Source organism: Zootoca vivipara, chromosome 12 (assembly GCF_963506605.1).
Source record: "Zootoca vivipara chromosome 12, rZooViv1.1, whole genome shotgun sequence".
NCBI classification, from domain to species: Eukaryota; Metazoa; Chordata; class Lepidosauria; order Squamata; family Lacertidae; genus Zootoca; species Zootoca vivipara.
The window spans coordinates 43710281-43854459 of record NC_083287.1 but is presented as its reverse complement, the minus strand read 5'-3'; positions in this window follow the sequence as shown (position 1 = coordinate 43854459).

Here is a 144179-nt window from a genome sequence, read left to right as displayed (position 1 = left end):
CAGCCATAAAGCCTTTAAATGCAGAGCTACTCTCTTTTGCTGGCACCTAATGCTTATTGGATGGACTACATGCGATGGTGTTCTGGCTCCAGCTGAGTTGCTCATTCAGCCCCATCGTGCTTCAGATGGATGCTGAAGGGACAGTGGCAGAAAAACCGAAATGGTGCAATGTTAATACACTTTAGCTGTTTGATTATTGTGTTTTTAATAGACCCCGCAAGCAGACATAATGGAAGGCTTTTATTCATCATAAGCACTTTTTTTTGCACTGTAATGGAGTGAAACAGTGATTTTTGGCCGATTCTAATTCATAAAAGCATGGCAGGAAATGGCTTCAATGTCAGCTGAAGTGCCATATGCCTTATATGATTGCATGAGCTTGAGTGCTTGTGGTCGGCACTGTAGCAGAGTCATTATGCTCGCCATTGATTTGTGTGTGTTTCCTCTTGCAAAAAGAAAAAAGGGGGGGGAGGCACTGTTTTCCCCCAGGTGATGATCTCTCACTCTTTGCTTTTTCGGAAGAACCTCTGTAAAACAGCTGCGGTAAAGCAGAATTAAAAATATATTCCTGTGCCAAACTGTTACATTGCCCAATGGCCAGCTTTTATAAAGTGAATGTGGGGCATAGCTGCCAAGTCTCCCGCTGAAAAATACGGGACCAGCAGCGGCGCGGCACCGGAAGTCGCTTCTACGCATGTATGGACATGCGTAGAAGCAACTTCCGGTGCCGCGCTACCCATGTATGGGCACCAAAAATCGGGCAGCGCCAGGACCCAAAATGGAGCCTCCCTGGCAGGTAGGAAATCCGGGGGATTTATGGGTTTTTTCCCAATCCGGGCTGCCAGTGGGAAACAGTTTAAAATACGGGGTTTCCCGCGAAAAACGGGAGACTTGGCAGCTATGATGTGAGGAGAACTGAATGGGAGCCATTCTAGGCTCAGTCGTAGAGGTATTGCTGGTTTCACAATGAGATTTGGGGTTGAGATGGATGACCCCAAGTTCTCTTTCACCCTTATGATTCTAGCTGTTAGATTGGGGGTTTGAGTTGGCTTTATTAGAACAAGAAGACCGGCACATATGTCTGCCACTACACTAACCTCTCTTTTTTTAAAAGAAATTTATTTATTTGGTTTTTCAAATTAAAATTTTATGATTTACACATAAATCATAAAAACAAGATTCCAAGGAATCTCCTGGACTTCCATCCTCCCCTTTGTGGGTCCTATTATTAATCCTTTCCTCCCACATATTTTATGATTTACCTCTTCCATTATATCCAGAATTCAACCTTAAATGACAAGTGGTATTCCAGTCCTACTAACGATTTTAACTGTTTACAATGGTCTTTAAGGTAAGTTATAAATTTTCCCCATTCCTTGTTAAAATTTTGGTCTTCCTGGTTTCTGACTCTTTCAGCCATTTTAGCCATTTCAGCATAGTCCATTAACTTCACCTGCCATTCTTCTCTGGTAGGAACTTTATCTTCTTTCCATCTCTGGTCCAGTAACATCTGTGCAGCCATGGTCGCATACATAGTCTTTTCCTCTCCAGACAGTCCTGTCTTCCAGATGCCCTTGGGACACAACTCACACTCCGCTCGAGCCACACAGGGCTCTCCTGATCCCTGTAGGGCCTCTCTTGCTTTGCCCCTGGGTGCTGGTCCTTCACAATCCATGTGTGTCAGGCCGTTTGAAGTCTGCCCGTCCCTGTCAATGGTCCAGAAACTATGCATGCCACTAAGTAAAAAGGCAATTGTCACCCCTCTTCCAACATTGCATTGGGGTCTGGAGAAGAGGACTCCTAGTGAAGAAAGAGTCTAATCAATTTCATTTGTTGAATCAACAGTCTTGCCTGTGTCTGTTAAGTACAGTAGCCCCTTTGTTATGTAAGTTAGTAGGTGATGTGTTGCCACAGAAACGAAATACCCTGAGATGCAGTATAGTGGTACCTTGGTTCTCAAACTTAATCCATTCCGGAAGTCTGTTCCAAAACCAGTGTTCCAAAACCAAGGCATGCTTTCCCACAGAAAGTAATGCAAAATGGATTAATCCATTCCAGACTTTTAAAAACAACCCCTAAAACAACAATTTAACATGAATTTTACTATCTAACAAGACCATTGAGCCAAAAAATGAAAGCAATAATCAATGTACTGTACTATAAAATAAATAAAACAGTATTGTAGATGATAAAAAATTTAAAATCCCCCCCTTACCTGCACTGATGATAGTCATTGTTTGGATGGGGGGCTTTTATTCATTTCCACAGTCACACAATCAATCAATCAGTAGCTGAACTGGGATCCACACAGTCACAAAAACAAATTAACTGAAAAAGCCTCAAAAAAAAGCAAAATAAATAGCAAAAACAAAAGCACCAAATATAAGCTCCAAATATCACCTCAGAACACTGCTATCGGAAATGGAAGGCTTGAATTACAATGGGGGGGGGACACAAATTAGCAGCGCAACAGGAAACACAGGTGGACTCAAAACGGAGCACGTTCGGCTTCTGAAAAAAAGTTCAAAAACCGGAACAGCCACTTCAGGTTTTGCAGCGTTCAGGTTCTGTTATGTACTGAGCTGAATCCTAGAACAATAGGATTCAGAATCAGCGGGAGCTACCCAATCCAACTCCAGGTGGAAGTGAATCCGCAACCTGATTGGCCTGCTGGAGCAGCCAATCAGGCGGCTGGCAGAAGCGAATCTGCTACCTGATTGGCCTGTAGGAGCAGCCAATCAGGCTGCAGGCAGAAGTCAATCCACAATATAATTGGCCCACAGGTGTAGCCCTGAAGTAGCCAATCACGCAAGGCCCATTGTGTAAATAATGTATATAAGCAGATGGTTTTGGGAAAAGAGCCATTCTTCTTCTCCTCTTCTCCTTGATGACTATGAGCTGAATAAAGAGCATGAAATTCACTCTCGACTCCGAGTACATTTCACTGGCGACGAAGGTGGGATCCTGCTGAGCTGACCGCCACCACGCACTGCACCGCAGCACCGCCACCTGCTGCACCGCTGCATCGCACTGTGCATCCAGGCTTCAGCTCCAGGACCCAAGGAACCCAGAATGGCAACCGACAGCAGCTTCTCGCCATTCAAACCAGCATCAGGAGACTGGGAAGGGTACGCCGCCCGTTTCAACTTCCTCCTGCAAGCGAAAGAAGTCACCAACGATGCCATGAAGAGGGCGACATTCTTCAGCATCTGTGGAGAGGAGACGTTTGAAATCGCCCGGGCTCTCCTTGCACCTAGAGATGTCGCTACCGTCTCTTACAAAACAATAATGGAACGGCTGAAGGAGCACTTCTCACCACAGCCCTCGGTGGTAGCTTGCCGAAATGCCTTCTACGCAAAGCGGCAAGCCCCGGGGGAAACCATAACTGGGTTTGTGACCTCCCTCCGCCAAGCCGCCCGGCTATGCAACTTCTCAGAGTTGGAGAACATGCTTCGTGACCGCCTCGTCGGTGGCCTGAGGGACGAGATGTTGCAACGACGCCTCTACGCCAAAAAAGACCTCACGTTCCAGATTGCTCTGGAGGAAGCCCTGGCAACCGAAGCCGCCGAGAGGTCAACGCAAGAGGCACGACCGGCCCCGCCATCCCAACCGAGGGTCTACCACGAAGACCTCACCGACGAATCCGAATCTGACAGGGAGGAAGTACACCGAGTACAGCGGCGCACTCAAGCAGCACACACACCACAGCAGCCTCGACGAGAAGGAGGGAACTGTGCAAGCTGCGGGGAGAACCACGAGAGGAGGACCTGTCATTTCCGCAACGCAGAGTGCAGGCAGTGCAGAAAATTGGGACACATCGCCCGGGTGTGTCGGGCTCGACTCACCCGTCGACAAGCATCAGATGACCGACCCAGGAGCCCCAGGTCACACGGCACCATGCACCAAGGCAACTCGACGGAGATCACAGACTACCAGGTATTCCAGTTGCCCCATCCCAGCACAGAGAAAATTTATATAGAGGTACAGATAGAGGGAGCCCCATGCCGCATGGAGCTGGACACGGGTTCAACTCTATCCATAATCTCGGCCCGAACATTAAGGGAACTGTGCCCTAATGGGGGTCCCAAACTAAGGCCGGCCCCATTCACCCTCCGGGACTTCCAGAAACGTAAGGTCCCTACAATGGGGGTGGGGACCTTCAGGGTGCAATATCGAGGGCGAAAGCAACAATTGGACTTGCTGGTAGTTAAGGGCCCCTACGTTAGCTTACTGGGACTGGCATGGTTTGGACCTCTGGGGCTAGCCGTTACCGGGGTGAACCGCACTAGCTTACAAGTGGACGTGGACGCCATATGCAAAGAGTTTCCAGGGGTTTTCGATGGGGCATTGGGACGATATACAGGACCCCCCATTGCCCTACAGCTAGACCCCGCTGTACGACCCATCAGGCACAAGGCCCGCCGGGTCCCGTTCGCCCTGAAACCCCGCATAGACGAGGAATTGGACCGGCTCGTGGAGCAAGGAGTGCTGGAGCCGGTGCCCAACGCCCCCTGGGAAACTCCAATTGTCACACCCGTCAAGCCTAACGGTTCGGTCCGCATCTGTGCAGACTACAAATGCACCATAAACAAGGCTCTCACGGCCCATGCATACCCAGTGCCAGTGGTCAGCCATGTCCTCGCCACCCTGGCTGGGTCAAAAATCTTTGGCAAACTGGACTTGGCCCAAGCGTATCAACAGTTGCCTGTGGACGAAGCCACAGCAGAGGCTCAGACGATTGTGACGCACAGAGGGGCATTCAGAGTAAAGCGGCTGCAATTTGGCGTTAGCGTGGCACCAGGCATATTCCAGAATTTAATGGACTCTCTCCTTAAAGGGATTCCTGGCGTCACCCCTTTCTTCGATGATGTACTGATCGCCGGGCCCACACCAGAGGAATTTGAGGACCGCCTCCGCTCCGTCCTGCACCGTTTCCAGACGGCGGGCCTCAAGGTGAAGCGGGAAAAGTGTTTACTGGGAGTGCCGCAGGTGGACTTTCTGGGATTTAAGGTGGACGCAGAAGGGGTCCATCCAACCGGTGACAAGGTACGGGCCATTTGTGAGGCCCCAGCGCCCAAGAGCAAGCCCGAACTTCAGTCATTCTTGGGACTATTGAACTTTTACCATGCCTTCCTTCCCCATAAGGCAGCGGTAGCGGAGCCCCTACACAGACTCCTAGATAAAAGGGCCCCTTGGGTGTGGGGCCAGCGACAAAGGGCCGCATTCCAGGCAGTCAAGGACTTGCTCATCTCGAACTCGGTCTTGGCACACTTCGACGAGAGGCTGCCAGTGGTGCTGGCATGCGACGCCTCTCCCTATGGCATCGGCGCTGTCCTGGGACACCAACTCCCGGATGGAAGAGAGGTGCCGGTGGCATACTTCTCCCAGACGCTTGCTGCAGCCGAACGAAACTACTCACAGATTGACAAGGAGGGTCTGGCAATCGTGAAGGGCGTAAAAAAATTCCATGATTTCTTGTACGGGCGGCCCTTTACCATAGTGACTGACCACAAGCCGTGCTTGGCCTGTTTGCCCCCGAGAAGCAGACCCCCCAAGTGTTGTCTCCACGTGTCCTCAGGTGGTCAATTTTCCTTGCCGGCTACCAGTATGCACTAATCCACCGCCCTGGGAAGGCGATGGGCCACGCAGACGCCCTCAGCAGGCTACCACTACCAGAAACAGGCCCCGACCCAGCGCCTGCGCAAGAGGTTATGACCCTGGAGCTGCTTCCCGACCGACCCATTCAGGCACAAGAAGTTGCGCACCATTCCACAAATGATAGGGTCATCTCCCGGGTCCTGGACTGGGTGTGGCGAGGATGGCCCAGCAGCAGCCCCGGGCCAGAATTCGCCGGCTACACAAACCGCAAACATGAACTGTCGGCCCACAAGGGGTGCCTGTTATGGGGAAGCAGGGTTGTTGTTCCCCAGCCCCTCCGCAAAAGGGTCCTTACAGCCCTACACGAGACACACCCAGGGGTAGTGAGGATGAAGGCCCTTGCCAGGAGTTATGTGTGGTGGCCGGGGATTGACAGAGAGATAGAGGCCTGGGTCCAACACTGCCAGACCTGCCAAGAATCCCGCCCGGATCCCCCAAGGGCCCCAGTCCAGCCCTGGGAGTCCGCCCGACATCCATGGTCACGCTTGCACGTGGACTTCGCTGGCCCCTTCCAGGGAAAAACATTCTTCATAGTGGTGGATTCCTACACCAAATGGCTGGAGGTCGCACTGGTACCGTCCACTTCTACGGCGGCAGCCATCCGGGTACTACGTAAGCTTTTTGCAACCCACGGGCTCCCTGACACCCTCGTCTCGGACAATGGAACCGCATTCACGTCAGAGGAGTTCCAGACCTTCACAGCGCAGAACGCCATCCGCCACATCCGCTCAGCACCATTCCACCCTGCCACCAATGGCCAAGCGGAGCGCATGGTGCGGACCACCAAGGACAGCCTCCGCCGCATGACACAAGGGGACTGGGAATACCGCCTTGCCGCATTTCTTCTAGCACAGCACAGCACCCCAAGCACAACGACGGGCCGGAGCCCAGCTGAACTACTAATGGGCCGGCGCCTTGCAACTAGACTGGACCGACTTCACCCCGACAGAGCTCAGGATGAGGTAGTGGTGGGGAAAGGCAGGAACCCCCGGACATTTGTGGCCCAGGACGCAGTGTACGCAAAGAATTTTGGGGCAGGCCCAGCATGGGTACCCGCCACAGTCACCAAGGTGACCGGTCCCGTGTCGTTCGAGGTACTAACGGAAGGGGGGCAATGTTGGCGCCGCCACTGCGACCAGCTACGGCGACGATTCCCAGGAGGAACCCGGGAGGAGAGCGGGACAGAGGGGTCCCAAGGGGACAGCAGGGCAGTGAGGCCTGTAGAGCGAGAGGGGTGGGCAGGGGAAGCAGAAGCAGTAGGCACAGAGGGGCGCCCCGAGGCTGGAAGGACACCGGAACCAGAGCCACAACCTAGTGGTTCAGTGGCGCCAGACCAGACAGCCCCGGCACAGCCAGCAGCCTCGGAACACGAGCCAGAACCAGAACCCCTGACCAAGGAACACCCCAGGCCACAACGCACACGGAGGCGGCCAGCAGACCTTGGGGACTACGAATGCAACTTCCCGGGCAGGACTGGAACTTAGAGGGGAGGGGTGTTATGTACTGAGCTGAATCCTAGAACAATAGGATTCAGAATCAGCGGGAGCTACCCAATCCAACTCCAGGTGGAAGTGAATCCGCAACCTGATTGGCCTGCTGGAGCAGCCAATCAGGCGGCTGGCAGAAGCGAATCTGCTACCTGATTGGCCTGTAGGAGCAGCCAATCAGGCTGCAGGCAGAAGTCAATCCACAATATAATTGGCCCACAGGTGTAGCCCTGAAGTAGCCAATCACGCAAGGCCCATTGTGTAAATAATGTATATAAGCAGATGGTTTTGGGAAAAGAGCCATTCTTCTTCTCCTCTTCTCCTTGATGACTATGAGCTGAATAAAGAGCATGAAATTCACTCTCGACTCCGAGTACATTTCAGGTTCCAAGTTGTTCGTGAACTAAGCTGTTCGAAAACCGAGGTACCACTGTATGGCAAAGAGGGCACATCATTCTCCCCCCTTGCTAAAGGTAATATCCAGAAGTCTCTCTGCATTAAAGAGAACAACAGACTGGCAGGTTTGGGATTGGTCTGAGGAAGAGATCAGAGCTGTCAGATTTCTGGAGAACTCCAAAGGTGTTGAGTGCCCCCCCCCCAAACCCCAACATACAACATACACAAAACATTTCAGTCAGTCTCCATGAATCTCATCTAAAAGACACTAAGCTCTAGGTAAATGCTTGCACTACTGATCTTCTTGCCGCTTGGAGAAGTGGGATAAGAGTATCTGATAGCATATAGGTGAAACAATAGTTAAAAAGGTACCTAAAGATGCCTTGGAGTCAGCCAAACACCTCCTCTCTATATTATCCACACAACTGCCCTGTGAGGTGGGTCGCAGGGTCACCCAGTGAGCTTCATGACAGAGTGGAAATTTGAACCCTGGTCTCCCAGGTCCTGGTCCAGCATTCTAACCACTATGCCACACTGGCTGAGCATATGTTCTTATTGGTTTTCTGGGTGGTTATTTGACAACGAGCATCCTTGCTGATTGGCTTTGTTCACCCCACACTTTTTAGAGCATCTCCCCGTCACTTTCCTAATCACACCTCTCCCCCCTCCTTTTAATGGTACCTCAGTTTATGAACTTAATCCGTTCCGGAGGTCCGTTCTTACACCAAAACGTTCTTAAACCGAGGCACACACTTTCCCTAATGAGGCCTCCTGCAGCTGGTGTTCGGCTTCCGTTCTGCTTCCGGGACAAGGTTCGCTAACCGGAACACCTACTTCCGGTTTTGCGGAGTTCGTTGTCCAAACCATTCATTAATAGGACTGTTCACAGACCAAGGTACCTCTGTATTTAAGTAGATTTGTTGCAAACTTACATTTCCAGGGTGCGTTTGAAGCCCTCCAATGAAACAGCAATGGTCTGGAGAGGCACTCAGGGTGAGGATGATCCATGCAGGTGGATGTTGCATGGTGAAGAATTTATTCCAGGTGTTGGGTGCAAAGAACAAAGATACCCACAACCTCACATAACTTCTTTTCTTTCCCACAAGGCTCCCCCACCATTGGCTATACAGTAATACCTTGGACAAGACCCGAAAAGTTTGTAACCCGAACGCAACCCGAACCGCCATTTTGCGCATGCGCGAAGCACTATTTTTGCTATTTTCGCGCTTTGCGCATGCGCAAAGTGTGTGCGCCGCTTCTGTGCATGCGCGGGACGTGCGAGCAGTAAAAAATACTTCTGGGTTTACGGAGTTCATAACCCGAATTGTTCGCAACCCGAGGTGGTCGTAACCCGAGGTACGGTTGTACAGAAATGCCATTTTGTTTCTTAAAAACAAAACAAATTAAGTAATTTGTTTGAAAAGAGGAGGGGGAAGCACCAACATTTAACAGAGTAGCTTTTTGAAAGCCTAATGTTTGATATTATGCTGAACATATGGTTGTGGGTCTGAAGCGCGCTACAGCAATGCAAAATGTATGAGTAAATAGCATCCTCCATTCTCTTGGCTAAGATACACAGTGAAAGCTCAAAGACATGTAACTCGCCTGCCTTAATCTCCTGACTGGGCTGCGATTGCGTTCTGTAAGGCTTGATAAATCTTCACATTTCGCCCTGCACCAAAAGAGTATTACAGCTCCTAATGGTCTTATGCTAGTAGCCTGCAACAAGACTCACTCGGCTGTATCCAAAACATCTAGCAAATGAAATCTTTTTAATAATCTGCCATATTTCCCACCTTCCATCCCACAATTTCATTTTCACAGGTTTCCTCTGCAAGGCATACTAAGAGCTTTTGGTTTTGTTTAATCGTGGGCGGATCTTTTCTTTTTTAAAAATGCAATGCTGTATAACCAATAAATACAAAGGAGGGACAAGTGCTCTTAGCAAGTAGATGCAGCTGGTGAGAAAAGCCCGGCAGATGAAATGTGGGTGAGGTTAATGGTCTCTACGCCAATTGGCAAATTTGTCCATTTCAGTTTCCCATGATTCCACTCTTAAACTTTAATTCTCTACATTTCCACCGATGTGAATTTCTCCTTCCGTGCACAGTTTTGCACGCCGTTTTGTCTGCCACGCGTGATTTTGCAAAGCATTCCCCCTAAATCAATGCACTTTCGTATGTGATTTTCACTAATATGTGCTTTCATATGCGTTTGCAATGTGCATTTTTTGTATACATTGCTTTGCTGGAGAGCTTCACTGCAAAATTCAGAGAAGGGCAAATTGAAAAATATGTCTGTGTTTCAGTTTGCGTATTGTTTTGGAAAGTGCAAATTAAATGCAAATGGAATCAACCCCCCGCCCCATCCCTAAACTGCGGTATCCCAGGCCGAATGGAAGCTAAGTAGCCACTCTCCTCAATAATACAGGGGATTTATACAGTGTGTTATGAATGTTTAAAGATAAAATATTATCTCGATGAGCCTTATGAAAGCTTTCAAAGATAAGTCAGCACTGACCAATTAGAGTTGAGGATGACCAAATAAATGCCTCCTTGTCCTTTAAGCATAGCTGCCAAGTTTTCCCTTTTCTCGCGAGGAAGCCTATTCAGCATAAGGGAATTTCCCTTAAAAAAAGGGAGAACTTGGCAGCTATGCCTTTAAGACTTCCTCTTAAGGATCTTCTCTGGGTATTTCTGCTAAGTGAGATGGGACAGGAGGCTCCGTGGAAAAGGGTCTTTCCAGTGTTGGCCCCTCTGTTCTGGAACAACCTCCCCAGTAAGATCATTGACATAATGCCCCTTCTCCACAAGAATATGTTTCTTGCAAAAGAGGCACTTTCACTGGTGAGCTTTAGCCAGCTTCAAACTATACAGTCCTATGATTCTATGATTTTCTTATTCTTCAAATGATTTTCTTATTCTTCCAAATGCTTTGGAAGCTCAGCCTCCAATGATTACTTTCACTGTACCGTATTATTTATGTCATTAATTATACTTTTGAATAATGATAATAAAAATAAAGGCTCTTATTTAAAATTAACAAAAGGATTTCTTTAAGCAATGTCGTTCATAATGTTTAATATTTAACAATAGGAGATAGTATATATAGCTATTATTGGGTGTTATTTTTGAACTTTCTATATTTGTCTGTCAGCAAGTGGTATGTTACAGCATTATTGCTTTGTATTCCAAGAATGAAAATACATGTTGTAGTGTTTTGTTTGTTTGTTTTTTAAAAAACAACTATACCCAAGCAGATGTAAATGAGTAAAAATTGCTGGATTCCTCATCCCCCACAAATTAGCTCCATCCCTGCAACTAATTACTGGATTTCTTTCCGTTCCTCTCCCAATGGCCCATTGATTTTTTATAGGGTGCTTGATTCAGACAATGCAAAAGAGCCAAACAAATTTAGGAACCATTTTTTGTTATGAGCTTTTCAATATTTGTTATCCACACTGGAAATTATGTAATGATTGTAAACATCTGCACACCTGTTCCCAATTCCACAAGCGCTGGGAAACACATGTGTTGTCTCACATAAACCCTGCAAATGCTCCAATTTGTTGTCCATCAGGGAAGGCCACATTTCCTCCTGATCTGGTGCCTCTTTTTGCCAAGGTAGCTTTTTGAGACCGCGTGTGATTTACACGGCACTTATCATTAGCCTACGGATCTATTAAAATATAATAATCCTGGATTGCGTCCACACACTGAGGCCATGCTTATCTGCCTCGGATGTACACAACATACATTGTTAATGTAGTTCATTTAAAGAAGTCATTTCCTAGAAGCTGCGAACAGCAGATAGGCTCCCTCTTTATTTGATTTAAACCGTACCACGTAGAAATTTCATTTAAGGTGATGTGGAAGCAGTGGCCATGGGGTTTTGTTCTTTTCCGTTCCAGTTGGTGGGATCAAGCTGTTATCTTTGCTTCCCTCTCCAGGTACAGGTTAAGCTTTCAATTTGTGCATCAACACAGATCGGTCCGAGATTCAGGATTGGACCAAGGCCCATCTAGCCTAGCATCCTGTTCTTACAGCGACCAACTAGACGCCAATTTGGAAACCGCAAGCAGGAAATCAGTGCAACTGCGTTTTCCTCACCAAAGGAATCCCAGCAACTGGTTCTCAGAGGCTTACTGTCTCTGATCCTAGAGGTAATATCGCCACCATCATTTGTAGCCACTGATGGCTTCCATTAAGGTTGATCCAGAAGCTGCAGCTTGTGTGGGATGTTGCAGCAAGGCTGTTGAAGACGATGCCCTATTGACAGAGCATAACAAGCATGCTGAGAAAGTTGTACTGGCCGGCAGGCGAAATTAATGGACTACGCAGAATTGGATAAGATGACAGGGAGAATTCGAAACTGACGGGACCAGAAGTTCTTGAAAGATTGGACTAAATTTGAAAAATATCTGAAAGACAATTGTAAACAACGAATCACGCTAGTAGGCTTGCAGGAAGTTTTGCAAGGGGAATTATATGAAATATTACAGAGAAAAATTAGGAGATTAAAATTGGTTATGTTTACTAAAGGTGATAGTGAATTAAGGAATACGAGAAGAAATTATGAAGACTGAAAATCCTTAGACGTGGCTGATGGAAGTCAAAAATATTGTATAAGATATGAATGTAAAATGATGTGTTAAAAATATGCAAAAACCCAATAATTTTTTTTATTTTTTTATTTTAAAAGAGAAAGCTGTACTGGCTGCTCATGCGCTACGGGGCCACGTTTCAGGTCTTGCTGCTGGTGTATAAAGTCTTGAACAATTTGGGACCAGATTATCTTGGGAAACACCTCACTTTGTAGACCACAGTGCAGTCCTCAGGAAAGATACTTTCAGTAATGCCATATGGTCCTGCGGTTCATCTTGCATCGATTAAGGCCTGGGCTTTTAGTGTGACAGCAACTGCCCTTTGGAATGCGCTGCCTATGGACACCAGGCAGGTACCTGTCCTGTTAACATTTAGAAGTCTGTTTAAACCTCTTCTGTTCACCCAGACTTTCTGTGGGGTGTTGATCCATCTGTATCAATGTACTAAGCTGATTGGTGAATAATAATAATAATAATAATAATAATAATAATAATAATAATAATGATAATAATTTATTTATACCCTGCCCATGTGGCTGGGTTCCCCCAGCCACTCTGGGCGGCTTCCAACAAAATATTAAAATACAGAAATCCATCAAACATTAAAAGCTTCCCTAAACAGGGCTGCCTTGAGATGCCTTCTAAAGGTCTGGTAATTGTTGTTCTCTTTGACCTCTGGTGGGAGGTCAAATATGTATATACATATGTGATGTATCACATATAAATATGTGATGTATATACTATTTGTTACTGTCATTTTATTGTTCTGCTAAAAATATGAACAATTCTCACATGGTTATATGCGTATAATACTATATACCTAACATATGCATGCACACTCCAGATTTTCTAAAGAAGCAAGCACATAAATGAATGTGTAATACGATGCATCTGTAACTGTCTAAAAATACCCATGTATTAATACTTATAAGTTTATGCTTCAACCATGCAGCATGGCATGGGTCTTGACTCTTTGAGACACGATATACATACAATATTTTGGGGCAGGGTGCATAATTCTGCTCATGATTTGTTGGGATTTTTTAAAAAACAACATCTGAGCATGAGCCGCTCGGATGTAAGTGAGTGCTTTGTGCCAGAGGTCGTCCACCGCAGGCCAAGCTCAGGCAGGTCAGAATTGCCAAGTTTCCTGCATAAATCCACTTGAAACAGATTTCCCCTCCATGGCTATCTCTCCGAGCTCTGTTTGATTACCACCGAGGACGCTGGGAGAACTTTGCACACTGGGCTATGTCATTCCCACCTCACAGACCAGGAAAGCAGATTAACGACTCAATTTGTATAAACGAAGGCCAAGGCAAAAAACAAAACCAGAACGGCTTATGTAACTGTTAAGCATTAATATTATCAAGCCTTGTGTGTGTTAAACCTCACAGCTGTTTCTTGTGGGGTCTATTCTTTTCTCTTTTTTTGCAGCGATTGCATTATGACTTCATTTATGTGGGAGGAGAATGAAAGCCTTGGATTGTGTCAAGGCCTTAGCTGTCGGTGTTTGCTAATTGCAACAAGCGGGAAGGTACAGCCATCTCCTGCTTATAGAAAGATAACCGTAATTAGCGAGCTATCGGGTGCTGTTTATAACAAGCGCCTGCCTTTAGCTCATGTCAGAAATGCGAAGGGTGCGTCTCCTAATATGGAGAGAGCCAAAAGCACAGCAGAGTGTCACAGAACAAAGGAAGGCTTATATGTGCCACTGGGTCGGATAAACTTTATCTGCTCCTGCGTTGTAGCTTAATCAATGCTTCTCTCCCCCCCCCTCCCACATTTTAGGCTCCAACCTTGTTTTCCAAAAGAGAAATTGTGTGATTATGTGAGTGAATGATTTGAAAGAGCCATCCAACAAACGGGCTACGAAGCTCAGCTTTGCATGCAAGAGTGTCTGGATTCCACCTCCAGGCATCGCCAGGCAGTTCTGGGATGGTGGGTGGTAGAGAAATTAAGCGTGGCTTGTATTTCTTTTTCTTCTTCTTCTTTTTTTAAAATAAACTTTATTGTCTAAAAAGAAATTTATACAGATATGTCTTCGATATACAGAATGGTTTCCAATTCAACAAATCCATAGCAGAAACAAAAATTACAAAAAAGAATTATGTAAATAATATATAATCAAACACAATTTTTTTTCCGCAACGTGGACGGCTTATGACTGATATATCTCTTCCTGTTGTATCTTAACTACTTCCAGACCTCCTAATTATACAATATCAAATTATTTCAATGCCACGAGTTGATGCTTCTTTCTATTTTTCAAACGTTACTCTATTTCTGCTAGTAAAGAATTGTTTGGATAGTACATTTTTAAGTACTTTTTATAGGCACTCCATTCTTTTGATATTTTTTGTGATGGCACTTCTCTTATTGAGTTGGATAATTTTGCCAGCTGTAAATATTCAAGCATGGCTTGTATTTCAATGCGAACCTATCTAAACTCTCACTTCCTGAAACGGTATATGTAAAATGGAACGCAGCTACCCTACGGAATGGGTCTTCTTCTGAATGTTGTAGCAACTCGCCCCAAATATGTACAAAATAAGTAGGTTAGGGAATAGTGTGCACAAAATCCACATATTAGCAGAGATAACATACAAAAGTGCAGGGGAAATGGCTTTCAATAATGTACACATGCAACCCCCCATTTATGCGGTGTTTGTGTTCTGAGACAGCATGAGTGTTAGTGAAATCACGTATATCTGAAACTCCTTGTTCTGCCCCGTTCCGCCTCACCCCCCGCTTCTCGTTGTGTGACGTTTTTGTGACATTTTAGGGTCACTTCCTGGTTCGGCGCGATGCACATATACATGGTCGAGCACATATTGAATGCCTGTGCCTGTAAATTAGACAACATTGTGCTCTGAACACAAATTTTCATGATTTTCTTTTGTTTAAAAAATGCTGACTGATGCAGAAATGAACTTAAGAGGGAAGGGGAGAGACAGAAAAGGAGACAGGCAGAAATGGACAGTTTTGCACATCCTTATCTGAGAGAGACGTCTTCCTAAAACCTTGGAGAGTCACTGCTAGTCAGTGTTGATCAAAACTGGACAAGATGGACCAGCAGTATGATGTTGTTTTAGGCAGCATCCTGTGATCCTTATTTTGTGGCAGAAAGTGAAACAGACAAAACAAGCTAGTTGGGTAAAAATGCCTGGCATCACTCCTGCTGGAAATCCATGTTCTTCTGCTTTGAGATTAGGGATGCAAACACGACAGTAAGCGAGGTCACCATTGGCATCGTCTCCTGTTTATTTGTATGCTGCTGTTCCCCAGTAAACGGTGCCCAAAGCTGCTCACATCGGAATGAGATCATAATGATAGCAAGATTAAGAAAAACACAACATCAGCTTCTCAAAACAGTTCATTAGCCATGCCATTTCAAAAACACACTGAAGTTTGCATAAACATGGAAGCAACGTCAATAGGTCAATCCAAAAAACGCTGCATGCAGTATTGTTCTAAAACCGAATAGTCCATAAACAGAGCAATCTCCCACTTCCTAAGACCATCTAGACAGATGCTGTTCATGGTGGAAGGGGCAGTGTGTGGCTCCACTTTAGTAAGGAATCCATCTTTTGGTGTGCAACATGCGCACTTTGAAACTCCCTGCTTATTGACACCAGTCAGGAGCCTCAATTGAACTCTTTTTGGTGCCTGCTAAAAACATGCTTGTTTAGGCAACACGATCAAATATGTAGAATGCTGGCATGCGTTTTCATCTGTTTTCTAGCTCATTGCCGATTTTAACTATTTTTTTTGAAGGTTTCGAATATTCATCTGTAACTTTTTTTATATATTGATAATTCCATTGTTTTAATCTTACTGTAAACAGCTTTTAGGGTTTTGGTTTGTTTTAGCAACCAAGCAGTACATGTATTTTATGAAACAAATCAACAAATAACACTGAGATAAATTTACACTAAAATGCTGATGAATTTCATGGCTTTTTTAAAAAAAACACCAACCAACAAAAGCCTTCTCAGTCTGATGTGAAAATGTGGAGAACGGGACTTTGGAAAAATGAGAAATGGAGAGAAACTGAAATCACAAGATTCTCCCATCCCTACTTTGTGAATCCGGCTGCCAAAAGGGCACAAGTTGTGAAGTCAGGTATGGGTGAAGTGAGATCTCAGCCCCATGCCTTTGTGGTGCTTGATCAATATGAAGTCATCCTGCTATTGTAAGGACAATGGCGGCCCCTGTGTGCAGCGATTAACATTCTGGATTGCATAAGCTTTGTTCAGGTAAAGGAAATGGAGAGTCAGGGCTCGCTCTCACACAGTGGTGTGTGCAGAACAGCACACCAACCTTCCCTGCCCCCCACGGCTGTCTCATATCTGAATCTTGAGCAGGAACCGCTGTAGCAATTATTCCTCTAAACATCTGTCACAGCAACCTTTCCTGCATGCTGTGGGGAGCTGGTACAGAGGAGCTGGAATTCTAGGTGAATCGCCAAGAGACTTTTTCTTGCAGAAGGTAGTCTAAATTCGTAGCATTCAGGAAACAAAGAGAGAGGGAGAGAAAGAGAATTTTTTTAAAAAAACAACACAATGCTTTCACACACTTCTTAGTATCGACTATCTCTGTATGTGTAGGAGAGAGGTGGAGAAGACTGTGTTTAAATTGGGGGGGGGGTATTGAGCAAGTTAATGAGGTTTCTGGCATTTTAAGACAATATTGGCCTGTTTAAGCTACTGCTTATATACCTGCCAGCATTCTTACTTCTAGACCCAGGATATCATGTCGGGGACAGAAGTGATGGGGAGTAGTAGTAGTGGTGGGAGCGCCACGCCTCTCCTCCACTGAGGAGAGGATGAGAGAGGCGAGAACAGCCCCTGTGAGGAGATCATCCCCACAGTACCGGCAATGCCAGTGGCTCCTGCTGCAGGCGGGCCAGAGCTGCAGCTTCCAGTGCATCACTCGGGGCTGAGGTTCAGCGGCTGCAGCCTGTCCTCTTCCGCCCACACTCCAGCAGCCACTGCTGTTGTTGTTGAGTCGTTTAGTCGTGTCCGACTCTTCGTGACCCCATGGACCGTAGCACGCCAGGCACTCCTGTCTTCCACTGCCACCCGCAGTTTGGTCAAACTCATGTTGGTAGCTTCAAGAACACTGCCCAACCATCTCGTCCTCTGTCGTTCCCTTCTCCTTGTGCCCTCCATCTTTCCCAACATCAGGATCTTTTCCAGGGCGTCTTCTCTTCTCAACTTGGAGCCTCAGCTTCACGATCTGTCCTTCCAGTGAGCACTCAGGGCTGATTTCCTTAAGAATGGATAGGTTTGATCTTCTTGCAGTCCATGGGACTCTCAAGAGTCTCCTCCAACACCATAATTCAAAAGCATCAATTCTTCAGCGATCAGCCTTCTTTATGGTCCAGCTCTCAATTCCATACATACTGGGAAAACCATAGCTTTAACTTTACGGACCTTTGTCGGCAAGGTGATGTCTCTGCTTTTTAAGCAGTCACTATGAGATGCCAAACGGAGGAGACTGGCAGCGGTAGCCATGGAGAGGCTCGGCTGGCTCATCCACCTCCCCAAGCTCGGTGGTGGTGGTGGTCCTGGAGTGGGAAAGTGGGACTTTCCCACATCCAAACAGAAGCTGGGAATGCTTTTGTGAATCTGGGATATCCCACTAAATATGGGGCGGTTGAAGGGTATAATGATATAGCTGCCAGTCTGTGCACACCAGCTGTTCCCACTGTCTAGCTTGCCAATCGGAAAATTCGGCAGTGAGCTCCCATTGCTTTGTCCGAGCTCCTGCCAATCTAGCAGTTCGAAAGCGCACCAGTGCAAGTAGATAAATAGGTACCGCTGCGGCAGGAAGGTAAATGGCATTTCTGTGTGCTCTGGTTTCCATCATGGTGTTGCGCCAGAAGCAGTTTAGTCATGCTGGCCACCTGACTGGAAACGCTGTCTGCAGACAAACGCCGGCTCCCTCAGCTTGAAAGCAGAGATGAGCACCATACCCCATAGTTGAATTCGACTGAGCTTAACCATCCAGTGGTCCTTTACCTTTACCTTTACTGTCCAACTGTGCTTCAACCCATGGTTGCATTGGGATCAGCTGGCACAGTCGACACCTGAACCAGAAGCACTCTATGGTACATAGCTGCCAAGTTATCCCTTATTTTAAGGGATTTTCCCTTATGCTGAATAGGCTTCCTCGCGAGAAAAGGGAAAACTTGGCAGCTATGCTATGGTATGGCATGAGGGTATGAGGCTCAGTTGCAGCATCTGTTCCAGCAAGTGTGATCAACAAGACTGTGGCTGTAGCGGTGGGACTACCACTCCATTAAATTCCATCCCTTCTCATCTAGGGTTTGTGTGTCAGTCTAAGTGTGTTGAGATTTAGTCTCTTCCAACTGTATGTATGAACATCACAGCTACCTTGTGAGATAGGTAACTATTAAGCCTGATTTAAAGCTGGGATTTTTTAATTTTTTTGAAATGGAACAATTGTGATTGCTTCAAAACAATCCATTTTTTAAAAATTGATTTGAATGCACAACACCGGCGCCCCACCAATTGGCCTATTAAAGTGCCTCCCCCAAGTCCAGCTATTAGTCAATTGCTGCCACAATAAAGTTCTTTCAACGTTAGTATTTTTTCAAAATAATAACCGAGATGAACACCTTGGGTTCTCGATGCATCTGCTTAATTGCATTTATTTAGCACTTTCACCAGGGAGAGAGCGAGATGGAGAGAGAGAGAGAAGAAAGAACGTTGCCTTGGCTGGCAGAACTCTCTACCTTTTCCCTGTTGAAGAACAGTATCAACACACTATCTAAGAGCTAAAGTACATGTTTATTTTTAGCTCTCTCCCACAGAGAATAACACTGACAATGTAGGGCATTAGAAAAATATAACACATCAATGGTCTCAAGCTGAAGTGATTTAATGGCCTCGGGAACAATGCCGCCTGAGACACGAACTGTATTTTTGAGCCTGGTGGGGAGAGGTTAAAGAAAACACCACAAAAATCTTCACAGACTTTTGCATTGCAGGGCGAAGGCAGTAGCGCAGATCCAGGCTGAAAGATGGGCTTCCTCTCGGGAAGCAAGAGGTGCCACGTCAGCCATTTTGTCAAAGCAGTGAACGGTGAAGAATGATATCACTGTGGGGAGGGTAGAAGTGGGGAAAGAGAAAAGGCCTCTGATCTGCTTTTTCTTTTCCCACCAAGTCTCAGGGGCCCCTAATCCCTATTATGTGCAAATGTGCACAATGGAAACGAGGGATGTAAGAAGACACCAGGGTGGTATTCCCTGCCTCACTGTTTATTGGTTGCATGCAACTCTGTTTCTGTTCTGCCGCAGTTCATCTTCCACCAAAAGCTACGTTATTCAACTCGCTGTGGTGAATCCATGCAACTTGCACAAATCCCATAATTAATCCCGTAAATTGTGTAAATACTGTTGTCATTATGTTATTCCACCCAATAATTTCAGTGCAAAGGAAACACAATGCAAATTAGGTGGGTGTGTTATAAACAATTATGTAGATCATTTGTAGACTGAAAGCAAAAACAATGGTGAACACCAATTTCATTTGCTGGATTGATTTCCATTCCAAGCTTGGGATGAATAAGCAAACGCTGGATATTTGCACTCCTGTTTCTGTTTTCATCTGAATTCTGTGACACCCCCAACAGAAACATTTTATCAATGTGACAATGTACTTTTTAATAAAGAAGCCCCTATTATTACTATTATATTACAACAATATGTAGCCAGAACCATTGCACATCAAACATCCTTGCTTCTTTTAGAAAAAGATCTATCAATGAACAACATTTCACCAAACAAATCAGTGACATGCCAAAGTGGACTAGAGGGAATCTTTTGTGTTTGTGTTTTTGTGTGTGTTTGGGTGGGTGGGTGTGGTTTCCTTTTGCACACACTCAACGTTTTGAAGTCCCACAGCTGGAGTTGCTTTCTGCATTTTCAATTAAACGAGTAGACAAAAGCAGTTGTTTCATTTTAACTTGCAAAATTTTGCGGAGAAGGAGCTGAGAAAGGTTTCGGAGTGGGGTTTTCAGATCTAGCCCCATCGCAATCAAAACATACCTACCCAGGTTTGTCTCTCTTGTGCACACAGCCGAGCAATTTGATGGTGTATCTGGGTAGAAATCATAACTGTGCCTTCAGGCTTTACAGTAGAGGCTTTTTATGGACGCATTTAATTAATCAGCAAGTGGGGAAAATGAATAAGATGCCAAGCAAGGTGAAGGTTAGAGTCAAATCTGGATTCATTTATGATTAAACTTCATCCCGCTGTGATTGGTTGGTAATGCTGTCAAAGTTGTTGAATGGCATCCATGGTGTTTTAGCATTTGGTACCTCGGTGGTAGAACATCTGCTTTGCATGCAGGAAGTCCCAAACTCCATCCTCTGCATCTCCAGGTAGGACAGGGAGAAAGCCCTGCCTCGTACCAAGGAGAGCCACTACTAATCAGGACCAACAAGCAAGAGGAGGAGGAGGAGAAGTGCCGTCGCCTCCACCATGGCCGCCCCAGACTCCCCTCCCCGGGCACCACTAGGGAGAATGACGGAGCTCCAGTCTGCGCTGCTACTGCAGAGACAGCTGGCATGTCAGTTTGTCTGTCAGTCGGTTGGGGCAACACAAAATGTTTAGGGGATAGTCATACCCCTGCATCCCCTCAGAAAAAAAGCACTGGGCACTCCTATGCCTCTTTCCCCCAGCTCGGGCTGGCAGCGGCTTCGGCTGTCCTCTTTTTTGCTCTTCAAGATATGGCAACCCCAGGGCCGGTGCTAGGGCTTTTTGCGCCCTAGGCAAAATCACCTTCTGGCGCCCCCCCCCCCGCGGACGCATGCATCATGACACACGCACAACACCGCTGACGCCCCTGCATCCCCTCCATAGGTGGGAGGAGTGCAAGCCAAAAGGGGAGCTCAGTGCCCTCCCGCCTATGGAGGGGACACTTTGAGCTCCTCAGCGGCTGCAGCGAGCGAGCGGCGGAGGCAGCAGCAGCGCCCATATCTGAAGGCTTCAGCTACGGGCGCTGCCGCAGTGCGCTTGCTGCAGCTGCTGAGGAGCTCACAGCGTCCCCTCCATAGGCGGGAGGAGCGCGAGCATGCGCCGTGGGAGGGCGGCGGTGGCGCGGGGATTTTGCGGGGCAGGCTGGCCAGCGCCCCCTCCATTTTCACGCCCTAGGCAACTGCCTAGTCTGCCTAAATGGACGCACCGGCCCTGGGCCACCCTATATTGCTCAAGTCTTTCTGAGCCAGACTTAGGGTCCATTTGTTTCAGAATCTTGTTTCCCACAGTGACCAGAGATATGCTTCCCAGAAGCTGGCAAGCAAGACCCCGGTCCCACCCCGGTCCCACCCCTCCACCTGGTGTTCCCAGAACATGCAGGTTGCACTTACACTAGGCTCCATGGCTGATTGCTCTTGGCAGACCTGTGTTCTGTCTGTTTGCCAAATTCTTTTTTTTTCAAAGAACCCCTAGACTTGTGGATACCAGCTCATCATATGTCAGGGAAGCCTCTGAGTGCCAGTTGATGTGAATCACGAGTTGGGGAAGGAGTACAGTGCTCATGTCCGAATTGGGCATCTACTTGACCACTGCGATGACGGGCTGCTGGGCTAGATGGGCCATTCTTGTGCTCTTCTCTGTTTTCCCTACTTGGCGTCACGACATTAAGAGTACCAGAGCTTGCTGCACACGTCTTTATTTTTACATTCATGTTACCATAGTATGCAAATGAAAGTTAAGGAATCCATAAATTATCCAGGTTTAGATATATTCCTTAAGTGGCGCAGCCTTTAATGGAAATGAGGCGGCTGCTGCAAATCAAATTTATTCCTCTATCATTAATGTTGGTTTATTTTTAGCAACCAGTGCATCTTTCTGGGCTATATGCAACAATTTGTAGTGGGGCAGGGTGGGGGTGGGGAATCACTGTACATTAGAAACGTGTGTCTTGTTTGGATAATTTCTCCCTTGGAATAATTGCTTTCCAACCTTAGATATATTATGCAGTCTGTTAGCGATGTTCATTACGAAATTCTGTAACATCCAGATGGAGTACAAGATATATCTTAATAAACCAGGGGGCACAGGCAGAAGCTGTGCAGAAAGAAGCCGCCCATGTATCACTCATTTAAAGGGAGCCATGATCACATAATAAGAGCTTTGCTGGATCTGGCCAATGGCCCATTTAGTTCAGTGTCCTGTTCCCACAATGGCCAGCCGGATGCCCGTGGGAAACCAGCAAGCAGGAACAGAGCACAAGATCACTCTCCCCTCCTGTGGTTTCCAGCAAGTGGTTTTAAGAAGCGTGACTGCCTCTGACCTTGGAAGCAGAGCACAACCATCATGTTTTAACACAGGGATGGGGAACCTCAGTCCAGGGGTTCAAAAGTGGTCTCCAAGTGTCTCTGTCAGGCCCTTCAGGTGGTACCCAGAGCACCCATGAGGTTCCCTGCCCCTGTAGTTATTGGGTTTTTAAAAAATAAAATTGGTTGGTTTATCTATCTATCTATCATCTATCGAGGGACCCAGGTGGCGCTGTGGGTTAAACCACAGAGTCTAGGTCTTGCTGATCAGAAGGTTGGCGGTTTGAATCCCTGCAACGGGGTGAGCTCCCGTTGCTCGGTCTCAGCTCCTGCCCACCTAGCAGTTCGAAAGCACATCAAAGTGCAAGTAAATAAATAGGGACCGCTCCGGCAGGAAGGTAAACGGCGTTTCCGTGTGCTGCTCTGGTTCGCCAGAAGCGGCTTTGTCATGCTGGCCACATGACCTGGAAGCTATATGCCGGCTACCGAGATGAGCGCCGCAACCGGTCATGACTGGACCTGGTCAGGGGTCCCTTTACCTATCCTCAGTTCAAGCCAAGCCAACTGTTGGTGCAACTATGCTCTCTCATATTTGCTCTAATCATGTGACTTTCTGCCTAGAGATTAGCTCTAAAGGGCTCCCATGCTCAGCATTGGATACTCTGCATAATGCCCAATGTTATTCCCTTGTCTGGCCATGTCTGCTGCGTACCAGCTCACTCCGATAGCTCCTCCTGTGCAATTTGCAAGCTCAAATGACTATGTCTGAGGCAGTTCCCCACACTCTAGATGTACCCTGCAACCAGCCAAAGGTATTTCCAAACACCCTTGCAAAAGGCTGGCATGTGTGCCCTTGCGCTACCTGTTTGCCATCAGCAGGAAGCTTTCAATGCCACCTCCTTTACTTTTTCAGAGGACTCCTTCTGCCTTTCAGCTGCATGGATGGCTGAACTCCAGTGTTAGAAGAGGAGGAGTAGGAGTTTGGATTTGATATCTCGCTTTATCACTACCCTAAGGAATCTCTAACAGCTAACAATCTCCTTTTCCCTTCTTCCCCACAACAAACACTCTGTGAGGTAAGTGAGGCCGAGAGACTTAAGAGAAGTGTGACTAGCCCAAGGTCACCCAGTAGCTGCATGTGGAGGAGTGGAGCGGAGACGCGAACCCGGTTCGCCAGATTACGAGTCCACGGCTCTTAACCACTACACCACGCTGGCTCAGCCACGATCAGATGTGCTGCAGGAAAACACCTGAGACCTGAAATGAGTACTGTCAAATCTGCCATTCCCATCTCTCACTTTAAGTGGGCACAATTCGTTTTATGGTGACTTTTGCAAATTGTTCCTTTTATTTAGGGGCATTGAATTCACCACTGGCTGTGGCGAAACTAAACTTGGGAAATTTGAGCTGAAGGCAGAAGATACTGTTTCTTTCCTCCAGAGAGCTGAAAGTGAAATGAAAAATATATAAAAATATTGGTGGTGTGCTTCTCTCTCTCTCTCTCTCTCTCTCTCTCTCTCTCTCTCTCTCTCTCTCTCTCTCTCTCTCTCTCTCTCTCTCTCTCTCTCGTGTGTGTGTGTGTGTGAGAGAGAGAGGGGGGGTGGAGGAGTGCATGCTATTTACTTCTGACTTGGTGTCAAGAGTGGTCTAGCAGATTGTTCAAAAGCCTCAAAAACCTGTTTGGCTTGTGATGAGAGAGGTGGGGAAAAAAGACTTGAGCATGTGGTACATAACGGGTTATGATGGCTCTATCCTTCCACCTTCATCACTCTTCAAAGTATTGCCTGTCTCTGTCTCCAGACAAAGTTTCAGAAGGTCAATGCACTGTTGTTTACGGCACGTCCACAACAGTGTGTAGATCAATTTTATGATCAGAAAAAGTCAGAGGACGAATAAAGGCAGGAATCAGTCAATTGTAAAAATATATATATAGTAATTCTCTCTCTCTTGTACACCCCCCGAAACACACACTATTTAAGTTTGCCGGATGCATTAGCCGAATCCTTTAATTATTGTGCATGGGGAATAAATTGTCTCTGATTCCTTTAACATCCATTCATTCCTGTGTTCAGCTGAGAATTATAATTGTTTGGCACTCATTCAGACAGTTGTTTTAGAATCTTTCCTCCACGTCCCTCCACATTTCCTTTCCTTGAGGAAATCCATTTACCGGAGTTGCCCTTTTCACTATTTCCTGTTTTTCAACATTTACTATGAAATCATTTTTCTGTACATAGGTGCCCCCCCCCCCGGTTTGTTTTTTGCTTTATGACCTGCAGATGCTGGGTTAAGGATGGGAGACGATAACTTACGCTTATGTTCCATCATGAGTAACTTGTTGGCATCAGTAAAATTGTTGCAGAGATATGTGAATGATGTCAGACTCGGAGGGAGCCCCTAGTCTTTAGTGTTGCCCTTGCAGAGGAAGAAGAGAAAGGGGACAAAACTAGAAGTTCTCTGCCTGTGATTGGTTCTGGCTCCACCTACTTTTGGTCTCCCTTCCTTCTGCCCTATGAGTTCCAATGAGCACCAACACAGTTGGCTCACGAGCATCAGTAGAGACAGGGGGTCACGGTGGTGGAGTCATGCTGCCTAGTGAGGTCTGCCTCACCAAAACCCCTTTGGAATTTATTTCAGATATTTCTTGAAGTGGAATTTTTCTCTGTTATTTTAATAAAGTCAGAGCTGCTGTTTTATTATGCTGGCTGGTTTTTCCTTCTTCTTGTTGTTTTGCTATGCTTTTATTTCATGGCTCTGAGCACTTAAAAAATAAAAAAGCTGACTAGTAATGCAATCCTATGTGCCCTTTGGCTGCAATCCTATACTCACTTGCCTGGGAGAAAGTTCCACAAAGCTTACCTCTGAGTACATCGTTGCACTGGTATTAGGGATGACACATTTGTCAATTCTGATTTCTCATTTTCCCAATCTTCCATTCATTTCTCCACATTTCTGCATGAACTTGAGAACCTTAAGAAATAATAATGATCAATAACATTCATCAGCGTTTTGCCTAATACACTGCTTTTTGTATGGAATTTTACCTGATCCACAAATTTTTGCAAGCAATTTCCCCTAGTGCAGGCACCCCCAAACTGCGGCCCTCCAGATGTTTTGGCCTACAACTCCCATGATCCCTAGCTAATAGGACCAGTGGTCAGGGAAGATGGGAATTGTAATCCAAAACATCTGGAGGGCCGAAGTTTGGGGATGCCTGCCCTAGTGCAATGCGTATTTTAAGTTCCTACCACCAATGCATGCATTTTTAAGTACACTCACCCCTAAGATACATTATTTGTATGCATTAGTTCAGTGTTTCCCAACCTTGTGCCTCCAGATGTTTTGGGACTACAACTCCCATCATCCCTAGCTAGCAAGACCAGTGGTCAGGAATGATGGGAATTGTAGCCCGAAAACAGCTGGAGGCACAAGGTTGGGAAACACTGCATTGGTTTGACAGAGAGCTGCATCACTACCTTTGGAGAAGCACAACTTTCAAAGGACAGCTGTGTTTCCCTTGACATGTTGTCTTGTGCAGATTAGGCAGGCTTGCATTAAAATAAGAATTCAGTCGTGTCCCCCCCTCCACCTTCCCAGCTCTTACTTGGGAGTAAGCCCTTTTGAAGTCCGTGGGACTCCCGAGTAAACAAAGGAGTTGGGCTGCGAGAAATGTTATGAATCAATGAAGGACAGAATGAGAACAACGGCAAGAAATCAATAAACCGAAAAGTCAACTTGTGCTGGGAATTGTGGTGGTGATGAAAATCCTCCCCCTTATGCCCTCTTTTCCTGAATCAGGTAGAAGAATGCAAGAGGAACCCTCCTGGATCAGGCGAAGAGGGCACCTGAGCTACTGATCCACTGCCAGCATGGTCCAGCCAGAAGAGAGAGACCACAAGCTGGACTCAAAGGAGAGCACTCTCCCCCTCCCATTCATTGCCCCTGGCAGCTGGGATTGAAAGACGCATGCCCTAAGGAATCTGGATGTTCCCTTTAGCTGCTGTGACTGCCTGGCTGGCAGGCAGACTAATGAGGCGCTCAGCAAATGGTATGGTTCTAAAATAACACCAGGCACCAAGTCCGGTCTCTTCCCCCCCTCCACCTCCTAGAGGTTACTAAAAGCAATATTTTGTGCAAATACCTTTGAAGCCTCAGTATACTTCTGTTTTTTTGTATAGGCATTGCAAACCTTTGAGAGAGAAAAAAAAAATCACAGAAAACCCGATGGCCTAGAATATATTAAGTAAAAAAGAAAAAAAGGAAGGAAGAATAAAGAGTATTATTCTTAGAAGCCACCATACATGGATTGCCCTTTGATTTCTATTGTGTGCCTTTGTTGCTGGCCCAATTTTGCGCTTGTTTGTCTTGTACATCACAGCTGCATATTGGAGAATGAATGCTTTGGGATTTGCCTATTCTCTTCAACAATGCCTACAGCTCCTTCCTGGTCAATACATGGCCCCACCTGGACCATCTACTGCAGCAAGAGTGAGGCTAATGTGTACAGCAGATATTTCCTGTTCCCAACGTTTCTCCATTGTTCTTCATCTATCTGGCTTGAACGGTGCTTTCTGTCATCATGGATGCTAAATGCATCTTTGCTGAAATATCTTGTGTGTGTGTTTCATTTTCAAAGGCACCTTGATGCTCAAAAAGATGTTACATTTGAGCTGGAATATAACTTTTTAAAAAATGCATTTAAATGGAGTGTTGAAAAACCCTTTTGTGGTAGCACTGGAATTTGGTTACAAAAGAATTAATTGGGATAATCACACAAACACAGCCCTCTCAGGCTATGCTTTATGATCCGTTCTACGCTGATGGTAGAATTATGGAATTAAACATTTCAGAAGGCAGGCGCCCAGGCATGTTTTTGAGGGCTCCAAAGAATTCAGGATGTTTCTCCACACCCCATTTCCCCCCTCCCTTCTTCCTGTGAGGTTGACTTGAGCTAGTGACAGACCAAGATCACACACTGATCTTCATGGTTGGGTGGGAATTTGAACGCAGATCTCCCTGGTCCTAGTCTGACGCTCTAAATCACTGCAACATGCTGGTTTGGAAACGTCAGCAGGTCCAAAATGAGCATCCAGAATATTGGCTTGGTATCCATGGTGAATTCACATAACCCTCTGTTTAAAACAGCTGTCCTGGTTGCCAGTTTGTTTTCAGGCCTAATATAAGGAGCTCACAGTAGTGTTTAAAGCCCCAAGTATCTGAAAGCCACCTCCATCTCTACTGGCTCAGTTCATAGCTGCCAAGTTCTCCCTTTTTTAAAGGGAAATTCCCTTATGCTGAATAGGCTTCCTCGCGAGAAAAGGGAAAACTTGGCAGCTATGGCTCAGTTGGGTATTAAGATTGGTAGATGTAGCCTTCTTGGTAGTTCTACTACCCTCAGAAGTGTATGTGTGTGAGGCATTCTTCATGGCAGCCCCTAAAACATGAGTTTCCTTCTTCATCTTAACTATGTCATTTCTGTTAAGTGCCAAAGACACACCATTTTACCCTGATGTTTGACACCTGAGAGAGAGAAAATTTTAAGCCCTACCCTGTTCTCTTGCCTATAATTTGTTCCAGCTGATTTCAATATTGTATTTTTAAATTTTAAATGGTTGTAATCCACCCTGGGCAAAGGGAAAATAAGAAATCAAACAAATACTATTTCCACCACCACCAAAAGATTAGCATATGGGTGTGTGTGTGTCTCTTAAGTGAGCTGATTTAGAAGAAACTGATATCCAGCTCTTCAGACAGATATTTGTGAAGATGTGGGATTCCTTCATGCCTTGACTTCATTTCTTTGAGGAGTTGGGAGCATGTTTCAACACATGCATTATTCATTTGTTTTACTTAAACAGTTTACATCCTGATTAGCTTCAATCATCTTAAAGGGTTTACAAGGATGTCATGAACAAGACCGAGATAGTATCTCCAGTCCAGGTTGACATAAAAGAAAGAAATCAGGTTCAGAAATCTCTTAAGAAAACATGAATGCACTCTGGCCAATTGTGGAATGGCTTTGTAACCTTAAAAGCTCCAGTAGTGCAGAACCATTGACTAGCCCATAAATAAATGTGTTCCTTGAAACAGAACTTGCTACCTTCTGACATTTTAGTTGGCCCAACTCCTAATCAAGACATTACACCACCCTATGGTTAATTTGGATTTTCCTCTTCCCCTGTCATGGACCATCACAACTACTTGCCATTTCTATAAGTTCAGCATCTCTTTAAAAGTCTGCCTGATAGCAACAGCAACCTGAGTAAATACTAGTAGGGAACACCATTACTCCCTTCCACGACATCTTTGACCTAATAGCTAAACGTGTTACCACTGAAACCTGAGGGACATATAACTCTATCCTGCCTATGTCTACGCAAGCCATTGAGTTCAACAAGATGCTGCCCAGGAAGTGTATGTCAGGAGATTGCCTACTCACAAGTAGAACCTTGGCAGAGGCACATACCCGACTGGCACGTTCCCTCCCTCCTGGGCGATCGTTTGGGAGCTTCTTAAGCATTCCTCAGCCCAAACACCACAGCGACTGGTGCCAGAAGACGCCAGCACATTTTAGGGATCCCTTGTAGCTAATAGTGTGCATATATGGGGCCTTCCAGATGTTTTGACCTGCAACTCCCTTCATCCTCAGACCACATGGTCAATGGTCTCAGGAATGATGGGAGTTGTAGTGCAACAAGATGTAGAAGGCACCATTTTGGCTACCACTGAAGGCAATCTCTTTGCCAATTCCAAGGTGAAGGGAAGAAGTTGGCAGTTGACTGCTCCTGCTCCATCTCTCTTTTATTCATGGGGGCAGGGAAGCAGCTGCCCATTATTTAGAAGCTGAAGATATTATCAAGATCAGGTCAACGGAAACAAAAAGCGCAGTGGCTGCTGGCAACCTTATAAGAATTTATTATCCACTCATTTGTTCCGCTTTATAGCTGGTCTATCCCAAAGGCTCAAGCTGGATAACAGCAATTTTATTGAAAAACAAAAGAGAAAGATTCCTGTCCCTTTAGGCTCATAATCTAACAATTTAGTAACTGGAACGTGTTTTTAATTAGCTGATTATCCATCAGGCACAAGGCATTTATGTTTAGAAATCTTTAAAACAGCCGCGTTACATTAGGAGCTTTATGTCTACAGCTCGGCCCTGTGACTTGCCATTTCGGTTAACATTTACAAATGGACCCTACTTCATCTGAAGAGTTTCTCCACCATGTCTAACTTGGTAAACAGGAGACGATGTGGCCTGAAGCTGGCTGTGATTCATTTAGAACAGCAGGATGCGAAAAATGTTACAGGGTTTGTGTGTGTGTGTGTGGAGCTAAGAATCCCTTCTGGGCGGAGAAGGGTCAATCTATCCCTCTCTGCAGGAGATGTCTGCAGCCTGCCATACTTACCAGTCAGCCAGTGCCATCTTCTGGAGAATGAAGGCCAGCTGGGACCAATGAGGGCTAGATACCATGTCCCAGCATAGCTGCCAAGTTATCCCTTTTTTTAAGGGATTTTCTTTTATGCTGAATAGGCTTCCTCGCAAGAAAAGGGAAAACTTGGCAGCTATGTGTCCCAGAGGAAAGGGTTGCAGGGGCAGGGAAGTGGCTGAGAACCAATCCTACAGTCAGAACTTTATTAGCAGGCACCAACTTTAAAAGAGGTTTAGACAAATTCCTGGATGGCAAGGCTATCGACAACTACAAGCCATGATGGCTATGTTCTGCCTCCACTGCCAGAGCTAGAAGGGCCTCTGGTCTGACTCAGTACAGTCATACCTCGGTTTAAGTGCGCCTTGGTTTGAGTATTTTCAGTTTAAGTACTCCGTGGACCTGTCTGGAACGGATTAATCCACTTTCCATTACTTTCAATGGGAAAGTTCGCTTCAGGTTAAGTACGCTTCAGGTTAAGTACGGACTTCCAGAACCAATTACAGTCATACCTCGGGTTAAGTACGCTTCAGGTTGAGTACTCCACGGACCGTCTGGAACGGATTAATCCGCTTTCCATTACTTTCAATGGGAAAGTTCGCTTCAGGTTAAGTACGCTTCAGGTTAAGTACAGACCTCCAGAACCAATTGTGTCTGTAAACCAAGGTACCACTGTATAAGGAAGCGTCCTATGCTTTCATATCTACCATGTTCCCCGGAAAAAACCGGGACATCCAATTTTTTTGAGCAAGATCACGGGGGCCATTTTGGGAGCTGCAATCTTGTGCACTCTCATGCCTCGTTCTGTCAGGGGCTGGACTGAGGAGGAATGGTGGGAGCTGCCCTCCCCTTCTCCTGAACCTTCCCAAGGGCAGGAGGACAGTATTGATTTAGAACAGTGGTTTGCAGAAGGGCATAGTCCAGAGGGCAAAAGCTGGGAAATACTGAGTGAGGAACAGCTAGAAGAGGAAACACCAGGTGAGGGACCACTGGCAGATTCAGTGTCCTTGGACAGCATTCCTGACCCCCCCCCCAACAAGCTCAGGTTACCCGATGTAGGAGTGACCTAGATTAATGAGGACGAAGTTAGGAGTGACCTAGATTAATGAGGACGAAGAGGGTGAGCCTTTACTGGAAGCAATGCCATTTCTAGAGAGATATGCATTTCTTTGTCTCTCACTGTGATTATTAAAGAAAATAACTGGTAAGAACGCTCCTTTTGTTCTTACCAGATTCCCCGAAGCCTGACAAATTCTCATTCTGAAAAAGCACTTTTTTGGGTGGGCACAATCTTGCATGGCACCCAAAACACACGTGAGACCAAGGCATGGGTCACAAGATTCACCTGGGAGCGTGACCTGGAAGAAGCATGTCCTGGTAGGGGGTCTGAAAAAGTTGGTTGGTATGTGTTCCTGATATGGCTCCCCTTCTTTTCCATACCGTTGCAAGAGACACTGATGAGACCCCGACACTCAGTGCTACCACTAGCTAAATCCCCACCTGCTTTGTTTTAGCTTCTAGCCTGATAAAGACGAGGGAAGGTTCTGTGGCTTAGTGGAAGAGCATCAACCTTGCGTGTAGAAGACACCTGGTTCAAACCTATGTGTCTCAAGGTAGGTCTGGGAAAGACTGCTCCCTGAGAGAACCACTACAAGCCAGTTTAGATAGTTCTGAGTTAAATGGATCAATGGCCCAAATCAGTACAGTCGTACTTTGGAAGTCGAATGCCTTGCAAGTCGTACATTTTTGCTCCTGAACGCCGCAAACCCGGAAGTGAGTGTTTCGGTTTGCGAACATTCTTTGGAACCCAAATGCCCAATGTGGGTTCCGCAGCTTCTGATTGGCTGCAGGAGCTTCGTGCAGTCACTCAGAAGTCGTGCCTTGGTTTCCGAATGTTTTGGAAGTCGAACAGACTTCCGGAACGGATTCCGATCGACTTCCAATGTACGACTGTATAAGGCAGCTTTCCTATTGTCCTAGGTTAAGAGATCTGGAGAACTTGCAAGCTCTTGCTCTTTTGGGAAAGTTTTGGCTGTCTTAATAAAGATATTGCTCCAATATTTGGTGGTTGTTTTTGGGTTTTTTTTGCATTTTTCTTATAGGACAAAACAGCTATATTTCCTTCATTTCCCCTCTCTCTCTTTTGGTTTTCAGTAGAGGTATTAGACTTCAATATCCTATCAGTTTGACTGGAAGCTTAGATATTTACAATAAAAATAGTAATATTCCACCCCTAACCCCCGCCCCCAAATTTCCCCTTTAATGGTTCTTTTTTCATTATCTGGACAAATGGTTTCAATGAATATGATGGCTTTGAAATACAATCTGCTCCACTTATACTGCCCGGGCTTAATTTAGCCAGCTGTTGGGGCCATCCAAAAGCTAGAATTTATTCCTGCTTTCATTAGGTCCCATGAAAAATAAAAAGAGTATCCAGGTAAAAGCAATCTAAACACAGGGTATTAATAATGCCCAATAAAAAGGTGTTTTCATAAACAACCCATCACATAATTTAAAACTGGCTATGGCAAAGGCGTGATCTATGATAGAAACTTGCTTATTGTGACATGTCGTACATATATCCAATTTAAAACCCATCGTTTACAAGCATTAATATTAGCAGTAAAAACACAACCTGGAAAATCTCATCGCTGTACTTGGAGAGTTTGCTTCTGCTGTAAGCCATGGCTCTGAATGGAGAGTTAATTGAACAATTCTTGGAAATGCACCACAAGATGAAATTTTTCATTTTCCTAGTAGCTGGACCAGATTTATCAAATTTCAGTGAGGGCGGGAATGCCACCATCACTCATTGTTTCCCACCAGCTTTTTAAAAACACATTTAGATGAGGGACAAATTTCTGTCTTCACTTTCCTTCTTCCCCAAGATCAAAGGAAGTTAAAAGAAGTGCTGGTAACTTTATATGTACAGATGTTCAGTCTTGGGTACTATTTTTTTTTTTATTGTAGACTTCTGGAATGTCTTCTGTGGAACCATTCATCTATGTATTTCCATTCCTCTTTATTGAACTATAAAAGCAGCTAATCAAGAAATGCAACACCTATTATCTAAACTCGTTTTTATAGGTATGTTTGGCTTGAATGAACATCATAATTTAATTCCCATATCCTTCCCAATTGGTGCTGGATCTCATCAATGAAATGGCATCTGGCCTACGTAAGGAGTTTCATGGGAAGCTTCCCAAGGAAAGCAAACGCCAAAGAATGCAACTTCATAGATGAGATTCTTACAGAACAAAACAGCCTGAAAGAGTCCCATGGCAATCACTAACACTAACTAGCAGCATGTAGAATTAAGATTTTGGTATAAAGAGCATAAGAAGAGCCTTCTGAATCAGAGACCCATGTAGTTCACCATCCAGATTCATAATGGCCAACCAGATGCCCAAAGGGGGTAAAAACAGAGTGCAACAGACTTCTCCCCACCTGTGATTCCCTGCAACTGGTTCTGCAAGAATCTTGTAGACCACAGAGCCCTCTAGGTCTTCTCAGGTCTGCTTCATGGAAGGGTTTTGGTTTTTGGTCACAGTGTTGCTTCCTGGTGCAAGATTCTTCCAGCAGCTAGGATGTTAGCCAGCTCCATTCAAACAAACAAACAAACAAACAAACAAACACTCTATCATCTTCATCCACTTCCAGTTGTTTTCAAGTCCCCATTCAAAGTGTCGGTGGCATAGCATGGACCAATCCCAACTTTTCTTGAAACTTACTTCAGAAATCCAAATTGGAATGGGGGGTTGTAGAAGAATATTTTTTTAAAAATGGTATAAAAACAGAGTTGATGATCTGTTTAAATTAGATAGTCATGAGGAAAATAAAAATTGGGGGAAAAAAAGATAAATTAAAAATATATATAATAAATGAAAGCAACGCAAATTTAAAATGTATTTACAAGGTAAGCGATGTGAAATGACTTGGAAGGTAACCTTCTTTTCTTTTCTTATTGGAAACAAGCATAGATTGTATAATAAGATCTATACAAGCATTGTGATTTCATGGTTTTATACTGTCATATTTTACGAAATTTAAATAAAGGTGATTTTAAAAAAATTTTTAAAAAAGAAACTTACTTCAGCATTGGCAATGGAACAGAGTCCTTCACCACACCCTGTGGAAGCTTAAGGGCTGCAGGGCAGGCTACACAACACACCTTTCTAGCCCTCAGAATTTGCCGCCCGAGGCAGCTGCCTCACTCTGCCTCATGGAAGGGCTGGCCCTGACTTGGAATTATGTTTGATGACTGGCAACATCAATTGGTGGTTGGATGCAGCCAACAATGAACAGAATCTGCAATCAGAATGTCCATATGAAAACACCACACTGTTCAGTGATGGCAGCCCAGACATTCACTTGTGGCTTTCACTTACTTCAGACAATTCCTAGGCCAGCAGGAATCTTTGCATGGTGGAGAAATCAATGGCTCTTACCCAATTTGTTCAATTCTGCTCCCTCAAAAAAAAGGGGGAGGCAAAATGATGTCTCCTGTCTTTTGGGGAGATGTTATCATGTGGAGATACCCCGCTGCAAGAAGAATCAAGTCGTGCCTCTCTCCTCTCTCCTGAGGTCTTGCAAACCATGTCCATTCCTATGGAGAGCTTTATCACATCATGTGATGCTTTCTGCCTTATGGTGAAGCAGAGATGTGCCCATTCCACCGTCATCTGAAGCATCCACATGGAGACTCTCAGAAACCTTATAAATGTCTGGACTGGGCCATCGAGACAAATGCACAACTGCGTGAATCTCTCCTGTGTGTCAAAAGGCATATGAGGTTGCCACCTTGCTGAAGGCTAAGTGGGTCGGGGTGTGGGAAACACATCTACGCTGCCTTGGTTTCCATGATTGGAGGGGAAATGGGTGTGATATAAATGTAAGAAAAGAAAACAAGGAAACCTGCACATGCTCTGCCTGGAAGAGCAGGAGTTACCTGGGTCACACAGAGATTACATTAAAAAAAAAAGCTACATGAAGAATACAGAAGGCTGAGACCCCAAACTTCGCTGTTTCTTTGGATTCAACTTACTCGCTATTTGTTATGCTCATTAAAGTCTTCCCGCAAAAGCTCCTGCAGGCACAGTAAATGAAAGATCATAAATAACAGAACTGCGGCGGTTATATTTCTTAAGACAAAGATGGCTGTAGTAGGCTGGATGGAAGCCAGTCCATCACCCTCCTTCCCGCTCTTCCCCAATTTGGATGGTTAATGCCAGGGCCAGCGGTATCCCTGCGTGAAGCCTCCTTTGTTCACAGAGAATCAACGCTCTCCTTTTCATTACCTAATAGTTATTCATAAAGCATATTAACCCATTATTATTTAAATAAGAGCCCTTGGAGGCTTCTCTTGGCTGATTTGGATCTACAGATGCAGCTTTGCTTTAGGAATATAGATACATCTCTCTCTCTCATATTCTCTCTCCATAAACTGGAGATGTCAGCGCAACATATGTGTAATGCTCTTGCAAATACCATAATTACAACCCATTTGTCAACAGATGACAACTTTAATAACTGCCGTACACCCATCGTTTGAAGTGTCTACATATTTCTTAAATAAATGTTGATTGAAAAATTTACTGTTGCGGCAATATGGCTTAGAATGGCTTGGGATTTCTCTCTCTCCCTTCCCTCTTCCCTCCTCCTTCACCATTACCTCCTTCTTTTGGCTCATTATAGGCCGTAAGCTTGCCTATAAAATGAAAACATATGGGCACAACAGAAAAGAGTCCAGGCCGGCGTTTCATGCGGTCCAAGTCTGGCAGAGTAAATGGCTGACTTAGGTCTGCTTCAGCTGGGTCAAATGAAGTTCACGGACGTGGGGCAATTACCTCATACCTGACACTACAAACCTCCTTTGGATTTCCCATTGGCACGTGAGAAAGGGCAGGCAGGGACAGGCTGCCTGCCTCAGTTCAGCAGGAGACACCACTCAGAATATGGCTCATACGGAGGAATAGAAATAACATTACCCTTGCCTCTCACGACCAGATTGAATACACCTGTTTTAAATACCAGAGTCTAATAATAATAATAATAATAATAATAATAATAATAATAATAATAATAATAATATATTATTTATACCCCGCCCATCTGGCTGGGTTTCCCCAGCCACTCTGGGCGGCTTCCAAATGAATATTACAGCATCAAACATTAAAATAGTATAGCATCAAACATCAAATAGTACAGCATCAAACATTAAAAACTTCCCTAAACAGGGCCGCCTTCAGTTGTCTTCTGAAAGTAAAATAGTTGCTTATTGCCTTGACATCTGCTGGGAGGGCGTTCCACAGGGCGGGTGCCACTACTGATAAGGCCCTGTCAGAAGTGAGTAAGCTCACTTCTCGCAATGAGGGAACCGCCAGAAGGCCCTCGGTGCTGGATCTCAGTGTCCGGGCTGAATGATGGGGGTGGAGACGCTCCTTCAGGTATACTTCCTTCCTTCCTCTACCAAGGGGGTCCTCCCCCTGCCTTGCTTCATGCAGGGCTTCCATCTCCTTCCTGTATGGCACTCAGTGGTGTTTGGTGCCCATTGGGACTGGAGTGGCAGAAGGCAGGGAGGCCAACATTCTGGAGGTGGAGCCACAGCCAACGGCAAGTAGAGTCCACTAATTCTAGTTCTGTCCCCATCCTCCTTCTACAAAGGCAAGTCTGAGACCAAGGAGGAAGAAGCTGGCACCCAGTGCCACCCCCTAGACTGGTTGTAAGAAAGAAAGCAGGTGGGGGCTGGCTGAGGGAATCATGAGGCAGTGTTCCATGTGACCTAATGCACCAGTTTCTACTGCTTGCATGACTTGCCTTCCAACCCCCTAACCGTCCTGGTCATTCTCCTGTAAACACACTTCCATTTGTCAATGTTACCGTAAAATTAGGCACCTCAAACCGGAGTTTTCCAGATTGAATATTCTAGATACAGTCGTACCTTGGTTCTCAAACACCTTGCGACTTGAACGTTTTGGTTCCCGAACACTGCAAACCTGGAAATGAGTGTTCTGGTTTGTGAACGTTTTTTTGGAAGCCAAACGTCTGACACAGCTTCCGTGAATTCTGATTGAGTGCAGGAAGCTCCTACAGCCAATAGGAAGCTGCGCCTGGTTTTCGAAGGTTTTCGGAAGTCGAACAGACTTCCAGAATGGATTCCGTTCAAGAACCAAGGTACGACTGTATTGAATGATAATAATTTATACCATTTTCCAACAGATAATTGAACACCCTGTTATTCCAACTGAGGCTAATGAAACCTAGAAATGTTAGTGTTTTGTATTATTTTGGAAAGCGATTTACTTATTTAGCTGGGGAAAGTGACTTACAAATGCACGAAATGAAACAAAATATGGAAAGCGTGTCACCGACATATTTGTAGTGAATATTGTTAGCTGAACTCCTTTCAGTTTTCTCCTACATGCCTGGTAACCAACAGAAGTGCAGACATTTATCAGACTTTATTCTCCATTCATGTATCCAAACGTTAAGGTGATTATAGACAAATTGATCTACAAGTCTGACTTATGAATGGTTCAATACACATCTAGACAGACCAATCAGTCACCACAACCTCCTTCAGCTCGCTTGTTAATTCTTTCTTTTACCAGGGCATTGCAGACAGCAATCATGACACCAGATTTGCTTTCCATGAGCAAATTTAATCAGGGCTAAGTTCAAGCAGGCATGGGGAACATGAGGGCCTCTGGGTGTCCTTGCATCATAACTCCCACTAACCCCAGCCAGCAGGTCAGTCAGGAGGAGGTGGAGTCTACCAGTGTGTAGAGCAGGCACCCCCAAACTTTGGCCCTCCAGATGTTTTGGGCTACAATTCCCATCATCCCTGACCACTGGTCCTGTTACCTAAGGATCATGGGAGTTGTAGGCCAAAACATCTGGAGGGCCGCAGTTTGGGGATGCCTGGTCTAGAGAGTCACAACTTCTCCAGCCCTTCCTTAGAAGCAGGTGGGAGCACCCCCCATCCTGGGATTCTTGGAAAATCTTTGTGTGAAACAATACGTCATCAGAAACCAGTTATTAGTTTTGGAGAAGAAGAAGAAGAAGAAGAAGAAGAAGAAGAAGAAGAAGAAGAAGAAGAAGAAGAAGAAGAAGAAGAAGAAGAAGAGTTTGGATTTGATATCCCGCTTTATCACTACCTGAAGGAGTCTCAAAGCGGTTAACGTTCTCCTTTCCCTTCCTCCCCCACAACAAACACTCTGTGAGGTGAGTGGGGCTGAGAGACTTCAGAGAAGTGTGACTAGCCCAAGGTCACCCAGCAGCTGCATGTGGAGGAGCGGGGAAGCGAACCCAGTTCACCAGATTACGAGTCTACTGCTCTTAACCACTGCACCATAATGGCTGGTTGCCTGAATTCTGCTTTACTCTCCTTCCCGCAGCCCAAAGTAGAACTCGCATTTCCTGTTATTATTGAGTCAGATGAGAATTAACATTGTTCCCCTGGAAATTGGTGGGCAAATTGAGCTTTGATTTCAGCAGGGAGATTGCAGAGTATGCTCCTAATTTGTGAGAAAACATAGGTTTTCCAGCAGTTCCCAGGTGTAGCCCTGCGAATGCCAAGTAACAAAGTTGATAAATGCACATGAAGGAAACCTGTTATGCTCAGCAGAGAATCTTTTATTATATCGCTATGAGGTTTTTGGGGGGGTGGGGAGGAAGTAGGCTGTATGAAAGACCCTCCTAACCCCTGGATCGAACAAGTGTTAAAATATAAGCCAGGCTAGCTTGCTGTGTTGAGGTGATAGTCTGGGTGATGGGCCTTTAAGGGAATAAAGGAAGTGCCTCTGTGCCAGAAGATAAATTGGTGGGCCTCCCTCCCACAACTGTTTGTTAGTTAGAAAGACAAAAGACCAGAGTGGAGAGCTGAGTGATATGGGTTAGAAGCTCGGTGCAAAAGTGGCAGGCTGGAGGGGGGGGGGAGAGAGAGAGTGAGTGAAAGAGAGGCCCAATTTCTACTGGAATCCAAGGCTGTGGCTTTGAGAGAAGCAGGGCATTTACGGGGTGAGCCCCTCATAGGCTCAGGTTGTATATATGTGTAAATAAACTATATATCGAAAAAACACCACTCTCTCTGCTATGCTTTGTTCCAAAGGAAACATGAACCCTCAGTTAGCTCCAGGAAACCCTTAAATCTCAAACCTCTCAGAGATTGGGGTGGCACACGCAACAATATTGTGCGGGCAATGTATGCTTAAATAAGGATGTGCAGAGCACATGCAGCAACATCCATTCTTAGTAACAAAGGCGTTTTAACCAAGGACGAAGAACAAAGCGGGAGCAATTGCGGAATGAGCTATTGGAGGAATCATTAAATGCTTAGCCTTGGAAACAGGTTTTTTAAAGGAAAAAAAAAACCAAGAGGAGAGCCTATTGTGTCATTGTATATAGCATTTTCATTATTCCTGGGCAGAGCCAATATTTCCAGCACTTTAGAGGAGCTAATGGATCATGCCCAGCTGTGCACATTCAAGGAGTGCATTGGGGGAGGGGGAGATTGTGAGGTGTTGGGAGTTCCATTGTTTGTGCTACAATCTGCTCTTTTTTTAGAAACAGAGGAGGGGGCGATTGAGTCCTTTAATTGGCAAAGGGATCCTAGTAATAGGTTGCTATTGAACGAAAGTGTAGCAGTCAAGTGTTCTGAAGGCCCCGTAGTAGATTTCGTTCCATTTTTAACTTCAGCTTCCCAACGTTTACATATCTGCGGGCAAATTCTTCTTTGGAATGTTCTAATGAAAACCCACCAGCCTTTTAGTGTGAATTTCTCTTGTCATCCACGTTTCGATGCGTTTCCCCCTAACGGATTGGAAAAAACGAGACATGGCATGAGCACATGTCTATCCATAACTGGGGGCAAAGCTTTTTTCCCCACTGTCCCTACCGGTAAGCTGCCCCCTTGATTTCCCCTCTTGCATCCCAACACCCTCTCTATCCCCTTTGCTGCCAAGAAAGGGTATCCCCTAAAGATGGAATGACTGCTCTGCTTGTGCAAAGATGAATAAAAGGAATGGCAGGTGCAGCTTGAGACCAGAACAGAGTATTCACTCTAGGAGACACAGGGCCGTCTTAAGCATCCCTGGCGCCGTGGTGCAGTGGATCCCTCCGGCGCCCCCCCCCCGTTTCCCAGCGCGGCTGCTGGGCCACTGCTGTGCGGTGGACGGCCGGGCTCAGCGCGCAGCGTGGCTGCCGGGCGCTGCTGCGTGGTGGGCAGGCGAGCGGGTGCAGCACGCAGCATGGCTGCAGGGCGCTGCTGCGTGGCACCCAGCCTGGCCATAGGGTGGCCCTGAGGAGACACAAGATGAACCTGCAACAAAAATGCTGCAGTGTGGAGTGCTCATCGTTCAGGATTCTAATGAATCCATTTCTTTCTCACTACTACTCACCACAGTTTTCAACCCCCCCCCCCAACAGTCAGCCAGCCCTCCACATCGAACATGCCCAATCGTAATGGGGCATTATTATAAGGGGGGGGGGGAGTGTTGGTGGGTTTTTTTGGTACCTATGCAAACCTAAGGATTTCCCCAAGCCTGTGATTTCCACCCCTTCCTGTGCATGGATACCAGTGCTGGATTTATGTACAGTCATACCTCGCTTTAAGTACGCTTTGGTTTGAGTACTTTCAGTTTAAGTACTCCGCGGACCCGTCTGGAATGGATTAATCTCCTTTCCATTACTTTCAATGGAAAAGTTTGCTTCAGGTTAAATACGCTTCAGGTTAAGTACAGACTTCCGGAACCAATTGTGTACTTAAACCGAGGTACCACTGTATAAGCTAAGCAAGCTATAGCTTAGGGCCCCACTCTCTTGGGGGCCCCAAAAATTTTTTAAAGAAAAAAAACCCTGGATAAAAGATAAAAAACAAATAAAATAAAACCTACATACAGCAACAGTGGCAAATGGCTTTAGATAACTATTAGGTCCATAAATTACCATATAGCATATATTCAATACAAAAAACAGCAACAATTTGTTGTTGCCAAAGGACAGCTGGACATATAAAGGGCCCCATTACCTTCAGTAGTTTAGGGCCTCACCAAACCTAAATCTGGCCCTGATGGATACTGCTAGCCTAGAAACAACATTCACAGCCCGAACACCAGATAACAGAGCAGAGCTGGGGGACCTTGGGCCTAAGCACCAAATTTGGTCCTCTAGACCTCTCTACCTGGCCCTCACAACTTGTTCACAACTCTTCTCCTTAGACCACACCTCTTGTTAGGTGTTCTTGCTGGTCTGAAATTCCCCTTGCTTGCTTGGATGCAGGATAGAGAAGGGGTTGGATTATGTGCCAAACCAGCCCACAGCACCAAGGCAACATTTGCCTTTGTTGCCCCTCCCACTTTTGCTTTTGGCCCCGCCCACCACTGGTATGTGGCTCCCAGAAGGTTGCCCAGCAGGGAATGTAGCCTTCAGTTTGAAAACGCTTTCCTACCTATGGTATAGAGGGAATGTTTTCCAGGACTCACCCAGGCACTCCTTTCCCATTCAGCTTCTGTCCATGAGAATTGCTATGATTGCCTTCCCTACCTGAGCAAGTTGAATGGAGGTGACGTCACCGTTGTTTCACAGAGACAACAGCTTCCCCCCCCCCTTTCATTTTTTTGTACTGGGCAGATGGCGAAGCATGCATGTAAACAAGTTAGATCACCAAATATTGATTTTTCATGCCCTGTATTATATTTTGCATCTTTCAGCAAGAGTTTACTTTGCAACCAAGCCAAAATTTGCTAACAAGCACATGATGCGATGTGGCCAAGTGGGCAGGGAAGAGAAGACAATTGCTTGATTCACTCGTGATAAATACCTTCTGAGGTACCTATTGTTTAGGCCTCCTGGATCCATTGAAGAGACAGCTGAAATGCCAATAAATGACATCACCCTCTGTGACTCCAAACAACACACGGGACAAGGTAAAATATCCGTTTACCCCAGGATCATACTAAACCTCTGCAAACAGACCACATATTATAAAGCAATTGCAAAGAGAAGTTCATATTAAACACACACAGAGAGATCCAGTTACTAGTCATGCCAACAGCAGCTTTGCCTGTTTAATTTCTGCATTTTACTTATTTATTTATAGTTTATTTATTTCATAAAATTTATGCACCACTTGATTGTCACAAAGCCTCAAAGTGGTTTATGAAAAAGATAAAACAATAAAATGATCACCAAGAAAAAAGATCAACGGCGATAACATGAGAAAAGTTAAAATAACAACGAGCTAGAAACAGATTAAGACTCGCACCAGCTTTCTAAATATCTGCGTAGGCTTACCTAAACAAATGCGCTTAGTAGGTGCGAAAAAGAGTACAGTGAAAGTGCCTGATATCAATAAGCAGGGAATTCAAAAATGGTGTGTTGCGTGTGCAGATCCTCTATCCCAGGCCTAGAAATAAATTCAGACATGACTCATATTTTTGGTTTGGTTTTTGGCAGAATTTAGGCCACAACTTTATTGATTACAAATCAAATGAGCGGTTGCATAGGCTCTGGTTCGACTAGCTATCTAGGGTAGCACTGACTCAGGGCACACCTTGAGTCAGCAGCCAGGTACACACCTGGGATGGCGTTACCCGACTGGCTCGCGCCAGCCGGGCCCTGATTCCTCCACATGTGCCCAGAACATTGGATTAGGGAAACCCCGCTTGGGGGAATACCAACCATCGGTCCATGGATTCCCTTAAGAGGAATACCCAAATATATAAATATTGGGTGGTAAGGGATCATATCCCCTATCAGCATGAACCAGAGCTTACAAGTTGTGACGATTTGCTACGCGGCAGGCCAAGTGGGGAAAATTCCTGCTGTGCCCCTGCAACAACGGCAGATGACACACGACGGCATGGCAAGGTCAAGCGAAAGCCCTAAAATTAGGGAGTGGTGGGCGGGTGTTCCGATGAAGCTCAACCGGAGAAGGAGGGTCTCTACGGTGAGCTTAGCGTTTAAATACTGGTCCATGTGACTCTTTGATTGGCAAGCCCTCAGCCCAATTGCACCCTGTCAGATGGACCACCAATAGGGTGTTGTGGCTGCTCCAATTGTCCCGCCCCAACACCTAGACCTGGTCTGCTGGGAGCCACCGCAACACGTGCCCTCGCTTTCAGGGAGGACCTGATTTGCCACACTAAAAGATCAAGTTCTTACAAATGAATGATCTCAAGTGCAGTTCTGCTTTTGTCATATTTGTTAGGATTGTTTGCGCACCCCCCCACACACACCCCCACACCCCCCCACACACACCAGGCCCGAGGCTTGATTTGGCAATTCACATCAGCCCTGACTGAGACAATCTGGACTTGGCCAAACCAAAACAGTTACATTCCATTCTTAAAGCTCTTTGTGTGCTCTCTCTCGCCTTTTTAAAGATGAGAGGTATATTAAAAAGAAAAAGAAAATCATTACTAGCCGCTATTACTTTTGAAACTTCAGAGACATAAGAAAGCACTCGTAAAGATTCTTTTGAGGTGGGAACTGCTTCCTTACACACAACTGATGAAAAATAGATTAAAAATTAAACATTTATGACCCGAGAGGAACTGTTCAGAAGACTTTGCTCTGAAGAACATGTGTAACAATAAAAGCCAGGCTCTCAGAATGGAAGTTTTGCCTGTTGTACTTTCTTAATTACCGTGCATGTGAGCTTTTTAAGCCTCTGATAGGGTAATAGCACAGTTGTCAAATGTATTATTCCCTCGGGGCATTTTCTGTACAAATTCTACCGGGGATGTTCCCATCCTGACGGGCTCAAATGTGGTTTGCATTACCAGTAATGGGAGTTCTGTGCTTCATCCAAAAGGCGAGTACACCCTGGTAATTATAACTAATAATCAACAGGAAAAACCACCTACGCCGCCATAATGATAGTATCGCGGAGACTGGTAATCCGAGAGAAGTGTTTGCTCCATTTCTATTGAGGCAGAATTCAGGTGCGATAGCGGAATTCCTGGATCAAAGCACTGTCACCGCTCAAGCATATATTTTAAATGCAAAGAACCAGAGAATACCTGGGAGAACAAGTAAACAATGAGGTCAAGGGCTCAGCTCCTGAGAAACTGAAGCCCCCCCCATTCCCAGCATCCATTGCAGCAGCCTGCTGATGGAAGAGCCACGTTCTCCTGTTGCCATGGTGATGACAGGTGAGGTCAGTGAAGGCAATGGAAGAGAACAACGGCAGGCTCACCATGTTGATAGGGATGTATCTCCCAGCTTTGCCCCAATTGGAAAACACAAGGGAAGTCGGAAGAGGCAAATGTTGCCTGATTGTAATTAAAGGCGGGCAAGTGAAGGCTTGCAGGTGGCTTCCCAGGGGCTCCTGGAGCTGGTTGTGGAAAGATCTGCCAGTTCGGTTCTCCTTCTGCACACACACCATCCATTCAAAGCTTCCTCCAAATTTATTCATTTATTTAATCAATTTATAAAAAGGTAAAAAAAAAAAAGGTAAAGGACCCCTGGACGGTCAAAGGCGTTGCAGCGCTCATCTCGCTTTCAGGCCGAGGGAGCCGGTGTTTGTCCACAGACAGCTTTCCGGGTCATGTGGCCAGCTCATGAATAAACCGCTTCTGGCGCAACAGAACGCTGTGACAAGTGCCAGAGCGCACGGAAACGCTGTTTACCTTCCTGCCACAGCGGTACCTATTTATCTGCTTGCACTGGTGTGCTTTCGAACTGCTAGGTTGGCAAGAGCTGGGACAGAGCAATGGGAGCTCACCCCGTCATGGGGATTCGAACCGGCAACCTTCTGATCGGCAAGCCGAAGTGGCTCTGTGGTTTAGACCACAGTGCCACCCGCGTCCCTACTATTGAATTTATATACCTCCCTATGTCCACAGGTCTCAGGGCAGTTCACAGGATAAAATCAGAATATAAAACCACAAAGTAGAGTATCAAAATAAAAGCAACAACAGTCCAATAACACCTCCCCTCCCCTGGAGGGTAATCCTGGGAACTGTATGCTGGAAATTATAGCTCCATGAGAACTATGATTCTCAGGATTCGTTGGAGTAAGGCATGTTCTTTAAATGTATGGTGTGAAGGCAGCCTATTGCTCTGCTTCAGTTCAGATAAATACAAAACTGAACCATCAGAATAAGCACAAGATTGCTACCCATGTAGCTACAGACATTTTTAGATATCTCTTTTTACATTGACTGCTATTGTAAACCCACACTTGGTTGCGTTTCTGTTTGGTCTGGTTTCCCCATCCTCAGAAAAGAACACCATGCGATTTACTTCTGAGTAAACATGCACAAGGCTGTGTGGTGTGTTTAATGCATGAAATTGGCTACCTCTCAACGAGCATTGCCCCATTCTTAGTACAAAGTGACAAAGCTAACAGTCCCTTTGTTATTTATATGGATTTCCTAATTACAAAGCACCTTATGATTTATTGCGAAGGTCGATATTGGAAGAGGCCGAGCCAATCAATATCTCATTATCGGGCCTGCTGTTGCATCCTGCTCCCCCATCATGCCACCCAATTTCAAAAAAGCGATTTGAAAGGATGAGCCCAACTGAAACGTAGCCTCGTCATGAATAGTGAGGTGGCCTCACTTTCTATTAAGGAAAAGGCCTAATTCTCATTTAGGTGGCCAAGCTGACCTTGAGCCCCACCACTTCACCCTCCACACTCCTCCGTACAATACCCCCCCCCAAATAAAAATAGCTCCTCCACATAGAAAACGAGTCAGCAGGGGAGAAGGGCCCCAAAACACCCCCAGAATCTCTTCTCTTGGTGTTTCCACTCATTGGGAGGTTGCACCCCAGCTCTGGAATGCCCTCCCCAGAGAGGCCTGCCTGGCATCCACTCCATACCTGTCAGCATTCCTCAGATCATAATAGGGACAGTTATCACTCCCCCCAATTGACCCTCCTCAACCTCCATCCATCCTCTAGCATTTCCTATCAGAAGAGGGGCAATTGCCATCACTACTACACCAACAGATGGGACGCAGGTGGCGCTGTGGGTTAAACCACAGAGCCTAGGGCTTGCTGATCAAAAGGTCGGCGGTTCGAATCCCCACGACGGGGTGAGCTCCCGTTGCTCGGTCCCAGTTCCTGCCAACCTAGCAGTTCGAAAGCACACGAAAGTGCAAGTAGATAAATAGGTACCACTCCAAGCGGGAAGGTAAACGGCATTTCCGTGTGCTGCTCTGGTTCACCAGAAGTGGCTTTGTCATGCTGGCCACATGACCTGGAAGCTGTACGCCGTCTCCCTCGGCCAATAATGCGAGATGAGTGCGCAACCCCAGAGTCGGTCACGACTGGACCTAATGGTCAGGGGTCCCTTTACCTTTACTACACCAACAAGACAAAACACACACACTCTCCACCATCCTGAGAAAATCCCTTAATCCCAATTTTAATTTTAATCTTTGGTAGGTTTACAAAAAGAAAAACACACACCAATAAATAAACATAGGCATAAAAAGCATTTTTTAAAAAATAAGAAAATCAAATCAAGACTCCTTGCCCTCTGCTCCCCTTTCCTTCCTGCCCAGGTGTCAGGGACTGGGCAGATGAGAAGTAGTGGTGGAGAGCACCTCCCCACACTGACCCTTCCAGGGAGGAGGAAGAGGAAGACATAGATTTACAACAGGGGTTTGAGCGAGGTCACAGCTCAGAGGCAGATGAGGGGGAAAGTGTGGAAATCATAGGAGAGCCAGAGCAGCAGCTGGCTGACACATTGTCATTAGAAAGCATTCCAGATCCACCATCTCCCAGAACCTGGTGAGCCTTAAAAGTAGGAGAGCAAAGAGCTCAGAGGGCACTTAGCAGCACCCGTAGAGTAAGTGATGATGACGAATGAGTAAGTGGGAGAGAAGTGGGGTGGAGATTCACTCAGGACAACACCACTGTCCAAGAGGCTGGGCTCTATAGCCTCTCTCTGTAAAGTTTGAAATAAATAAGGACTGTAAGAAACTTTTCCTTGTCTTTATACTTTCCAGGCCAACGAGTCGGGAGCCGTTGGCAGCATCCTGACACTAGGGAGGTCCTGCCCTCTGCCCCCCCCTCAGAGCTGGCATGTCACTCAGCGGTGGCAATCTCTCCTCCTCCTCCTCCTCCTCCTCCTCCTCCTCCTCCTCCTGCTTTGCAGCAGCCACTGTGTGCTGCCCAATCTCTCCTCAATACTTTCTGCTGTCCCAAGATACATTGGAAGTCAGCTTGGGTAGAAACACCCCCCCCCCCAAAAAAAAACCCTGTCTATGTCCATTTTTCAGTTTTCCTGGATGAAGGTTAATTGAAAACCAGCTAAGACAGCTATCTCTTTACATCTTAACCCTTATTTCTGAGCATGTAATTGCATTTCAATGAAATATTAGCCACTGCTATGTTAACAGTGGATGATATTTCATATTAATTAGTATTGTAGTTTTCACGGTTTTCCTCCCCATTTCCCCCCCCCCCAATAAGTCATTAAGTGACTGAATAGCTCTCAGTCAACTAATCAATACAACCACAATTATTAGCATGATGCATTTTAATAGTGACAATTCAGCAAAGCTAATTTGGAACTTTGAACAGCCATGTGTAACCCTGTGTACTCTGAAGCCTGCAAGGGACCAAGGCAGGTTTCTGTCCTGTTTGATTCTCTCAGTTTCTCATCCCTGCCCCCCCCCCCCAGGTTAAATTCAGTCAGTTCTCCACATTTCTGGAGCAATGTGTGAATGTTAGTTAAAAATCATGAAAATTTATTAGCATTCTATTGCAAATTTATCCTAATCAGCACACTTCTATATGAGGCTTTGATCAATATACAGTGGTACCTCGGTTTACAAACACAATTGGTTCCAGAAGTCTGTACTTAACCTGAAGGCGTACTTAACCTGAAGTGAACTTTCCCATTGAAAGTAATGGAAAGTGGATTAATCCATTCCAGACGGGTCCGTGGAGTACTTAAACTGAAAATACTCAAACCGAGGCATACTTAAACCGAGGTATGGCTGTACTCATTTTTGCAAGCAATCCTCCCCCCCCCCCCCGAAAAAAGCATGTATTTTTTTGTATGCTATTGTGGACACTTTATGCTAATCTGTGCATATTTAAACAGATTCCTTTCCTGGCAAACGGCACTGCAAAATTCAGAGGAGTGAGAATTTTGAACGATGCCTCTCTTTCAGTTTGCACCTTATTTCAGAAAGTGTGAATTAGGCAAGTTCACCTTTAAATGCAAACTGAATAAAATTTCTTCCCCATCCCTAGCTACAATTGTCTTTTTAAGAAATAGTGAACTGTTTAGCTGTCAAAATCCTGAGGGACAGGTCCTCTGTTGTAGCCCTATGGCTGTGGAACTTCCTCCTACTAGACCCAGAGGCATACTTAGGGTCCTTCACACCTTTTGCAAGGAGCTATATCAGTGCCCCCCCCAAAAAACACGTTTGATTCTGCCACAACAGTGGCAAGATGTTGCTACAAACATATATGTATCTGGGGTTGTCATACATCCATATATTTAAGGGTAAGAGTGATATTCGGAATACGCCACTGCCTATATTGTTATAAGAACATCGGAAGAATCATAGAGTTGGAAGAGACCACAAGGGCCATCCAGTCCAACCCCCTGCCAAGCAGGAAACACCATCAAAGCATTCCTGACAGATGGCTGTCAAGCCTCCGCTTAAAGACCTCCAAAGAAGGAGACTCCACCACACTCCTTGGCAGCAAATTCCACTGTCGAAGAGCTCTTACTGTCAGGAAGTTCTTCCTAATGTTTAGGTAGCTTTCTTGTAGCTTGTAGCTTTCTTGTAGCTTGACTCCATTGCTCCATGTCCGCTTCTCTGGAGCAGCAGAAAACAACCTTTCACCCTCTTCTATATGACATCCTTTTATATATTTGAACATGGCTATCATATCACCCCTTAAACTTCTCTTCTCCAGGCTAAACATATCCAGCTCCCTAAGCTGTTCCTCATAAGGCATTGTTTCCAGGCCTTTGACCATTTTGGTTCCCCTCTTCTGGACACGTTCCAGCTTGTCAGTATCCTTCTTGAACTGTGGTGCCCAGAACTGGACACAGTATTCCAGGTGAGGTCTGACCAGAGCGAAATACAGTGGTACTATTACTTCCCTTGATCTAGATGCTATACTCCTATTGATGCAGCCCAGAATTGCATTGGCTTTTTTAGCTGCTGCATCACACTGTTGACTCATGTCAAGTCTGTGGTCTACCAAGACTCCTAGATCCTTTTCACATGTACAGCTCTCAAGCCAGGTGTCACCCATCCTGTATTTGTGCCTTTCAATTTTTTTCGCCCAAGTGTAGTACTTTACATTTCTCCCTGTTGAGCTCCCATTTGAGCCCTGCTGAATCAGACAGGTGCACATCTGGTGCAGTATCCTGTTCTTGCAGTGACCAAAAAAATACCTGTGGGAAGCCTGTGAGCAGGACCAGATCACAAGAGCAGTCTCCCCTCCTGCAGTCCGCAGCAACTAGTAAATTTCAGAAGCCTTAAGGCCTCTGACTAGAGGTAGAATGTAGCCACTGAATGTAGCCTTATCTGTTGCCTAATCCTGCCTTGCATGCCTGAAATCCCAAGTTCATTACCTGACTGCTCCTTGAAACCCCGAGAACCACTGTTAACCAGTGTGTATAATACTGAGCTAGATGGGAAGCTCCCTATGTTCTTGTTCTTCTATACCTGCAGATATCATTTCTGAACTTGCATGCACATCCATATGGTAGTTCAGGCAACTTGCAGCATCAGTGTGGGGTGCGTTAGACCCAGTTCCTGTTGGATTTAGAGTTGGAGCACGCTGGAATGAAAGAGGGATGAAGGCAAGTGTGGTCCCTAGCCACAAAAAAGCATCAAAACAAAGCCTCCTAGTGGTAGCACTGCGTACTGCACCCGTCTCGTTGCCCTGTCCCCAACAAAAACAGGAAGCTCACATGTTTTAAAGAGGGTGACCTTTTCTCTCTCCCTCCTGCATCTCAGCTCAGCGGACTGGCTGAGCTCACCGAAGCACCACCCTTTTATGCTCGAGTGTGGCCTCCCTTTGGTCCCAGGAGGGACGAAAACCTGTCAAAATCAGAAAGCGAGCCAGCTAGCTATGAATTTTCCGTTTTAGCACCGGCTGATTTGAGCTGTTCCAGCGGGAGATCACTCCAAGCTATTTATCATGGCCTCCCAATCATGGGTTGTGTTGCTAATGCTGGAAAATTAACACTGCGCCTGGCTGTTATTTATTCAGGGTATACAGTAATACATCTGCTTATCATCTGTGAAATCCTAAACTGTATTTTATTCCTTTCTCTTTTTTTCTCTGGGTGGGGTGATGTTGCCAGAGAAGTTTAAATTTCCCGACTGGCTCACGGTCCCACACATGTTCTGCTGTGCAGGCCTTAGCAGAGGCTGCTGGAAAGCATGGAGAAGCAGAGAGGCAAGCAGTGTAGGCCTGACTCTGACCTATTGCCTGGTCCTTGGCCCTGCCCAGAAGTGCCAGAAAGCCACACTGATCATGTCATTGTGAGGGGCATGGTGTAGTGGTTAGGGTGCTGGACTGGGACCTGGGTTCGAATCCCCACTCAGCCATGAAACTCACTAGGTGACCCGGGGCCAGTCTTCATCTCCCAGTCTAACCTGCATCACTGGGTTGTTGTGAGGATAATATGGAAGAAAGGTAGGATGTAATAGCAATAATAATAATAATAATAATAATAATAATAATAATAATAATAATAATAATGTAGTTGTAGTTCAGCAACATCTGGAGGGCGCAAGGTTCCCAGTGCTTTAGTTAGACAGACCAGAAGTGGGCAGAACCTTGATCTCTGGTTGACCGGCTTGCAGTAGATTAGTAAGAATTTTGCCACCCAGTTGTATAAAAATAGCAATTGCCAAAAAAAAAACCCTTTCTCCTCCTAAATTAGGCCGCCGGAATAGAATACATCATGGAGTGAACTTGCTTGTGACAGGACTGTGACAATTGCCAGCTTATTTCCTTTGGATTCCATTCGTCAGACACATGAGAGACACAGCAGCTTGAAGAGTGCCTTCAAAATATCCCTTTCTGCTTTTCATTTATCTATTTCGTTAAATTTATACGCCGCTTGATTGTTTTTTAAAAAAACCCCTCAAAGCGGTTTACAAAGAGAAAGAAGAACAGAAGATGAGCCTGCTGGATCAGGCCAATGGCCCATCTAGTCCCACATCCCGTTCTCCCCATGGCCTGTCAGATGCCTGTAGGAAACCAGTAAGCAGGATTCAAGCACAGGAGCACTCTGTGCATGGCCAATGGAGTGAGTAGCCATTGCTACTCCACGAATTTGTCTAACCCTCTTTTAAAGCCATTCAAGCTGGTGGCCATCACTGCCTCCTGGAGGAGCAAGCTCCATCCTTCAGGAAGCTGAGGAAAAATTCCAAGTTGAGGAAAGCTGTCCTGCTGTCACTTTGTATGTATAAGGCAGCTTCTATCCTCTGTGTAAGGGACGTGGGTGACACTGTGGTTAAACCACAGAGCCTATAGGGCTTGCCAATCAAAGGGTCGGCGATTCGAATCCCCGCAATGGGACGAGCTCCCGTTGCTCTGTCCCAGATCCTGCCAACCTAGCAGTTCGAAAGCACGTCAAAGTGCAAGTAAATAAATAGGTATCACTACAGCGGGAAGGTAAACGGCGTTTCCGTGTGCTGCTCTGGTTCGCCAGAAGCGGCTTTGTCATGCTGGCCACATGACCTGGAAGCCGTATGCTGGCTCCCTCGGCACGAGATGAGCTCTGCAACCCCAGAGTCGGTCACGACTGGACCTAACGGTCAGGGGTCCCTTTACCTTTATCCTCTGTGTAAACAGAGTCTCCCGTTCATTTGCTTAAAGGCACACACATTTGAGGGGGGGGAACCGTTCTGAGCAGTGGGTGAACTCGGAAGGGGTTAATGAAGCCTGTGTTGTGACACTGTACTGAGATGAATGGAAGGGAATCGCATGACATCAGCCGAGAAGCATTTTCTGCCCAGCGAGCAAAGCAGCGGGTCCATGAAGCTATTCTGTTTTCCGAAACAAAGCTATTTCCTGTGGACCGCCATTCACAACTGTCTGTGGGGGGAATCACGTGACGATGCCAGACACTTGGTACCTTGTTGTTCTGCGTAAGGCGACAGGCCCCTGCTCTGTTCTTCTTCTGTTCGCTTGTTTGCTATGCTGGAAATAGAAAGAAGGGAAGAATGATAGAAAGGAAAGATGAAATAAATGCGGGGAAAGGAAGGGTGAAAGTAAGAACGAATACCCACAGGCCTGTAACAGACACTGAACATTTGTGCCTCTGGTAGCTCAAAATTCCATTTGGTCTGCAAATATTGACTCAGCATCAGCTCCCGTGCCTGTTTCCACTGCTGCACAATAGCACCAGAGATTATTAGGCTTAGCAAGAAGTTCTCTCGCCTGTAGTAGGGATCGATGATTGCTGATAACACTTTTGCAGCGTCATGTTTTCTCAGTTCTGAGTCCTGCACTCTCCTGGTTTCTCACAAAGGGTGAGCTGCCTTCCTTCTACCTTCTAGGGACGGCGGCAGAATTCGATTCTGTTTGCACTGAAAAGCAAGTGCGCCTACTTTGCACTGTCGGAAACGGTATGTGGACCGAAACGCAGCTGTCCTTTGAAATTTGCGTTCCTCCGAATTTTGCAATGCATTTCTCCAGCCGAGTTACTTTGTACAAAAATGCATATGCTAGTTTGAAATGTGCATATAAGTGTACACATTCATGAAAATAACATACAAAAGCACATATTAGGGAAGTAGCTTTGCAAAAACGATGACATTTGATTTTTGGAGCTGGGCTCAGAAAAAGAGCGAGCGAGCGTGCTATTTTGCTAGGTTTTGAAAGATAAGCTTATTTTGCCAAGCCCACTTCCAGATAGCCAAGAGGATCTCACCTGCCACTATAGGGTGTGGCAAGAAATACATGAATTACAAAATTAAAGACTCCCCTGAGCTTCATTGCTCCCCACTCCTCCTCTAAAACGGAATCATTTTTGGCCCGAAGACTGATGTGCACCTTTAATTCAGGAAAAAAAGGGAGAGTATCCTTATGAGATATTTGGGAAAGGCTGCTCTAAAACCACAATTTCATAGTCTTGCTTTGTACAGAAAACCTCATTCTGGCACTTTACCCAACACACGCCTCTCAAGGCATGTTTTGGAGGAAGTGTGTGTTGGGGGTGATGAGAATTGATTCCAGAGGTGCCTTTAAAACTGAGGTGGGAAAACTTTGTTGGTGGACTATAAACTCCCCATTGGCCATGCTGGCTGGTGCTGATGGAAGTTGGAATCCAACAACACCCAGAGGGAGAAGGTTTCATTTCACTTCATGTCACTTTCAATTTGCATACTTTCTATACATTCCTTCTATATTGCTACACTCAGGGCATTTTGTTGTTGTTGTTTAGTCGTTTAGTCATGTCCGACTCTTTTTGACCCCATGGGCCAGAGCACGCCAGGCTCTCCTGTCTTCCACTGCCTCCCGCAGTCATAGAAAGAACAAAGCATACAACAGAGATCACCCTTGGTTTCTGCCTCTTCTTTCGAAGCTGTGCCCCCTCCCCACCATATCTCCTGTCCTAGGTACAAATGAACCCTCAAAGTGAATCTCTGGATTTACCAAACATAGGCTGCATGCATTTTATCCTAGACTCAATGGAGACGAGTATTATCTTTTCACATGCTGCCTAGATTTAATGCACATTTTTTGCCCTTGAAATGCACTGCTTGAGAAAATGATTGATTCTGTATATCCCAAGAAATTGTCACTTCCTTCTCCACTCACATGGAGCACATTTTGTGCAACAAAAATGGGTTAGTGTGTATGCAGCCACAATGTAAGCCTAGCAGACTGAGTTGTAGTACATCTACAGATAATTGGCCGGCCTCCCATTTCTCTTCATCTGTTGCCCAGAAGGTTTGCCTTACATTTCTAGCAATTTCTCTTGAGGGGATCGGCTGTCATTTCAGCTCCACATGCCTCAACAAATTGTAGAAAACTGTTGATGTAAATCCCCCAAAGGACAGCAATGCATCTTCATTATGCTCATTAGATGTTTTATGGTTCTTCCCCTACTCCTAACCCCCATCCACTTCACATAAAACAGTTTAGTTGGGCTTTAATTGAAGTTCTAAGGGGGAACAAACCGCTTATGGCGAATATCTTGGGGAATTCACTTGATTAAAAGAAGGATTTCGTATGGAGCGTGTTCATACTGGATCAGGGCACCTGAACATGATTACAAGAGCTTGTAGCCGGGATGTTGTCTGATGCGATCTCTCACCTAATCTTATGAAGCAGCTTCCGTAAGCAGAATCCAGAGCTTTGACTCCCTGGCTCTGTGCAGTTTGCAGAAGAGATTCCTTGCAGATAAGGAGACAAGCCAAGAAAGATAGAGGCAGGCAGCCTGATGGGCTTGATTAATGGGGCTGCAAGCTTTAATCGGTTTAATTGGTATGGCTACTGGCTAATTGGTGAGGATAAGACAATATGCAGATTCATTTAATGCACTCTATGAATCAGCCAATTAATCAATGGGAAGCAGAGGTTTATTCAACTACAAAGATCTTTAAATAGTTGACATCCTTGCTAATTAATTTTCATGCTGGATTTCATAGAGATTCTGTAACTTTACCTTCACAGACAGAGAGAGTCTCAAGCACAAGGGTGGGAAATTAGATCAGGCCATGATTGACAGCTGGAGAGGGACACTCAGCTGTCAATCACTTGATGTCCCAATGTCATCAGCTGACCTGCTTTTGCCCACGCAGGCGATCAGCTGATTGTCAGGGTTTGGAAGAAGAAGAAGAAGAAGAGTTTGGATTTGATATCCCGCTTTATCACTACCTGAAGGAGTCTCAAAGCAGCTAACATTCTCCTTTCCCTTCCTCCCCCCACAACAAACACTCTGTGAGGTGAGTGTTGCTGAGAGACTTCAGAGAAGTGTGACTAGCCCAAGGTCACCCAGCAGCTGCATGTGGAGAAGCAAAGACGTGAACCCGGTTCCCCAGAGTACGAGTCTACTGCTCTTAACCACTACACCACACTGGCTCTTGTAAAATGCCACAGGTGGAGATATGCAAGCCCTAGCAATCGGCTGTTTGTTTGGGCTTGCATGGGTCTTGGCACCCTGACAATTAGGTGATCATCAGGGCTCACAAAACCGGGCTTTGCAAGAGTTGCTGAAAATCCCCCTTTCCTGTGCTTTTACTTGTGTTCATTCAGAGGCAGAACAGGTGGGTGTGGTTTAGCCCTGATGGCGTTGCAGACTGAAGAATCCTGACAGGCCAAATAGGCCCATGGGCAACAGGTGCTCTGACACATACCTCTCATTGCAATGACACCATTGTGCAACGGGTCTCACAAATCCTGGATGGCCATAGGGAACCAAGTCCTATGAGAAACAGTTGGAGGAGGTAGGAATGGTTACCCGCGAGAAGAGAAAATGAATGAGAGACATAAGAGCAGTCCAAAAAATTATCCAGCCATGCAGAAGTTGGAACAGTTGTTCTCTGCTGATCCAAATGGAAGGACTGAAACCAATAGGCGGAAACTGCAGGGAAGCAGATTTCCACTAAGCATGCAAAGATACTGCTCAATATTAAGGGCTATTTGGCAGTCAAACAGGCTGCTTTTGGAGGCAGTGGGCTCTCTTTTGCTGGAGGTATTTAAGCAGAGTTTGGCAGGCATCTGTCGGGGTGCTATACTTGCAAGATTCCAGCACAGAACAGTGTGGTGGCGTATAGGACTGCTAAGGCTGCATGGTGGTTTGTTCCATTTCCCCAACGTCCCCCTAATTGTTAATTCCATATTGTATTTTAGCTTTCCCACGATGTAAAAGCCACTTCTGGATAGCTCATGGAATATAGCGGAAGCTGAGTGAGCATTTTGATGTTGTTTGATTCCATCAAAAATCAATTTGCAGCCCCCTGAACCTGGAAAATCACTGGAGTAGAGTGATAAAATTTGGGGCAGTATACAGTTATTTCCGGCTGTTTTCATGGGGAAATAATGGGTGAGCAGAAGCATATATGTGTGGAAAGGGTGGGAGAGTATCAACATCGCCCAAAGGCATTCATCGTTGTGTCACACCACACACACTGGGGTGGATGGAATTTATACATGCTAGCATATCCCTCCAAAAGCCACATTTCTATTTCCACACGGGTACTGCAGTGTGAAAGTAGCAGTGGCGGAGCGTGGCGGGGCCCCACAAGGGTGGTTGCCCTGGGTGCAAATTTGTTAGGGGCACAAAATTTCAACACCTGGTGCAGCCTCAATACAGTTGAAATATACTCGGAGTTGAGAGTGTATTTCATGCTCTTTATTCGGCTTGCAGTAGCAAGAGAAGAAGAAGAGAAGAATGGGCCTTGTATGATTGGTTACTTCAGAGCTGCACCTGTAGGCCAATCAGGTTGCGGATTCACTTCCACCTGGAGCTGGATTGGGTGGCTCCTGCAGACCAATCAGACTGCTGCATTCTGGATCCTGTTGTTCTAGGATTCAGCTCAGTACATAACAACAGCTGTGCCTTTCCATCGCTGGGCTCTGTTGAAAACAGCTTCTCCATGCGAACCAGGAAATGACATCTCCATACAATGGAACAGCTCTTCTTTTCTCATCTCTGTGGATGTGATCTCCTGGGTGACATGGAAACTCTTAGGCAGTTGAATGTGCATGCATACTCTGCCCATTTCCCTCCCCATGTGGCCCCGTGTGTTGGCAACCAACGCTACGCCACTAGAAAGGAGCATTAGAAAATGAGACAGAAGCATTAGTATCGTAATCAGGAAACTAATGCAATAGTCCCCGTGTCTGAATGCACCCTAAGGTCCCTTGGTGTTGTCAGTCCCTCAGGATTTGTACTCTTCATCAGTCCTGACCCTCTCTTGGGGGGCATGTCCCCCCTCCCCCACCTCACTGTTGCCTCCTTGCTTGGAAACTGAATTGGAGTAGTATATTGATGCCACATCATTCTTTCATTTCACTTCCCTGCGCTGGGGAATCTGGGGCCCTCCAGATGTTGTTGGACCCAACTCCCATCATACCCAGCCAGCATGGCCAATGGCCAGGGATGATGAGACCCTTAGCAACATTTAGAGAACTACAAGTTTCCCATCCATGCCACGTAAGAAGAGAAGATGAAATACAAGGGTGCAGAATTTGGGTGGTAGGTTGCACACATCAATCTAGCTCTGTGCCGAATCTGTATTCGTCTATACAGTCTCCTCTTGTCTCCTTTGACTGGCAGCAGTATCCCAAGGAGGTCTTTCCCCAGCTCTCCTACCTGAAATCCTTTTTAATAGGAAACGACAGGAGGATTGAACAATGAACTGTTTGTATTCAAGCCGCACACTCTACAGTTGAGCTAAGGGTGAGCTCTGGTTGAATTGCAGAATGACATGTGAAATCAATATAGTATGAACGGGGGGGGGGGGGCAAAGCCTGGCAACGGCTAGCTTGATTTTGATCCCAAATTCTCTTTGAGAAGACGGTGACAGAGTAAAATACTGAGTATTAAATTACTTTGAAACGATGGCCTTGGCAGTTGGCCTCTTGCTAGTTCCTTCTTAGTAAATAGTTAACATCGCCTCCCCAATCTGCCTGTTGTTTCTCTGGGATTTCAGTACAAATCAGTGTGTTTGATCAGCAGGCTTGATCAACATAAAGATAGAAGGATTCCCTCTACTGTTTCAAAGGCAATGGGGAGGAGGTTGCCATGGACCCAGCTGATATATTCAATGCCGAACAATCTGATTCTGAAATCTCAGCTGGTTATCTGCCCTCGCTGTTCAGGATGTGCTGGATCCATCCCTCTCTCTTGATTTATTATGAAAGTATGAGGTTATAAAAACATAAGATGAGCCTGATGGATCAGGCCAGTGGTCCAGCAGCCTGTTCTCACAGCGACCAAACAGATGCCTGCAGAAAACCCACAAGCAAGATTCAAGTACAAGAGCAGAATCTTTCCTGTGGTTTCCAGCAACCATGTTCAGAATCAGTGCCTCCTCTGACCATGGAGACAGAGCCTGACTGTCGTGACTAGTCACCATGCTGTTGAGGCCATTGGGGTTTAAATCTGGGACCTTCCACATGCAACACCTCAGCAAGACTGGAGTAGGGGAAGATGGTAGACAGAGCTGGCTCTGCCATTGGGCGAACTGAGTCAACCAGAGCACACCCTTTCCCTTTGAGCAAGAACAACCTTTCTGTACAGTAACATCACATAATCTCAATGAGTAAGGCTGCCTTGCAAAATTGGTTCAGGATCTGTCTAATCTCTTTCCACACTGATTCTGTTGTTGTTTTAAAAATCATGTTCTTTGACAGACCAGTTGGTGGGAAATGATCTCCAAGGCATGTTCTACTGTGTCTACTTCCTCCCTGATTATGTTGCTTAAATGGAAGATCTGTTTCTATTGAATATGATTTTAATTTGCCATTAAGTGCCTTTGTTTTTCTTACTGACAGAATTAATCCAGCCAGTAAACCTTAACGAGGAGTCCAGCCAGCTAGAAGGGACTCTAGGTAGCGACGTGCCAATCTTTGCCTGTATTTGTAAAGTGGTATAGAAGTAAACATGCAGAGCCATGTTATAGCAGGACTGGGGCAGGAAGAGCCATTGGCCCGTCATCCCCATCTAGCATGGCCAATGGTTGGGGATGATGGGAGTTGTAGTTCAACAACGTCTGCTGTAGTTTGACAATTCATCAGTATTGATGCAGGCCAACAGTGATTCAAAAAAGCGAAACAAAACAAAAATAGTCTCCATCTCATCCCCTTTGCATCTCTAATATTGTGCCGTTTTGGTTTTGGTTTTTAAAAATGTGCCACAGTACATTAACCTTCATTCAAAAACCAAGTGCTTGGGAGAAAAATTCAGATTTCCCTTTCCATTCTTGCCTTTAATTTGTCAGCTGTTCAGTGCCACTCATCACAGTCATCTTCCTCACCTGAGTTGCCGTAAATGATTTTGGATGAAGTAAGAAGATAAGAGGAAGTAAGATGTAGGAGGGAGAATCGAGAGCAGTTTAAGGCTCTTTACAGCAGAAGTCTTGTTTACAGTGACTGCTGCTGCTGATTCTATGGAGCAGATTCTGGATCACCGTCACTTTCCTGCACACATTTCACTCTCAGTCATTATTTATTTAAAGAATTGATTCATACAGACCATCTAAGCAGCTCACAAGAGGATACAAATACGCAAGTTAAACTCTATCATAAAATAACGTCACAATCCGTGCGGTGCTGTGCGATCAGTTTCAGTTTGTGCAACTGAACAATTTGAACAAGGCGCTTGTGGCTGTAACTACCCGCCAGTCACAAATTCCCCCTTTTCCTAGGGAAGGTCACAGTGGGATAGCTGCCGGCATCCTTAGATGATACAGATTATGTAGATACAGTTCAAGCCTGGACATGGGACTGAGTTGCCCTGGGTCACCTGTACTGAGAGCGGGACAAGGGGATTGTGATCTTGCTCCTGCTTCTCAGTTCTTACTTGCCTGGCTGGAGGTTCGAGAGGGATGGTTGGGTGTAGAAAATAGGCTATCTTGTGAAAGTAACACTTACAGCTGTTGCTGCACCCACTTTTGACCCTGGCACTGCCTGCGGCTGGCATGTGGGCCCCAGAAGATAACCCAGAAGAGAAGGTGGACCTTGAGCTAAAAATGATATCCTCTAAACCAGTGTTTCCCAACCTTGTGCCTCCAGCTGTTTTTGGACTACAATTCCCATCATTCCTGACCACTGGTCTTGCTAGCTAGGGATGATGGGAGTTGTAGTCCCAAAACATCTGGAGGCACAAGGTTGGGAAACACTGCTCTAAACCATTAGATATGCTCTAAACCATCTTGGCTATTCCAGTTTTCTTCCTTTCCCCACAGATGCACTGAGATTTTGGATCGCTGGATTTCCTTTTGTTCTTTTTAAAGCACTTTCCTAATTAACCATTTGATTATTTGGCAATTCATTGCGAGAACCAAGTCGATGCTTTAGGAGCATTTCACAGGGCAATTAAAAGCTACACCTTAACAAGTGTTTAGAAGGGAATGCCAAGAAGCAGCTTTGAAAATAGAAAAAAAAAATCAGGTAAGTTGTCTAAAGGCAGCAGGTGCAGAAAGCACATTCAATGTGACTCTCCCTCTGCTGCACTTCTGTATCTAGACAGAGAGCTATTCAAATAGTGAATCATCAAACGAGACACAAATAGGGATGGACATATCTGCCAGTTTTCTCATTTTAAATTCATTTTTCTACTTTGCCACAGCAATCTTCATTTTAAAAAATTGTCATGAAAATTCATTATCATTTTCATGTACATTTCTCCCGATAGGACTAATGTACACATTTTTACAAACAGTATCCCTGAATACAGAGCATTTTTGTATATTATTTTCATAAGTGGATGCATTTACAGGCATTGTTTATCCTAGTAAATGCATGTTTTTATACATGTTACCTGGCTGGAGAACTGGGTTAAAAAAATTGGAGAAGTGTAACTATCAATATGTGTTGACGTTAATGTTTCAAAAAGTGCAAATTCAGTAAGTCCACCTTAAAATGTCAAGTGACTCAAATTTCTTTCCCACCCCTAGTTCCAATAACAGTTTTTGGACTACCTTTAGACCAGGGGTAGGGAACCTTCAGCCTATGGGCCAAAGCTGGCCAAGCAGGACTATTTATTTGGCTTATCAGGTTATTTTGGAGAAGATATGCTTATCCACCCTACACCTGACATCAGCTTCAAGGGAACTTCGAAGGAACAAACAGGAGCTTAAAGCAAGCTCCCAATTGCTTCTTTGCTGGAAAAATGGGTGCTCAAGGAAGGGGAAGAAGTTTCCACAAAATGGAAACCATTTCTGCCTCTTACTGCTGCTCTTTGAAGCCACCCTAAGGCCTTTTTTAAAAAACCAAAGGCTTCATTCTCAGTGACAGAGGGTGCTTGGGAACCCCACAAAGAATTTGGGGAGGTGGGCAAGAAAATATGCCAGTCAATCATTGTCCCGGCACTGTCAGACACAGAATATCCACAGTGAGGAATTAACTCTTCATTGTCAAAAGCACACTTTTGACAATGGTCGGCAAAGGCATGTCCACCAGTCCTACCTCTCTCAGCTGATCCTAGGTGTGCATCCGATGAGGCCCCATCCCTGACCTCAGCTTATGTATCTCCCACATCTGAGCCTTCTGCTCCTCCCTCTTCAATCCTCTTCTGGTCCTGGGAGACTATGGGGCAGGAGAGATAGGAGGAGGAGGAGGAGGAGGAGGAGGAGGAGGAGGAGGAGGAGGAGGAGGAGGAGGTGGAGGTGTGGAAGCCCTCATCTCTACACCAGCCTGGCCTGTCTCTCCCTCCTCCTGCACCTGGTCTTCTTCTGCCTCTGCCTCTTCTCTCCAGACTGCTACAGGTTCCCCCAGCTCATCACCAATCCCATCTTCCTCAGCGTCCAGCCAGTCCCTGACATCTATGTGCTGTCATAATGACATCATGTGACTGACATGTGGGTGGCTCTAGCCACCTGCCAAATTTGGCCTGTCAGGCTGATCCTGATAAGGATCTGGTCCACGACACCGAAAAAAATGTCTCCAGCCCTCCTTTAAGTGATCACTATGGACCCTCACTTTAGGTAAAACTCAGGGAGAAAGGTCATGAGGTAATTCCTCCCATGGGATTCTTTCAGGTCCAGAAGCCTGGGCAACCAACTCTTTACATGGGAGAACCACACACACACACACACACACAAACACACACACACACACACACACACACACACACACGGCTGCCACACAACCACCAGGCTCAAAATTCTACCCCCACCAAAATTCTGAAGAAATTCTGGAGAAATTCTGAAGTGTCCTGAGAATGAAGCAGAAATATAGAAGGGAATGACATCCTTTGTGAAACCGGAGGAGACGTTTTGGCACTGCACTAATTTCAACCCCTGAAGAGCACAGCAAATTGGAACTCTATTAAAAGGAAAAAATTATACACATAGGCTTAATTCTGCACTGCGTTGTAGCAACAGCTCCTCGCAGATTATTGCATTAGCTGCCATTAATGTGCTCTAATGCACCTGTATAAATGCCGCACACTTACCACATTAAAGCAACATCTGTAAACCATTCGAAATTATGGAACTGTTAACGCAAGGCTGGAAGAGAACTGGGCTGTGCAGCAATATATTACAGCTGTTCTTGCAGAGGGCATTTGAGTGCTCCCATTTACTAGGTAGCCCTGTTTTGAACTCTCTGGATAGGCCATTTATGGTCACTTCAGCTCATTAAAAGGCAATCCAAATACAATGAAGCAACTCTATAATTTCGCCACAGTTACCACATATATATATGCTTTGAGGTCCTGGTATTATTACTATGTTTTTGTAAGGATTGCTGCTGGCTAACTCTATTAGTATCACAGCTTGGTACTTCACAAAGAGGGGGGGAAATACAGGTCACAGTCCATTAGGAAGGAGGGGAATATGCCTGCCTATGTGTCACACCACCAGCTCACAGGCTCCCACATTATGAGGAACAATAAAATGTGTGGAAATGTAAGGTGTTTTTTATTTCAAAAAAAGGTCTCTAAGAAGCTCATGGCCAATTCTAAATTAAGTTGGGGAGAGTTAATACATAAGGCTAAACTGTAGTTTGTTACACTGTTATTGTTGTCGTTTAGTCGTTTAGTCGTTTAGTCGTGTCCGACTCTTCGTGACCCCATGGACCAGAGCACACCAGGCAGTCCTGTCTTCCACTGCCTCCCGTAGTTTGGTCAGACTCATTTTCGTAGCTTCGAGAACACTGTCCAACCATCTCGTCCTCTGTCGTCCCCTTCTCTTTGTGCCCTCCATCTTCCCCAACATCTCTGCTTTTTAAGATGCTGTCTAGGTTTGCCATTGCTTTTCTCCCAAGAAGCAGGCGTCTTTTAATTTTGTGACTGCTGTCTCCATCTGCAGTGATCATGGAACCCAAGAAAGTAAAATCTCTCACTGCCTCCATTTCTTCCCCTTCTGTTTGACAGCAGGTGATGGGACCAGTGGCCATGATCTTGGTTTTTTTGATGTTGAGCTTCAGACCATATTTTGCGCTCTCTTCTTTCACCCTCATTAAAAGGTTCTTTAATTTGTTACACTATTGCTTGTTAAACCATGGTTTAGCTTTGTGTGTGAAACTTGGCCATCCCACTCCAGATACTTACCAAGCTAAAAAGGCACATGCAGCTGGGGGAAAACCCCACATGTTGGAGAAATAAGTCACTGTTTGTCTGACCATCTGTGGGACAACTTGTGCCTAACTCATGGTTTGTTAAACAATAAATGGCTTGAACTAACCATGGCATTAGCATTGCATGTGAACCATGTCCAGAGTAGAAAGAGATAGGTGTGTGGGGCAGAGCTGGACACAGTGACCATTCAAACACAACTCTTATTCTCAAAGAGTTTGATGCTCTCTGTGGTAAGTGGCTGTTTTCAGGTTAAGCCAGGAAACAGAATACATAAGAGTTGCCCAAGAGCAAAGGCAGCTACCCTTCAACCATGGTCTTCAGTTTTGCTTAATACAAATATACAGTCATACCTCGGTTTAAGTACGCTTTGATTTGATTACTTTCACTTTAAGTACTCTGCGGACCCGTCTGGAACGGATTAATCCACTTTCCATTACTTTCAATGGGAAAGTTCGCTTCAGATTAAGTACGCTTCAGGTTAAGTACTCCATGGACCATCTGGAATGGATTAATCCACTTTCCATTACTTTCAATGGAAAAGTTCGCTTCAGGTTAAGTACGCTTCAGGTTAAGTACAGACTTCCGGAACCAATTGTGTACTTAAACCAAGGTACCACTGTAATACTTAACCCTGGCTACTCCTGTTATACAGTGAACTCAGTTTGGCATACCAAACTAAGCTCTGCCCCTACACAGCGCTGCCTTCATTGTGTGCTTGTAGGACGACACCATTGAAACCTGTTTGCCACCTCTCAAACAGATGTGCTGGAGAAGCAGGGAAGCTGCCTTAACTGTGGTTTTATTTGGTGAAAATGTAGCACCATGGTTAATGCAAACCATTGCTTGCAAACCAAGTTTCACATCCAGGCTTGTGGCCAATTCTCAGCCGTGCTTGGGTGTTCAGATGTAATGCTTAACAGCAGTTAATGAAAATAAATCAAAGTTTAATGACTTTTCTGCATAGGGCCTGCGTTTCGACATTCGAGCTCTAAGGCTCCAACGCAGAAATCCAAAGTATTCATTATCTCTGCACAGGTCACCATCACCAGCCAGTTGTAGTCAGTGCAATCTTCACTGCAAAATATCCATCCATTTCAGTCCTAGTCAATGTTAATTTTCTTAAAATATATAATAATTCACTGTCAGAAGTATACCTCACAGTCTTTATTTTTCATCTAGGAATCAAGAGAGTCTAAATTATGCTGTCAAATGCACGGGAAAAATGCAGTATTATCTTGACATAAGTGACTTAATTAATCTAGTTCATTTCACAACTGCATTAATCATCCTTTTAAGCACTTTATTAGAAAAAGAGAGAGAGAAAGGAAATGCTTCTTTGGGGGAAGATCTATACTGATGCAAATGATAACAATTGTGGGCGGGTGCTTTTTCTTGAATTGTGACATTCATTACCTTGCTGAAGTTGATGCTGTGTCGTTAAGGACACACTGAGCATTTAGGTTGAAATGTGAAACTAGCATGGTCCTAAAGCAGGCATCCCCAAACTTCGGCCCTCCAGATGTTTTGGACTACAATTCCCATCTTCCCTGACCACTGGTCCTGTTAGCTAGGGATCATGGGAGTTGTAGGCCAAAACATCTGGAGGGCCGCAGTTTGGGGATGCCTGTCCTAAAGCCTTTAGAGAAACCTGAAGGTTGGACAGGAGAAGTCATGCAACCAGAGACTTAACAGCCATCATCTTACACTGTCAAACTGAGCAGGACTGAACACTGGATCCTGAAGCAAAGCACAGGGGCTTCACACAACCCTACCATGTATCCTTACTCAAAAGGAAGTCCTGCATAGTTCAGTGGCATTTAGGGAACAATCCAATGCCCTTGGGAAGGACAGTGGTGGAGCTGTTCCACTGCCAGCACCCCTGTATCCAGCAATAACTTACCAGACTTCTTGGGCCTATAGGTCCAGAGCCTATGAGGATAGGCACCTTCCCCTGAAGAACCAGATGGCTCCCATTGCACATCACCAGTCCAGCAGCATTGAGAACATATCAGGATAAAGGCTATGGGAAGATGTGGGAGTGCCTGTCTTCAGGCCAGGGGGCTGGTCCTTTAAGGACCTGAAGTTCTCTCAAGGGGTTGGAGCTCAGAGGAGGTAGTATGGAGACAAAGGCATGAAGGGCCTCAGTTGGCTTCCAACCTTAGCAGGAGCAGGGTGCTTACTTGGAGCTGTCCATGGTCCAGCAACCTTTGCTAGCTCTGTGGGTTCCAGCATCAGACTGAAACATGACAGAGATGCTGTAGTCGTTCCTCTCCACTGGTGGACAGTGAAATTAGCTGCTGGAGGCCTCCTTACTGCAGCTGCTACCACCAGATGTGCAACTAAGTAATTTTTGATCCTCAACTCAATAATCTTATGCATTCCTTTACTAGTCACACACACACACACACACACACACACACACACACACACACACACACTCTTAACATTTCTCTGCTCCCTGTTCCCCCTCCATGCTTTGCAACTGCTTCTACATTCCAGATATATTACAGCAGTAAAAAAAGGGGGGGCGGGGAAGGTTTCCAACCCTGATAACAACACAAAATATTCTGAGCATATGCAGCTTTGTGTTTTAAGTCATAGCACCATCCTGACTGCAACCAGAACATGGGCTTTGCATCTGTTGCCCTCACATTGACTTGAGAATAAGCATAATTCTGCTGTAGAAAATATATATGATAATAATAAAATGAGGGTTAAGGAAGCATAGGAACAATGGAGACTGGTTCACTGGGCAAATGGGGCACTGCCCTGCTAACCACAGCCTGTTCCCAGGCAGTCTCCGCTTGCCTGCCTTCTTCCTTACAACCAGTTCAGGTGGTGATCCTGGCTGTCAGCTTCCTCCTTCTCGATCTCCTTGTAGAATTTAGTAGGGAGGAGAATGGGGGCAAAACTGGAATGAGTTAGCTCTGCCTATTATTGGCTCTGGCTCCACCTAGCCTTGGGCTTGCTGCTTTTTACCACACCTGTTCCAATAGGCGCCAGCCACCATTGGAGAGTAAGAACATAGGAAGCTTCCTTGTACTAAATCAGATCATTGGTGCATTGGTTCATCTCTACTGTCTCTACTCTTGGCACTGAGTGGTGGCAATATTTTCATGCAGGTGTATTTTCCAGTCTTACAAGGAGAGGCCAAGAAGTGGACCTTTTGCTGGCAAAGGATATGCTCTAGCATTGAGCTACAGGGCGTTCCATCTGTAACTTCCAGGAAAGCATGCATAGGATTTGCAAGTCTGACAGACCAAGCCTCTGCATGTTTATTCAGAAGTAAGCTTTGGTTGATGGGAATCATCCCAGGTAAATACATACAAGGTGGCTGCCTTAATCTATTTGCAAGTGGCACTGTAAGCCAGTGTTTCCCAACCTTGTGCCTCCAGCTGTTTTCGGACTACAATTCCCATCATTCCTGACCACTGGTCTTGCTAGCTAGGCATGATGGGAGTTGTAGTCCCAAAACATCTGGAGGCACAAGGTTGGGAAACACTGCTGTAAGCATATTATTTTGCAAAGAATATACATATGTATGATAACAAATTGCCAATTTTGTAAAAGCATGGAAATAAAGGGTCAGATGTACATCCTGTTTAATTAGACACACACAGCCCTTGCTATTAATAGACAATTTCCTTTCTTTGAAATAAAGCAGTGTTTTCTTCAAGATTGCCTGTTCATTCACATCCTGATATTGATTCTGAAATTGTTGTTCCTAACCGTTTTGTGGCCTGCTGAGATCCCCCCCCTTTAAACCATAACACTTCACTAATAATAAACTGGACTTAAAAGACCAATTATATCTGAAGGTTGTATTAAAGAGAGGGCAAGATAGAGATGGAAGACTTGAGTGAGTTAGATGGCCCGCCCACCTCCCACTTGTAGAAATATGCTAAGAGGCAATAAAGAGGATTTGCCATAATAATAAAACTGGAAACTGTGAAAGATCGAAGATGATTCATTCACATGCCATAAAATGTACAAGCCAATAAAAAGCAGACATTTCCCAGGAACTTGACAACGGAGGCAATAGAAAAATAAATAGAGGAGAGGGAAAAAATCCAAATAAGCTTTAATCAAAGCTACTCCATGGGGGAAACGTCTTCTGGTTCATTTCAAACAAGTAGGAATTGCCTAACTTTGTGTGGTGTTAGTGGTGTTACAGTTGTGATACTGCCATTAACTTGGTCTTAGTTCAGGCTGGCCATTGACTGGGAAAAGGACAGCAAGTGACCTACCAAAATATTATAATTATAATTATGATAATGATCACCACCATCAGCAAGAATGTAAATATATACACAAAACACGCAAACATCATCATCATTCCTTTATCAGTCACTATATACAAAAGAAAAAAATCTCAAAGTGACTTGACAAGATAAAGTACAACAAATTAAAGTAATTTAAGAACTAGGGGAAAAATCAAAATAAGAATGTCGAATTCAGATTCATCAAAGATCGGGAACAATCTTATCGCTTGAAGATAACTGATCTCATTTAGGTATTAGTTTTTGTTTTAAACAGGATTGCATCCCACATGATTGCAAGGGAGAAAAGGGAAAAGTCTGGACAATTTGTATCCGTATTTACCATAGCTGCCAAGTTTTCCCTTTTCTCGCGAGGAAGCCTATTCAGCATAAGGGAAAATCCCTTTAAAAAAGGGATAACTTGGCAGCTATGGTATTTACCACATACTAATTTTGATTGTGACTCTTGGAAGAGCACTTACAGTGAAAAATATCTCGTTTAACTGTACAGGTTATAAAGACATAAACCAGAGTGGTGTTTTCAAATGTTCCTTTTCTTTATACAGTACAGAAAATAAGACAACATTACAGCAACATCGGCCTAACAATGATTACCCAGTGCCAAAGGACTCATCCCAAATATGCCCATAGTGTGTTATTTTCAGACTATACTATGCAGTCATACTATATTCATTTTCTTATTCTGTCTTTCATTGTAGTGATTTTACCATAGGGACTGAATGCACCTGTATCAGCCTACCTGCGACCACTGGGCATGCACCTGGGGGCGGGGCGTCGCCCCATGCAGTGTGCAACGCATGCGTCGTACACGCACAATGTATGCGAAGGAAGCGCGCAACGCATGCACTGCACATACACCTTGTGTAGTGGAACCGCCGGCAGGCCTTGGCGCCATGCAGGGATGCTGCCGCCCCTGCAGCGGCTGCGCCCCCGTGCTGGGGATGTTTGCTGGCAGCTCCGCTGCATAGCGGGGCCTCTCTGCGATGGCGGTTGCGCCGCGGAAGCGGCAGCCATCGTCAGTGGAAGTGGGGAGGGGGCGCTGCCCCCCTGAGTGGAGCCCAGGGCGCCCCGCCCCTATCGCTCCTCCCTTGCTATGCCCCTGCCTGTGACGTAACATCTATTTCAGAGGCCCTACTGAGATGCCCACCTGTAAAATCTACTAGGCTGGCAGGGCCTTTTCTGGGGTGGGTCCAGTGAAATGTGATCCTAAGGGAAGTTAGGCAGGTGTCTGATTTGATCTCCTTTAGACAAGGTCTAGAATGGCCTTTGGATTGGGATACTGGATAAGAGGAGGCTATTTAACTGGCCAACATTTGGTCAACTTTATTGTTTAAATTTAATAGGTTCCATTGCTGTATTAACTGTTTTGATTTTTTTTTTACAGGCTGTACATCACCTCTGCCCGGCAATTGTTCTAAAAATGGATACAGAAGTCTTTTAAAAATGAATAAAACAAAAAAGTAAGTATAAGGCCTTAATCTTCCTTACAGTGTAATCACAGAATCAGAGAATCAGAAGGGACCGTGGGGGTCATCTAGTACAACTCCCTGCAATGCAGAGATCTTTTGCCCAACTTGGGGCTTGAACCCAGGACCCTGAGATTGAGAATCTCATGATCTACCAACTGAGCTATCTTCCTGATCAGACTTCATTCAGACTTGAGGGAGACATCCTTCCAGGTAAGTGTGGACAGGACTGCAGCTTTAGCCAGTCAAATCCTGTCTGTTTTCTACAGACTGCTGTCTGGGGCTCATCACTTAGTAACTGTGGATGTTCCTGTCTTAGGCACACTTTACAATGATAAATATTTCTGGGTCTCCACCCCCCCCTTTAAACTGATGTAATTTATGAGTGCAAACACAACTTATGTATGAAGATATCACAGGCACCTTATTACACAAGGGAACCAGGCAAAGGTGCAAAAAAATGATAAATCAAAGCAGAGTAATTTGGCTTCAATTCACATTTCTGACATGTGCTCCCAGGTTTCTGAGTCGGCGAAATTGCATAAATCTGAGTTTTCCTGCAACTCCATTTGGCCTTAGGTTAACTGGTTGCTAAGTAGTTTTGCCCTTTGTCATGGCTAGCCTGGGTTATTACTCAAATGTTTGCTGCAGGCTGATCCCCAGGATAAATCGTAAAATGTTTTGTATCCCGGCTCAAATATTTGAGGAGCGTCTGAGTTATTTAGCAGTCAATTAAGCGGAGGTAAAAAGTCTAGTGAAGACATACCCTAAGGACATTTACATGATGGATGAAACTCGAGAAACTGTGCGGGGTGTCAATCACGCCCGGAGTTGCTTTTGATTGTTGTCGCTCTGTGTGCAAAATCGTTATTGGATACAAATGCCTTTGTAGTGACTAAGGTTACAGGGATTCCCCACTCTCTTACGTCCAGACCACTGCATTCACTGGAGCCAGGACTTGCAGGGCCCTGGCAGGACTGACCACTGATGGTCTCCTTTGAAAATAATTGCCCAGGGCTGGGAGACATCATGTTAATTTCCCACAATGCCCTGGAATGAGGCAATGTTGCAGAGGGAGGGGGCTGTGGGAAATAAAGAGGGTGGCTTCTGGACCGAGCTGTCTGCTGCTGCTGCTGCTGCTGCTGCTACCAGGTAGGCTAGAGGAGGGCCCCCCTATGCAGGAGGGCTTGCTGGAAGACACTCAGCCAAGAGTCCCCTCAAATTTGGAGCCAGTCCTGGAAGCTGGTCACATCGTGCCAACTTGAATGAAATACTGTGGGGGCCCAGTTAAGCCCCGCCCTGCATAATCGATCACATGACACGGTGCATGCACAACATTTGAGTGACAATGCCCATCAAATTTGTGAGAGTCTGGCTCCCTCAAATATTTAATTGTGGAGGCCGAGGCCCCAACAGCCCCTAGGAGTTGGCTCTTATGCATTCTAGGCAGCAGGCTAGAAGGGCAAAAATAGATATTGGGAGAGGAGATACTTTTCTCATCGAGCCTAGTCACTCCATGAAGGAAGGGATCCTGCTCTTCTACCTCAGGAAGTGGAGATGGGCAACTTTAAGGCTCCTGGGAAGAGGAAGCCAATATGGTACCCTCCATGTGCCTATTGGGAGCAATGAACATGATTATGAATTCTTGTCCTGATGACTTAACACACACACACAAACACACATACTGATGTGGAAATGTGGGGAATTGTATTTAAGACTGGGGAAATGGGAAACAGAAATTGAAAGGGGCAGGTCCACCTACCCCTAATCTCAGCAGGGATTCTTGTAATTAGTGACTCACGCTACCCTTCAATGAGCTAGCTCAAGAGAATCTTTCAAAATAAGTAATCAGATGAAAATCTGCTTGTTGCCTTAGGCCAGAACCCTTTCCCCCCTACTGCTCTCCCCAGACAATGGTCCTGAAGATTTTGTTAGATTCCTTTCAAAAATAACACAGAAACATCTATGCAAGTGTCGCAGTCTCTGATCGGAGACAGTACAAGGAGAAAGTGCATGCAGAGTCCTTTGAAAAAAGATGGAATCACAACTATCAATGGTTTGGCTGGGAAGTTCAGCTGGAGGGGGAGGGGGCTGAGTTTATCTGTTCTGCCTCTGAAACAGTTGATCAATGGGATACTTGTTTTGGGGGGCACAGGGCTTGGCATGTGCGGTTCTGGCAGCCAGATCAGAGAGGGGAACCATAAGCATAGCACATGTTTATTAGCACATATGGTTCTGAATTCAGGGCAGCTGTGTCCAGGGCAGCTGTCTACCAGCTCCATCTGGTACGCTGGTTGAGACCCTACCTGCCAGCACACTTTCTTGCCAGAGTGGTGCATGCTCTGGTTATCTCCCACTTTGAGAGCTGTCCATGAGCTGTCCATGGAGGCGCAGGTCAATTCTGTGTCCAGGGCAGCTGTCTATCAGCTCCATCTGGTACGCAAGCTGAGACCCTACCTGCCCACGGACTGTCTCACCAGAGTGGTGCATGTTCAGGTTATCTCCTGCTTGGACTACTGCAATGCGCTCTATGTGGGGCTACCTTTAAAGGTGACCCGGAAACTACAACTAATCCAGAATGCGGCAGCTAGACTGGTGACTGGGAGCCACTGCCGGGACCACATAACACCAGTCCTGAAAGACTCCCAGTACGTTTCCGAGCACAATTCAAAGTGTTGGTGCTGACCTTAAAAGCCCTAAATGACCTTGGCCCTGTATACCTGAAGGAGCATCTCCACCCCCATCGTTCAGCCCAGACACTGAGGTCCAGCGCGGAGGGCCTTCTGGCGGTTCCCTCACTGCGAGAAGTGAAGTTAGCAGGAACCAGGCAGAGGGCCTTCTTGGCAGTGGCACCCTCCTTGTGAAACGCCCTCCCATCAGATGTCAAGGAGATAAAGAACTACAAAACTTTTAGAAGACATCTGAAGGCAGCCCTGTTTAGGGAAGTTTTTAATGTTTGATGTTTTACTATGTTTTTATATGTGCTGTAAGCAACCCAGAGTGGCTGGGGCAACTCAGCCAGATGGTCGGGATAATAAAACTAATAATAGGCACCCACATGCACATGCATTAGGGCAGGCATAGGTAGCCTAGGCTCTCCAGATGTTTTGGAACTACAACTCCCATGATCCCTAGCTAACAGGGCCAGTGGTCAGGGATCATGGGAGTTGTAGTTCCAAAACACCTGGAGAGCCATGGTTGCCTATTCCTGCATTAGGGCAAATGTAGCTCTAAGTACATTTCAAGGGATAAATAGTTAACCACTTTCAGCACCTCATGACTAAGGGGGCAGTGAGTAGGTGGCTGGGGAAAATCTAAAGGGCATCAAAGCACCCACTGCAATGTTGGTGACACCTGTTGATCACCCTGGTGATCAGTTAGTTTAATAGATTTCCTTGTTTGTTTGGTAAAGGGTGCACAATATGAGAGGATTCTGTATACAAAGTATTTACATTTTCTGCACCCAAAGAACTTCATAAAGCCAGTTCCACCACATTTTCATTTAATTCTCATCCTGGGTATCACATTTAATGGTGGGTCCTCTTTGGTAACATTTGGTAACCAAAGTCAGGGGAATTAACATGTTCTGCTTTATTTGATGTGGCTGACAATTTCCTGCAAATAAAAATGTTAGAAGTGTCAAATCAAAATATGTACTTCAAAAACAAAATGACAAAAATTGCATTGCTCTCTTTTTTTAATCAACTTCAAAAATATCTCTGGGTGTTAATGATAATTCTCACATTTTCTTAACTTGGTTTTGTTGCGGAAAGAACGGCTGAGTTTTTATAGGCAAGGCTTACTCATATCAAGGCATCTCTATACAAGCGATATAGCTGCCTTATGTAAATTGTCCTATGTGCATGCAAACAGCTTCTGTGCGTGTGTCATTTTCCGGATCGAGAAGTTGAGCAAACATCACATCTATATTCAAATAGACAATAAATGTGTACCCACCCACATACGAACACAGTCTGTCTGCACCGCATTGCTAGGAATAGGATGCCTGCTCTGATGTGTATTCAAATGTATGTGCCAGTCCACATTCTCGTATAACTTGGTTGACATCTGTTTGTCTCAAAAGACAATGGAGTGGGCTTCCAGGGGTGAAGTCAAACTGCTGTGTTAACAGCACCAAAGTGACCTCCCTGGGGAAAGAAGCCTGGGCAGTGTGTATGGAGGTCCTGGGTTGCCCAGATGACAAGACCCCCTCACTGATTTCTGTGGAATGGTCAGATAATGAGAAGGGTTTGTCTACCCTAGGGGTAAGGAACCTATTTGGCTTCACAGGTCAGATCCTTATCAGTGTAGCAAGCACGGGCCATATTTTTTTTGGGGGGGGGGATGGCATTACAGAAGCATCCAGGAAGTAAGTGTTCTGGTTTGCGAACATTTTTCGGAAGCCGAACGTGCTCCGTTTTGAGTGTTACGCTTCCAATTTGAGTGCCACACTTGCGTTTTGAGGGTTACGCTGAGGTGTGCTATTTATTTTGTGTTTTTGTTTTTGCAGCTCTTTTTTGTGACTGTGTGGAACTCAGTTCAGCTATTGATTGATTTATTGATTGATTGTGTGACTGCAGTACAGTGGTACCTCGACTTATGAAGATGATCCGTTCCGTGGCGCTCTTCGTATGTCAAAGTCTTTGGTTGTCGAAGCGCCCGTTTTGCGCATGCGTGAAGCGCGATTTTGCACTTCTGTGCATGCGCGGACTGAAAACACTTCCGGGGTTGTCAACTTCGTAAATCGAAACCTTCGGAAGTCAAGGCGTTCGGATGTCGAGGTACCACTGTACATTGTTTATTGCTTTCATTTATTGGATCAATGTTCTCGTTAGATAGTAAAATTCGTGTCAAGTTGCTGTTTTAGGGGTTGTTTTTAAAAGTCTGGAATGGATTAATCTATTTTGCATTACTTTTTATGGGAAAGCGCACCTTGGTTTTGGAACGCTTTGGTTTTGGAACAGACTTCCAGAACGGATTAAGTTTGAGAACCAAGGTACCACTGTATAGGCCTGTTCCCTCATGGGAACAGGCACGCTCAGTCAAAACATGATTTAATCCCAACCTTCCACAAGTTGACATCATGAGTGACATCAGATTGTGGGCAGGTGGGCATGGTTTGGGGGAAATGGACCACCTGTTCAGCTAAGATTGCCCCACAGACCAGTGGCTCCACATCCCTTGCTCTATCCTTTCGATCTCTCTCTTTCTCTTTCTCCTTCCTTCCCCTGCCATTCTCCTCCATTCCAGTCTCAGCTCCTTTTTTTCTGTTCTTCAGTCTACTCAGTTCTCATTGGGGTGGGTTTTTTTGGGGAGGGGTGGTGGTTCCAAGTGGTGAAAAGGCAGGTTAAAATTATTATTGTTACTAGCTGGCCCTGCCACATGTTGCTGTGGCTAATCCCTGTGACTGCCCCCACCCTGTGCCGATCCATGACGTATCACGCCCCCTCTCCCCCCCACCCCCGGCTTATCCCTGTAACTGGTCCCACCGTGTCCTGACCTATCCCGTCCCTCCTCCCCCCAACCCCCACCCAGGTGAGTCAGTACCTCCATTCGGCCTAGTCTGTAAAGGCTTCGACCTAGTATGTAAACGGGAGCCGAGGTGCTGTTGAGAGGCAATGTTTTATAGGTGCAGTACCAGTGTAGCCGCCGCTAGAGGGCACTGGTTTGCAACCTGGTTCTTTTCCCAGCATGCATTTTCATCTGAGTTGTGTGTTTTGAAACACGGGGTTTTGGGGGTTTTACCTGGTGGAGGTGTGACATCTGTCTTAGCAAACTTTCCTATAGCCTTTGGACATTCGCATGTGATGCTGTGCCAAAATTTCACCTCAATCGGTCAAGCGGTTTTGGTGAAAAGTGGAAACACACCCACATGCCCAGTTTACATTTATATATATATAGATTATTAGAAATAAATAACTCTTGGGGTGGAGGCAGAAACAGAAAGCAATTTTTCTCTACTGCCATTACAGAAATCCATTGCATATCCATTTCTTCCTGCTGTGGACTCTTATTGCTTCTGTAGTCTTAAGCAGTTCAGATAGATGATGTTCAGGGTAATTAAGCTACTGATCACTCTATCCATTTCCCAGTAAAGCATTGGCTTTGGTTAGGCTGCTACTTCTTTGAAGCAATCCAATATTCTTGGAAGTCATGTTTTTATCCCAACTGCTAATAAGGGGCACCCGTTCCTCCCCCTGCAATCCTCCCCCCACTGCCTCGCCACGTACTAAGGTTATTAACATGCTACCATAACTCTTCCTTTATTAGCGACGGAACATAACAACCAGGAACAAGAAGAGTTTATTGGGAGTGCATCAATTACATTTGTGGGAGAGAGAGAGAGAGAATTCCCTCCCCCTTTTCATCTGATTTCAGTAGTTAAATGCATAAGTGAACAATGGAGCAGAAATTAATGCAGCTGAAAATTGTTTCGCTTCAGCCAGGCAGGCTCCTGTGTTACTGCAAATATTTATCTACCAAGGCATATATATATATTGCCATACACAGCTAAATAAAATGAGGAGTTGCTATCATTTTATAGTTGCGAAAAATATCATTTAACTCAAGTCACTGTTTTCTCAAGTCCAACACCCACTGTTCAGGTTTTGCTTTGTTTTGAGAACTCAGGTTTTGTTGCTTTTGCGCGGATATATTCAATACTTTCAGTCAAGTACTTTCAGGGGGTGGAGAGACTTTGAAAGGTAAATTTAGCCATTTCTTGCTAACAAAAACAAACAAACATTGAATTGTGTTTATGGAATAGTTCAGATTTTTTTCTGCTGATGTTTGGAGCTGGTTCATGTGCTTGCGGTTTCTGATGGATCATGGAAGTTGGAGGGAGGGAGACTTGTGAACTACCAACACACATTCTCACCCAACTGAGAATGTGTCTTTTCAGTATTTAATCTTCCAAGATGATTGAATGGATATGGAGGCACTTTTTCTCAGCAAGGTGGCCAGAGGTATGGTGGACACTGCCACCATCTTGAAATGTCCTCTCTTAAGCACTGTCATGGTCCGGTCGGCGGGCGGTTGAAGCCCTGACTGAGGACGTCAGGACCAGAGGCAAGATGGTGATGTAGAAGCAGGAACAGGTGCAGGGCTGAGGGTCCAGCAGCAGGCAGTCGCAGGGTCAAGGAGCAAGGCAGAGACGAAGGTCTGGGAGTCAAAGAGCAAGGCGTCGGCAAGGCAAAGGTCCAAGGGTCGAGGATCAAGGTGTCGGCAAGGCAAGGGTCCAAGGGTCGAGGATCAAGGCGTCGGCAAGGCAAGGGTCCAAGGAGCGAGAGGCCAGAGGCAACCAGGCAGGGATAGCGTTGCTGTGGCAAAGAGCTGAAGGGAAATGCTGAGCTTTTATCCCTCCCAGCTCCTGCCACCAAGTGCAGTGAGGTATCAAGTGGCCTCACCTGAGTGACCACTCCTTGCCTCTCCAGCACAAGCTGAGGTCTTCACCTGAGTGGCCACTCCTTGCTTCTCCAGCACAAGCTGAGGCAGGCCCCAGTCCTGCAGAGCACTACAGGCCCCAGAACCTGACTCCTGCCCATACTCCTGACAAGCACATGGTCCAAGGACAGTAAAATGCCTGATAAGGAATAGGAGAAGGAGAAGGTTTTTTTTTTTTAAAGAACATCAGTATGGTGGCTGGCTTCCATAAGGTCCAAGAACAAGCTGCCTCGTTCAGTGCTAAGCAAGTCACCTCACTTTTACAATCATCCCACAGTCACTGAGAGCCAATTCAAATGAGCACAAATGGAATGCAATGCTGACATTCCTAGACTGTTACACCTCAGGCTGTAGATAGGGAAATGAATGTATTGAATGTCCTTCTATATTAAAAAGAAAACAAAACCCAACTGTATGTGGTAGACTAGCATGTCAGCAAAAAACACAAGTAGTTCTTTTTCTAAAGCTACTAAATTTGGATTGAATTTTTTTATTATTATTACTAAGAAGTATTTGAATAGCCATCTTTGTACCTCATGATGTGTGGACAGTTTAATCCTAAAGTATCTCCTACTATGTTTCATTAACGGTGCTGTGTTCTGATCTGTGTATACGATGCACTTTTTAATGCCAATAAAGGAGATTGATTGATTGATTGATTGAAGTATTTGAACAGGAAATTCTCCACCTGATATTTGAGGTGTAGCAGTATTTGAAGAGTATTCTTGTCTTTAGTAAAATGGACTGTATGTACCCTGAGATCAGCCTTCAGTAAGCTGATGCCCTTCGAATGTTGTTGGACTATAATTCCCATCAGCCCCAAACTTCACTAGCTGGGGCTTATGGGAGTTGTAGTACAACATCTGGAGGACGCCCGTTTGCTGAATACTGCCTTTGACTCTCTTTTCTATATTCTTGTGATCTGGGATTTCAGAACTGATATTTGAATTGTAAAGGTAATGAAAAAGATTGTCTTTCCCTGTTATCATTGTAACAAAAGACTGGGATGCAATGTTGTTTTGCTGTCAGATTGTTTGCTCATTGTAGTTTTACGCTGTAAAGTTTCATTTATTTATTTTTAAAAGAAATATATATTGGAGAGGAAATTCACGGTAAACAAATGCCCCTCAGAGGAAGAGCAATCAGCACCTGGCTCCACCATTCAGGCAAGGAGGGAATGCTTCTGAAGTGTATCATCTTTTCAAATGCTCAAGGCCACATTCTTCACGCACACACCATCCTGTAAGTTCCAGGAAGAATCAAAGGGAGTTTGCAGCCCCGTTATATTTCTGCTGGTTCTCAGCTAAGAGGCAGGGCATGTGAAGGCGGCTGGCCTGCACTGATCTTCCAATCCCAAATTGAGCTCAGGTATCTGCCCCTGTGGAGTTCTTACAGAGTCCCCGGTCGTTTCATGGACTGTTGACCTGTGCACCACTACTTTATTCTTCCGCTGCCACCAATTTTGTCGAAAAAAAACCCAGGGTGAAGTATTGAGTCTCAGTCAGGTAGAGTTAACAATGAAGATTAAAGTTTATTTCTGTTTCTTTTTTAATACTAATTTTTATTGGATTTTTAAAAACATAATACACCAAGAAATATACCAACAAACACATACACGGGGGGGGGGGGGGAATCAAAAAGAGAACAGGAAAAAAAAGAAAAGAAAAGAACGAAAAATCAAAATTTAAAACATCCAATTTTCAAATCATTATCTTACAGACTTCCCCATTCCCCCCTTTCTGACCTTCAATTCATAACCTTTTTTTTTAGCAATATCCTTTATCATAATTTTCCAATCCTTAAATCAATTTTTCTTACATATATTATACTGCCCTCCTCACCCACCCCCTTCCCAAAGATCCCCCTGCCACCAAGGAATCCTCAGGTGTAGTAGGACGGAGGAGAAGGCAGTCCTTTTTCTCAATGAAGATTAAAGTTTATTACAAACAAGCTTTAAAATATATTCGAAACGCTGTCACTCTATTCCCTCTCAGTCTTGTCCCTGTCTCTAACTCACTCTGACTCCTCTATCTCCCCCCCCCCAAAAGAGAACCAACCGAACTAACTGTGAAAACCTCTGGGCTGAGCCTCAAAATCAGGTAGGCTCCGCCTCCGGGCTTTCTTATTGGTCAACCTATTAACCCTTTCCCTCCCCCAATACAAACGTATCCCCAAAGAATGGGCAAACACCACATTCCCCTCCATGCATTACTTGTGCGAAGCAGTAAAGTCTATGAAATGGGGCTGTAGCTGTAAGCCCTGTGCCAGACAACCTGTACTTCCTCCAATCCTTGACCTTGCCTTCCACACTTTCAGGTGAACATCTGAGGCAAACTTCTATGTGGGAGGCTTCTTTGGGTTCCACACCTCATTGCGCAATGTTCACGGATCTGGAGGAACCTACCTTTGTTGAGGTTCATATTGGCCTGTTCTTCCTTCCCACAAGATGTATATGCAAATGTAAGGAAGGAGGTGTCAGGATCCGCACCCTGGTAAGACCTATGGGAGAGGGCTTCTGCACGGAAGCAGCATCAGTTTGCCTTGTGCCTGGATAGTGGGAACTGTCCCAGGTCCTTTACAGCCAGACCCAAGTCTGGCCACTGTCCCGGAACCTGTACTTGATAACCTGCTACTCCCTATTAAACCACTGAGCTTCTTGGGCATGCTGATCAGAAGGTCGGTGGTTCGAATCCAGGTGACGAGGTGAGCTCCCGTTGCTCAGTCCCAACTCCTGCCAACCTAGCAGTTCAAAAGCATGCCAGTGCGAGAAGATAAATAGATACCACTGCGACAGGAAGGTAAATGGCATTTCCATGAGCTCTGACTTCCGTCACGGTGCCCCGTTGCACCAGAAGCAGTTTAGTCATGCTGGCTGCATGGCCCGGAAAGCTGTCTGTGGACAAACACCAGTTCCTCGGCCTGAAAGCGAGATGAGAGCCACAACCTCATAGTCACCTTTGACTGGATTTAACCATCCAGGGGTCCTTTACCTTTACATTTTTACTCCCTATTAAGCTCTCTTGACAGTTAGTGCCCCTCATGCCTCATTCAGCACCCTGCAGGCTTATAGATCATCGAGAACAGAGCAAGCAAGCTGATTGCATGTACTCAAACCACAGGAGATTCTGTTTTGATGAAATGCAAATTAAGATTAAATTTCTACATGTCTGGCTCGGGCGAATGATCTTCTTTTTGAGAATAAGTCATTCATTTGGGCTGCTGGTTCAATCGCAGTTCATTTGGTCTTGCCAAGCAGAGACAAACATTTCATTGGGAGAGGGTTTTTTTTTTTTAAAAAAAAAATAAGTACAATGGAGTATGAATTAGGCAGACGTACCCTAGCCCACTGCCCTCTTGTTCTATTCTGGTCTCCCTTGAAAGGGAGATAAAAGAAAAGGGGGGGGGTGTTACTGCAACAACTGGTAGTTCACATTCTCAGTTGGTTGGGGTGTACAGTGGTACCTCAACTTACGAACGACTCGACAACCGAATTTTTCAACTTACGAATGGGGCAAATGGCCGCACCCTTACAAATTTTTTGACATCCGAATGGAAACCGTGGCGGTTTTAGATAGGGTTTTTTCTACTTACGAATTTTTAGATGGGGTTGCTTCGACTTACGAATTTTTCCGTTTCCAATGCATTCCTATGGGAAATCGCGTCTCCAATGGCGCTTTTCGACTTACGAATTTTTCGACCTACGACGGTGCCTTCGGAATGGATTAAATTCGTAAGTCGAGGCACCACTGTATATTATAGAGGCTCAGCCCTTTTCTAGATTTTGTTGAATCTTTCCTCCAACAAAACTTGTTGCATACACACAGACGTGATACTTGAAAATATAAGAGTTGAAGAGTTCATAGCCCAAGGTACCATGCACATGGGATTGCGTGGTGTAACTGGTAATATTCTGACACCCACCTGTGTCAGAAATGCCAGCTGGTTTAGAAGCACAATGGCTAATGGGCCACTTCATTGTATGGCTTCGAGGAGGTTGGGAGAGGAGGGTCTATGCTTCGGTTATCATTTCCAACCTGGTGTGGTCATATGATATATGATGGGGTGCTCTCCATACTCGCCAGCCCCGCTTATCCCCCACCCTATGCCAACCTCCAAATCCCCCTTGCCAATCCCTTCCTTTACACCTCACCCAGGCCCTCCATCCCCTCACAGCTCCTATTGGCCATGAAAACAGCAGCATGATGACTTTTTCTTTTACCGAAATATTATATAGTAAGATATCAAAGGAATGCAAAAGTGCTCACTAATCTCCATTAGCCATATTAAGAGATGATATCTGTTGGCCACCTTAAATTTCACTGTGGTAGCCTAGTATTCTTCCACGCTGCCGATAGATACAGAGTGTGGAGAGTCCTCAAATATGTAGCCTTAAGGGGTAGTTAATTCAAGTGTGTGGGTTCGAACCCCCCTTTTATCAAGGCACTTTCTGTGTCAAGTTTTAAAATAATATCCAACAGAATTGTCTAAAAATATTAACACTGCTGCTGCTTCATAATTGTCCTTTCATGGCCTTGCGCTGCACGGGTTGTAGTGGTTCTCTTTTGAAACATTCACAAGTAGAGAAGGCATATATTTTCCATCTCATTTGGCTGCCTTAATTTGTTTCCTTCTTTAGGTGTTAAGTGCAATAGCTGCTGGAAATATTCAAATGAGTCCGGTGACCTTGTTAGAAAGGAACATTCACCACCTCCCCTGGTGGGATTACTGAAGTCTGCAGAACCAAATATTGCTTCAGTTAACACTCTGACAACTAGCTTAAGTGTGTGTGTGTGTGTGTGTGTGTAGAAGCCCCTACCTATTTTTATCACTTACGGCTGAACTCGTGTGAGCTGACCTATTTATTCCCTGATATAAGAGTGTTATCAGATAGCTGAGCTGTACACTTGCCTAGTTATTCACATGCAACATTCAACAAGCATACAGTGTGTGTACCTGTGCACATAATAGCTGAGATGTACAAATGAACAAGCGTACACTCCTTTCGCACAAGTGCCTGCACATGTGTGGAAGCAGCTTGTACCTGTGTTTATAGATTATATTTATATTTATTTATAACTTTCCCAAAATTTCAATATATACAAATTGTGAATATCTTTGTCTATCTAATCAATACCTCTAGCCTTCCCATCCCTCCATGGCTTCCATTGTTACACTGCATATATTTTTTAACCACCCACTTAGACGCTAAACAATATCCTAGCTTTTAATTTCTGCTGCTCGTACATTGAATCCTACTTGTAGATCTATTCCTCTTTAAATAATATACAAGTACCTATGTTTGGTGGGACACAGGTGGCGCTGTGGGTTAAACCACTGAGCCTAGGGCTTGCCGATCAGAAGGTTGGCGGTTCGAATCTCTGTGATGGGGTGAGCTCCTGTCACTTGGTCCCAGCTCCTGCCAACCCAGCAGTTGGAAAGCATGTCGAAGTGCAAGTAGATAAATAGGTACCGCTCCAAGCGGGAAGGTTAACGGCGTTTCCGTGTGCTGCTCTGGTTCGCCAGAAGCAGCTTAGTGATGCTGGCCACATGACCTGGAAGCTGTACACTGGCTCCCTCGGCCAATAATGCGAGATGAGCGCCACAACCCCAGAGTCGGTCATGACTGGACTTAATGGTCATGGATACCTTTACCTTTACCTGTGTTCCGTATAATGTGTGAACAAGCTAAGCACTGGATTCTCATAGGACCATATGAACTGTGTGTCTCATTCATTTTAAGAGCAGTGCTAGTGCAGGAGAACACCGCAGCCAATTGCCCTGTTCACTTCATCCTTATCACAACTTCCACCAAGAAGTAATCAAAAAGAGCCAACATGACTATAGACCTGGCCTCAGATATAACAGACTACCCCAGCTGTGTGTCCTCTGGATATTTTGGACGATAGCTCTATTCAACAACAGCTGGCTTGGCTGTGTATCTGTCTCAGGATACCCTCCAGGTATTGTTGAACACTCTATGTCCCATCAGCCTCAGCCAGTATGGCCAATGATCAAGGATGATAGGAGATGTTGTCCAGCAACATTGCGAGGGCCACAAGCTCCCCGTCTCTGGTGATGATGCAAGGATGCTTCTCCAGAAGTTATCCACTGACCATATCTGGCAGCCTCACTAAAAGCTCAAGAACTCTTTCTCTTTTGCTGTGTGTGCCCTGGACTGCAAAGATGGATAGGGGGTTCTTTGAACACCTGGCATAGCTAGTGGGCTATGTTCGGCTTAGTGGGTCACATGGGCTCAAAGCATTCCGGTGAAGACAATCAGCGAAATATCACAATATGCACACTTAATCTAGGATTAAAAAACACACACCATCCCCTGGGTTTTTGAGGGGTAAAGTTTAAGCAGGCAGAGCTTGACAGGAGGTTCTATCCAATGCTAAGCTTTCTCAGAGTAGATCCAGTGAAAACAATAGGCTGATATAATAGGATTAAAGAAAGGGTAAAGGGGCCCCTGACCATCAGGTCCAGTCGTGTCCGACTCTGGGGTTACGGCGCTCATCTCGCTCTATAGGTCGAGGGAGCCGGCGTTTGTCCACAGACAGCTTCCGGGTCATGTGGCCAGCATGACAAAGCTGCTTCTGTTAGCATTCACCATAACCCACAGAAATTGTGTGGTGTACATAGGTGTGTAAATATCTGTCCATCACCAAGGGCAGGAATGAAATTATGGGAAAGTTACATGAAAAGACCTTGGCAGGAGCCAATAGGCTGGAATCCCAAACATCTGAAGGCACAATGCTACCCCTTTTTGTTAATTAAAAATCTGCCCAAGCATCTTTCCATTTTGCTTTGAAGTACCCCCCCTCCCTCTCTATTTAATAATATGAGAAAGAAAGAAAGAATTAATATAACAAAGCATTTGAGTGAAAATGCTTATTCAAACAAATTTCGATTCTGGATCTGTTTATTTGAACACAAGTTGTCCCAGCGATTGTTAGACCTTTCTTCTCTAAGTGCTGGCTGGGCTGGGCATCAGGGCAATCCAACCCCTTGAGCTCAGTGAAAAGAGGGTTTGAATTGCAGTCCATGTGAGTAAAATCCCATCCATCCATTGGACCTCAAAGTGAAGAGCAGATCCATTTACAGTATGTGTCAGTTCACAAATTTCAATCTCCTCAAGCATTTGTATTGGAGAGGAACTGTGATAGCTGAGTCGAGAACCTGTGACAGGCTGCCCCCACCGCTGTCCCTAAATCTGAGCCCGCTCGCCCCAACTGTACTGTGAGCTGCCGAGAAGTTATTTGATACAAGGCAACCTACTGGGTCAAATGTCCCCGGATGTAATGTAGCTTAGGGTTCCCAGAAACATTTTCCTGGATGCAAAGTCACTCAAAGTTTCATAAATAAATCCCTTATGAGAATCACTGGCATATAGGAAGGACCTGAGTGACATTTTGAAGCAGCATCTGAATGTCATACAGCTGCACAAGGAAAATAAGCGCCCTCTTTGAACACTGCCATGCGATTACTATGCAAGGCCACCCATACCTGCTCTTAATAAAACCTTGTAGCAAAATTTAATTTACTTTAAAAAAAAGAATTCCGGTTGCCATAACAACTTGGTGCAGCTGTTCATGTGACTTAATGAGATTACAAGTGGAGAAGTATTCTTTTTTTTCTTTTTTTTTGGGAGGAGGGGGGCTAGAGACAGAGGAAAAGAAATGACTGCAATCCTAAATCCGTTTACCCAGGACTAAGCCCCATTGAGCTCAGTGGAGTTTGGTTCTGAGCAGGCATGGTTAGGCTTGCAGTCACCACCGCCACCCCAATTATTTTATTTTATTTAACCATATGCATTCCACGGGAAAAGTGTTTACTATCTCATCCAAGGGATCCCCGTGCACAAAAGTGTTTTGGTCTCTTAAGAAGAAAAGGATGTTTCCATATGCGGCATAAATACTTTTTTCTGGACTTCCCATAATAGTTTTAGGACAGGGAAAATTAGGGCAAACGGGCCATGAATTGGCTCCGCCTTTCATTGGCTCTGGCTCCACCTACTTTTGAGCTTCCTGCCTTCTTCCCCGCTCTTCTGTGAACATTTGACTATTGCTATTTTGGTGCAGGTGCATTTGTAGTCTGAACAATCATTTTCTGGCCATTTTAAGTATATACGTTAGAAACTGATTTTAGGGGACCCTTTGAGGCCTTCCTCCTGTTTGGTTTGGTCCCCTTGAAGTGTGGCAGAACTGCAGGCTCTTTCCATTGCTTTCTTTTCTCATTGTGAGGAGCAGCAAAACATCTGTGAGCAGCAGATGGCAAGCATTCACCATTTTGTTTTCTCTCCATAGTGCCCAGGATGTTGCACTTGTCCAATGAAAAACAAAATGGCGGTTACCTCAGAAACATGAAGTGGTGGTGTAGGCAAGGCACTTCTGCCTCCTGAGGCAACTGGCTTCACCTCGCCTCATAGGTGAGCCACCCCTCATGTGGAGATAGTTTATACCTGATGGGTGTAATGTTTGAACAAACCTATGTGAAAACAACTACAGTGGTACCTTGGTTCTCAAATTTAATCCATTCCGGGAGTCCGTTCGACTACTGAAACCCATTCAAAAACCAAGGAATGGCTTCCAATTGGCTGCAGGAACTTTTTACACTCAATTGGAAGCCGCAGAAGCTGTGTCGGACGTTTGGCTTCCAAAAAATGTTCGCAAACCGGAACACTCACTTCTGAGTTTGCAATGTTCAGGAGCTGATTTGTTTGGGAGCCAAGCCGTTCAACTACCAAGGAACCACTGTAATGTCTTTGGCATTCTGTAAGTATAAAGGTAAAGGTAAAGGGACCCCTGACCATTAGGTCCAGTCGTGACCGACTCTGGGGTTGCGGCACTCATCTTGCTTGATTGGCCGAGGGAGCCGGCGTACAGCTTCCAGGTCATGTGGCCAGCATGACTAAGCCGCTTCTGGCGAACCAGAGCAGCACACAGAAACACCGTTTACCTTCCTGCCGAAGCAGTGCCTATTTATCTACTTGCACTTTGACGTGCTTTCAAACTGCTAGGTTGGCAGGAGCTGGGACCGAGCAATGGGAGCTCACCCTGTTGTGGGGATTCGAACCGCCGACCTTCTGATCAGCAAGCCCTAGGCTCTGTGGTTTAACCCACAGCGCCACCCTCGTCCCTGTATGTATAAGAAGGTTCAAAACCAGAGTCCTCTTCAATGCAGTCAGGTACTCTATGTGCTCAAGGGGGAAAGCTCAAAGGGTGTACTTACACTGGTAAAAATATAATAAACATGTAATAACTAGTTGCCTAACTTGTTACTTTCTGACAGTAAGAGCTGTTTGGCAGTGGAACAGATGCGCATGAGAGGTGCGGGACTCTCCTTCCTTGGAGGTTTTAAAGCAGAGCTTAGTGGCCATCTCTCATGGATGCTTTAGCTGAGATTCCTGCATTGCGGGGGTTGGACTAGATGACCCTTGTGGTCCCTTCCAGCTCTAAGATTCTATGATTCTATTTTTTTGGGGGGGGGGAGAAAATTCAGATTTGCCACCTCATGTGTTACTGATTCACCCTGCCTTATTGTACAGCTGGCTCTGTCTTGCTAGATAGGCAGTTACACTCTGATCCTCAATATGTTCAATTGATGAATCTGGATGTGAGCACTTATTCTTTTATTAGTTCCATTGCTTCAGACCATTTTAAAGAAAATAGAAATACAATATCAGTGAATTACTGGATAATGAGCAGATCTGTATAACAGTTCCAGAGACTTAGCACTTTTGAGTGTAATAGTAGAAGCTAATGGTATGCCTCCACTTGTCAGAAAATGGTGTGAAAGCAAACACACAGTTTTATATAAAAGGTGGAAGATAGGCACAGCAAGATATGCAAAATCTACTGCAAGTCCCACTTTATATGTGGTGACTATCCAGAGTGAGGGCAAGAAACATTGATCCCTGTTCCTGCCCTCACTCTGATTTGGCTGTTTGATGCTGTGGTGTTATGACTGTGCAAACATGTGGTAGCAGGGGCAAAAAAAGGTGAGTGGGAGTGGTTAGGATGAAAGATGAGTGAACAGTGCAAGTTGCTTTTTTCTATTACATTGTTCTTCATCAGAAAGTCTTTCCTGAGTGAAAAATTATGGAAGTAATGCTGCAATAAAATGCTATCTTTAATTGCTTGATAAAGATTCAGGGTCCCTCCAGATAGCTGATGTTTTTTTTTAAGGGGGGAGTGTTTTGCAACATGTCATTGATGCACTAACAATGCATTGCTGGCAGATTTATTCCGGGCTGTCCACACATTATTTTGTTATTTAATTTAATTTATATACAGTCGTACCTTGGTTCTTGAACGCCTCGTGACTCGAACGTTTTGGCTCCCAAACGCATACCTGCCAAGTCTCCCGCTGAAAAATGCGGGATCAGCAGCGGCGCAGCACCAGAAGTTGCGTAGAAGCAATTTCCGGGGCTGCTCTGCCCATGTGTGGGCACCGGAAATAGGGCAGAGCAGCGCCAGAAGTTGCTTCTACGCATGCCCGGCAGCCATCTTGGTGGTGGCCGCATGGCGGCGGCCATCTTGGTGACGGCTGCCCTCATGCAGCCACCACCAAGATGGCCGCCGGGCATGTGTAGAAGCGACTTTTGGTGCCGCTCTGCCCTATTTCCGGTGCCCACACATGGGCAGAGCAGCACCCAAAATGGAGGCTCCCTGGCAGGTAGGAAATCCAGGGGATTTCTGGGATTTTTCTCCATTCGGGAGAACAGCGGGAAACGGATTAAAATCCAGGGGTTTCCCGCGAAAAACGGGATACTTGGCAGCTAAGCAAACGCCAAGTGAGTGTTCCAGTTTGCAAACGTTCTTTGGAACCCGAACGTCCATGGCTTCCGACTGAGTGCAGGAAGCTCCTGCAGCCCATCGGAAGCTGCACCTTGGTTTTTTGAATGTTTTAGGAAGTCGAAAGGATTTCCGGAATGATTCCATTTGAGAAACAAGGTACGACTGTACTGCCCTACACCTGGAGGTCTAAGGGCTGTTAACAGGACAAAACCAAAACACAAAATTCTGCTTCATTATTTGGTCTGTGACGATTCTCCAGTGTAACCACAATATTCCCATCTAGAAGAGGGCACTATTGCATACTGCAATGAAAGCAGGACAGCACCAACCCCCTGGAAGTTTCCGTATTTTTCGCTCCATAGGATGCACCTGACCATAGGACGCACCTCGTTTTTAGAGGAGGAAAACAAGAAAAAAAAATTTCCCTGGTTTTCCTCCTCTAAAAGGTTGGGGGGGGTAGAGGGGGAGTGGAGGAGGCAGCGGCGGCAGAGGGACTGGGAGAGGCACAGCACAGTGATGCTGTCAGGCTACCCCTTTCTCCCCCGCCCCTTTTGCCGATGCCGGAGGAGGCAGGGGAAGCCCCATAGAGATGCTTCACGGAGCAAGGAAGGAGAGGCGGGTGGCAGCCGGCTGCCACCTGCCCCTGCTCCCCTGCTCCCTGTCAAACTTCTCCTCCTCGCCGCCACTCGTAAAAGCAGGCTTTTGCAAGTGGTGATGGGGGAGATGCTTCACAGAGCAGGGAAGGAGGGGCAGGCGGCAGTGGTGGCAGAAGGTCGAGCAGGGGGAAAGGGCTTTCTCGCTGATTGTCCTTGTCCTTCCACGCCGCTGCTGCCCACCTCTCACAAGAGCAGGCATTGGGAGAGGTGCACCACCCCAATGCCTGCTCTTGCCAGCAGAGGAGGTGGGCAGCAGTGGCAGAGGAGAAAGGGCTTTCTCGCCGCTCGTCCTTGTCCCTCCGCTGCCGCCCGCCTCTTGCAAGAGTAGGCATTGGGAGAGGCACAGCGCCCCAATGCCTGCTCTTGGGAGCAGAGGAGGCGGTGCCTTCACTCCATAAGACGCACAGGGATTTTCCCTTCCTTTTTAGGATGGAAAAAGTGCCTCTTATGGAGCAAAAAATACAGTGGAACATGTGGAACATGCACGGATGAGGAATGAAGTGGTGTGTCCACTCCAAAACATTTGCAAGCACAAACAATACCGAAAGTGCCGTTGCCCTGAAGGCTGGCAACTTCAAGCCCACCATGTGGGAATCCCTTGCAGATGACCACAGCACCTGGAAACAACAGTCAAGTCGTGTATCCATAGCAGCTACGAGAGGAGGAATGACTGCTGGGAGGAGTGCAGAGAGAAGAAATGTCATGGTGCATTTGAAGCACAACTGGGTGCCCTCACCTACCCCAGCTGCAACATAACATGTCGCTTCCACATCCGTCCTTGCAGCCACAGCAGGCGCTGCAACCTTCCCACACTTTGACTTCACCCTCAAAGGCATGCTGTTCCATTGTGTCCTGAGACAGATGATGCCAACCAGCTGAAGAAGGCAATTCTCACTTTCTTTCTACAGTCTGAAATGATACTATCTAGGAAAAACTTTTTTGCAGCGTAATGCATTGTTTCTGTTGGACTTGCTATAATCTTTGATCATCTTCACAAAGATAGAGCTGACAAGGTAACAAAATACCCAAATTATATATGTAAATAGTTCCCCTAAAATTATGCATAGCTCCTGCAGTAAATGTTTATTTTTGAGAAATGGAGAGCGGAGGGGGGGGGGGTATTTAGCACTCCGGCATTTTCTTCCAGAAGCTTTCTACCCTCTGAAATCTAATTTAATCCGTCAAATACTATTATCCAAATACCATTTATTGTACCATTATGATTTATATAGGTTTTTAATTTCTAATAGCTTACAGTAATCTAATTTTTTCTGGGAATTTATTACGCTTTTATCTCCGGCCTCTAACCCTATCCAAATGATTACTCTAATTCTATTCATACTGGCAGGGAGTGTGCTCTGACTCTGCACTTTCTCTTTAAAAGTAATTTTATTATTTCCGTTATTCATTTTTCTGTCTGCCTAAAAATCCCCCACCCACCCCCTTTTTTAAAAAAAGAAGAAATGCATTGAGTCTGGCCTTGAAAGAACTCTTGATGCTGTTTATATGAAGGGGGGGGGGATAAGCTACAAACCAGGCCACAGTATTTGTTAGGGCTGTGCGTGGACCCAGGGCAGTCTCGAGCAGGTCGGGCACCCTGGCGCTGAGGGGCGGAGATCGCTCCGGTGCCCTAGTGCACCGCGCCACTGGGAGTCTACCTAGAGCCGGCCCTGCCCTGCCCTGTGGCCCTACTCTGTGACCCTTGGGTTGGTCCAATTTACCTTGTGCTGCCCTGGGGGCCACCCGTCGCAAATCCATCCCCAAAACAATTTTAACATAAAACAGGGGTTTTAAAAAGTTGGGAGGAGTGCACACCAGACCTGAGCAGGATCAGATCCTCCTGCTTCATAGGTGTAAAGCACAAAGGTCCGATCCTGCACAGTGCTGCTCCTTTGCAAGTGAATTGCTGCTTGGGTAGGTACAGCAAATTGCACCACACAGAATGCGGTCCTCCTGTTCAACAGGAGCATCCCATCCTGTGTAGTGCTGCATTAGGGGGCAGGAACAGGAAGGAGAAGAAGTCTAGGAGTGAGGTCTCGGAAGGAGAAGCAGCTACTGAGTTCTCTCCTTCCCACGGTCTCTCACCCCTGCACCTCTGCAATTGCAAAGGAACCCTCGCTTGTCTCTAAGCATCTCTGTTGCCATAAGCCAAGATTATAAAGCATACGGCCACCTTTCCATCGCTTTATAGTCCCGTTTCATATTCTGTAGTCACGCTCCGGTTGGCTAAGGGAGCAGAGAGGCATCGTGCCAGCTGAGCTAATTGCCTCATTCGCTTTTTGTTTTAAAAAGACTGGGGTTATGTAAGCACTTCTGAGTTATTAAAACATTACAGGCAAGCTGATGGCTGTAGTGCCTCATCAACAAATTGAAATATTTATAAAAACAGGAAGACGAGAGCTGTGATCACACCACAGCGACAAAATAATCTCACCACTTTGATGAGTGGCATTGGGGCAGCGTGGGGGACATTTGTTTTCCTCATTTCGAAATATGACCAGGCCCATCCCTTCTGATCCCACCACACAGAACTGCAACCATTGATGGGTGTAGCTGCCAGATTCTGAAGAGGAACGTCTGTAATTGAACCTTTTCATGCCAAGGGCCACATCCCCTTCTGGCCAACTTTCTGGGGGCCACATGCTGGTGGAGGGTAAAACCCAAAGCAAAAGCGGGCAGGACAATGAATATTGCTTTTGCCTTTGTGCAGCAGGCCAGTTCCTTTCCATCCTTTATCCAGGAAAGCGAGAAGCAATGCCAGTATTCAAGGAGACGCTCTAGGCAGGCAAAAACCAGTCAAGGTGGGTACAAATCTGGGGTGCTGAGGAAAGTAGACTGTGGAGAAAGGGGGTGGGAGGGGAGGCTGCATGGAGTCCTGGGGGCTAGATGAGCTGAGTCCTGGACCTCCCCCATTGAGGTGCATATTGCCTTATTATATTCCAACATATTTCAACACAGGCCTTTGGGGATGGAGGACAATGTCAGAATAGCCTTTCCATTTAATGTTTCTCTGTTACAGCTTTATACAATTAAACTATGTATCCAACCTGCTGTGAATATCCCCAGAGAACTTTGGCAAGATTTAGATCTGGTGTGGGGAAACTTTGGCCCTCCAGATGTTGCTGAACGACAGCTTCTATCAGCAAGCAACGAGTGATCGCCAAAGAAGAAGAAGAAGTCAATGGCTATGAATGGTGGGAGTAACAACTCTGTAGTGCCAAAGGTTCCCCATGCCAGATTTTGACATACCATTGAAATATGACTAAGGATGGCTAAACATTAAGAGAAACATCCTAACAGCAAGAGCTATATGATGGTGGAACCTATTGTTTGGGGAGGAGGCAGTCTCTCCTTCATTGGAAGCATTTAAGCAGAGGCCGAATAATAATAATAATAATAATAATAATAATAATAATAATAATAATAATAATAATAATTTATTTATACCCCACCCCATCTGGCTGGGTTTCCCCAGCCACTCTGGGAGCCTGTTCAGGGAGGCTTTTAATGTTTAATAGATTACTGTGTTTTATTTTTCTGTTGGAAGCCGCCCAGAGTGGCTGGGGAAACCCAGCCAGATGGGCGGGGTATAAATAATAAATTATTATTATTATTGTGCTGCAGCTTCTGGATCAATTTTGAGGGAAGCCCTTAGAAGACATTGTAGTAATCCAGTCTTGAAGAAACCAACACATGAACTGTTTTGGCAAGTCTTTCCTAGTCCAGGAATGGCCATAGCTGTCGAACCATCCAAAACGACCCATCACCTTTACAGCAGGGAGCTGTCACAATCAGTCTTTCCTTACTTCAAAAAGTCAGGTCTTTGAGAGAAGCAAGTTTGTTGTGCGAGAGGAGAGACATCCCAAACAACTGTAATTGTTCAACCTGAAGGTACCAAACATAGTAATATCAAAAATGAGGCTCCCTCCTCGCCATTCCAAACCACCTGTGCCATCTTCCACCCAAGGCTGTGTCTGCCCTAGCGCTTGGCTAAAGGGCGTTGCACAGGAAGGAAACAAAACTTGTTGGATATCTGAGTCCCGGGGCTGTAGATCAACACAAAGAGCAGTTACAAGGATGATTTCCCATTATTGTTCTGTTTTTAGATTGCAGCAGGTATGTTAAAACACTTCCGTGGCCCGCTCTTCCACACCCCTAACGACGGGCCTGCACTAGTGCGTGAAACCGCGCATGCAAAGGAACACATTTTACAACCTTATAAAAGTCAAGGAGAACATGACAGGCATTAAATTGACTTCTCCGTGTTAAACGAGGTGACCAACTGGAAAGAAGCATCGGCCCTGCTGACAACATGACAGATCGGAGCAGTTAAAGGATTTACAGGCAATAATAATAATAAAAAAGAGCATGGGGTTGGGGGCTTTTCTTCTTCTTCAAAGTCTTGCATATGTATTAGCTTAGTGCAGCATTTTGCTTGCACAAAGTCATCAGAGTGCTCCAGGAGATTGATTAGAAAAGGGTTTTCACACACACATAATTTTTTTAAGGGTCCACAATGGTCATATGATTTGACTGGACCTCTAGTTAACTACTGACAAGGGAGGAGACACTCACTGCTTGGTTTGTACTTGTGGCTTTCTTTCTTTTTTGCCAATTGAGAATTTTGGGGCTATGTGTACTCTTCAAGGGCCACGTTTACACCACACATTTCAATGTAGGTGCCAACTCCCAGATAGAAAAATCCGGGATCGGCACCAGAAGTCGCGCTGCGGCCATTTTGGAACTAGGCAGAGCAGCACCAGAAGTTGCTTCTACGCATGCTCTGCCCATTTCCAAAATGGCCACAGCGCCAGAAGTCGCGCTGCGGCCATTTTGGAACTGGGCAGAGCAGCACCGGAAGGCGCTTCTACACATGCTCTGCCCATTTCCAAAATGGCCGCAGCACCAGAAATCGCTTCTGCGCATGTCCAGAGACTCCAGACATGTGCAGAAGGAGCCTCCCTGGACCGGTAAGAATCCGGGAAATTTACGGGGGTATTTTAAATCCGGGCTGCCAGCGGGAAACGGCTGGAAAAACGGGGGTTTCCCGGGGAATACGGGAGACTTGGCAGCTATGCATTTTAAGTGCCGCGGTACCACGTTAAGCACTCGCGGCTTTCCTCCAATGAATTCTGGGAGTTCTGGTTTGTTTTGGGTGCTCCGAGTTCTTAGAAATATCAATTTCTCTCCCAGAGCTACAGTTCTGAGAGCGGTTTAACAACCAGTCCCTCTTTACAGGCAACTCTGGGGACACTCAGTATTCTTTGGCTACCGTGTATGTTCAGTTCTCATTGGACTGATTTCTTGGAGGGTGAGGGTGCACTTAGGATTTGATTCAAAACGAAGCTTTAAAACCTTCTGCAAACCTTGGGGTTCCCTGAGAATGCCAGGACCTTCCCTGTGTTACTCAGTTGTGCTGTTTTGGATCTATAGCTGTCATAGGTCAGCGCCAGAGTTCCGCCTTAAGAGCGACTGGGTTTGAAAAATATAAATGTAACTGGCATCATCCAACAGCATATAGCCCAGGCACATATGGGGAAATGTGTGTATAAAACTGCCTGCTGGCGAATTGGAAGGGGGGGGGGCAACACCAACTTGAAAGGCATGGGTGATTGGTGTGTTTGAAAAGGGCTTTACAATTAGACTTCTGGCAAGGAACAAAAAGAGAATTGTTTCTCTCCAAAGAATAGTGCCTGCTTTAGAAGTCCCTTCCCTCTGCCAGACTGCATGCATCACTGTCCATGCATTCACTTGACAGTTGAGTCAAGAAGTTCAGAATGACAACTCCCTCCTCCCCTCGGGGTCTCCTCCCAAATTATCCTTGACCGTTTGGCTCTCTTTGGGCTATTTGTTAAGCGGCCGCTGGAGGACAGTGTCAAAAAAAAGAAAAGGGGGGGGGGACTCTGTCCTAACCCTTATAGCATGCAGGAAAATTCCATTCTCTTTATGCGCCACTAATTTTCTTGATCCCAATTGGCAACACACATGTTGCTGTGTTTTCCTGGTGATATTTCATAAGCAGAGCTGCTTGTCCTTTGCTTTGGCATGCCTTAAACAGCCTCTCTGTTTCTCTGCCGTCGAAGCTCTCTCTTGGACTTCACTGGCTTTCTCCCTCTTGTGCGCTCTCTTTTCTCACGGTTGCCCATCAATCTGTGTGAGAGATTCCTGTTTTAAAAGGTACGGTAGTAGTGCATGCAGGTGTGTGCTGGATTAAAGCGCCAGAACAATGGCCCAGTCAGCGATGGATTCCTTTGCATTCCTCACAAGCAATTCACAGATCCTTCAACTGTACAGTTATTGAATAAACAAATTCCTCACTCATTGCAGAGCCTGGGGTCGTGAGAACAAGTTCTCGTTGCCACTTGACCTCTCTGCAGGTGACAAAAATGGTTTCTCTCCTTCCCACTTCCTCCCCAGATCCCATTCCTAAGGAACTATTGCCAGGGCTGCCTCTCTCCCTATCCCTTTTTATATATAGGCACAGCCCTGTATTTAGCAATGCAAAATGTTTGTTATAAACATGGAGCCGTTCCTTGAACAGGTAGCAGGTCTACTCGCATGGCTGCAAGTGTGGAACCACATCCCTGTCTAGAGAGCTCCTTGCGCCAAGTAGCACAGCAAGGAAACAATTGAACTGGAACCTTTGTCCTTGATGAGCTCAGTGTTTTGCTATTTTTCATTGCAGGGAGGCAATTTATATATTAAAAATGGAATACCCCACCTACCTAAACGTTGAAGTGGTGCAGTCCACACTTCTTCCACCTCATTTTCCTGCATGTGTAAAACCAGGCCTTAGAACCCTTAACTCAGGCATCCCCAATCTTCAGCCCTCCAGATGTTTTGGACTACAATTCCCATCATCCCTGACCACTGGTCCTGTTAGCTAGGGATCATGGGAGTTGTAGGCCAAAACATCTGGAGGCCGCAGTTTGGGGGTGCCTGATCTACATATATACCTATAAAGTAACATATACGGATGCTATGCAAATTGAAAATGGCTGTTGCATTCCACCAAAGGCAAGCCAATTAATTTCTCATCTAAATTGCCCCCACTCCAATTCTCATCACTTTGCACCTCATGTCAGATCATCCAAGTCAGTCTCTATTTATTGAATTTACCTGCTTAATTTATCATCCAAATGACCCAGATCCTGCTCTTCAATCAATTTCCCTTTAATCCCATACCCTACCCAAATCGATCTTTATTTCAAAATCAATAGGCTCTGCTTGCAACACAATCCCCTGTGCAATGGGTGTCTGTGTGTGAGGAAGTGTTTTTATGATGAAACAAGAGGGCTTGTGGGGGATCTACATGTCTGTCTCTTTCCTGATGGAAAGATGAACTTTTAATGCCAACACTCACACCGTACATTTGAAGTGCTATGAGGTTTAGGGCCCAAAATCACAAGAAAGGAGATTCCAGCTAAACATCAAGAATAACTTTCTGATAGCAAGAGCTGGTGGACAGCAGAACGGACTTCCTTGGGAGGTAGTAGACTCTCCTTCCTTGGAGGTTTAAAAGCAGAGGTTGGATGGCCATGGATGCTTTAGCTGAGATTCCTGCAGGGCGCTGGATTACATGACCCTCAGGATCTGGCTTCCAGCCCTACAATTCTATGATTCTAAGTGGTATCATAGCGCTTTAATTGTCTGGTGTGTCTAAGGCTAAGGCCTTTGACAAGGTGCCCCATGATATTCTTGTAAAGAAGCTGGTAAAATGGGGGATAGACAATGCTACCATTCAGTGGATTTGTAACTGGCTGACTGACCGAACCCAAAGGGTGCTCATCAATGGCTCCTCTTCATCCTGGAGAGTAGTGACTAGTGGGGTGCCACAGGGTTCTGTCTTGGGCCCAGTCTTATTCAACATCTTTATCAATGACTTGGATGATGGGCTTGAGGGCATCCTGAGAAAGTTTGCAGGTGACACCAAATTGGGAGGGGTGGCTAATACCCATAGCTGCCAAGTTATCCCTTTTTTTAAGGGATTTTCCATTATGCTGAATAGGCTTCCTCGCAAGAAAAGGGAAAACTTGGCAGCTATGCTAATACCCCAGAGGACAGAATCACACTTCAAAATGACCTTAACAGATTAGAGAACTGGGCCAAAGCAAACAAGATAAATTTTAACAAGAAGAAATGTAAAGTACTACACTTGGGCAAAAAAAAATGAAAGGCACAAATACAGGATGGGAGACACCGGGCTTGAGAGCAGTACGTGTGAAAAGGATCTAGGAGTCTTGGTAGACCACAAACTTGACATGAGTCAACAGTGTGATGCAGCAACTAAAAAAGCCAATGCAATTCTGGGCTGCATCAATAGGAGTATAGCATCTAGATCAAGGGAAGTAATAGTACCACTGTATTCTGCTCTGGTCAGACATCACCTGGAGTACTGTGTCCAGTTCTGGGCACCACAGTTCAAGAAGGATACTGACAAGCTCTAACGTGTCAAGAGGAGGGCAACCAATATGACCAAAGGCCTGGAAACGATGCCTTATGAGGAACGGCTTAGGGAGCTGGGTATGTTTAGCCTGGAGAAGAGAAGGTTAAGTGGTGATATGATAGCCATGTTCAAATATATAAAAGGCTGTCATATAGAAGAGGGTGAAAGGTTGTTTTCTGTTGCTCCAGAGAAGCGGACACGGAGCAATGGATTCAAACTACAAGAAAGAAGATTCCACCTAAACATTAGGAAGAACCTCCTGACAGTAAGAGCTGTTCAGCAGTGGAATTCGCTGCCAAGGAGTGTGGTGGAGTCTCCTTCTTTGGAGGTCTTTAAGCAGAGGCTTGATAGGCATCTGTCAAGAATGCTTTGATGGTGTTTCCTGCTTGGCAGGGGGTTGGACTGGATGGTCCTTGTGGTCTCTTCCAACTCTATGATTCTATAATTCTTTTTGTTTGTGATGTTTGGCAGGATTGTGGTGGGGACGTAAGGGTTAAGCCTTCCCCCCAATGCTCATTGCCGCCCCAGTGAAATTCGCCCCCTCTGTGCTTACGACTGGATTTTTAAAAATTCAGAGTACGTTGCACACTGCACATTTAATGTAACCTGCCGTTTGACCCTTAAGTGAACAAGATAAGGGTTCACATTCTGTTGATTACAATGGGATTTGAGTGTGCTTAGGCTCAGGCCAGGTTTTATTTGCCAGCAATATAATTATGCCTGATAGTATAGCTATCTTTGTGATGCTGTAAAATCTCACCCCTCCACTCTGTACTGTCACTGCATGGCCACTGGAAGCGAAAGCAGGTTTTTTCTTTTTCTTTTTTAGCACATGAGTTCTACAAGGGGTGGCGGTTGGGGAAGACCCCTTTAACGAACGTGGAGAATCTGGCACAATAACGAATGACGAAACCAAAGGCAAGCTTGGTCTACTGTATATGCTTGTCTAAACCAGCATGAAAGGAACCTGTGCTCCCATCTGGAAAAACCGTTCTTCTTATCTGTAAATGTCATCCAACTCATAAACTCAGCATTTAGCCAAATAAGGCAATTCCCAAAGCAGCAGCAGCTTTGCTTAGAAGTAGAAGGAATTTTTTTAACATTTTTTTTCTTTAAAGCTCTCTCATTACCATAGCTGGGCTTTCTTAAATAGGGATGAATAAATCTGTCAGATTCAGTTTTCTCGTTTTCTCAGTGTTCATTTCAGTTCACTACACTTGTGATTATTATTTTTTAAAGGCTTAACAAATTTTCACCAGCATTTTAGGAAGTGTTTCTCCTACTATGCAATTCCCAGAATGGTTAAACCATCAATCCCTTATCACAGAGAACTCTGAGAATTGCAGCACTGGGAAAGGAATAGTGGGTCTCCTAACAATTCTCAGAACCCTTAGCAAACTACAGCTCCCAGAATTCTTTGGGGAAGCCATAATCATTTAAAATGGTATCATAGTGCTTTAAATATATGTTGTGAATCATGGTGGATTTGATTCAAATCAAATCAATTTAGATCACAATTCAAATCACTAGTCAGTAAGACTTGATTTAAATCAATTTTTACAGAAAGGTTCAACCTTGCTGGCATCTTCTTAATATTTACAACCTGTCAGGGGACCTTCCTACAGGGAACCTCCCCCCATCCTGTTGACCAGCTCTTCACCCAGTGAGAGCAGCAGCAGTGGGTCAGGTGGGGGGAATGAGGAAGCTAGCGCTATGGAGGTGGCAAGGCTCAGTGATGTTGGAGAGCCTTTGTGCTGCCTTGACCAAGAGGTAGAGGGGAGCAGGCAGCCCCTTCCAGCGCCCGAATTAAGGCGCTCCACTAAACGTAAGGTCAGGAGGAGGCGTTTCAGGGTGCCCAAACTCTTATGCTGGTCACGCAACAGGAAACATCGACTCCCGGATTCTGCAAGTGACTAGAAGGTCATGTTTTCTGCTATCTCTGCACTGTAAATACTATGCACAATAAAAACTATTAAAGACAAGCACGGACTTGGGTGTCCTTACTCTAGAGTAGCCGCAACAACACCATTACACAACCTGATGAAGGTTTCATTTTTAGAATAATAAATTTTCAGAGTAGTTTTTACAGTTTTTACAGTTATATCAAAAATTACTGATTTGATTATACTATTAGAAATACATAGACAGATAAGTATGGAATTATTGTTCATATTTCTGTTGTACTTTATTGGAAGGAGAAAAATAATAATTTCCTCAATAACAATTTAAACAATTTATTAAACTAAAAAAATAACATTATAGCATATGCATCAAAGTTTCTTAACCGATGTGGTTAAACAATTTAGAAAAAAGAAAAAAGAAAAACTTAGACTGAGTTTTAGCACACATGAAAAACTTTAAACAAATCCTTATTTCCTGATGAATAGCCTTTGGACTATAAGGTAACTTAAATAGAAAACTATCTGTAGAAAGATTTTTCCTCCAAAAGCATTTTATTTTAAAAATCCAATTTAAATTTAAAAAATAAAAATCCAATTTATTTTTTTTATAAAAATCTGATATTTTTTAATTTAAAAAATCATTGATTTTTATCCACCCTGGTGTGAATGTTGCTACAAACAGCATTGGCAACTGGCAGCCTTGGCCGCTACAGCAGGGGCCATCGGCATCAACACCTGCTTTGGCTATCTCACCCCCCTGTTCCCCCAGGTATGGGTTTATCTCCTAGCAGTGGCTGGGATATGAGTGCTGCTGTGGTCTAAACCACTGAGCCTAGGGCTTGCCAATCGGAAGGTTGGCGGTTCAAATCCCCACAATGAGGTGCGCTCCCGTTGCTCGGTCCCAGCTCCTGCCCACCTAGCAGTTCAAAAGCACATCAAAGTGCAAGTAGATAAATAGGTACCACTCTGGCGGGAAGGTAAACGGCATTTCCGTGCGCTGCTCTGGTTCACCAGAAGCGGCTTAGTCATGCTGGCCACGTGACCCAGAAAAACTGTGTGTGGACAAATGCCGGCTCCCTCGGCCAGTAAAGCGAGATGAGCGCCGCAACCCCAGAGTCGTTCGTGACTGGACTTAACTCTCAGCGGTCCTTTACCTTTTTAGTGGCTGGGTATAGGAGTCTGCTTCCTATTTTGAATTTCCCACAATGCCTTGGGGCTCCTGGCGCTTTTCATACCCAACCACCGCCATCAGGGGGGCCTGGATACAGAGGAGGAAAACTGGTCTGGGAGATGCACACATTGTCATCACTTAACAGAGAGAAGCAAATAACCAGCACAGTCTCTTCACTGTGGTTTGGTTCCAACCTGTCTTGCTTAGAGGTGGCCCATTAAAACCTGTGGGACTTAAATTAACATTGACTAATGTAAGTCTTGTTTACAGGTTAACTCTAAGCAGGTCTAAGTTTGGATCCAACCAACGTATCGTGGTCGCATTCATGTTGATTCTGAAGTAAGTCCCAATGGCCACAGTGGGGATCACTTCCTCGCACATGCATCTGGGATTACCATTTGAAATCATTTATACACACCTGGTCTTCAATTGAAAAACATAAGATACAGTCCAAAAGGGACTATACACAATCCAGAGAGACAACCTGCTGTTTAACTCCAATATTTTTTCTGGCAAAAAGGAAACATATTTTGTAGACTGACATCTGAGCATCAGTAAAGGCTCTTGTCAAAGGGGAAATTTATCCATTTTGATCCAGCAACAATATGATTAAATCTCTCTTCAGATTTTGGACTGTGCTGATTTTAGTTCCTAGTAGTTTCATGTGTGTGTGCTTTAAAAGGCTACAGTTCTACGCAGTTACTTGACAGTAAGCCCCATCGAACTAAGCGGGATTTACCTCTGTGTACCACTGTAAATGTTTTACTGTAACTTTGCTTTTGTACTATAAATGGCCCCAGGGATTTCTTTAAAAGATGGGATATACATTCTTATAATTAATAAACAAACGTGCAATATACATGCTTGTTAAATCTGTCTGATTCATTCATCCCTGGAACTGTTGTTTCCCACTGCAGAATATTGGTTACACAGATTTTCAGAAACTTCCCCCCTTTTTAACAGCTTGTACATGACATCTCCATCACTTTCCTCATTAAGATTATATTGCTTTAAAAAACAACAACAGCAACCAGCTCTGGTTTGTCTTCTGGCACCCAGCTGCTGCTTCTACAGAAACTGTATTTGCTGTGTCCTCCCCAGAGGGGAATAACTGGAATATTTCTGGTTTGCTAAAGATGACCAGTTAGAGGAAGATAACATGAATGGGCAAAAGTTGAAGAGCTGTGCTTGTTGTTTTATCTGAAGTGACTCATTCATCCTTTGCCCTGATTGCAGAAGCCTTCAAAGGGACTGATTGCATTTAGATGATCTCCAAACCTCAGAATAATAACCAGACGATGGATGCCTCATGGTGACTCCAGTTCGGAGTAAAACACCCAGACCACACAGTCATCTTTCATGATTATTCCAAACTGAACTGGTTTAACTCAGAGAGACCCCAAATCCTCTCTTCAGATTTCAGAGTATTGATTGTTGTGTGTTTATTGCCATGCAAAAAATAGCACCAAGCATCCTTTATCATTAAGGCTGTTGACTGAATTTGTTAAAAAACATGGCACATTAATATGCACAGAGCATCTCTGAGAGGCTTCAAAGCACTTCACGTATATATTAATTGCTTACTAAGACTCTTCCTGACATGATCTTCCTGAAGGCAGTAGTAGGCTATCGCTTTTCTTGCAAGCCCCAGGCCCCAGACGAAAAGTAGAGGCACCCACCCTCCTTTATGGGTGTGCTTTTTCATTTTATTTTGAAACACATGTAGATCACTGAATCCCAAAGCTCTCTAAGCAGTGTACATAACCAAGTTAATTGAGCAAACACAGCTAAAATCCAAAAATAATTACAAAACCGAAATAATTATCAATAAAACACAGATAAAACCAGTACAGTGTAACTTCTTTTTCTAACCAAGCTTAGATAACTAAATTTGATACCTAGCTAGGCTGAGGCCATTGGTTTATCCAGGATGACACAGGGAAATGAAACCAGAAGCAGAGCTCCTTTCTCAGCTTCTAATTCAACATCATATTCGGTTTGCTCTGTGAATTGTAGAAGGTCCCATGTTAGGGTTTCCTGTGTGGTGGCTCCTGTATCTTGGAATCCCTCCCCAAAATATGAGGGCAACGCATTAATATCATTAGAAGGCAGCACAATACTTTTCTTTTAAAAACAGCATTTGCTGCAACAATTTGGATCATGCTAGACTTTTGTTTGAAAATGTTTCTATTTATATTTTTTTCATAATGCATTCCCAAAAATATTTCAGAACAGAAATAACACTCTAAGGAAAATACCATTGTTCACACATTGTCTTCATAATTCAATAAGATGAGATTTTTTAAAACTCAAAACCAATTATTTCCAAGTGATATTCATGTCTGCAGTCATTCAAAAACATATTTTAATGAACATTCAGAATTTAGTAGTTCAGTGATGTTAGCAGTCCTGTTTCAGTTTAGAAAATATCATTTTAAAATCCGGTTTTTGTCTCTAGCCACAATGTATAGAAACTTATTTAATTTCTATATTTTAAAATCGCACTAAACCATGGTTTAGCATTACACGTTGAACCCTATAGTAATAATAATAATAATAATAATAATAATAATAATAATACCACCTTTATTGCCAATGTTCCAATTGTGTACAATGAAATTAACCGAGCCTCCCTCCCCCCAACACTCAACCTCAATGCAATCTGTGTGCTTGTCGCACAACACACCAACCCTATATTACTTTCCGTTCAGCAGCTTCTACCCACAGGTAGAAACTATTTTTTAGACTTGATTATACTTCTATATCTCCTGCCTGAGGGTAGAAGATTAAAGAGGTGCTGGCCAGGGTGTGAATCGTCCCTAAGAATTTTTTTCGCTCTCCTAAGGCATTGATCCCTTGCGATGTCATCTAGCGGGCTTAGGGGACAGCCCATGATATCATGTGCTGTGTTCACCACCCTCTGTAAAGACTTTCTGTCCGTGGCTGTCAAGCCAACGTACCACACTGTGATACAATATAAGAGGACACTTTCTATTGTGGACCAGTAGAAGTAGGTCATCAATTGTTGTTTAACATTGTTCTTTCGCAAGACCCTGAGGAAATGGAGTCTTTGTTGGCCCTTCCTAACCACCTGAGTTACATTGTTTTTCCAAGTGAGGTCTTCATTAAGCTAAACTCCCAGGAATTTAAAGAAGGAGACTCTTTCCACACATACACCCCATATACAATGGGGCTAGTTCCCATTTCTTCCTCCGAAAGTCCAACACCATCTCATTTGTCTTGCTAATATTTAGCTGCAAGTTATTCTCTAGGCACTATGCAGATACTTTTTGAACCCCCCCCCCCTGTACGCTGATTCATCTCCACCTGTAATTAGACCCATTATGGTAGTATCATCTGCAAAATTGCAGTATCCAGGAGCTTAACTGTGGTGTGCTTACTGCCCCAAACCATGATCTCAAATGAGGATTTGCTGTTGACTTATGGTCCTTCGTTTGTTTTAACTATGGCTTGGAGTTATGCATGAACCCCTCCACCCTTCCTTAACCATGGTTTGTTTGCCACCCCACCTCAGATGCATGTTCGCCAAGCTACAAAGGTGTAATGGACCACCCAAATTTTGGAGGAACTCACCATGGTTTGCGTCCTGATGAATAGAGAGATAGAGATGCAAGCTGGGGTTGAACTGGGCCACTTTCATGCAGTGAACGAGATCAGCAGAGGGGGTAGCTATGGACAACACACCTGTGTCTATGGAAAATTTAGGCTATCCCCTTTCCTTGGCCATACCTTGGAAGTGAGAAGGAAAGCATTACTGTGTCGCCGCCTCCGGGACCCTATAACTCCAGGTGGATTAGTCAGCTTGGCCCCAGAGGTGACCCCTATCCCACCCCTGTACCCCAGAGTTTAGAGAGTGAACCTTAGGCCAGCCTGCCACCTTAAAAGGTGCCCAAAGGGCATCACCAGGCTGTGCTCCTTCCTCCACCTGAAACGCAAAACTGACCAAATTGAGCCAGATTAACAACACGGCAGATTATCACCCCCCAAGCATCCCTCTCTTCAGTGTTAAGTAGGCAAAAAACAAAAAAACCAATCCATGAACCAAAATGCAGATAACTTAAAATTCCTACTCCGTCCTCTGTCTTTCGCACAGGAAGATAGGGAAGGAGGGTGGGGGGTGGCGGCTGCCCCTTAAATAGGACACTAAAGACTGCCCTCCCCCACCTTGTGCCACCTTCAAATGTGCGCTCTGTCTGTTATGGCACTCTGTCTCTTATGCACCCTGCCAGCCGGTACCACCTCTGTGGTTTAGACCACAGTGCCACCTTCGTCACGCCCCCCCCCCATCCACGTCCCTCCAACTTTTCCTTAGGATGTCCCTATTTTCAATGTTGGAGGGTATGGAGTTATCCGACCCCTGAGCCACCTGGAGGCAATCCTGTATAGGGAAATTTAATGTTTTATTATGTTTTTATATATGTTGGAAGCTGCCCAGAGTGGCTGGGTCAACCCATTAAGATGTGTGGAGTATAAATTGTAAAATTATCATTATGGAATGGGACGTCCCTATTTTCATTGGAGAAATGTTGGAGGGTATGAGATTGGCATTATGCATAAACCAAGCCTATGCCCTATTTTGAGTTAGGTAACTGGGGAGTGTGCTATATGTGCACAGCCACCCTTATCTGAACCATGATTGGCACACTGGGGTGGGGGGTGGGGCAGCTGGATCTACAGATGGCATCTGGTGTTGAAATTTGCCAACCAAAAGTTGGGGGGGAGCAGATCTCCAATTTGTTTGTTATTAATACAAGTGAGAGTTGTTAAGTTTGAGTGGATGGATGCTGATTATAGCTGAACTCCTTTAAAGCATCTTGACCTAAAGTGCAAGTTTATCAGCCATTCATTTGAATTACTTCCACTTGTGTCAGCACTATTCCAAAAAAACAAATCAATGAAGGTTTCTCCCAGAAGTATGGGTGTGTGTGGAGAGGGGGGGGGAGGGAACAGAGCCTTGTCATCTATTGCTCCCAAATGGACTAAATTAATTAAGCTCCTGGAGCAAAATCTATGATAGGAAATTGTTACTTCTGATAGCTTTGACATCAGCATAGATTTGGATGGCCAAACAGGACCAAGCAAAAAGACCTGCTTATTTTTATTATGAATGTATTTTGGCCCAATCCTTTCAATGGGTGAAAATGATTTAGATGCACTCTTCTTTCCTGAGGAAAACACACACACACACACACACACACACACACACACACACACACACACAAACAAACACACAGAATATTGCCATTTTACCATGAAGGCTTGAGTCATTGTTCCCGGAAGCCTGACCTGAAAACGAAGGGGTCATCTGCAAATGGTGTTAATGTGTCGGCAGACTGATTCACTGTGACGGGATATGCTTCTCGCCACTCCAACCCCCCCACCCCCCAGTCATCTTTGCCTTCTTACATGGCCTACATATGATACGTTGTTTGGTTTACAAAGAGGGAGGAAATTTCTCCAGGCCAAGATCATGGCTGTCAATGGTGGTGAAAAGTTCATTCATCTCATGGTGAAGGAATGCTGGGATGCTCCATTAAGTGGACGCAAGAATTAAGGTGAACAGAGGATTAAATCATACCGTGCCTTTGAAATTACAGAGAATTTGGGCATAGTCTCTGGCCAAAGCTTTAAAATTCTGCTGATTTGGATGAAAAGGGTTAAGCACATGGAGAACTGCTTTATACTGCATGATTCACACATGAGGGGGTTGCGGGCTGTACCACCAACGCCCACTGAAGCACACATTGACCACATGCCATGCCAGCCGCATATTCAGGCACCTCCATGTGAAGGGGAATCCTGGTCCAGCCAGAATACCCCCCAGCATGGAGAAATACTTTGCATATAGATCACTATGTGTGTAGGATAGCTCAGCTGGTTAGAGCATGGTGCTGATAACGCCACGTTTGCAGGTTCGATCCCCGTATGTGACAGCTGCATATTTCTGCATTGCAGGAGGTTGGACTAGATGTTCCTCTGGGTCTCTTCCAACCCTACAATTCTACGATTCTTCATATGGTCATGAAACATGTGGCCAGGGTAGCATGAGCCCATGCCCCTCTGTTTATGTACATTCATGTTGGACTGGGTCAGACCATTGGTTCATCTAGTGATGAATTGTCTACACTACTTGAGACCTTCTGCATGCTTTTCACAGAGTCCACTACTAACTTTCTCCTGTACTGTACTGGAGAAATGGGACTTACAAGTGCTTAGCATTGCCTGGAACATGCTCCCGCATTTAAAATTTGTAGCCCATGCAAAGCATTTAGAGATTCATGCAAAGTATTTCTGGGTTTTCACTCAGAATATAAACCTACTTTGTTTCTGTATTTGTGCCTTCTTTTTCCAGACAATTTGTCTGGCCCCGCATATGCTTTGTTGCGTTCTTAAAGGGGAGTTGGAAAGTCTGATTGTTAGAGACATGTGCACACCCTCCCAGACTATTGTACAGTTAAGAAAAGAAGATCCTGCTTGATCAGGCTAATGACCCATCTAGTCCAGGTCTCAAAGTGGCCAATCAGGTGCCCATGGGAAGCCCACACTAATAATAATAATAATAATAATAATAATAATAATAATAATAAATAATTTATTATTTATACCCTGCCCATCTGGCTGGGTTTCCCCAGCCACTCTGGGCAGCTTCCAACAGAAGTATTAAAAACAATAACAGCATCAAACATTAAAAAATTCCCTAAACCGCCAGAAGACCCTCAGCACTGGATCTCAGTGTCCGGGCTGAACGATGGGGGTGGAGATGCTCCTTCAGTTATACAGGACCGAGGCTGTTTATGATTCCCAACCGCCGCTATTCAGAGGAACACTGCATCCAACACAGGGCGTAGTACACAGGCATGGCTAGTAACAACCGATAATCTTGAATGAGTTTGATTCTCTTTTAAAGCTGCCCAAGTTGGGAGACTCCACTACATCAAATTACCCACAATGCTCCTGGCCAGGAATCCATAATGCTCCATTGACATAATAATGATTGGGCTCATCTGTAAAAGCTCCAAATTTTCAAGTTCCCAATAGAATCCCCAAATGGGCATTCTTTCATCAAGGGATAGCTCTTCATTTTCCTTCTGCTGGAACATTCCCAAAGTCATCTCTGGCTTTTAAGAGTGATGGTGATTATCTGTAAGGATCAATATTTCCTTCCCAATGGACTCTTATTAACCCTCTGGTGTCGTTTGCAAAATCTTCTCATTTTCATCGAGATTTAATGAGAAATGTCCATTAGGCTTCTGTGTGTCCACATTGCAAGAGATGGTGGCGTTTGAGCATGGAAGTGTTACATTTCTATCCATAACTGTGCACTAATGTCAGGGTTGCTCTGCTTGCATGAGCAGGAAAAATAGAATTACCCAATAAATGTACGGACAGGGGAAACATCCATAATAATATAACCAAACTCTTCACTAGTCCATACTGTGATTTATTTTTTATCCTTCTCCGATGAACCAAATAAGGCCTGTTTCTGCCATCTCTAGGCATTTCATCAGCCACTAGTGTTGTTTTTTTAAAAATAACTTTTTATTTATTTAATTGTTGCTGTTTTTTATTACTACGACAAGTCATGGTGGAGGCTCCCATAGATGGAAGGATGGCAATATAGGGATCAATCAATTAGCTTTATTTGCATAGCTGACAGCCATAGCAACAGAATACACGCAATATACAATTAAAAACAACATGGATAAAAGGATCAGTCATATGACTATGATTATCATTTAAAAGGTAGCCCTTAGTCTCATTGCACCCTCAATGAATCTGGCAACTTGTGTTGTTCTCAGGTCATTTTGATCTGATAGAAGAAAGAACAACTTGGCCTCAGTTGGGCGGCCTGGGATAGTTAGGAGCAGTGGTGTAATGAGATCGAGCCGCAAGTCTTTATAGAGGGGACATGACAGAAGGATGTGAGCCACTGTTTCCGTGTTGCCGATTCCACAGGGGCAGAATCGTTTTTCCGCTGGGATCTTTTGAAATCTGCCCTCGAGTACGGCAGAGGGCAGCACATCCAATCTGGCTAAAGTAAAAGCACCTCTGAATTTAGAGATGGTTAATTTATACAGATAGCGTGACAGGGGTTCCAGCTGGGAGGGGGAAAAGAAGGCAAACCAAGGGCAGGATTTCTTTGTGATGGCCAGATTGTTCTGTTGCCCAAGGTCCTTGAGGCACTGTCCAATTAGCCTTTTTGCATTGGGAAGGCCCATCATAAGGAGCTGGTGTAGATGGAGTCCGCAGGAAAGGAGTTTTTGGTGCACTAGTTTGGACCACACATTTTTATGATGTGAGGGCGATCTGGCTGCGACATCTGTCACCCCATTGATCGCCAGGGTTGATTCGGCTGATCTGGCTGGCTAGGCGGGTGTCCCCTTCCTCCCTCACCGCTCCATGTGTGTCCCTCCCGAAGCTGCAAGCTCGGTGGAAGAGGACGACCATCCCAGATAGAAGGAGTGTACCGTTCTTCGGTCAAGGGTGTACGATAGCTGCGCTCCCCTGCTAGAACCTCCAAACAAGCTCAAGATGGCAATATATATATTAAGAAGGTATCATTTGCGAATTTAAAAGAAAAAGAAAAAATCAACTCCTGGGTCACAGCTAGTTCCGCAGTGACATCACCAGCAATTGATTGTGCCCTGCTGACTGTGACCCTAAGACAGCCCCATTGCTAAGACTTTACAGCAGAGCTGCTTCACTGCACTGGGATCTTCCTTGTTCAAAAGGCTTTGCTGTGTCTGTTAACCTTTATTTACCACATGCCCTGTAATGCCTTCTTTCAGGCTGCCTTTGTGAGACGCTCCTGGAGGCCACTGGAGTCTTTGTAAATCTGCTTGTTTAGGAATGTTGAGGCAAATCTTCGAGAGAATTGCAAATCCAATGGCAATGAATGTAAATGACAGACTTAATTTGCAATGTCTCAGCAAAGTCAAGGGGAAAACAGGCCAGCCGGCAATGCAAATGAAATCACAAGGCATATTGTTTGGATTGACAAAACCAGCAGCACAATCTCAAGACCTGCTGCTCCAGCGAGCAAAATGAAATATTGCTGTGTGCTGGGTTGTCTGATTAGCATGAATGTGTATATTATTTGGCATAAGCCTGCGGTGGGTAACCTTTTTTATCCTGAGAATCATGTTTCCTCAGATTCCAACGGCCAGCCAGGCTGGGCAGAGTCAGTCCATTCCTGTACTGCAGGGGGTTGGACTAGATGAGCCTTGTGGTCCCTTCCACCTCTAAAATTCTGTGATTCTAGGGCTTGAAGGTACTGTACTGGGAGCCACTTGGAGCCCAGTGGGGTTTTACGAATACATCCATTTCCTTTCTAATACATATTCATTGCATGCAGCAATGTTTCTGTTCTACTGCAGTTTGGCTTCTGACAAAACGACATTACTTGGCTCACTGTCTGCTGTGTTGGAATGTTATGCAATTATGTTACCACTACATTGTGTTATTCCGCAGCGATCATTTTAGTGCAAAGGTCATTCATTTCAACACAAGGGAAACACAATGCAAATGCAGGGGAAAGTTGCTGTCAATTGCATATAGTTTGCCTACTGAAATAAACACATGGATGCTGCCATTCCTGAAACCTTCAGCTATGCATGTAGGGTCTATTCAGACCTTTAGCTAAAAGTATGGGTTTGGGAGCAGAACCAGCAGGTTCCTTCTCTCCTCCAAATCTCTGCAGAGGCCATGGATGCACACAGATTATGCAAAATTGATTTATAAAATTGCAGAACTCACTATGCAAAAAAGAAAAAAACCCTCCTGTATTGGCTTCAGTATAATCCAGCTTTTCTTGACACAGAATTGGAATGCCTAGGTAGTAAAACATGGACTACCCACTGGCCTGCCTATAATTACATTCACATGACTGAATATCATTATCAGTCATGGTTGCTCATTGATCAGTAGTTTTGGAATGCTCTGGGGGCCTTTTCCAAATGAAGAGCAGGTTAAATATGCTAATGCTAAATAATAATAATAATAATAATAATAATAATAATAATAATAATAAAGATCATTGTTACAGGTAGGTAGCCGTGTTGGTCTGATGTAGTCAGGAAAAAAAATTCCTTCCAGTAGCACCTTAGAGATCAACTAAGTTTGTCATTGGTATGAGCTTTCATGGATGATAAAGCTTTCTTTAGCCATCTCACCCCTTGCTTTTTCCTGCAAGACCAATTGCAGTCGTTAACAGTCGTCAACAGGTTTACCACTCCTATCAGCCAATCACCCATTCCCACCACCCTTCTGAGTAATACCCCCACCCCCACCCTCTCACTATATATAAAAGGGTCTGGTGACTTCTGTTTCAGTGTATCTGAAGAAGTGTGCATGCACACGAAAGCTCATACCAATGACAAACTTAGTTGGTCTCTAAGGTGCTACTGGAAGGAATTTTTGTTTGTTTGTTTGTTTCAATAAAGATCATTGTTAAGAGTTCACCCTAACAAAAAAAAATTGAAGCAGCAGATGCAAGGACGAATAGCGCAGTCTTTAAAAATGGAGCAAATTTTAGGAGGGTGTAGCAGAGAAATTGCACATCGGTGCCTGTGCTAAATTTCCAAACACCGAGTTAAGCCTGCAACATCTTTTTTCCCCCTTACATTGGCATGTTTGACTTTGAGGTTGGCGGCTGCTCTGTAGATCTGCGAGACTGTGACTCGCTGCTATATTAAAAAGGCTCCGGGACACATTCTCTCGCACAAAGAGTGTAAAATATGCTCATTGAGAAAGGGGAGGAACCAATTGGCTAATGTGTATAGAGCTAGAGAGAGGGGCATAATTCACCATGTAGCCTGCCCTAATTGATGACGGGAAGACGGCAAACGTGATCTGATAGCAGCAGAGGATGGGAGCACGCCGAGTTACTTAATGGCTACAGGCCATCGCCTGATCATAATGAAGAGACTAATAAAAAGATAATTAATGATGTGCTTGGGATTTTTATTTATTCGCTGTAGCAGCAGCTAGGAAGGAACCCTGACAAAGGACCAGCGCAGGAATGTTCTGCCCCGTGATGATTCATGCACCGGCCACGGTCGTTCATGCATTGGTAACCTCAAGTCTTGATTGTTGCAATGCAGGGCTGGTCTGGAGCGTGCAGCTGGTGCAGGGTGCTGTGGCTAGACTGTTAATGGGGATAGGATAGCACCAGCCCATAACTCTGCTGCTCAAAAGCTTGCACTGGCTACCCGTACGCTACTAGGCCAGCTTCAAGGTTCCTGTATTAATTTGGAAGGCCTACTTGGGTCTTGAGTCCAGGATACCTCAGGGACTGTCTGATCCCTTATATCCTGGCTCCATCACTGATGTCTTCGGGGGAATCAGCATTAGTGGCCCCCCATGACTTGAATGCACAGCTCATAACAGCAACCAGGAGTCATGCATTCAGGATTGTGGGTCCAATTTTTTTTTTGGAACTCACTTCCAGGTGGGGTCAGGCAGACTCTCTCTCAGCTGAACTTCCACCAATTTCTGAACACTGTGTTTTTTTTAAATAAAAACAACAACAATAAAAATAAAAATAAAAGAAATCCCAGCACACTTTAGAATTGAGTTCTGATTGTATTGTTTTGAATCATTTTTGTCTTACTGTGTTGGGTCTCTTGTGCGCTACTTAGAGACAGAGGTGATTAAGTGGCATACAAATGGTTGCAATAAAAGTAATAAATGAAGAGGTTCAAAATAAAAGTTCTGCCTGAACAAAAGAGTGGCAAATTTGGCAGCCAGCTATTCCCCTGGGGAGGGGGGAAGACACTGGAATTGAAAATGGATGAGGATATTGTATGGATCATCTCCAGGTAGTAAAATATCCGAGTCCCCATTTTCTTACTTCCATGTGTCGTCTCCTCCTATTTTTGCCATGGGATCAATGCATCATGGATATTGTCCCATGGCAGAGAATTGATTTGTTGACTCAGAGTCCCTGACTGATTTATATTGTCTGTGAGGCCCACTCACACTTGATGCATGTTGGGTTAGGCTTTGGGAAACCCTATGCTGCCATTAAGCTTACAGGGGGACCTTGTATCATTGGTCATCTTAACTCATATCCTGTGGGGGCAAGGGCATAGGCTGCCTTGAGCTCCTTGGGGGAAAGGAGGGATAAACATCCAATAACACAAATGGAAGGTCGAAACAAAATAAAAAAATTCCTTCCAGTAGCACCTTAGAGACCAACTAAGTTTGTCATTGGTATGAGCTTTCGTGTGCATGCACACTTCTTCAGATACACACTTCTTCAGTGTACAGTATCCGAAGAAGTGTGCATGCACAAAAAAGCTCATACCAATGACAAACGTAGTTGGTTTCTAAGGTGCTACTGGGAGGAATTTTTTTTATTTTGTTTCGACTACGGCAGACCAACACGGCTACCTACCTGTAACTAGATAAATGGAAGATGTTCTTCCCCTGTGATTTTATCCTTCTCACTTGGGCCCTAAAGCAGTCCAAGCATGATTGCCATCATCGCCTCTGCCAGAAACTGGTTCCAAAGCCACTTTGGGCTATGGTAGTCAGATCTGTTACTCTCCAGTTTAGGCAGCCTCTTTCCCGCCACGCCCCTCCCCCCCTACAACTGCAATTGAATTCACCTGGTTACAAGCCTCGTTAAAAAAGATGTGTATCAAAACCACCCTACTAGTAAATCCTTCATTTGCTTAGATCTCTCCAAGATCAATTGTGTAGCTTTCAAATAGGAGTGAATATTAAAGAGCTGATATCTCAGAGCCTGCAAAAGACTAGACTAGCTTACCAGCGTACTTCAAAGATTTAGCCACCTTAAGCTTCTGTAAGAGAGGTTATTCCTCCCCATTGCCTTACACCGCCACAGGTCTTGCATACATAAGCACACTATGTTAAGATAGGGTAAAGCAGAGTGGTGTTGGCAGCGCTAGTGGAGGTCAATCTGACAGCAGCAAAGAAAATACACGGATGAGAGAGTTGTTGTTTCCCATGTATGTCTCCTCCAGAGATGTGGTTGAAGCATGCTAACTCAGGGGTGGAGACCTATGACCCTTGAGATGGACTCCAACTCCCATCATCCCTGACCATTGGCCATGCTCCCTGGAGCTCATGGGAGCTGGAGTCCAGCAACATCTCAAGGTGTTTGGGCTACAGGGGTTAACTAAACATGAAGGGGCACAGGGGACCCCGGTATCTGCCCTCTGGTATCATTCCTGCCTTCCTCCATTTGGTGACAGGTGAGCATGTGAATTAGTGAGCACCTGTGCTTCTGCTGGCTCCCACACACCCGTTTTCCATGAGGCTCCCCACACCTGAAGTTCACTCTCTAACTGGAATAGCAGTTAGAGCAGGAGAGACTGGAATAGCATTGAAGGCAGAGCTAGTATCCTCATCCCTTTGCCCATCCCACATCTCTTGACTTAAAGCCCTAATCAGAATGTCTGAGAAGGGCTAGGATTGGCAGATAGGTTGCATAGGAAGGTAAATTAGGAAACTGCAAGTCACCTGAGTTTTCTTGCTGGGGGATTTATTTATTTTAAGGAAGAATCAATACGTAAATAAACCATCAAATGATAGCTAATGTGCATGCATTTCTGAATCAGCCATTATGGCTGAACAAAACATTGAGGAAAGGTTAATGGTACTGAACTGTAGCAAAGCCATAACTTTCAGTTATGAAATCTCAAGCAAATTCAATGCCCACACAAAAACACATTAAAAAACAACAACACCCTGCCTGTGGAAAGCAGAGGGAAGGGTTCTTCTAACCTAGTTTTCTCATTGGCAACTTAGTTTTCTAAGTGTTGGGAGAACTTTGCATGGAAGAAGGTTAAAAAACGTGACACCCCTCCCATTGTGAAATAGTGCAAACCAAGGAAGGCAGTATTGTGCGGTTTTTCTGAACATGCAGATCATTTTTTATTGTGTGCTGCAATGATCAGGAAAGAAAGCACGGGCAAATGTTTGTTACCGTTCTGCTGAACCCTAACGTTTTTAAATTTAAGAGGTCATCTTACGTCACTGCTTACATCAAGAGATCAACAGCAAAGCTCACCTCAGCCCACAAAACCTCTTGATGATGAGTGCTGCCATCATCTAAATGAAAATGCCCATTATATACCTAAAGGCATGAAATTCTCTGGTGTGATGAATAAAAGCATGTCAAGGACACTGCTTGAGTCCCTGTGTTTAGATTTGCAGCAGTGTTGTTTTTCCAAGGCAAAGGGGCTAATGGGGAACATTGCATAATGCCAGTTCAGGAACTGACATCGGACTCAGCCAAGAACATTCTTTAGATAAAAGCATCAGAAAGCGTTCTTAATATTTTCATTTGTATTTCAGAAATGAAATTCTTAGTCAGAGCGCAAGCCAATTTTCAGAGTCAACCAAGCACAGCAGGAGATACAAGCCAACCCTTCTGGTATTTGAGCGATCTCATTAGAAGAAGAAGTTCTTAAAAAGAAATAGAAATAAGAGGCATTTAAGAGAATCGAGTGATCTAAAGAAGAATCACATTGATGGGAAAAAGTGTGAAGAGTAAAGACAGAGGGCTAACCTACATATACCTGTTGGGTAGCATCCTAGAATCATAGAATCATAGAGTTGGAAGAGACCACAAGGACCATCCAGTCCAACCCCCTGCCAAGCAGGAAACACCATCAAAGCATTATTGACATATCCCTGTCAAGCCTCTGCTTAAAGACCTCCAAAGAAGGAGACTCCACCACACTCCTTGGCAGCAAATTCCACTGTCGAACCGCTCTTAACTATCAGGAAGTTCTTCCTAATGTTTAGGTGGAATCTTCTTTCTTGTAGCTTGAATCCATTGCTCCGTGTCCGCTTCTCTGGAGCAGCAGAAAACAACCTTTCACCCTCTTCTATATGACATCCTTTTATATATTTGAACATGGCTATCATATCACCCCTTAACCTTCTCTTCTCCAGGCTAAACATACCCAGCACCCTAAGCCGTTCCTCATAAGGCATCGTTTCCAGGCCTTTGACCATTTTGGTTGCCCTCTTCTGGACACATTCCAGCTTGTCAGTATCCTTCTTGAACTGTGGTGCCCAGAACTGGACACAGTATTCCAGGTGAGGTCTGACCAGAGCAGAATACAGTGGTACTATTACTTCCCTTGATCTAGATGCTATACTCCTATTGATGCAGCCCAGAATTGCATTGGCTTTTTAGCTGCTGCATCACACTGTTGACTCATGTCAAGTTTGTGGTCTACCAAGACTCCTAGATCATTTTCACACGTACTGCTCTCAAGCTAGGTGTCTCCCATCCTGTATTTGTGCCTTTCATATTTTTTTTGCCCAAGTGTAGTACTTTACATTTCTTCTTGTTAAAATTCATCTTGTTTGCTTTGGCCCAGTTGTCTAATCTGTTAAGGTCATTTTGAAGTGTGATCCTGTCCTCTGGGGTATTAGCCACCCCTCCCAATTTGGTGTCATCTGCAAACTTTCTCAGGATGTCCTCAAGCCCATCATCCAAGTCATTGATAAAGATGTTGAATAAGACTGGGCCCAAGACAGAACCCTGTGGCACCCCACTAGTCACTACTCTCCAGGATGAGGAGGAGCCATTGATGAGCACCCTTTGGGTTCGGTCAGTAAGCCAGTTACAAATCCACTGAATGGTAGCATTGTCAAGCTCGCATTTTACCAGCTTCTTTACAAGAATATCATGGGGCACCTTGTCAAAGGCCTTGCTCGGAGTAGACCCACTGGCATAAATAGACATGAGTTACTCATGCCAATTCATTTCAGTGGGCAGGACTAGTACTGGATGCAACCCATTGTTCATCACTTGCTGGGATCAAGTGGTGATATGTATTCGCAAACACCAAATGTCCCAGGCATAACTTCCACATCACCTCACATCAGCGGAAACTGCGACGCTTTTCAGTGGCACATATTTCATCTGTGAGTTGTCATAGAGATTTTAGGAGCTGCGTGGTGGAGATGGCATATGAGTTCACCTCCCAAAGTGTTAGACGGTATCAGGGCAGATGGTGAGGCAGAGCCAACTTCTTAAGTGTTTACCCAGGCAGGGTTGTGGTGGTGTGGGGCAGTGGTTGCAGCCATACAGTTGCTGCGGCAGGAGTATCAGGTTGAAGGAGGCAGTCCCAATCAGTGCACCCTAGAGAACAGGAAGCTGGGACAGATGGGCCATTGGCCTGATCCAACAGACTCTCCTTATGTTCTTCAGTTTTCATCATTTTGCTGCTTGCCTTGAGTTACAGAAAAACAAAAACAAAACGAAGGTTGACGATATCGCGACAGGTACGTTTGTCACTCACCGGGAATATATAATATAGCCGCTGGGCCGGCCCACTCACGAGGCATAGTGAGACAGTTGCCTCAGGCAGCAGATTGGGGAACAGTCAGGAAGGGTGGCAGATCTGTGCCCTGAGGAGCACGCTGCATGGCTTGCTATCTCCATTGCTGCTGCTTGCTCCACTCGGGCCTCCCCCCCCCTCCCGCCATCTCCAAAGAGGAGGGAGGCTTTGGCAGTGGTGACTTTGGCGGGTCATGGTGAGGACGTGGTTTGGGCAGGGGGTGGCAGCTTCAGTGAGCAGCAGCTGGTGTAAAAACATGATATCAATTTAGGAAGTGAAGAAGTAAAAAAAAAAAAGTTACCTTAGGACAGGTATCCCCAAACTCAGCCCGCCAGATGTTTTGGGACTACAATTCCCATCATCCCTAACCACTGGTCCTGTGTGCTAGGGATCATCGGAGTTGTAGTCCCAAAACAGCTGTAGGGCCGAGTTTGGGGATACCTGCCTTAGGAAGTGTTCCATGGCCCAACCTCTTTCCCAGGTGTGTCATGCTGTCTATTCTAGTGAGTTCTTTGAAGTCTCAGTTGAACTGATGTTTGCTTATCAAAGCTCTCCGTGTTTGTGGGTTTGCATGTGCATTTTGAAAGCACCAAACTTTCCAGAACATTTTAAAGAAAAGAAACCCTCAAGCCACTCATTTTCCCCCTTGGTAGATTTTTTTTAGAAAAGAATTTGTTGGGAAAGGACAGATTAATGGCTACCTGCCACTTCTAACAGCAAATTTTTACTTCGTTCGTTCCTAACTGTGGCGTTTTAGCCCTGAGACTGAGCTAATGGTTCATAGTCAGACACCAATTTATTTGACAAATACTCTTCCCACCCCCCTGCACGTGAACCTTTGGTGAACAATTTGTGGTATTTTCTTTCTTTCTTTCTTTCTTTCTTTCTTTCTTTCTTTCTTTCTTTCTTTCTTTCGGTGAGGCTTCCATTACCTTTGATGGCTATCCCCTGAACAGTTGTGGATAAATAATTAAATGAAACACAGCCTTTCAAAATGTAGTAAAAAATTTTTTTGAAAAAAATCATAGTGCCTCACACAGCTCTGACACTCACTAACCCCAGGGGATGCTATTTGAGCTAAGCATAGAATCTCACTGTTCAGCTGAATAGTGCATTCAGGGACATGTGCAGGTTAATAGCAACCTTGAAGACATAGGGGGCTATAATTTCCCAAGTTTGCAAGAGTATCACTACGACTAGGGTTGCTTGAAGAATTTGATCTTTGCAAATTCAGATGCAAACTGACCTGATCTGACGAATGTGAGGATCTGAACATAACTAGTCCTTCATCATATTGCACACTTCTCCACATGTTGAATCACGGTTATTGACTCATTAGAAATGCATATTTTGATATCATAATTATTTTTCGACTAGGGGCTACCACTCCTTCTTGCTCCTCTCTGCTTTCCTTCCTGCGCACCTGGAAAGCTCCTCCTCCCTTTACACCTCACCCACTCCCTCGCCTATTCCCCCTCCTGAGATCATCACACCCCTCCTCTCAGTTTGCCTCCCCCTCCATAAAACATCGCTGCAGCAGCATTTAACAGAGTGGGGAAGCCCTTTACAGAATGGTTTGACAAACTGCTCTGTGAAGCTCCTCACCCCCCCTCACTATAAAACTCACCTGGGCAACCTGCTACTCTCTCGCCATGCTGTAGGTGGTGCGGCTGCCTCTTGGTAGCTGCATGAACTGCTACGTGAAGACAACCTTACATTTTTATGTGTATAGGAAGAAATGCTTGCTTTGAAAGAAATGCACATTTCTGGTGCATATTTCTTTTTCTCTTTTCCAAAATGCAGATGGTGTGGACATGAGATGGAATGGATTTATGCATGAGCACATGAGATCCTTAAGGTATATTTTAACACTGGTTTTAATATTGCACTTTTATATTGTTGTAAAATGTCCTTACTATGAAGGGTGGGTAAGAAATCTATTAACAGCAACAACAATGTTCGAATCGTGCAATATATGGAGGAGGAGGGAAAACCAGCTGTAACATAGGTCCCAATTTTGACCTCCAAGAAATCATTTCAAGTCTTTGTTCATCTTAATTCAGGATGTGAGTTTAATCAGAAAACCATAAAATGTATTTGTACTGGCCATGCAGACAACCCCCCTCCCCTTTTTTAAAAAAGATCTTGCCTTTCGTTCTCCCTTGCATACAGATCTGCAATATTATTAGCATTCAATAGATAAGCTGTGAGTCTCCAGCAGCCCACAACCATCATGCTTCTTTGGCAGGAAGTTAATGTTATCCATCAAAGGTGGCAGCGCATAAAACTCGCTTGTGGAATTCTAACAAGAAGCTGGAGACTGTGGGCAGGAGGGCTGGACTGCCCACATAGTCAATCAATATTTGCACACAAAAACAGTCCTGTGCTAAACCAGAGCAATTCATCTTTCACTGAAAAAGCCCATTGTCCTGACAATTATTATTATTGCTATTTCTGCTTAACTGTCCTCCTCAGTTCCTTAGCTCTTCCTTGACCCTTCTGCTAGCTGATACCATGCTGTATTCAGCCTGGACATCTGCAATCAGCAGCTGCCCGCAATGCCCCCCAAAAAGCACCAAATGGATCCTTGCTCATTGCCCTGGGTTCAAAGGATAAGCATTAAAGGCTGGTCTGCACATTACTTTACCCTCTCTCTAGAGCTGATCCCTTATGGAAGTTTCCCATGCTGTTCTAGGAACAATGGAAACTGCCTTGTTGTTGTTTAGTCGTTTAGTCGTGTCCGACTCTTCGTGACCCCATGGACCAGAGCATGCCAGGCACTCCTGTCTTCCACTGCCTCCCGCAGTTTGGTCAAACTCATGTTCGTAGCTTCGAGAACACTGTCTGAAATATACTCGGAGTCGAGAGTGAATTTCATGCTCTTTATTCAGCTCATATTCATCAAGGAGAAGAAGAGAAGACGAATGGCTCTTTTCCCAAAACCATCTGCTTATATACATTATTTACACAATGGGCCTTGCGTGATTGGCTACTTCAGGGCTACACCTGTGGGCCAATTATATTGTGGATTGACTTCTGCCTGCAGCCTGATTGGCTGCTCCTACAGGCCAATCAGGTAGCAGATTCACTTCTGCCAGCCGCCTGATTGGCTGCTCCAGCAGGCCAATCAGGTTGCGGATTCACTTCCACCTGGAGTTGGATTGGGTAGCTCCCGCTGATTCTGAATCCTATTGTTCTAGGATTCAGCTCAGTACATAACACCCCTCCCCTCTAAGTTCCAGTCCTGCCCGGGAAGTTGCATTCGTAGTCCCCAAGGTCTGCTGGCCGCCTCCGTGTGCGTTGTGGCCTGGGGTGTTCCTTGGTCAGGGGTTCTGGTTCTGGCTCGTGTTCCGAGGCCGCTGGCTGTGCCGGGGCTGTCTGGTCTGGCGCCACTGGACCACTAGGTTGTGACTCTGGTTCCGGTGTCCTTCCAGCCTCGGGGCGCCCCTCTGTGCCTACTGCTTCTGCTTCCCCTGCCCACCCCTCTCGCTCTACCGGCCTCACTGCCCTGCTGTCCCCTTGGGACCCCTCTGTCCCGCTCTCCTCCCGGGTTCCTCCTGGGAATCGTCGCCGTAGCTGGTCGCAGTGGCGGCGCCAACATTGCCCCCCTTCCGTTAGTACCTCGTACGACACGGGACCGGTCACCTTGGTGACTGTGGCGGGTACCCATGCTGGGCCTGCCCCAAAATTCTTTGCATACACTGGGTCCTGGGCCACAAATGTCCGGGGGTTCCTGCCTTTCCCCACCACTACCTCATCCTGAGCTCTGTCGGGGTGAAGTCGGTCCAGTCTAGTTGCAAGGCGCCGGCCCATGAGTAGTTCAGCTGGGCTCCGGCCCGTCGTTGTGCTTGGGGTGCTGTGCTGTGCTAGAAGAAATGCGGCAAGGCGGTATTCCCAGTCCCCTTGTGTTATGCGGCGGAGGCTGTCCTTGGTGGTCCGCACCATGCGCTCCGCTTGGCCATTGGTGGCAGGGTGGAATGGTGCTGAGCGGATGTGGCGGATGGCGTTCTGCGCTGTGAAGGTCTGGAACTCCTCTGACGTGAATGCGGTTCCATTGTCCGAGACGAGGGTGTCAGGGAGCCCGTGGGTTGCAAACAGCTTACGTAGTACCCGGATGGCTGCCGCCGTAGAAGTGGACGGTACCAGTGCGACCTCCAGCCATTTGGTGTAGGAATCCACCACTATGAAGAATGTTTTTCCCTGGAACGGGCCAGCGAAGTCCACGTGCAAGCGTGACCATGGATGTCGGGCGGACTCCCAGGGCTGGACTGGGGCCCTTGGGGGATCCGGGCGGGATTCTTGGCAGGTCTGGCAGTGTTGGACCCAGGCCTCTATCTCTCTGTCAATCCCCGGCCACCACACATAACTCCTGGCAAGGGCCTTCATCCTCACTACCCCTGGGTGTGTCTCGTGTAGGGCTGTGAGGACCCTTTTGCGGAGGGGCTGGGGAACAACAACCCTGCTTCCCCATAACAGGCACCCCTTGTGGGCCGACAGTTCATGTTTGCGGTTTGTGTAGCCAGCGAATTCTGGCCCGGGGCTGCTGCTGGGCCATCCTCGCCACACCCAGTCCAGGACCCGGGAGATGACCCTATCTTTTGTGGAATGGTGCGCAACTTCTTGTGCCTGAATGGGTCGGTCGGGAAGCAGCTCCAGGGTCATAACCTCTTGCGCAGGCGCTGGGTCGGGGCCTGTTTCTGGTAGTGGTAGCCTGCTGAGTGCGTCTGCGTGGCCCATCGCCTTCCCAGGGCGGTGGATTAGTGCATACTGGTAGCCGGCAAGGAAAATTGACCACCTGAGGACACGTGGAGACAACACTTGGGGGGTCTGCTTCTCGGGGGCAAACAGGCCAAGCAACGGCTTGTGGTCAGTCACTATGGTAAAGGGCCGCCCGTACAAGAAATCATGGAATTTTTTTACGCCCTTCACGATTGCCAGACCTTCCTTGTCAATCTGTGAGTAGTTTCGTTCGGCTGCAGCAAGCGTCTGGGAGAAGTATGCCACCGGCACCTCTCTTCCATCCGGGAGTTGGTGTCCCAGGACAGCGCCGATGCCATAGGGAGAGGCGTCGCATGCCAGCACCACTGGCAGCCTCTCGTCGAAGTGTGCCAAGACCGAGTTTGAGACGAGCAAGTCCTTGACTGCCTGGAATGCGGCCCTTTGTCGCTGGCCCCACACCCAAGGGGCCCTTTTATCTAGGAGTCTGTGTAGGGGCTCCGCTACCGCTGCCTTATGGGGAAGGAAGGCATGGTAAAAGTTCAATAGTCCCAAGAATGACTGAAGTTCGGGCTTGCTCTTGGGCGCTGGGGCCTCACAAATGGCCCGTACCTTGTCACCGGTTGGATGGACCCCGTCTGCGTCCACCTTAAATCCCAGAAAGTCCACCTGCGGCACTCCCAGTAAACACTTTTCCCGCTTCACCTTGAGGCCCGCCGTCTGGAAACGGTGCAGGACGGAGCGGAGGCGGTCCTCAAATTCGTCTGGTGTGGGCCCGGCGATCAGTACATCATCGAAGAAGGGGGTGACGCCAGGAATCCCTTTAAGGAGAGAGTCCATTAGATTCTGGAATATGCCTGGTGCCACGCTAACGCCAAATTGCAGCCGCTTTACTCTGAATGCCCCTCTGTGCGTCACAATCGTCTGAGCCTCTGCTGTGGCTTCGTCCACAGGCAACTGTTGATACGCTTGGGCCAAGTCCAGTTTGCCAAAGATTTTTGACCCAGCCAGGGTGGCGAGGACATGGCTGACCACTGGCACTGGGTATGCATGGGCCGTGAGAGCCTTGTTTATGGTGCATTTGTAGTCTGCACAGATGCGGACCGAACCATTAGGCTTGACGGGTGTGACAATTGGAGTTTCCCAGGGGGCGTTGGGCACCGGCTCCAGCACTCCTTGCTCCACGAGCCGGTCCAATTCCTCGTCTATGCGGGGTTTCAGGGCGAACGGGACCCGGCGGGCCTTGTGCCTGATGGGTCGTACAGCGGGGTCTAGCTGTAGGGCAATGGGGGGTCCTGTATATCGTCCCAATGCCCCATCGAAAACCCCTGGAAACTCTTTGCATAGGGCGTCCACGTCCACTTGTAAGCTAGTGCGGTTCACCCCGGTAACGGCTAGCCCCAGAGGTCCAAACCATGCCAGTCCCAGTAAGCTAACGTAGGGGCCCTTAACTACCAGCAAGTCCAATTGTTGCTTTCGCCCTCGATATTGCACCCTGAAGGTCCCCACCCCCATTGTAGGGACCTTACGTTTCTGGAAGTCCCGGAGGGTGAATGGGGCCGGCCTTAGTTTGGGACCCCCATTAGGGCACAGTTCCCTTAATGTTCGGGCCGAGATTATGGATAGAGTTGAACCCGTGTCCAGCTCCATGCGGCATGGGGCTCCCTCTATCTGTACCTCTATATAAATTTTCTCTGTGCTGGGATGGGGCAACTGGAATACCTGGTAGTCCGTGATCTCCGTCGAGTTGCCTTGGTGCATGGTGCCGTGTGACCTGGGGCTCCTGGGTCGGTCATCTGATGCTTGTCGACGGGTGAGTCGAGCCCGACACACCCGGGCGATGTGTCCCAATTTTCTGCACTGCCTGCACTCTGCGTTGCGGAAACGACAGGTCCTCCTCTCGTGGTTCTCCCCGCAGCTTGCACAGTTCCCTCCTTCTCGTCGAGGCTGCTGTGGTGTGTGTGCTGCTTGAGTGCGCCGCTGTACTCGGTGTACTTCCTCCCTGTCAGATTCGGATTCGTCGGTGAGGTCTTCGTGGTAGACCCTCGGTTGGGATGGCGGGGCCGGTCGTGCCTCTTGCGTTGACCTCTCGGCGGCTTCGGTTGCCAGGGCTTCCTCCAGAGCAATCTGGAACGTGAGGTCTTTTTTGGCGTAGAGGCGTCGTTGCAACATCTCGTCCCTCAGGCCACCGACGAGGCGGTCACGAAGCATGTTCTCCAACTCTGAGAAGTTGCATAACCGGGCGGCTTGGCGGAGGGAGGTCACAAACCCAGTTATGGTTTCCCCCGGGGCTTGCCGCTTTGCATAGAAGGCATTTCGGCAAGCTACCACCGAGGGCTGTGGTGAAAAGTGCTCCTTCAGCCGTTCCATTATTGTTTTGTAAGAGACGGTAGCGACATCTCTAGGTGCAAGGAGAGCCCGGGCGATTTCAAACGTCTCCTCTCCACAGACGCTGAAGAATGTCGCCCTCTTCATGGCATCGTTGGTGACTTCTTTCGCTTGCAGGAGGAAGTTGAAACGGGCGGCGTACCCTTCCCAGTCTCCTGATGCTGGTTTGAATGGCAAGAAGCTGCTGTCGGTTGCCATTCTGGGTTCCTTGGGTCCTGGAGCTGAAGCCTGGATGCACGGTGCGATGCAGCGGTGCAGCAGGTGGCGGTGCTGCGGTGCAGTGCGTGGTGGCGGTCAGCTCAGCAGGATCCCATCCTCGTCGCCAGTGAAATATACTCGGAGTCGAGAGTGAATTTCATGCTCTTTATTCAGCTCATATTCATCAAGGAGAAGAAGAGAAGACGAATGGCTCTTTTCCCAAAACCATCTGCTTATATACATTATTTACACAATGGGCCTTGCGTGATTGGCTACTTCAGGGCTACACCTGTGGGCCAATTATATTGTGGATTGACTTCTGCCTGCAGCCTGATTGGCTGCTCCTACAGGCCAATCAGGTAGCAGATTCACTTCTGCCAGCCGCCTGATTGGCTGCTCCAGCAGGCCAATCAGGTTGCGGATTCACTTCCACCTGGAGTTGGATTGGGTAGCTCCCGCTGATTCTGAATCCTATTGTTCTAGGATTCAGCTCAGTACATAACACTGTCCAACCATCTTGTTCTCTGTCGTCCCCTTCTCCTTGTGCCCTCAATCTTTCCCAACATCAGGGTCTTTTCCAGGGAGTCTTCTCTTCTCATGAGGTGGCCAAAATATTGGAGCCTCAGCTTCAGGATCTGTCCTTCCAGTGAGCACTCAGGGCTGATTTCCTTCAGAATGGATAGGTTTGATCTTCTTGCAGTCCATGGGACTCTCAAGAGTCTCCTCCAGCACCATAATTCAAAAGCATCCATTCTTCGGCGATCAGCCTTCTTTATGGTCCAGCTCTCACTTCCATACATCACTACTGGGAAAACCTACTGAGAAACTGCCTTTTACCGAGTCAAACCACTGGACCATCTTGCTCACCATCTAGCACTACCATTGGCAGTGGCTCTCCTGAATTTCAGACAGGGGAGTGGGCTTCTGCAGCTTTTGGGATGGCAAGCTGATTTTCTCTGAAATTTCTGCCTGTATTTTAGTTATGAGATGGTGAGGTTCATTTTGCTCCTTGCTTGTGCTCTTTAAAATTAAGTTGCGTCCCTCCATTGCTTTCTGGCTGTACTGCCGTACCTTGGACGTCGAACAGCTTAGTTCCCAAAAGTTTTGATTCCCAAACGTTGCAAACCCAGAAGTGACTGTTCCGGTTCGCGAACTATTTTTGGAATCTGAACATCCAATGGAGCTTCTGTGGCTTCCTCGGAAGCCGTGCTTTTGTTTTCAAATGTTTTGGAAGTCCAACAGACTTCCGGAACAGATTCCATTTGACTTCCAAGGTACGACTGTACTTCTTCCCTTGTGCTTGCAGTTCTTTCCTAGCTTCTGAGGCCCAACAGCAGCAGCAGCAGCAACAACAACAACAACAAATTTATATGCCACCCATATGACTGGGTTGTCCTAGCTACTCTGGGCGCCTTCCAGCAAATTATAAAATTATAAAAACACATAAAAACATCACACATTAAAAACTTCCCTACACAGGGCTGCCTCCTGAAATAAATAAATAAATAAATAAATAAATAAATAAATAAATAAATAAATTCTATACAATTTTTTAAAACAAGGACATATCTCACAATATATTCCCTACCTGCGTTTGTGTACTTTAAAATGAGTCTTGCTGCTTTCCGTAGTTTCCTAGTGTCATCACTTGATTTCCTTGGACACTGAAGGAAATGTGATGTGGCTGGAAAGCGTTGGTGAGCCATGGGGTTCATTTTAAAAGTTGTGGGAAAGGTTGTGGTGCGGGAACACCTAACAGGGCCTGGGAGGAGATGTGGGGATCTTTTTTAAAAAATTGCAAAAGGAAAGGAAACAAAATGGTGCCTCTCTTTCTTGCAGCTTGATTGGATCAGTGGAGTTCAGAGTACAGGTTCGGTCAGCAGCCTTGTGTCTCATGCAAAGTCTGCATGTTCATAAAGCTCTACCCTTGGCAGTCTTCATACAGAAGTGCCTTCAGTTATGGAGAAGGAGGTGCTGAGGAAAATTAAATTATTCCCTTAGTTTGGTGCTACACATTATTCACTCACTTGCCGTGTTTAATGAACCAATGCAAACAAGTGCAGGTACTGGCTCCTTGATGCTTCATTAGATCTGTGCCTAGCGGCCGCGTTGTCTGTCTGTTTCCCACCTGTCCGTTTTTTTAAGTTTATGTTTCTTCAGCTCAGCCTAATTTTAAAGGGACACACACGAAATGAGTCAACACATTCAAACCTGCTGTGTTTCTAAGGGCATGGGATTCCAATCAAACAAGTTTCAAAGTTATTTTGGTGTTTCGTCAAGGCATCCCACATTAAGATCCAGAAGGGATGGAGGAACTTGTGGCTCTCTAGATGTCATTGGGCATCTCCAGTCAGCCCCAGCTGGCATAAATGGTCAAGGATTATTTGTGGACCAATCGCATCTGAAGGGCCTCAGGACTTCCACCTTGGAACTAAAGGGTTCAATTCCCATTGGGAACTGGGAAACTGGCACATTTCTTTTGAAGGAAATGCCCAAACATTTCATCACTGGGGAACTCCTGCCAGTCAAAGATGACAATGCAAGGCTAGATGGAGCAATGATCTGCTTAGTGTATGGCAGCTTGCTATGTTCCTGCCTCCCACATTTAAGTTTATTTCCCCTCTCAAACCATTGTCAATGCACTGGGATGGGTTCTCTCGTAACACTAAACCATAGTTACAGATAGGTAGCAGTGTTGGTCTGACGTAGTCAAAACAAAATAAAAAATATAAAAAATTCCTTCCAGTAGCACCTTAGAGACCAACTAAGTTTGTCGTTGGTATGAGCTGCCATCATCTAAATGAAAATGCCCATTATATACTTAGTTGGTCTCTAAGGTACTACTGGAAACACTAAACCATGGTTTGTTAACCAAGGAATCAGCACGGTCTGCAAAGAGTTTGAAGAGCCAGATGGAGAATCTTTCCTTCAGAAAATCTATTAATTGAGCAGTCATTCTGTTTTGCTTGCAACAAAGTTTCCATAAAGGTTAAATTATTTCTGGTCTTTTTTTTGAGCATTTTATGCTGATTCATCTTACACAACAATGAGCATTCATCCTCCATTCCTTATGATTCGCTAAGAGGATGGGCTGCAGCTCGGTGACACAGCATCTGGTTTGCCCAAGTCCCAGGTTTAATCCCCAATGGCATTTCCAGGTAGGACAGGGGAAATGTCCCATCTGAAACCCTGGACAGCTGCTGCCAGTCAGTGCAGACAGTATATGGCTACATGGGCCAAGAGTCTGTCTCAGTATAAGGCAACTTCCTGTTAGCCATCCATGCATCACACACTCTTCAATGCATTTTTTCATCACTTTCCAAACCACAAAAATGCATGGTTCTTTTCTCTCTCTCTTTTTAAGTAGATTTTGTTGTGCTAGGTAGACAGAAGCTTTTGATCCACTTAATTGCATAGGTCTGGAGTTCTAGGATGCGGTTTGAATTCATCCTGCGAAATCCTGACAGTCTAAAGGAATCTCTGTGCAGACATATGAAGCAACTCTTCATTTTCCTATTCAGGGCTTGCACTTCTGTTTCCTAGGTACTGGGCTTCCTACAGTTCAGGGCTGGTGGCAAGGAAGGCACCAAGCGATAAAATCAGAACAATGGATATCTATATATATTCTATATGTATATTTGCCTCCTGCCTTGGAATGCTTGGTTGTACTTTGAGATATGGCTCTCCCGCAGCCAATGTTTCCACTTTACACGAACTTGCGATGAAATCTCAAACAGCACATTTGTGATTCCCCCAATTTTATTGCCATGGCAACTGGTTGCTGTCACGCAGATAGAGCTAAGGAACCAGTAGCAGTGGAGTGATATGATCAGCAATTTTACTCTGTCCACCGAATCCTGACCTGGCGAGGAGACTTCAGCACTGACAAGAGAGACCAGGGTGGGGGGAAAAAAGAAGACACACAAAAAGATGCCTGGTGCTAATTAAAGCTACTTGTAAGAAAAGTGCAAATAATGAATGCCAATCACCAGGAGCTAATGAACAACTTGTTTGTTATGTTCTGCAGAATTGTAAAAATAAAATAAAATAAATGTCATGCTTGAGGCAACAGTGATTTGCTAAAACAAAGCACTTTTTTTTAGATTCAGCTGATCAAAATTCACAGACAGGAGGAAGAGGGGGAAGGGTTCGCCGATCTGTGTGCTCCTGTGCTGTGCCAATCAACTGGCAAAGAGTTTTAACTGATACTTATTGATGTTCTGCCCAGTCAAGGAGAAATTGCAATAATTTAGCAACAAGACTGGCACACCAGAACTCCCACCCCTCAACACTGACCCAAATCCAGTCAGATTTCCAGGTCTTGCTCATATGACTAGTATCAAACATGGGTGTGTGTGTGATCTGTTTATTTAAATGCACACTTATTCCTGTGCACACTGAAAGACAAATTATTCTATTTATCTTTTCATTTATATCCCACTTGGTTTTCCCCTCCCCCATTTTATCATAGCCACAACCCTGTGAGGTAGATAAGGCAGAGAGGTCACACAGTGAGTTTCATGGCTGAATGGGGATTTGAACCCTGGTCTCTCAGGTCCCGGGCCACACTGGCTCTGAATAGGATGGAAATGCTGGTGTGCAGTGGTTAAACCACTGAGCCTAGGGCTTGCCGATCAGAAGGTCGGCGGTTCGAATCCCTGTGACGGGGTGAGCTCCCGTTGCTTGGTCCCAGCTCCTGCCAACCTAGCAGTTCGAAAGCACGTCAAAATGCAAGTAGATAAATAGGAACCGCTACAGCGGGAAGGTAAACGGTGTTTCCATGTGCTGCTCTGGTTTGCCAGAAGCGGCTTTGTCATGCTGGCCACATGACCTGGAAGCTATACGCCGGCTCCCTCGGCCAATAATGCGAGATGAGCGCGCAACCCCAGAGTCAGTCACGACTGGACCTAATGGTCAGGGGTCCCTTTACCTTTACCTTTATCCACTTTCAGTGTCAGGAGTCCAGGTCCCTAGCTTGATAACACAGTAAGTGTAGTTAATTAAAAAGGACGATTTATTGTCAAAACAAACAGATAGATCCGGACTGCTCTAACACAGCCTCTGACATCATCAATCAAGATGACCCTTCTGAAGACTCCTTCCAGTTTCTACAGAAGATAGAGAACTTTCGCGTCTTATGTCTCTTGCTTTGTTTCCGGTCTAACAGCCCTCCCCTTAGGCAACTCTGAGGAGGGTATGGATCAACTCCCCCCTCCCTTTCTGACAAACTACTTCCGCCTCTGTTGGCCCCTGTTTGAACTTTCCGAGAGCTTCGGCTGGGTTCCAGCCTGCTCTTAGCTGTTCCCTTACCACCCAGCATTCCAAGGGGTGGGGGAGTTGGCACTAGCTGCTGTTCATCCTGCATGAAAGTTAACTCTCTCTGTTCCTGGCTGTTCTTCCATAGACTGCAAACCTTTACTGGGAGCTGGCTCATTCCTGACATTCAGCTTCCTAAATTCCTATGTTCATGTTATCCTGCCCTTCTGCCACAGAATTCAGGGAAACAAACATGGCTCCGCCAAACTCACAATGAGCTTGGCTTGAGTGGTGATTGAGGCCATGAGAAGCCCCCCACCCTGCCCCCTGACACTGGACATGATATTCTAAGGTCAGAAGCTGGGAGATAGATGGAATAGCCCACAGAAAACATGGTGGCTTGTTATTAGCCACACAGAGCTGTGGTGTCATTTGCCTGTCATTGCCACCAAATGTCCAGCATTGGTGAATCAACTCAATGGTTTGAGTGGTGCCATTAAATTTCACCTAAAGCTAGGGTGTCCACGTGTACTACTTTACATAGGAGAGTCTTCTGTTTGGAGACATTGTTTATTTCTGGAGCTGTCCAGTCCAAGTGAGAGGTAAAGATATGGGACCATCTATATTGAGAGAGCAGAGGCCTGGAAACTGACAATCTAGACTTGGCACCTGCATAGCAGAGTGACCAGGCCCACAGGTCTCCTGGTTATATGCTTCCTCACTATAGGAATTACATTTCTATTCAAATTCTACTTTATATATCACCCCTAAATTTGCATTTGTACATGTAAATTACCACATGCAGATTTTCTACCTCCTTTTTGATGTCCCTATTTGGTGATGAGGAAGTGACCACTCTGCTTAAAGCCAAATTTAGAGGCCCCTTCCAGCTCAGGAGGTAGAATTTCAAGAAATAATTAGATGAAGTTTCACAAATTTCCTTAGGTAATCCATAGCAAACCTTACTGGGTGGATACAAATCTTGCAGAAAACCAATAGGCACAACTCAATTAACACACCTCCCAAGTAATTACAGGTTTGTTTGTTTTTTTAATATAAAAAAGCAGAAGCAATAACACTGAGCAAATTATTGGGGAGCATATTTTTCAGCCTTCCTCCGTGCATCATTGAAATGTGTTTCCAATGCCACTCTTAATTCACCAAGTTCAGCTGGGTGTAACGCACGGGCATGTGACCTGACATTCTGTTGACTCTTAGATTAGCCCAATATCTGCAGCTTGCAACGTTACTCAATCACTAAGCCTTTCTAAAAAATGTTCTTGTGGTTTGAAGCCCTGTGGTGGGAACCTAATGTTTTCTAGAGTAACAGCCTTTCAGATATCAGATCTATTAAACTCTTAAGGCAGTCTCCAAAATCTGATAACAGCTATGCTATTGTGTTTCAACACAGTTAAATACTTATTGCTCTTTATATCCATATTTTGCAAGAGAGAGAGAGAGATTGCTTGTTTTAAGGGTGTGCATTGAATTCACAATGAATTCAATCACACCCCAAATTTAAAGGTGAAGTGGAATGCCTCAGAGACTTCCTTCTTTGGAGATCTTTAAGCAGAGGCTTGATAGGCATATGTCAAGAATGCTTTGATGGTGTTTCCTGCTTGACAAGGGGGTTGGACTGGATGGCCCTTGTGGTCTCTTCCAACTCTATGATTCTATGATTCTGTGTTTTGCGCTTGCCAGAAGTGAAGGGGGAACTCTACAGGATGGCATAAGTCAAAACAGGCACCATTGAAGTGCTTTATGGCACCTTGGTGATGTAGACATTTTAAAAAATAGCTGCAGGAAAGCATCTGCTGAAGTGAAAGTAATGTCTCTAAGCTTGCCATAATTCCAGATTGCTAAAATGGGATGCCAGCAAAAGAAAGGGCAAACACCAAAATAAGGAGAGAGAAAAATCCATTGTAACTATCCCATCAAGCTGGTAATCAGAGGGAACGATTTCACATGGAAAGCAAATTCTTTTTAGTTTTCTTTTCAACCACTCCTCCAATCAACTCTAAAGGTGTCTAGCACAAAAGAACTTGGACCTATCTGATCTGCAATTGGGCAGGATCTTCATCTCTCCCAGGTCAGCAATTTTGAGTTAAGTTGCTCACGAAACATTTGGGGGCATGAAGTGATTTCCACTCTAAAACTGTAACTTCTGCCCTTGTGGAAGAAACTCCTGTAACTTGGCACAAGTTCTGAAACTTGGCACAAGTCAGGCCCTCAGAAGGGCAGATGTTGCTGGCAAATTTCATTCAGCTTTTCTCAAAAGGTAAAAAAAAAAAAAGTTATGCAGTGGAACCTTGGTTCCCAAACCTAATCCATTCTGGGAGTCTGTTTGATTCCCAAAATAGTTCGGGAACTAAGGCATGGCTTCTGATTGGCTGCAGCAGCTTCCTGCAGCCAATCAGAAGCCATGGAAGCCACGTCGGGTGTTCAGCTTCCAAAGAACGTTCAAAACCCAGAAGAATTAATTCCAGTTTTTGTTCATTCGGGAGCTGGAACGTTTGGCTCCCAAGGCATTCAGGAGCCAAGGTTCCACTGTAGATGATGGGGGTGGGGTGGGTTTTTTTTTGAGGGAGCACATTTTTTTAGGTGTCAAACAGACAAGGTCATGGACCCATTCACTTTTTTAAAAAATAGCCATAAAAAATGGTGTGGTGTGTGGCGTGGCCCATACACCAAGCTTTCACAACTGCAGCTTGGGATGTATTTCTGGCAGTGAAATGTTTTCAGGTTCTAGAATATCCTTTGCCACCCAAACTGGCCATTGGGCCTCCACAACAGGAAGCGTTTCAAAGGGCTTTATGGCTAGGCTGAGGCCTTTACCAAGCAACAAGGTCTTCCAGTGTGTTTCTCAACTTACTTGCTGACAGCTCAGCCCTAATATGTCACTTATAGTGACCACATTCCTTTTTTATGTTCCTAGCAAAACAGGTTCATTGGGATTTTTTTTTTTAAAGGCTCTCCCAAACCTGCTAAACCTGCTGGGTCTTGGACATATAATCATAGCTGTATCATACCACTTCTGTTCTCTGAAAGGATTGTGAGTTATTTATTTCATTCGTGAACATCCCAAAGCAATTTTGACTCGCATATAAAAACATACATATTGTAACATGCCAGCCCAGTCTCCTAGCAGGGAATCCAGAATTTGCAGTACTTAACCTAGGGTTCAGTTTCCTTGGAACAAAGGTCAGTGGAAGCTGTGGTGTCTTTAAGATATATGGTTTTATTTACACATATATACAACCTGGGCATAAGATGGAAGGGCTCACAGTATCAACACTCCAAAAGAGTTCTTGCTTCTCTATTAGTCACAGCTTTGGAGCCTGCACAGAGCAAACACGTCTCTGCGTATCCAGCTTCCATGCTCAGCTCACGCACATATGTGGGGGGGGGGAGGCCCATCCATTTGATCTACAGCACAGAACAACTTCTTGGGTTATGCTAATTGTGGTTATTAACTAGACAGCCGAAGTCCTTATATGAGTAAAGGGACTGGTTTGGCAAGATTGTTCTTATACATTCTGTGCCACAGATACAGGATCCCAAGAATTGGAAGGGACTCAGGGCATCATCGAAACTGACCTTCCCAAACTCATAACAATGTTTAAAGGTTTATGTTTAAAGGGACCTCTGACCGTTAGGTCCAGTCGCGGATGACTCTGGGGTTGCGGTGCTCATCTCGCTTTACTGGATGAGGGAGCTGGCATACAGCTTCTGGGTCATGTGGCCAGCATGACTAAGCTGCTTCTGGCGAACCAGAGCAGCGCACGGAAACGCCATTTACCTTCCTGCCTGAGCAGTACCTATTTATCTACTTGCACTTTGACGTGCTGTTGAACTGCTAGGTTGGCAGGAGCTGGGACCGAGCAATGGGAGCTCCCCCCATTGTGGGGATTCGAACCGCTGACCTTCTGATCGGCAAGCCCTAGGCTCTGTGGTTTAGACCACAGCGCCACCCGCGTCCCGGCATAACAATGTTTAGAAACCGGTAAAACAATTGCATATATAGAAACAGTTAGCAATTAGAAATATGAAAACAATTTGAAATGAAACAGCAACAGCACATACCTAAAATCAAATCCAAGATAAGAAACCAACTTGGATAAAGCTTTTAGAAGGCTTGTTGAAAGAGGACTGTGTTTAGCGGGTTGCCAAAAAGGCAATGGAGATGGTGCCCATCTAATACGAGATAGGAGGGAATTGTGACGAGAAGGTGCCTTAGAGTAATGTGGAATACACCTCCTGACAGAATGGTATTTGCAGAAGGCCTTCTCCTGCAAAATTCAATGATCAGTTGGGCATGTAGGGCATGAAGTGATCTTTTGGGTATCCTGGCCCAAAGCTATGTAGGGCTTTGTATGTCAATACCAGCATCTTGAATCGAGCCTGGTAATTATCACCTCTTTCCCTTTTCCTGCCATGGTAGGAGAAGACCTACCTTGAAGGGCTCTAAGAAGAGCCAGGAAAGTACCTGCACATCTACTCAGAAGACCGTGGTGTCATAATAGGGATATAAAGCATTGGGCTCATTGTCAAACCAGACAGCGTGTAGAGCTGGCCTCCTTTCAAAGCGAAGCACCTGGCTGGTTTTATCAATGACTTCTCAAAAATCAATAAAAACTCTGACAAGAGAAGTGCTCTTTCTTGCCTGTGTGGCAATAAAGATTCACAGCAGCATCTTTATTGCTAAGTATGATGGCAATTCTTTCATGCCCAACCACAGCAACCTTCCTGGGGAAAGTCGTAGGTGGATTTTCAGACAGAAAGGGATATATTGGAGGTACTGTTCAAGATGCTGTCTCCCATGTGTCTGATAAATGGAATCCAAAGGAACTAGGACAGTTATTGTAGAGCACCTGATTTACTCATAGAGATGTATTCATGAGCCCCCACTAGGGATAGGGGACAAATTTGGTGTGGTTTGTATTTTAACATGGAACTACCTAATTCACACTTCTTGAACCATTGCATGGTCTCAATAACTGTCGCCTCAAAAATCCATAATACGTGGGAGATTGTTCTTCCTGCTCAGTTGTTGCTGTTGCTATTTTGTCTTGAAGCAATTTGACAATACAATAAAAGATCCATAAATTGCACGCATGAAAAAAAAATACATGTATAAAAACAGTTTTAAAAAAATCACATATGCAAAACCATTTTGCACTCATTTCCCTCCTTATATCATAGTCATTATCCCATGCTGGCACAACAGCCATTTTGTGTTACAATATGTCCCCCATGGCAACCATTTTGTCCACTGGCTGACAACCCCTGCCTTAGAGAACCCATCTGCTCATATTTATCACTTGTCAAGTATAGCATTCCACAAAATGAGAACAATTGTGGTGAGAAGCAGAGGTATGAAATGATTGTCCAGATAATACTTGTATAGGTATAGCTCTTAAAAAATGCTTTGACTTACCATGTGCCTGGTGAACTTAATGGTGGATGCTCATCAAGGCTTTTTAAAACAAACTTGCGCACTAAATCTTTCTTTCATTTTATTCTCTGTGATTTCCTTACCATTTCCACGCTGAGCATCTGAGACCTTGAACATGCTCTTCCACAGCCGGATAGCAGTCTGTGGAGGCACATAGTTTCACCCAGAGACAGTCTCCCCAATATGACGAGATGTATTGCATTTCTATTTGAAATTACAGCAATTATTTCAAAATAAAACAGCTAGATTCCTGAACCAAATTGGGCTGATTCAGGAGGGTCCAGGCTTTGCCCGCGTCAGGTGGAGACAACATAATATCATCCTGGGTCATATTTGGCCTCCTGGATTTATTCAGGGTTGGCAGAGGGTGGGGCATCTGGTATAAAGAAGGAGCTTTGGCTAGTATGCATGCCTCTTCCCATCAGAGGAACATGCAGGTACAATCACAGCGAATAATAATAATAATAATAATAATAATAATAATTTATTTTTACCCCTCCCCTCTGGCTGTGTTTCCCCAGCCACTCTGGGTGGCTTCCAGAAGGCTATTAACAAACAATAATCTATTAAACATTAAAAGCTTCCCTAAACAGGGCTGCCTTCAGATGTCTTCTAAAAGTCTGGTAGTTGTTTTTCTCTTTGACATCTGGTGGGAGGGTGTTCCACAGGGCGGGTACCACTACCAAGAAGGCCTTCTACCTGCTTTCCTGTAACTTGGCTTCTCGTAGCGAAGGAACCGCCAGAAGGCCCTCAGCACTGGACCTCAGTGTCCGGGCAGAGCGATGGAGGTGGAGACGCTCCTTCAGGTATACTGGACCGAGGCCATTTAGGGCTTTAAAGGTCAGCACCAACACTTTGAATTGTGCTCGGAAACGCACTGGGAGCCAATGTAGGTCTTTCAAGACCGGTGTTATGTGGTCTCGGTGGCCGCTCCCAGTCACCACTCTAGCTGCCACATTCTGGATTAGTTGTAGATTCCGGGTCACCTTCTAAGGTAGCCCCACATAGAGCACATTGCAGTAGTCCAAGCGAGAGATAACTAGAGCATGCACCACTCTGGTGAGACAGTCTGCGGGCAGGTAGGGTCTCAGCCTGCATACCAGATGGAGCTGATAGACAGCTGCCCTGGACACAGAATTGGCCTGCATCTCCAGGGACAGCTGTGAGTGAAGAATGACTCCCAGGCTGCACACCTGGTCCTTCAGGGGCACAGTGACCCCATTCAGGACCAGGGAGTCCCCTACACCCGCCTGCCCCCTGTCCCCCCCAAAAAACAGTACTTCTGTCTTGTCAGGATTCAACCTTAATCTGTTAGCCGCCATCCATCCTCCAACCGCCTCCAGGCACTCACACAAGACCTTCACTGGTTCTGATTTGAAAGAGAGGTAGAGCTGGGTATTGTCCGCATACTGAACTCTCTGCTCACTAGTGGTTGAGTGGTGGATTGAGTCCTGCAAACTGCACGTTCTTTCTTTGAAACAGCACCCAGAAGATTGGACCTATTGCTCTCTGCAGTGTGGTGCTGGTGTTGAGACACAGAGTCTCCTTTCCCCTCCCCAACCATTAGTTTAATCAGAGTTTCAACCCCTCTAACTGAACATTAACTCCACCCTGAATTGCTTTAGGGCCGGATCCAGAGAGGGCCAGGTGTTCCTCGGGTTGGTTCAGGCCTGATGAGGTCAGAAGGGCCGTGCACATACAAAAAGCAAATACACATTTTAATGTTATCGTTGTTTCTTCCTTTCATGGTACTGCATTTCTCAATATTCGGTGACGGCTAAGTGTCTGCATGCGCCTCTCCCCACAGAAAAGAAGGCAAACAGACAAAATTACAAATGTGAAACATTCATGCAGAAAAACCAAAACAAACATGACCAAGCAATTCCATCCTACAGTAGGGCTGTGGGATCCATTTTAAATTCTCATACAAAATGGACATTAGTTTGTGCCTTAAGATGCAATTTCAAAGTCTGTGAGGAATGGCTGAGTAGTCTAGAATAAGTCCATCACTGCTAAAACAAAGCAAAAAAAAAAACCTGCAGCCAAATTTCCCGAAACATAAAAGAGCACCATTCTGACACAGCTGTTTGAAAAGAAGGTTTAATTAACAAACGCTGATAACATTTACAGCTTCCAAAGAACTTCAAAGGCTATCAAGGAAACCAGGAGAATTCTGAATGAGAGAATTTGACTCAAAGCATTCTATAACGATTCCAAACCTGAAAGCATTATTCCCCCCTTCTTTTCAGATGCCTAATTTAGATTATATACCAGAAGCCTGTAATAAACCTCCCACTAAGAAATAATAGTAGTTGGTGTACACATGATGGGCTGCTCAACTCCCCTTTTAAATACAGACCCTGGCGCTCAGCCAGAAACAAAATAACACAAAATTCTTCTGTGGCAGTTGCAATGCTAAGATCACAATACTATTTTCTTAGGTCGTACTCACAACGTACATTTAAAGCTCTAGGATGCCACTTTAATCAGTCATGGCTGGCCCCAGATAACTTGGAGAGATCTAGTTAGTTACGGGTGCCAGGAATTGTTAGGAGAGCTACAATTCCCACAGTGGTTTAACACTCAACCCCTCTTCCCAGGGACCATAGGAGCCAACTCCTAGGGGCTGAAGGGTCATAGAATCTTGGAAGAGACCACAAGAGCCATCCAGTCCAACCCCCTGCCAAGCAGGAAACACCATCAAAGCATTCTTGACATATGCCTGTCAAGCCTCTGCTTAAAGACCTCCAAAGAAGGAGACTCCACCACACTCCTTGGCAGCAAATTCCACTGCCGAACAGCTCTTACTGTCAGGAGGTTCTTCCTAATGTTTAGGTGGAATCTTCTTTCTTGTAGCTTGAATCCATTGCTCTGTGTCTGCTTCTCTGGAGCAGCAGAAAACAACCTCTCTCCCTCCTCTATATGACATCCTTTTATATATTTGAACATGGCTATCATATCACCCCTTAACTTTCTCTTCTCCGGGCTAAACACACCCAGCTCCCTAAGCCGTTCCTCATAAGGCATTGTTTCCAAGCCTTTGACCATTTTGGTTGCCCTCTTCTGGACACGTTCCAGCTTGTCAGTATCCTTCTTGAACTGTGGTGCCCAGTCTTTGCCCCCCCATAAAATATTTGAAGGTGCTGCCCCCCCCAGGTTGATTGGCAATAAGGGACAATAAGAACAACAATGCATTCTAAAGCTTGCTCACCCTCGTTCAAAAAACAACAACATTGCACCAGTTACACACTGAGACCTGCTGTTTTTATTTTTGCAGTCACTGATCCTAATCCACAGGAATGCAGTGAGATTCTATCCACACACAATTCCTGGCAAGTAGGCATGATAGATCTGATCCCATTAAGTGTAGCAATGGTAAATTGTCACAATACAGCACACCTGCCATTTGAAGGATGAACCAAATGACTGGATCTTCAGCATCTTTGTCATGAGGGAAGGAAGGGTCTGTCAGCTTTGGTTCTCTTGTTTTCTAATTTCCCAATTTTCTAATTTTCCAATCCTAAATTCAGTTCTCTACATTTTGCATTAAAAATCCTCATGATGGGAGAGTGGTGGATAGGCGGCGAAAGAGTGGGAGTGGGATGAGGAGTAAAAATGGGTTAATTTCTGACTGATTAAGGTGGTCCGAACTGGAATGACTTATGGAGTTGCCTGATGCATCCAGGGGAAGGGGGGGGGTAGAATTAGATGTAAGTGGTTAAAGGCTAATATGATAGAAGAAATAATATTTGAATGTATTTTTTTAAAAAATGGGGTAGAAACTCTGAGGCTAAGGGAAGAAACAGAGACGGATGGAAAAATAAATTTAGATTTGGATTGATTAATGAATGTATAGGTTGAGGATAGTTAATGTTCTGTTTTAGATTAGAATTGGTTGTGAGATAATGGGGGAAAATGTGATAAAATGATTTAAGATTATAAAGGAAAATTGGTTAATTTAGATTTAAATCCACAATGTCAATTCAATGTAAGAATTGATATGTTTTTCTTTTCTTTTTCTTTTTTCATGTTTTATGTTTATTTTTTGCCAAATTTTGTATTTTGAATTGTTTGAAAACTATTATTTTGGGGGGGGGAATTCATCGTGAGTATTCATCACCATTTTAGTGCAAATTTCTCCTAATAAACACTTTTTATATGCAGTTGGACTGTACATATTTTTGTAAGTGATTCCCCCCAATATACAGTCATACCTCGGGTTAAGTACGCTTTAGGTTGAGTACTTTCAAGTTAAGTACTCCGCGGACCCGTCTGCAATGGATTAATCCACTTTCCGTTACTTTCAAGTTAAGTACGCTTCAGGTTAAGTGCGGACTTCCAGAACCAACTAAGTACTTAACCTGAGGTACCACTGTACATTGATTATTGCCTTCATTTTATGGATCAATGGTCTCATTAGACAGTAAAATTTGTCTTAAATTGCTGTCTTAGGGGGTGTTTTTCGTCGTCTGGAATGGATTAATCCACTTTCCATTACTTTCTATGGGAAAGTTTGCTTCAGGTTAAGTACGCTTCAGGTACTTCCGGAACCAATTAAGAACTTAACCTGAGGTACCACTGTTATGCATTTCGAATGTTACTTTCTATAACATCCTTATTATTACACACATTTCCCCCTAATATATGCATTAGCTGGAGAGCTGCATCACAAAATTAGGATAAGTGTGGATTTCTAAGGATAGCTGTGTTTCAGTTTGCATATTGGTTCAGAAAGTGTGAATTTGATAGACTGGGCTTTAAATGTGTAGTGAGTCTGGTTTCCTCCCTTGTCCCTAATTGTCCCTAATGATCCAGTCTTTACTGAGTTTGGAATGTGACCTTAGAACTGCTGAATACTCAGTATCTGAACCACAGAGGTATTTTAGGTGAGAGTGCAATTTGTTTTAGCTAGAGTGCACAGTGGGTGTGCAAAATCTAACAGCTGTTGGGGCAGATGTTCCACCTATTCAGCAGTGATGACAGGTGATGATGATGCTGGAGAAGAAACAGAGCGATTGCAAAAGGACTCCAGCTTGAAGGCACCAAACCATTAAGATGTAACCCTAACAGTCGAGCCAAGGCGCAGCAGACTAGTTTATGATCTTCTCTCCAGCAAAGTTCAGATAGATGTCCCCACAATGAGAACGTACACGTTTGCCAACATCCCCTGGAAGAAGACTCCTGAGACAGAGTAATTATTCAAATACTGTATAACAATAGAAGAACTGCTTAATAATAGCCAAGTTATGTAAGTAAGGGGAGGTGAATATTGAATTAGCATATAAGAGGGAAGCATCTGTCTTGGGCATGTAAGCAGCTGCATTCTGAGGCTCCCCAGACAAGGATTGGGAGAAAATTCTTCCTTTCTGCTAAGTTAGCCTTGGACATATGAACCCAACATGTAGCCCCAGCCCCTGCCGTCCTGCATTCATCAAGTTGTGCACATCAGGCCTAGAGGGACCCCTCGCCCCCGCTCCAATGACCCCCAAGCCAAAGACTGTGGAAGATGACTCGAGAGTAGCCTTAAACAAATGATGCCTCAAGGTGCCTGCCAATTATGTTCTGAAATTCTCTTCCCTGTCCATACTGAATGCCACACCAAGCAAGAGAATATATATATATATATATATATATATATATATATATATATATATATATATATATATATATATATATAAAATTGGCATTATGTTAAGTACATACACCCAGAGGGAATCAAAGAATGACACAGTGCGGAGTAGGCAAAAAAAAAAAAGGAGGCTCAAGGGCCAATGAGGGTCCCGCTGCAAAATTCCTACACATCCACCAGAAAGGGAAGGGAGGAATATTGGTGCTCTAAAAGAAATTTACAGGGGCCAGGAAGGCTTAAATAGCAGCCTGACTGCCCGCTTCCTATTGAGCACTCTAGCCCATGATATCCCCAGGACTTTCTCCAACATGTATCTTCTCCCAAAAGGGTGTGTATAGCAATTTGACCCCCCATTTAAGAGTGGGAGTGGCATTCTCTACAGGAGACACCCACCTTTTCCTTGTTCGCATGACACCAGGGTCCCTGAAAGATAGTACAGTAATGTAAAATGAATCACAGTGCAGGATCAACTACGAACATCTGTTTGAAGGTCTAAAAAGAGCACCCATGTCTATCGTTTTTCAACGTGACTAGGAATCCTGGCAAAGCAGGGCTCCTCTCTAATGATATAGAAAGAAATCTTATCACAAACGGTGGCACACACCTTGGCATGAATGCATATGAATGCATTTTACTCTTCAGACCGTCAAAGAGTGCAATAAAAGAAAGAGAAAATAAACTCCTGGGTGTTGGCTGATGAACACCAAGAAGAACAAAATGAAACAGAACAGAAAGGGGGGTGAATAAACTGGGGTGCCTTCATGGTGGATATTGCTGCCTTTTCCCATCAGAACATCAGTGCTCTTAACCCTGCCCTGATTCAAATGCTGGAATCCAGGATTTTGATTATTGTTTGTTTGTTCTTCATCATCCTGCAGCGTGGCAGTTCAGAGAGATTTGGAAAGAAACAAAGGGCTTTGATGCTGTACTTGTTTAGTTTCTTAGAACCCTTAAACTATGAGCACATTCCAAAAATAGGCTTCTGGAAGAGTCGCAGATTCTGACATCGATCAGTTCTGCTCTGGTAAATGCATCGGTTGAAGTGGCATCTCAAAATCCAGGGGGAAAGCACCCCTGTTTTAAAAGAAGGAGGGGAAGTGGCAATAGGATTAGATTAGTGGCCCCAAGAGTTGGCTTGGCATGCCTGCTGGTTTCTTTTCTTTGGAGAGGGGGAAATGACCTGAGAATGTTGAGCTAAATATTTGGCAAGGAGGCAGAAGCTGGAATAACTTGGCTTTGGCCCAGTCCGTAACCAGGGCTCAGATATAAATGTTCCTTGTGCAACCACTCAGACAAAACAAGTGGTTCAAATAACATCACACTCGAGTCACTGTGGCTCTAAGCTGAGTTGGACTCAGGAGAGAACTTGCTATGGGATCCGCGGCAAATGAGGATGCCTCCTCTTTTTAGCACTCTTTCCATAAGTAAGCTTTTAGACCTTTGTGTTTTCATTTTTCTTGCCTTGCCAAGTTTATCAGAATGAATTCTTTTCCTACTATGGGTGTTTGAACTGTTCCTCTAAAAACCTTCCAAGAAAGAAGGCTTAATTTGGAGTTATTTTCAGTATGAAGGTTTCCTCTCTGGCAGGTACACGCAGCATATAAAACTTGTGCAGTTTGTGTCTATGACACAATATTTTGACAGCCAACATGTGGTAGCAAGTCAACATTTGACGGTGTATCTGACAGCCAACTTGCAATTGGAGCTAGTAAATTTTGTTAACTTCATTCACTCAGCCAGCCATAACAGATGAATTTTGAATATCAGTGTCACATCTAAATTCAAAAAGATTGAGGACAGCAGTCAATTTTCAACCATCAAAAACGGACTTTAGACTTCTGAATGTATGTTGGATTTTGGATACTTTTTTAAAAAAAACAGTCTCAACACTAGCGTAAGAGACAGTGAAGTGGAGTGGTTAAAATATTGGATCGGCACCAGACTAACAACTGGCTTCAGATCCCACTCCTGTGAAGCTCATCAGGTGAAGGTGGACGGGTCACTTTCTCTTGGCATAATCTACATTACATTAGATACTGCTGAATACTCAGTATCTGAACCACAGAGGTATCTTTAGGATGTGAAACTGGGTTGCTATTGTTCCCAAGTTCCCATCTGTTCTGAAGGCAGGATATCCAAACTAACAAAGTTGCCTTTTAAGCGTCTGTGGTTTAGCATGGATGCACCTCTTTCCTTTGGCCTCAGACTGATATTTGTGTTTCCTGGGACCCACCCTATTCCTGTAACTGTAATTTGTTCTAACTGTTTTTAATATTGAACCCTAAATTGTTGTAGCCTGCCTAGGATCTGCTGGGTGAATGGTAGATGACAACAACAATGACAACAACACCTGCAGGGATGGGATTTACAGAACAATCCTACACTCACTTTGCCCCACACCCGCAATAAAAACTCAACTAATCAAGCATAATAGTAATTTCCCGCAAAGGGAAGTTGTGGGCATGTGACCTGACCTGTGCCAGCCACCCCTACTGGCAGCATTCTGTAGGTGCCACATGCCAAGTCCTGAGAGCACAAAACCAAAGTTGAGGTTGGTAGTGGCCAGCGCCATTCACCCATCATGCCTCAGAGTGCTGAACATGTTAAAATTTTGTCAGCACCACAACCAACAGCCAGATTAAACCCAACCCACCACAGGCCAATCTAATTAAGAGCAGTTTAGAATAGTTGGGGGGGAGGAAATGTTGCCCCCCAATGGTGAATCAGAGAATCCTACTTAGCTTCACATGGCAACTGACAAAGGCCTGCACATCTCAAAGGGTGGGAGGGTAGAATGTTGGAAAGAGACCAAGAGAAAGTGCTAAGGGGATGTGCTTCTCTTTAAAGGATACCTGCTCCCCAAAGCCAAAAGCCACAGGAGGTCATATATGCGGCTTAGGACCCTCGTACCTACAGGACCGCCTCTCCCGGTATGCCCTGCAGAGGACATTAAGGTCCACAAATAATAACATACTGGAGATCCCGAGTCACAAGGTGGTTAGACTGGCCTCGACCAGGACCAGGGCCTTCTCAGTACTAGCCCCAACCTGGTGGAACGCGCTCTCTCAGGAGACTAAGGCCCAGCGGGAGTTGTCATCTTTTCGTAGGGCCTGCAAGACGGAGCTGTTCCGCTTGGCCTTTGGACTGACTCAGTCTGACCCCAGTGTTACCCTCCCCTAAGGCTTTATCCTACAGATATTTAAATGAGGTTGCACTTGTAGATTCCTAATTTTAAAATTGAATTTTAACATTGTATTTAATCTGCATTTTAATTGAATTGTTTTTTAATGCTTGCTTTGATATTCTTGTTAGCCGCCCTGAGCCCGGTCTTGACTGGGAAGGGCGGGGCATGAAAATAATAATAATAATAATAATAATAATAATAATAATAATAATAATAATAATAATTGTGCGGGGAATCCTCCATCTCCTCCCTTCATGAGGAAGACTTTGTGAGCCTTTATCCTCTAACAAATGGGAGAAATTTCACCCCCAACCAAAGGATGGGAATGCTACAGTGATTGGGGGTGGGCAGAGATATGTCATTGCCTACCATAGTCAACATGTGCAGAGCCTGGGAGAGGAAAAACACACATGCGGAAAACACAAAATGGCCGGCATGCCCTCTTTTTTTTTTTAAATATATTTTTATTAATTTTCCAATTAAAACCAATTATATCACATTCATTATTTCAAATTATACACATATATATATCAATCAAACCGAATGTTATGCCAAATCGTCTAAAGAATTTTTTATTTGGGTTCCCATGCTTCAAGAAATTGGGGATTCCTCGCAACCGTCCACTGCCATCTTTTTTCTAAAGTTCAAATCGTCCTCCAAGTTCATAATAATCCAGATCTTCCCCTTACAGTCACATAGATGTTTTCCACTTTCAACCGATTGTTTCCCAGCTGCTGAGATAAATATCAAACAAGGTTTCACAAATGTTCTTTCTCCTGTGTGGGTTAATCAGTCCAGCCTCCCCGTAAATCTTCTTAGTCTGTAGCTCCCTGTTGCGTCGAAGCAGCGCCATCTTAAAAAGCTCAAATCACTTTCGTTTTCTCTCATAGCCATGAAGATTAACGATCTTTATAGAATTTACAGCTTTTCCAGGCAGAAGACCCAAACATCAAACCATAAACTCTTGGTAAATTAATGGATCTCCTTGCCCTATAGCTGAACTTAGCTTCAGGTCGCTGCTCCAATTCAAAGTGCGTCACAGCTCATAAATCCTCCGAACGCGTCCAGGACTCCTTCCGTCCGACTGGGGGGGGGGCTTTTCTCATCGGCAACTCCACATCTTTAAAAAATATGCTCAGTAACAACAGTTTATAAAGTTCAACTCACACAGTCTATTGCTTCTCTTTCACTCCAAACAAGCCAGGACATCGCGTCTGGGAAGGTACGAAGTAACTCATATGAAGAAAAATAAAAAAAAACTCCATTCCCTTATCGCTCCGTCCCCATCAATCCTTCTTCCAGATGATATACAGCCTTTGACTCCTCTCCCTCAGCAGCATAAATTTCTCAGCAATAAACAGCGCTTCTTCCCCTCCTTCTGAAGTATGTCCATAGATTTAAGCCTAATTATCTTCTTTAACCATGGAAATCCCCGCCATGCAGATTAGCGTCCGGGAGTCCTGGCCCTCGTAAGTGCTTTTCAGCCCAAGCTCCCCCCACTCCATAAACAGTCGGAGTGGGTCTGGGGGCATCGCGGGCCAGCGGCCCCTCTCCGTAACCCCCGGAGAGGGTAGGGGGTTGCCATTTACTCCCCTAGCAACCGCCAAATTCCTTACGAAGGTCAGAGGGATGGAAAACAGGTCCGCCATTCCTGCCGGCGGAAACCGGAACCATGGCCGGCATGCCCTCAACATTGCTAGAAACACTGTTGCAGCCCGACAACTCCATTTCTTTTCTGCAAAGGTCTGAGGTTCTGG